Source organism: Crassostrea angulata, chromosome 4, assembly GCF_025612915.1.
Source record: "Crassostrea angulata isolate pt1a10 chromosome 4, ASM2561291v2, whole genome shotgun sequence".
Classification (NCBI taxonomy): domain Eukaryota; kingdom Metazoa; phylum Mollusca; class Bivalvia; order Ostreida; family Ostreidae; genus Magallana; species Magallana angulata.
Genome location: NC_069114.1, coordinates 20599889 through 20744067, shown reverse-complemented (window position 1 = coordinate 20744067; position 144179 = coordinate 20599889). Strand labels below are relative to the sequence as shown.

At 33.5% G+C, this 144179-nt stretch overlaps 7 protein-coding genes and 1 long non-coding RNA gene across 8 annotated transcripts in view; 4 read left to right on the top strand and 4 right to left on the bottom strand.

Moving 5' to 3' along the window:
* Nucleotides 1–454, bottom strand: part of LOC128182150 (uncharacterized) — a 3129-nt gene extending 2675 nt beyond the window's left edge. The window contains exon 1 of the mRNA XM_052850762.1: nucleotides 1–454. This exon is cut by the window's left edge and continues 654 nt beyond it. Within this exon, the coding sequence (XP_052706722.1) occupies nucleotides 1–372 (372 nt within the window). The 5' untranslated portion in view covers nucleotides 373–454.
* A 9712-nt stretch (nucleotides 455–10166) lies between these two features.
* LOC128181926 (uncharacterized) lies at nucleotides 10167–13764 on the bottom strand. Its single transcript, XM_052850506.1, has 2 exons — nucleotides 12625–13764; nucleotides 10167–12540 (listed from the first exon to the last, which is right to left on the bottom strand). Exons 1-2 carry the CDS (start codon nucleotides 13705–13707, stop codon nucleotides 10969–10971), a joined length of 2655 nt encoding a protein of 884 aa, XP_052706466.1. The 5' UTR covers nucleotides 13708–13764; the 3' UTR covers nucleotides 10167–10968.
* Nucleotides 13765–21958: 8194 nt separating this feature from the next.
* On the top strand, nucleotides 21959–25232 carry LOC128181553 (uncharacterized). Its single transcript, XM_052849994.1, has 2 exons — nucleotides 21959–22162; nucleotides 23427–25232. Exons 1-2 carry the CDS (start codon nucleotides 22123–22125, stop codon nucleotides 24779–24781), a joined length of 1395 nt encoding a protein of 464 aa, XP_052705954.1. The 5' UTR covers nucleotides 21959–22122; the 3' UTR covers nucleotides 24782–25232.
* A 1794-nt stretch (nucleotides 25233–27026) lies between these two features.
* On the bottom strand, nucleotides 27027–91184 carry LOC128179854 (integrator complex subunit 4-like). Its single transcript, XM_052847512.1, has 20 exons — nucleotides 91114–91184; nucleotides 90148–90235; nucleotides 89584–89893; nucleotides 61556–61662; nucleotides 57969–58151; nucleotides 47821–47960; nucleotides 46966–47086; nucleotides 46406–46477; nucleotides 45877–46051; nucleotides 45147–45352; nucleotides 36517–36659; nucleotides 35759–35874; nucleotides 35265–35398; nucleotides 34920–35068; nucleotides 34571–34664; nucleotides 29708–29779; nucleotides 29134–29318; nucleotides 28532–28832; nucleotides 28044–28164; nucleotides 27027–27505 (listed from the first exon to the last, which is right to left on the bottom strand). Exons 2-20 carry the CDS (start codon nucleotides 90199–90201, stop codon nucleotides 27387–27389), a joined length of 2802 nt encoding a protein of 933 aa, XP_052703472.1. The 5' UTR covers nucleotides 90202–90235; nucleotides 91114–91184; the 3' UTR covers nucleotides 27027–27386.
* Nucleotides 64719–86498, top strand: LOC128179856 (uncharacterized). The gene is made up of 8 exons (XM_052847514.1): nucleotides 64719–65155; nucleotides 73404–73649; nucleotides 78569–78771; nucleotides 78915–79161; nucleotides 79286–79481; nucleotides 82547–82702; nucleotides 84869–84973; nucleotides 85176–86498. Exons 1-8 carry the CDS (start codon nucleotides 65141–65143, stop codon nucleotides 85496–85498), a joined length of 1491 nt encoding a protein of 496 aa, XP_052703474.1. The 5' UTR covers nucleotides 64719–65140; the 3' UTR covers nucleotides 85499–86498.
* Nucleotides 91185–91435: 251 nt separating the features above from the next.
* LOC128179857 (H/ACA ribonucleoprotein complex subunit 2-like protein) lies at nucleotides 91436–97469 on the top strand. The gene is made up of 4 exons (XM_052847515.1): nucleotides 91436–91649; nucleotides 94395–94467; nucleotides 95117–95222; nucleotides 96894–97469. Exons 1-4 carry the CDS (start codon nucleotides 91484–91486, stop codon nucleotides 97017–97019), a joined length of 471 nt encoding a protein of 156 aa, XP_052703475.1. The 5' UTR covers nucleotides 91436–91483; the 3' UTR covers nucleotides 97020–97469.
* A 228-nt stretch (nucleotides 97470–97697) lies between these two features.
* Nucleotides 97698–103360, bottom strand: LOC128179855 (probable glutamate receptor). Its single transcript, XM_052847513.1, has 9 exons — nucleotides 103199–103360; nucleotides 102926–103090; nucleotides 101547–101708; nucleotides 101351–101454; nucleotides 101147–101237; nucleotides 100567–100882; nucleotides 100072–100292; nucleotides 99694–99959; nucleotides 97698–98244 (listed from the first exon to the last, which is right to left on the bottom strand). The coding sequence occupies exons 2-9, from the start codon at nucleotides 103082–103084 to the stop codon at nucleotides 98004–98006; spliced, it is 1560 nt and encodes a 519-aa protein (XP_052703473.1). The 5' UTR covers nucleotides 103085–103090; nucleotides 103199–103360; the 3' UTR covers nucleotides 97698–98003.
* Nucleotides 103361–123709: 20349 nt separating this feature from the next.
* Nucleotides 123710–144179, top strand: part of LOC128179515 (uncharacterized) — a 21766-nt gene continuing 1296 nt past the window's right edge. The window contains exons 1-2 of the long non-coding RNA XR_008243092.1: nucleotides 123710–123931; nucleotides 124759–125329. This is a non-coding gene — a long non-coding RNA (uncharacterized LOC128179515). The remainder of the gene's footprint in view (nucleotides 123932–124758; nucleotides 125330–144179) is intronic.

Here is a 144179-nt window from a genome sequence, read left to right as displayed (position 1 = left end):
CTGGGCAACGAAGAGATATGAGTCTTCCGATCTAAGATGAAAAGGAGCATTTCCATTGACCTGTGGAGTAATACATTGAAGTTGGACATTACTAAGGTTGTCATTTCTGATGTCTTGAGAAAGGTCGCGGTTTTTGTAGGAGATATATTCAGGACTGGTTTCTCTGTCCTGAGTATACGACCTCCATGGACAGCAATTCTGCTTCCTGTGGCAGTGAGATCCACAGTCACAGTGACCACAACTTAGAAAAGGTAATTGCGAGGTGTAATTTCTTTTGAATCGGTCTCCAAAGCACATGTCTTGACGGGGACAAAGAAGCAAGTGTGCTTTTAGATAAAGCTTTGTGGTGCTGTCCAAAATCCAACCTGTCATGTTGTCGACTAGTGCCTGTTCGTCATGTGTAGGCAAGACATGATAGTCGTAGTATGGATCGTGTAAAAAAGAATAAGACAAGGTCTGCATGGAGGCGAAAACTAGAAGACAGATTCTTTTGTCCTGTTTTAAGGAAATTATGTATATGTAAGTGCTGACAGACGACATAATTAAACAAAATGTTCAAATTATAAAAATACGGTATTTTATATCCATGCAAGAAAAAAGAGCTGCTAGAATCCTTGATCGTTGCAGAGACAGTTTGAATTTTTCAAGCACCATTGGCGAGACAAAATTGGTAAGGGCATTTTGGGTTAAATCACAAAACCCAGTAAATGACAAAATTGAAATGTCTATCGTTTCATACAAGGAGTTACCAAGTTAATGCAACTTTGTAATTATATTTTTTTATAAATAAATATAAGTTAAGACAGAAAAATCCCTTTATTTTGCATTTCAAATTTTGGTATTTTCTTTTCTTTATTTTATAAAGCTCTCCTTCTAAAGGAGATCAATACAGTCTAAAAATGGCCACAACCAGCGAACCCTTTTAAGATTTGAAAATTTTTCCTTTAAATTTAGACAATGTCCTTTTCAAACTTTGGAACTGATGTAACACGAACGTTCACGAGAGTGTACATTTTTCAAGGACACTTAATTTGACCAATGTTCCTAAAAGTCAGGCCATGTAAAGACGAGAAACCCGAAATTAATCAAAGTCTTTTACCCAATGAACAATTTTTGAAAAAGGTGTCAACAAGTTATTTATTAGGTACACCAAATTTCAACATTTTATTTACTTACCATGGTCATCTTTGTCACTCACCAATACATCACCAAAAGAAGGGTTGTTATTACTTCAGCTTTCATTCAAATGGAGTCTGCGAGTGGTTTCTAAAAAAGTTTGGTTAAAAAGCATGCAATAGATGCTTGTCGTTAAATTTCTTTACGATTTTTCAGTTTGCAGAAACGTGAACAGCAGCAACAAACACACTAGAGAAGTGATGTATGTAAATATTAGAAGATACAGTAAAATTGACGCTGTAAATATAACCATATAAAGGGAACGTCGGTCCTGAATATCGGGTTTTCACACTTGTGTTTCACTTTATCATGCAGCTCACAAATTACTGCATCAAATACACTCGTATCAAATGTTGAAGTCAAATATAGTTCATCAAAACTGTGGAGATAAACCATTCTTTATCACGAGAAGTTTGTTTTCAATAGAAGTTGTTTTATTTTACTAAAATACACATTAGTAACTTGTTTGAAATTCATTATTTTTGATCGAAAATAAGGGTTATGAACGGTTAAATTTATTATAAAAATTTCGTTTTTAAAGAAAGAGCTTCAAAACAAATGGTTAATCTCGCCAGTCCACTCGCTGTTATTTACGGAAACTAATACTTATTAAGTTGGCCGATCATTGCACTACATCACAAAACAAATATTACAATATTGGCTCTACTTTATGTGGGCTGAATGGTCAACAAACTAACAATCAGATTTTACCCAGAGCGCACATTATTCTTTACATTCCACAACGTATTCTGTATTGTTTGCTGCAAAAATACATGCATATATTATCAAATTTTAATAAATATCAAATCAAGGACAAATAGCAAGCTCCTAGCCTATAAAATATAACAAACAGAAGGATAAGACCTGATTAAACATATATATTATTTAATTGGAGTTATAACAATTATAATAAACATACTGATAACAACAGCACACAAGTAAAAGAAATTCTTTCAGAAATAAATTTGATACGTGCCCCCTTTTTTTTTATTTTACCCGCATCTGTGACATGAATTAATTTGAATCTAAATTATTTAAATATTAAGAAGATAAGTGGAAACTGAAAACAAGGTGTCTAACCAAGCTCAGAATACATGTCTTCCTCTCAAAGTCGAATCTGGTCGTTATCGAAATAAACCTCTACAGGAACATTGTTGAAAATAAAAAAAAAGTAGAAATCAAAGTGATATCCTTTAGAAGGATTTAAGACCTTTCTACATATACATGTATATGTAACCAAAGATACAATAAAATACAACAAAACAACAACTTTTATTCAAATGACGTATTGTTGGGACACAAGCCGGGTTTGCATCAAATTAAAAAAAAATGAAAATGACATAATTAAATATTTAATCGTACAATTGCTGAAAATTATATAAATAATAGTAATAATGAACCATTCATTCTTTAAATACTATAAGGTGATCATTTCGGTCGATGCGTGGTTAAATCTATCATAAAGTCCTTCGGGACTAGTAAAAGAATGATTAATTATTGTTTAAATAAAGATGGAATTTGCCTGGTTAAAAATTTAGAGTTATTGAACTACAACTAATTTGATACACGTAATTTTACTTTAACTCCTTGGTGTTGTTATTTAAGCTTTTTAATAATACGTAGTTCATTTTAAAATATTTTTGGACATCCATTGAATTTTACTAAACATGATAAGTGTTGTGCAATTTATTTAAAACCTGGAAGTTTTCAAAATTCGTATTTAACTGATCAATCGATAGGTTTTTAGATTTCAATTAGACAGAAATCGTTATGTAACTAAAAATGTTTTCTTTATGGAGGCAGATATATTGATACTGGGCGATTAAAATTTATGTTGAGATCCCTTAACATTGTTATTTTTATAGAGCTTCAATTGTATTGATAGACATCTTAATTAGGTTTTTGTTTACAATTTTTGGTTCATTGAATAAAATTTCGTACTTTTACCATTGTTTAATTTTGTTCTGCTTCGAGAAAAGAAAAGGAGAAAGTACATACATGTATTCAAATATATGCAATTTTTTCCTGGTGAGAGAGAAAGAGAGGGGGAAAGAGAGAGAAAAAAGAGAATGAAACAAAAATCATAAGTGTTGTATCAAGAATATCACAGTAAGAATATCAAACTTGTTGATATCGTTGGTATTCTGAAATAGAGAAAATGTGAAATTATTCACAGTAACGTTGAAAATGTAATGCTGTATGCATAGCAGGAAATTCAACAATCGTGTCGAGGGTTGTTGACTGAACACTAGAAGGTAACTTAAGGAACATCCAGAGTCCCGACGGCTGCAAAGTGCTAGTATCAGTTTTGTGTTTGATACTTAAATAATAATTCATGACTACTAGAATACTGAACCACACTTGAACCTCTCAAGTTGGAATTTTTTGCTTTCAAAATAAATAGTTGACTTGGAAATGATTGCTGAAGGATATTTTTGTTCCTTGATAAGTAAATTTATTATACTTTCAACCAAATTCTGAACATTAGATTTTGGGTAGAATTTAAACATTTTTTTTCATGCAAGAGAATTCATATTCCTGTATATAAAGATGTTTCTTTTTCAAATAAGTTAACGAGGCCAAGTCTAAATCGAGTGCTCATGACTTTATAGCTATCTGTAATGTTGTTCTTTATTTAATCTTATTAACATTAAAATGATTGATATATTAGTAAAACTAAGTGCTTAATATTTCATCAAAATACCCGTACTAAAAAAAAAGCCCATGCAGTATCAGACTCTTTAATCTCTTAAAGAAATACTTTTGATATAAATAGTAAATAATATTCCTATTGTATTTTTTAAAACTCTTATAGTAAAAAAGTAAAATAGCACGTATAAATCATCTTATTTAGTTGTAGCCTTATTAAGGTTTTAAAGGCTTTTAAATACTTTTGATATAAATAGTAAATATTACTCCTATTGGATATTTTGAAACTCTTATAGTAAAAAAGTAAAATAGCAGGTATAAATCACCTTATTTAGCTGTAGTCCTATTAAGGTTTTAAAGGCTTTTATCCCCTTCCCACAGTTAACAAGATAGCTGTGAGCCAATGCTCACTAGTGATACCTCAGCTCCGATGTGAATTTGCAAAATAAGCAAAGTAGTCATTTAATAGTAACTGACATCCGATTGGTACAAAAATATATCCCACAATATGGCATGCCTAAACAAATACTTTGTTAAAATTTCAAGCATCTGTGACAAAAAGTTGAGGAGAAATCTTTGAAGAAAATTTGATTGAAAATTTAAGCAAAAAATTAACAAAGTCGTCATTAAACAGGAAGTTGACGTTCGATTGGAACGAAAGTATATCCCATAATATGGCATGCCTAAACAAATAGTGTGTTAAAACTTCAAGCATCTGCAATGATGCAATGAATAGTTGCTGTAAAAAATGCAACAGAATTTTTTGTTACGGACGGACAGACAGACACACAAGAGTAAAACAGTATACTCCCTTCTCCCTCGGAGCGGGGGTATAAAAATATTCAAGTTTATAATATACAGTGGGTTTGGACACAAGTTGACATTTCTACCAACTTAATAGGTTCTCACTCTTATGATTTGAATCAATTATAAGAATTACAATGATCAGAAAATACGATGCATAAAATAAGAAAGGTAGCGGAAAATATTACCTTGTGTTAATCTGAAGGAATTGCTAAAAATTTATGCACAACAGAGAAAAATCAAAGGTTCATTTTAGAAAATTTTGGTCACAGTTACTCCAAAGTAAAACCTGTATTTCAATAATACCCAATTATGTTTTTTAATTAGTTTTTCATGCATTCCAAAATCTTTTGAAATATGAAAAAAAAAAATAATTATATAGATCTGTATCTTCTTTCTTTTCACAACTACAGATTTGCGAGTCAGTAACATATTCTCTGTGTATATCATAATTCAGTAAACAATTCTATTATAAATTTGGTATAAATTATATTAGTTACTCTTTTGGTGTGAAGAAAATATTTTGAAATATATTTGTAGGACATCGTCTGTTATTTTTTGAAACCTACCGATAAATATTCTCTCTCGGTGTATACAATGTCTCCCTAAAGTTTTCATATAGAGAATTTTACCTAAAAGTATCTTTTCTGAAAATATTAGCAATATCACTCAGATATTGTGGTATAAAATGGTGAACTTTATATTAATTTATTGATGGTTTAGCAATCTGCAGTCTACCGTTCTGCAATTAAAGATTCCCAACCCGTTTCAAAATACAACGATTCCTGAGAGGCAAAAATTGGAATTCCTGTGACCCTTTTTGCTGCATGTAGCTGCACATTATTAAACTTTTCAATTTTTGCCGAAGAACAAACATTACCATCCCTTTTAATAAAAGCATATTCCAAAAATAAAAATAATTCTCAAACTGGTACATCGTGATCCTCATGACAGCTAGATATTATTTTGATCATTTAATTTCTTTCTGCCTAAATTAAATCTACGTTTCTTTAGTAAATCTACTTAATATTTATATACTATGCTTAGTATATCATTTATATGCAAATATCTTTTCAAATCATCAGGAAACGCTAAACCTAAATTTTATGAGAATAAGCAATACAATTGCAATTCTAATTAACTGATACACTGTCGAGTGACCGGGCTAAAAACGGCTTGATATTTGTAAAGTACTGTAAACGTATTTAATTTGGCGTATACGATATTTTGCGGAAAATGGTTTTTGAACAATTTGGCGTGGATTTGAGTTAGCATATTCCTGAATGGGACTATTCTTATACATATATGCATGACATTTAGCAATGTACTTGATTTGGCGGAAGCCACATTCCGCCAAAAACGCTAAATAGAATACACAGCCAAAAGTAATACGTTTACAGTACATGTTGTTTGTTACTATGGGAATAATAATACTGTAAATTCCTAATTAAACGTGAGGAATTAATATCCGCGTAAAATCGCGAGAAGCCCGTCTCGCGAATTTTAAAATCTCGCTTTTAATTTTGTGACACATGTAATAAGTAGATAATTCTCTCCTTTACTTAAACAGCTTAGTGTCTGTAATTTTAATGAATGTGGTCAGACCTCTTTTTAAAGAGAGGTAGTACATGAGCCAATATCCAACAATATGGAAATGGTTTTCTGAAGAAATGTTTTTTTAAACATTTGTGGTCAATGCAACCAGGTCCTTTTTTTGCCTTTTTGATTGGTAAAACAAATTTTATATCAGTTAATTCATATACAGAGGCATTGCAAATACATTCTTCACGCCCGATTTACCTTCAGTATGGTTGTTTTGCATTAATTAATTGTTCTTGTCAAACCAATATAGTCACTTTTATGGTGTATAAAACATTTATATTTTGAACCCTTTTTTATCAAATATGTCTAGCTTAAAGTTTAGCAGTAGTTGTCAAATTTAAGAAGCTGAAGTCAGAACCATGCCTGTTGTACAACTGAACAATAAACTAACATAACTTTCTCTGAATTTCTCTCTGGATCTGTAAATCCCTCTATCCATCTCTCTTCTTGAAAAATCTTTAATTTTAACTTTCTCTCTATTTTTATCTCTTTATTTATCCCTCTATCTATCTCTCTTCTTGGAAATTCTTAAAGCTGCTTGGTCCGATTTTTTTGTTATTATAGTATCAATTTTTTTCTATACAAACCGTTTATCTTAGAAAGTTATGGACTTTCTCCTATTTACACCAGCAGAATCAGTCTCCTTTCAAAGTTAGAAATATTCAAAGTAAATAAAAATAATTTCTTTTTGGGCAAACGAAAAAACAATCCAAAATGCATCACGGGAATGTTTAGAAAAGGTAATCGTTTGGTTTCGTCCCCCGAATAATTGGGATTATTCAACCCGCATGCTATGCATCGATTGTAAAGAAATCAAACTTCAGAACTATTAGCGAACAAAACGTACACATGTTTATTTGTACTTTGTCTGATCATTTCGACCTTTATTTAAAGCGATGTCAAGTTGCAATACAACCATTCCCGTCTCGTCGTCAAGGGTGAACTTACAATGTCTATTATTATACATATACTTAGCATAACCATCGTTTAAAAGCGTGCATAAAATTTGATATAAAATCGGACCAAGCAGCTTTAAATCTTTATGTATGGTTTTCCACCTTCTTCCAAACAAACAAACAGTGAAAACAAGTTAACGGCTGTAAAATTCTTTTTAATGTACAACAGACATTATAAAATTTGACGATGAACAATAGAACAACAATCAACAATCAAATGGGATATGGAACATTTGAAAAATTACACGCATGTAAAGTAATACTGATAACTAAATATCAAATAAGCCTAATGAAACCGATAAACGTTTGAAACAATTAATCTGGGAAAAATGAATTTAATATTTTTCTTTCAATAATGTTGTAAGCATTACAATTCTTAACACAATAACACACTATGAATCTGGTAGAACAACCCATGATAACAAACTGTGAGAACATGTGTGTGCTCGTGCGCATGTGTGCACGCGCATACGTATCGGCTCAAGATAAAATTACAACTACAACATGACTTTAAATACAAACAAACGTTGTTTCTAAGACTTAGTTTAGACACCATTTTCTTTTTTATTCTTTTCTGTTCCTGTGGACGAACGCATTGTGCATTACAACAATATATTTACATTCAGTGTATATTTCCCCTTATGATTGGGCAAATAATGGCTTTATATTGGCGATACACAATGTTTCACACAAATAGACATCAGTATGAAAAAATAAATATAAGCATTGCATGCTTATTTTTGGACATCGTCTGTCCTATGACACACCAAGCAGTGCAGACAAATTATTTAATTTGTCTGCACCGCTAGTTGTGTCATAGGACCAACAGCCTCCAAATATAAGCATTCAATGCTTAAAGATTAAGTAAGTCAGTAATGTGGTAACGAGCTACAGCGTTTAAGGATGTACTTAAACGATAGGAAGTCTACTAAATCCTACTAAGTACTCAAACAAATTTTAAAAAATCTGAATAATACAACATGACAATAACAATATACATCTTAACAATTACAGCTTTAACATTTTGTCAACAAATTGTTATCATTTTCCACACACAGAAGATATGGAACTAATATTATGAGCTGTAAGATAATAGATACAAGTGTCATGACACTCTTTTATTTGTTTTTTTTTCCATCAGATTTTCATTTTTTTTCTTTTTGTGATATAAATGTCACTTATTTCTTGCTTTCTATGCAAAACGAACACCGATAATCTGTCCTCGAATGTGTAACTAACCAACTCATAAACTATCTTCAGATTTATATTCACTGCGAATTTTTTTAGCCAGACCCAAAATAATTTATTAAGACAAACATGAATAAATCCATCGACAAAAAGGTTGAATTAATCCAAGTAAATAATTGTAAAAATACATCAGATGGATCAGGTGCATATATTTTTCTCTACAATAATATTATTCATAATAAATCTTGCTGAATTTAGTCATAGCAAAATTAATAATACTGGTTGTTTCTTGTTTAAAAAAATAATAAACCCGAGGAATTAACATCCGCATGAAATCGCGAGAAACAGTCCTCCCTGGTTTTATAATCTCGCTTTTATTTTTTGAGCTATATAAGGAATAACGAATCATTCTTTGAGTATTATGAGGTGATAATTTTGGTCGGGGCGTTATGATAGATTTGATCACGCCCCGACCGAAATTATCACCTCATAATATTCAAAGAATGATTCCTTATTACTTATATTTATATCATTTTAGGCCATCGTACGATCAAATCTTTAAATATAAATAAGCAAACCCCGCCGGCGCCTCAATTTGGCGTCATTTGTATTATGAGCTATATAGTACAAAATCAATACGTAGTGTTATCACAGACAAAGACACTGGATAATGTAAATATATGAAATTATAGCAAAAAGTTATATTATAAATGAAAGGGGCATGGTCACGATTTTGGTCAAATTTTATTTTTCTGATTTTATTATTTGCAATGCTTTAGGAATGCATTTCTAATGATCAAATGAAATTTGGGTGCCAGTCGTTGAGTTTTAATAAGGAATAAGGAATCATTCTTTGAGTATTATGAGGTGATAATTTTGGTCGGGGCGTGATCAAATCCAATAAAGCCCGAAGAGCTTTATGATAGATTTGATCACGCCCTAACCGAAATCATCGCCTCATAATACTCAAAGAATGATTCCTTATTGCTTATATTTATATAATTTTTAGCCATCGTATGATTAAATATTTAAATATAAATAAGCAAACCTCGCTGGCGCCTCAATTTGGCGTCATTTGTATTATGGGTTATATAGTACAAAATCGATACGTAGTGTTATCACGGGCAAAGACACCGGAAAATGTATATATAGCAAGATACAGGACTGGCAATTCTTCGTCATATTAACAAGGCTCGTGCCCTGTTTTTGTTTACATAGGTTCAATATACCAGTAAAAAATCTTTTTAAAGCTGGTTTGTCTATCTTATTATTCATTTAAAGCATAAATAAACAGTTCCTAACGATTAATACATTTGTTTTAGGTCTAAAACTGGATTTTTCACTTTAACATTCGAAATGTAAATAAACGCTTTGTTTACATTACGAAGAATTGTAAGCTTTGTAACTCGCTTATAACCCATCAAATGACACTCAAATTTAAATTGCCTATTAAAAATGCCTTACTGAAGCATTGTAAACACTAAAATCGAAAAATAATTTTTGACCAAAATCGTGACCATGCCCTTTTAATATATACAGCAGAATCGTGAAATTAAGTAAGAAATTTACATGCAATTCTCCGACGCAACGTAATTTAAGCATATTCTAAATCTGGTCTAATTCAGGGTTACCAAATGGATTATGAATATTGTTCACTCAAGAGAAAACCTAATTTACTGTCATATTGCATTGTCAGGTGAAACCGGGGGGGGGGGGGGGGGGGGGGGGTCGCAGTTTGTCAGTCATTCTTATTCAACTTTGGTTTTTTCCTTATGGTTTGACGAAATGATTTCAGACTTTCTGTGTAGCTTCATAATGATGCTTTTTAGATAAAGTATGAGACTTTTTTAATTATTTACAGGTATTTGCGAAATTAATTCAAAGTTCTATGTACCATTGGGTTAGACTGAGGTTTTAATACTAGTAATGTGAGAAAACCCAACTAAAACCTTACCTCCAATTTTATCTTTTCCAGTTTAAGTTTACTTTTTGCAACCGAAAAACTGCATTCTGTAGAAATATGAAATCTCTTTGACACAATATGGATGTTTTTTTATGGATTCTCAATGAAATGGTGTGTGTGACAGACAGGAAAGATTATTAAACGGTTATATTCTAAGTGTAAATTGAATACTCACTGAATTTGTATCAGTGCCAATGAATAAAAATAACTTGTATGTTTTAATTTTTCTGCCCTCTTTTGTAGGTTTGGTATTTTGAAGGTGGCGATAAACGTAGGAGTAACTTTGGTTAGCCTTATTATATACCGGCTCACCAAATGGATGGCAGGCCGAATAGTAAATGCTTCTGTAATCTTTATTCAATATAGCCATTACAAAATCGGGTTTTTGATCCGCCGATTTCTTTTTTTGATACGTATTTTAAAAAATGCAAAGATCATTGCTTAATGAATGATTTCAGAAGTATGGCAAAGTGAAATATAAGATGACAAACAGACAAGTGACGCTCTGCAATTTAGGTCAGAAAATCACCATCAGAGAGCAAGTGATATGTTTAAACGAGAAATTCGTGAAAAGTATTTGTAGACAGTGTATAGAAGTAAAAAAAAATTGTGAAGATCGATATCTTTTTATCATTTTTTGGTTGTTCTATTTATTCCACTTATGGATTTCAAAAGCAAAGGTAATCCAAAGGAAAAGAAAAGAAACACTCCTTGACAACCAGTGAAAATTATATGAAGGTATGATAGAATCTGCCAGTGGAAAATCTGATTGAGGTAGCCAAGAATCCAAGCCGAGCCAGTAAGAGTCGACAGCTTACAATAAATTTTCAAAGTATGCCTCTCCTTTGTGGTCGAGAAAGAGGTGTTCTTCTTAATTCGAATTTCTTTAGCAATAATGAAGAACATAAAATTATTCAGTGTAATCATGACCGCAATAGGTATTGAAAAGGTGAAAAGATTAAGATTTTGCCGTGCAATAAAGCAGGTCGTTAAAGAGTAGCCAAAGTTGTCGTCTTCGTAGAAATATCTGCTCACGAGAACGTTGACCGCTGTCATGAAGACTGGAACAATGAAACTGTATGCAATGTTTATAAGGAGCTGGACGCATAGAAGCCTGTCCGATTTTTTAATGTTCCAGGATGTAAATGTTCTGAAAATTGAGAAACAAGACATGCACATCAGATTCAACACCCCCAACCAGAGAAACTGTATGCTTCCACCGATCACCAGACAAAGAATAGGGTACGGGCGAGCAAGTCTTGAGACTGAATAAACTATGTTGGCAAGAAGAAGAGCAAGCGACAAAACTATCATATTGTAATTTGGAATGGACGGGGATTGAGGGAAAAATATGTAAACTATCAAATATGCAAGACATCCCATTGACGAGAGGATAGCACACACCAGGGACAAGTATTTCTCCTCAGTGTCTATTTCCGAGACCTTCCGCGACTCATCTCTAGCAGTTTGATACTGATCGAGACATACCTCGACCCTGGTCCTATCGTTTGATTCCCAAAAATATTGTGAATCTACATAAAAATCAAAGTCCACAAAGTAGAGCTTAAAGTCAGATATCACTACGTGAAATTTGCGTTTATCTATCACCAGTCTTTTACAAAATGACGATGCAGCAATCACGGTGGTTGCTGCAACAGATTGTTTGCTATAGCATATTAAAACTTTATCTTTATCTGTCTGTAGGATATCCCAGGAAAATCTACGAATCAGGATATCTTTTGTCATTGGGTTTTGATAACATTGCGAAAGCGAGCCTTTGTCACCGATATAGATGGACATTGATTGTCCTATATGTCGAACAACAAAACCATAAATAATAGAGCCATTGATTTTATCGAGTTCATCGTTTAGATAAAGAACAAGTTCTGTGAAATTGTGCCAGAGATTGACAGAGAGTCTTATAGATGCAGCGAAATAGGAGTTGTCATCCAAGTTTTCTAAACTGGGGGAAAGAACTGCTATAGAGCAGACGTATTTTTCCAGGTTGTGTGTACTGATAAAGTTTTTAAGAAAACGAAATAATCCTTCGAGAAAATCATTTAAAGGTAATCTTTGTGTGGAGGTAGGATAAAACAAAAGAGAAATCTCGTAACTGTTTTGAGAAATGAAAGGATAAATTGGTGAACATTCAGAATTCTTCATCTGCATTCCTTCTGCACAGCCAATGGGGATGCACTCATTCTAATGAGAAAAAAATAGACATTACATTGAATAATTGAACATTGCAAGAGAAAAATATTTAAAAGTTAAGTGTATTTCACTTACAATGCGAGGCTCGTACAGAAAATTTCCTGAACACCCTTTCCCCTCACTTTGGGACTCCATTCTATATTGATCATATTTTTTAATATCGATTAAAGCTGAAAAGGAAACAAGGTTCTGTGAATTTGTCCAGTCGTAAATGCTGTAGGATGATACACACTCAGTCATCAAATGATCTCTCCAGTCGGGCACATTGCACATAGCACAGTATATGTTTTTATACAGAATTCTCCCAAATGCAGCACTACACTCTAGGTACACGTCAACGAAATTTGATTGACATGTGCTAAAAATAGCGTCATCAAAAGTACTCCAATGGCCAGTTTTGTTGCAAGTACTAATGTACCTTTTCTCGTCCACACAAGATTTGGCTGGTGTATTTACTGTTGGAAAGTACACAATGTTGCAAAACGAATTACCTTTAAATACGATGGATTGAAGTTTGGAAAGGGAGTTAGTTTGAAATAGTGACTCCCGCCTAGAACAAACCAACGTTAATGACCAAGGAATGAGTTTGTCGGGAGGCTCACCATTGCAGATAGCGCATTCAAAGTTTCTAAATGTTTCATTGGACTCAGCAGAAAAGTAAGGTTGATAAGAGGAAACATTCTCTTCTTTGAAATACTCTTCACATTTCTGAATTACAGTTGGGTTGTTATAGTTGGAATGACACTTGGTAATCATGTAATAGGACCTAAGTGAGGTTTGTTTGCTTTGGTCATTGACATGTGGCTGGATGCATTGCAAAGAAACAGCTCTATACTTCGAATATGTTTGTTCATTATGATTCATGTATGCAATGTAACTAGGAGTCGTATCCTTACTTTGCTGATAAAATCTCCAGGGACAGCAGCTATTTGTTCTTATGCAGGTGTGATCGCAGTTACAATGTGTACAACTTCTGTACAGTAGTTCAAAGGAATAGTTTCTCTTGAAATGATTGCCAAAGCACATGTCTTGTCCTGGACAAAATAAAAGATGGCTTTGGACATAGAACCTGATGGTTTCGTTTTGGATCCAGTTCGTCATATTTGTTATGAGGACCTTCTCCTCTGTAGTTGGACGCCTGAAAGAACCTCCATTCATCCAAGGATGAAAAGTAAACGAAGAGACAAGTCCGAGGAAACAAAAGATGGTCGAGATACACACGTGAAGAAAACTCTGTAGAGATAGAAAAATAAAAATAATTCTTTTCAAACAATGATTTTCATGTGGATAAAATGATAGTTTTTAAGTTAAAAACTATCATTTTATCTACATGAAAATATCAAAATACGCGGATTTTTGACATGTAAATTATATTAAATAACTGTTACAAATAACCATAAAGCACTATAATAGTATTCTGTTTATGTGATAATCAAAATATAATTAAAGTTAAAAATTGTAAATAATGATAATTATTTAAAAAATATCTTAAACAATGATCACAACCAAACAGTTTCAATGCCCGTGTAACGAAGAATATTGACCCAGGTTGAAAATTGACCCGGGGGTCATTTTTTAACATTGAATATTAACCCAGGGGGTCATTTATCAACGTTAAAAATTGAGAACCAAGTCGTGGTCATTATTCAACAGTATGAGAAAGATTTTGCTTAACTCTGATGACCTCGACACGTTGAAAATTGATCCTGTTGAGAATTAACCCCAACCTCAGAATTTTGATCTGAACTGGAACTTACTCTACACGGTTTAAATGTACAATCTTGCACATATCTGAAAGTTTCAGTTTCAAAATTTTCATACTTTCCGATACATATGCGGACGTGGCTGATTTCTTTTAGGTTGATATGTCAGATTAATCATTTAATTTTGAGACTGAAAATATGATATCCATTTATTTTTTACAATACTCTGTATGTAAATAAAGCTAAGAAGGTGACAGTTTGCTTCGGAATGGAACAGGCGAGTCGGGCTAGAATACTTTTTGATATAGAATTGACTTTCATTCCCTCGTGTGACAGAATTTAAACTTGTCAAAATCTCTGATAAATATATCTAACAAATATATTGCCCGTTATCGTTACTTTTCAGGCAATTCAACAAAGCTATATTCGACAAACACCTGACGTTGTATATTTGTCTAATAATTGAAAATATATAACCTCTATACACTTTTATTGGGTAAAGGGTACATATCTATACTACTATATTAAAATAATAGACTCGAATCTTTAAGCTTTGATACCGATAAATCGGAAGAGTACTGTCTTTTGTTTCATATATTTTAAACATCATTGGTACTTGAAGATTACCAATTTGTTTTTATTTTTTCTCAATCAAGCTTTGTTAATTAATAATCAACGAAAATTCCTCAAAAAATTCTGGAAATCATTTAAATTTTTTGGATTTTACAATCTTGCGCACGCGCATTACATTCACACTAAACCACGGGAGGCTCTTTATTTTATGTTTCCACAATATCACATTTGCATAGGTAAACTTGGAAACGATAAAATGTGTGTTAATTTTCATTGGAAATTTTTCTGTTCATCAAAGAAAATACGGGAGATAACTTTTACACAGTGCATTTATTTAAAAAATCCCGAGAGTTTCGAATGCCAACATGGTGTGTAAAAAACGTTGTTGAAATATGTTAAATTCTGCAATTATAGAATTAAACTTTTTAAAGAAAGGTATTTACAGCTTCAACATGGTTTGTTGTGAACAATTTGACTGTTATTTTCAATGCAACTTTATTGATTTTCTCCAGAGACATAAATAAAATGTTATCTTTGTCTCTGTTTTCTCCAAAATCGTTTTGGAGCGATTCTGCAATTTTCTGCTACATTACGGGAATATTGGAGGCATTTTAACTGTGGTGAAGGCCTTTCCCGAGACACAGTTAGATTATTCCAACTCAGCAGAGTGTAGTGAAAATAATAGCCTAAACATTATTGTAGGCTTCAAGTTTGGTTATGCAAATGTCAATAATATACGGTGTTTCGATGTCTCTATTTTGTAAATGCCAGTTATCATATGCAATGTCAACCCGTGTTTGCACGGGTCAAGGTCTAGTATTCATATAAAGACAAAAAGATATAAAGTCAGGTACCTGTGCTTAATTTGAAGTAGAATATTTCCCTGACAAAATAATAAATTAATAAAATTTCTATCTTTTTTTATAAATATTATACATATATATATACAGCATATACATATTTACACTTGTTTTTATTTTTATTTTTTACAATTTTTCATATACTTGCCAGATTAACTCTGAAACACCATCAAATTTTCTGCATACGCAGAGTCATAGTTTTTTTTAAATGCAATTCATTTCTATTATATTTTGAGTTTTCAATTCTATTATTTATCTGTAAATTAGAAACACAGGCAACTGACGTAATATATTTTCTCAAAATTTAAAACATATACCATCTACAGCAAAAATGTTAACAATTTAAAAAAGTAGGTTTGCATCTAAATATACAGTCGGAGGATGGTTGATCTAATTATATTAATGGTTTATATGAAAAGGCATGCAAAAAGTTGAATATATTAAGATTACACAAGCATGTTATTGATAGATAAACACTTGTTAAAATTCGGCTTTTATCCGATCTAGATTGAAAAATGGTGATGTGTGGAGCAGCTGTATCAAGGAAAACTCTCAGTTCTGACTGTTCAAATAAATAAAATTGTTTCCCATGTTTATAGTTATATTAGAGCTCCCAAGCATTTTTGATTATCTCAAGTTACACTTTTTAAACCTATTTAAGTATTATACATGTATATTTACTTATTATATATTCCCTTTTATTTCCTGTTCTTTTCAAATGGGCTGGATCATGAATATCTCATTCTTATGTTTGTACATTGTATCTCTGCAAGTATAAATGAAGGTGATAGGTTTGTTAATGTAGGTGAGTGAACATGTCTACCAACAATATGTCTTACAATCATATATATATGATAAATGTTTAGATAATTATTTAAATATTGTAGTATTCGTATTGTAATTTTTAAAAATCTTTATATTTGTACACTTCTCCAGCGAATTTAAAAAAAAGAATTTTACTGAATTGTATTTTTTAACGTGTAACCATGCATACAAACACTCTTAAAAAACATATATATATATATATATATATATATATATATATATATATATATATATATATATATATATATATATATATATATGTATATATATATATATATATATATTTAATATAAAGATATCACACAAAACAGCAATTATAAATACGCGAGAAGTTTATTATGGGTAAAATAGTTTTTACATATTTAAAGGGATAATATGTAAATTTAAAAAATAATCATTTTAGTCTCATTTTTACACCCCCCCCCCCCGTTGAAACATGTAAATCTGAAGAATAAAAATGTAAAAACTGATAATTTTTTTTTATTTCTGTGAGCCATATTTTTGTAGGAAAAGAAGTCTTGATTGAAGCAAAATTGAATTATTGTCGTCCTGTACAAAAATTGATCTGCTATATATTCCATAGAAGAGAAATATTTCCTTTATTAAATAAAAATTAATGGATTTTTTTCCAAATCCTAGATATTATAAAAGTTTAAGTTACATGCATGCTTATCATACTGACTGGTTTTTGCAGCAAGATAATATTGTAAAAAATACAGCTCATATTGCTTTTTAAAATATACTCAAGTTATAAATATTGATTCGTTGATTTGTGGTTCTTTGCTGTTGAATTTTGAACCGGTTTCATGATCAAAATTCCACGAAGCGGGTCAATTTTCAACGGATTAGGGTCTTCATTCAACACCTTTGGTCTCAAATATTCAACGTGGAAAAATGGCCCCCGGGTCAATTTTCAACCCGGGTCAAAATTCTTCGTTACAGATTATACATTAAGAAATAACTGTTTTAGTGGAGTTACGGAAATACATGTATATCCAAATTCAATTAGATATATTTACATCTACCGAGTATGATTCCCTCTATATCTTACGGAAACTTATAGTTAAAGTAATTTATAGCTGAATAGAAACAGCCAGACTGAAATCTACACACCACGTTTATCAATTGCTTTGTCGAAACCTACAGCGACTGAAACTGAAATCTACACGCTCCGTTTATCTATGGTCGAAACCTACAGCGACCTAAGAAAAATCACGGACTGCACGAAATAATCATGATGATGTCAGACCCAAATTTCCAAAGGAGACGATTTGGCCGTTTCTTTTATAGCTAACGTACTGATGTACATTAACAGTAATTTAGTTAATTCAACTTACTTTTTACAATCAATTTATTAATTTGTTAAAAGAAAGATGTGAATATAAACACTAAAACATTGCTTACATGTATCACTGTTTGTTAGTATGGACGTAGTTATATAAAGTATCAACTCACAATTTGTTACAGTCAACAATAAAATAATAAAATAACTTACCATTATAGTGAATTGGTTATCTGTATTGATGCCAGCTTGTGCATTCTCCAACGTGCGCGGACAAATACACCCCCAATACCGTCTTTCAATTGGTAATAAATGAAAATCACTCTTAGTGTAGAATTTATTCTGACGTAAATTGTAAACATACACCACTAAATATTAGGAGAAGAACCTTTTCATTCCCCACATAAAAACTAAAACCTGATCTGTAAAGAACTGAGTTCCCGCCGTGTGGATTGATACCCCAACTATTTTTTTTTCTCGCAGCGATGATTTGTAATGACGAGACTGTAATATAGGAAAAGTTCGTACCATTCAACGTTCATGTATATTCATTTCAATTTTAAAATAATTTCAGCTCAGGGGAAACAATTTTATAAAGATTTATTCTTAAAATGCAATTTTATTATCTTAAAAAATGAGAATACCATTTGTATTACATGTATTTCATGCTTAATTTTAGGATACATGTACACATACACGAAGTTATCATTTTAGGAAAATACTGGAAGCCCAGTCACAAGATCTCACTGTGGTTCTCTTGCATAAATACTTAAAAAGGAAAAAAAAAATATACTCATTACATTGCTATCTGATACATTGTACTAAACCATCAACCAAAACTTTCGTAACATTCTATGATTTATAAATTAAACACTTGAACATGTTGAAACATCGGGTATAAAAGTATTGTTTTTAATGCCATGCTTTAGATGAAAAATTGTTTTAAATGTTGGCAAGTGCAACTCTCAAAATGACAACAAACGAGATTATCGCTGGACTAACAGTATGAAGCCTTTAACGATTAATACGATTTTTAAAACTGCAGATGAGCCTTGAATTTCATATTTCGTTGATGTTTCCGACTTGTTTGTTGTTTAAAAGCATGGATATATTGTTCATGAAAGTTGGCGACATTGTTTGGATCGGGGTCGTCTCAGATACCATGCTTGGTGACTGCATGATGTCTCAAAGTAATCACACAATTGAAGAAGATAAATGAATAGACAATATTATTACAAATTATATGCGAAAGTTTTTAGATTTTGTTTGTTCTGATATAATATTGTTTGGTGCAAGGTTCGCGTTATGTTTGACGCCCGCAGATTGACGTGCGTTGATTCCTCGTATTCTCTGGAAAATGAAGTCCTCATGGTCGGGGTCCAACTGTAAATAGTGTATATCTGGCAGTGAAGGTTTGTTATGACAAGATTGTAATACTAACTATATTGCAGAAAAAATACAACACGCGTTATATAGCAGGTTCTGTAAAAAAAAAATTCTGCAATGATCGGTACTCCAGTAACAAATTAATAAATTGATCGTAGGGAGTAAGTAAAAGTGGCTAAATGATTGTTAATATACATCAGTACGTTAGATAAATAAAAAGAGATAAGTCGTCTTATTAGGGATTTGAGTCTGCCATCATGATGATTATTTCTGACAGGAGACGACTTGGCCGTTTCTTTTAGCTAAAATACTGATGTACATTAACAGTAATCCAGTGAATATTACTTACTTTTTAAAATCAATTTATTAATTAGTTAAAAGAAAGGTGTTAATATAAACAATAAAATGATTTATTTGATTATTCATGCGGGTTATGAAGGTAGCGATCATTGCAGAAAAAAATATATATCCGCGTTTTTTTTTTTTTTTGCAATGTCGCCACCTTCATATCCCGCATGAATTTTATTTCCTTCCATTTAATAGATATATATTGGAAATGTTGTAGCATTGCCATTATTAAAACACTCTTTGAAATTGACATTATATCGAATCAATATTAAAATTATTTTTATGTCGGAATTTTTGTGCTTCATGTATTTAGCTACTGATTTGAAAAACCAGAAAGTGACCCGCAATAAAAGCGGCGCTTTTTTTCAAAGACAACGCCCGAGGGAAATATTATTTTTCTGGGGGAATAAATCTTCATATTTCCCGAACGTTCATGCAATAAATTGTTTATCATACCGAACGAGAGGTGTTGATATAGAATGCACCGGGTTTAATCGTTTTTCAATTCGTTAAGCAATTACGTAGTTAATGTTTACCGGTTTCTTTCGTTGACAGTTTTCTAATATATAAAGGATTTAAAACGATATTGTAATTAATTAATTTAATTATTCAATATAATTGTATGTTCATCCTCGGGAATTTTCTTCATCAAAGAATGAAAATTAGAGAGTTTTGGATGAAGTTTCATTGCCCTGGCACGTGATTGTCAAGAACCAATGAGATGCCACGTTATACAGAATAATCATTTTGAGGTATAACAATATTGGTAATTGCATGACATGTTTGGAAAATATGAAGGTTTATTCCCTTAAAAAAATTCCCCAAGAGAAATTATTGTTTTATGCCTTTGGGAAAAATAATTTTTATTGGAGGGATAAATCTTCATATATCCAAAACATAATTCATATTACACATACAATGATATATAAGGAATGAGGAATCATTATTTAAGTATTATGAGGTGATAATTTTGGTCGGGGTGTGATCAAATCCAATAAAGCCCGAAGGGCTTTATGATATATTTGATCACGCCCCGACCGAAATTATCACATCGTAACATTCAAAGAATGATTCCTTATTACTTTTATTTATATAATTTTATGCCATCGTACGATTAAATATTTAAACATAAATAAGCAAACCTGGCGCCTCAATTTGGCGTCATTTGTATTATGGGTTATATAGTACAAAATCGGTACGTAGTGTTATCACAGGCAAGCAAAGACACTGGAAGATGTAAATATATAGAAATGACGTGAATTCCTCGGCGAACCGTACGCGCATTATATTTACGCGCATGTAATAATTCGTTATACTTTCATGTTAAATACTGAAATCTGATTGGTTAAGACGCAGTTCATAATCCGTTCTATTACCCTCAGCGTTAGCAACGCACTTAGCAACGGGTAACATTACAAATTGTTACATGTGCGAAAATTATGCGCGTACGGTTTGCTGTAGAATTCACGTTATGCCTATGTAAAAGCAGTAAAATTTCTTAAAGATTAAGACATTCAGTATAACAAAATAATTAGTGCCTGTTTGGGAGGATAACAGTTGAAATTGACACCCCTCGAAAACCATTGTCAACCTCCGCTTCGCGTCGGTTGACAATGGTTTTCTCGGGGTGTCAATTTCAACTGTTACCCTCCCAAACAGGCACTATTTATATAGTGTTAACCATTGCCAAGTGTGTTGCTAACGCTGATGGTAATAGAACGAATTATCAACTGCGTATAAACCAATCAGATTTCAGTATCTAACATAAAAGTATAATAATGTATAATGTTTGTTTCACACCATTCAATCTTCAAGAGTATCATGCTTCTTGTCTGCATATCTTTTGGTGTTGTTTATGACTGTTAAGTGATCCTGATAAACGTAGAAGGAGGTACAATTCGTTTGCATATTTTGATACCACAATCAGGGCAATTGGTGTTTAATGCAACACCATTTTCGCCGAAAAACGTTACAACAAATTGTTTTGTAACTAATGAAGGTGTTAAGTCCACAGCATGAAATCAACGTTGTTGAAACCGATGAAACGTACATGTATAACATTAACATTACATGCAGTTTATGATACTGACATGAATTAATTTCTCCACGAAAAAGAATTAAATCTATAAAATTTACTATTCATCAGCCATCAATTTTTTCTGGGACTTGGTGTTATAAAAAATAATTAGAAAGCAGTAACTGGCTTTCCCGCTGATTAAATTGCCTAATCTTGTAATAAAACGCAAACGATGAACTCAGAGAGTTAAAGCTTTGCAATGAAAAGTCTTTATTTAATAAGGTGAAGCAATGGTCAGTTCTAAATAATTCAAAGTGAGTATCCATCATAGCTGAGACCTGCAGCCATTTCATGGGCAATAAATACTACGAAATTTATATCATTTCACATTTCAGCGCATCCCAAATCACAGTCTGTATGTTCAGGAACAGTCATTTGCTTGGAAATATGCGGGCATTAAACAAGACAGTGGTTCTGGCATTGCATCAATTATTAACGGGCCGCTATCCTTAAAATAATCCGCCATGGTTAACAGACGATATACCGAAGCACAGAGCCATCGGACACCAATGTAAGGAAATGTCGCCATGCAAACCTGATTCTTCAAAAATCAATATGGGTGAGTTAAAATTATAGCAAATTGTTTTTAATTAAGATACAAGCTAGAAAAAATTATATTTTCGTATTATTCGAAGTAGAACATAAAGATTTTAAAAAATGAATCGAATCAATGTCGCTTTCAAAAGGTCTATTATGCATTGAGACTACAAAATGTCGTCTCTTGATTGTTATAGGGTAAAATAGTTATTCATAATTTGGTCCATTGCTCCCCCCCACTCTTCTTTCAAACTATATTGTGAGGAAAATATTGCTTACAAATGTACCGATATTGATTTTAAAATTGGTACAATATACTGTACAATTTTGGTCAGTTGTAATATACCCACTCCATTTCAGTGAAATATTGAAGACGAACGAAATGACATGAATTTATAAAAATGTTTTAAGTTGTAACTTAAAACAGTTTTATAAATTCGTGTCATTTCGTTCGTCTTCAATATTTGATATAAGTAATATTTATAATATATAAATGATATAAGTAATATTCGATAAAACCTAAATAATGATGAAGCAAAAAGAAAATATACTTACTTTAATTTTATAACCTATATATTAATCATTAATGAGTAAAAAAAATTATTATGAAAATAAATGTAATTCTGAGCAAGTCTAGTCAAACTAGCAGAAAATGCTAACAAAACTCGTTTTATACAATTGTTATAAAAAAAAATCTACAACCAAACACTGCATGATACAAAATATTCTTTTTATTTTTTGCATTTGGTTATCAAATAAACGTTCAATATCGAACGTGAACGCACATCTGAAAGAAGTTTTATAACGGATACAGACTTCTATAATGAGTTCATTAAGGATCCGCTGTTAATTGCCTACCTGATTCTAACAAAGCTTTTAAAACACGCAAAAAACGGATCAAAATGAAAATTACAGTTTGAAGACTAAATGCCTTTCTTACCTGTTTTGCGACATGTCACGCGAACAATAATTGCATGCATCAATATTTAATGAAACCGAGATAGGTGTGTAGGTAAGGAAGGACTGGGTTTTGGGTGCTTACATTCTAAATTACGGGCGCCCGAATATTCTCTAGAGTACAGTTTAATGGTAACATCAAGTGCAACTTATAACCAATCGAGTAGGTTTGATTTGTGGGATTTTTTTTGGGAGTACACGTTATCTTAAAGTGCATACTATAATAGTTATGTAATCACAGATTCAAAGTACATGTACCAGTAATCAGCATTAAAATAAATAATTAAAAATTTGAATTTACGAAGTCAATTGAAAATATTTTGTTTCAGATGATGTAGAAGACAGGCATTCCGCCTTCGTCAACAACTCGAGACATCTTATAGAGTCCACCAAACAGAAGATCCACACCATGCACCAGATGTCCGACGAGCTCCGCACCATGACCAACCAACTGATAGACGAAGAAAGCAATTCTAGCCACGAACCAGAGGAATCTGACAAAGACGAAAAGAAAGAGGAACGACGGCAGGCGAAGCCCAACACTCAGATCAAGGTGGTGGTACCGATGTGTACGGACGTGGCGGATTCACCCCACAAGGCCCATCCCAGGCGGAAACACGTCAAGAAACCGACCTCGCGCGGGAAAAAACACGGAGACGAAAGCTTAGAAGCGCTAACAAAAAAGTATGGCAGCAAGCACAGGCATGGAAAGAAAATGGTCATACTCGATCCAATTAAGTATTTACAGGAGTTGGAGAAAGGAGAGCATAAAACGGAAAGCAATAAGGAGGAAAAGACGCCACCAATCAAGAAGTCGACTCCGCCGCCGGTTCCACCTCGGCAGAATACGGAAAGAGAAAGTGAAAGTAAATGTTACCATGGCCACGAGGTCATGCTCCCAAAGCACAAATCGGCTCAACAAGAATACATGTGTCGCGAGCAGAAGGACTCGACTAGCATGGCTTTACCAAAGATCGGCCATTTTGGTATTACCGACAACGAGACGTGTAGCATGAATCTTCCCGGGCGTAAAATCACGTGCGAGAACTGTAAGGCGAGAGCCATGAACGAACTGGAGTTTACTCTGTCCAAACATCCCGGAGACACTTCTCCAGTGTCCAGAGACCATGTCCATACGTCTAGAACCGTGCACAGGCACTGCTGTGCAAAGTCGTCCAAACCAATTCTGTACTACCATTGCTCAAGTGAAACGTCTGGGAAGTCATTGCCCGCGTACATATCTCAAACCTTACTACACAACCGGCGGATTCTGACATGTAACCCTCGTACTCACATGAAATCAGAACAACACACGTTCGAAAAACCAGTCTCCAACTTGGGATTCCATCCCGAAAGATACACTTGTCCCAAATCGGCCGCGTATTGCTGTATGGACGAATTCAAACGAAAGCAGACGACGGAATGTTTTACCCACAGGGAGATTCTGAGACCGAACAAAGTGACCATCCAGTCCCCTGGGTTACCAACCCTGATCGCCAGCGATTGTTTGCCACTGGAAGAGATATCCATTGGATTCCGTTTTCGAATCGGCAAAAAAGCCATGTATAGGATTCCTTTGGCATTTGAGCCAGAAGAGACTGGAAATTCGAAAGTACATCATTATGAAAGTCCAAAGAGGATAGTTCCAAGAGCCAAGACATTTTACGGTCAATACCGTGCATAAGGAGGCACGGGAAAAATCTATGTGACGTACATTATTTTGCAATCAAATTAAAATCATCCCTAACCTCATTTCTTATAGTGCCACAATTCTTGCTTTAACATCGATTATGGTTTTAAATATTTTAACTTTCAACGAGTACTTGAAATGCATTTTAGTTCTTAATGTCAAATACCGTAAATTTCGCAAGTTTTAGAATGGCGCAAATATGTACATGTACCGTCTAAGAGCGGATCTTGTCCCGCTCTCTCTTTGAAAAGATGGTTAAATGTGGCCAAAATACATTTTTTTCATATATAATTTTTACAAAAAAAGAAATTTCATTTTTTTAACAGTACAAATTTTACTGTTTTAGAGCAAGCACATTATTATAGTTCGTTAGGTATTATAACATCAAGGTGTTGGGAAAAAATTGAATATATTGTTCATTTTATTGTTTATTTTTACATAAAGTGCGTCGCATTGTACCGATGTTTAATACATTATAATTTTAATACTGTATACAAGGAAATGTTCAGCCCCGTTTTATTTTCTCCCTCGTTGTCAGTGGACAAATTCCAATATTATTTCTCTTGGAACGCAACTGTGTCGGAGAAACTGTTTGCAAGTGCAGAGGGCGAACATTACAACTAGGGCGAAAATAACCCCCTTACAGTAGTTGGTATACATACTTAGTCTATATAGGTTATTAATGGACAAGTTACGAGGATGTATATCAAGAACACATGTATACCATATTGTTTTATTTTATTTAGATAGTCAAACTACTATTATAGTTGCAATTAATTACTAAAACTAATGATCCGAAAACATTCTTACGGATCGATGTCAATGGCGTTTCTTACATTTAAATTGTTAAAATTAGCTTGGCCTTTGCTTCATGAAACAAAACATCTGTGAGCCAATGCTCATTAGTGACACCCCCGCTCTGATGTGAATTTGCTAAATAAGCAAAGTCAACATTTAACAAGAAGTTGGCATCCGATTTGTACAAAAATATAAAATATATCCCACGATATGGTTAAACAAATAGTGTGTTAAAATTTCAAGCATCTCCACTTATAGTTGCTGAGAAATTATTGACGAAAATTTGTTAGAAAACTTAGGCTAAAAATAAACGAAGTCGTAATTTAACAGGAAGTTAACGTCCGATTGGTACAAAAATATATCCCACGATATGGCATGCCTAAACAAATAATGTCTTATAATTCCAAGCATCTGAAATAAATAATTGCTGAGAAAAATGCGACAGAAACTTCTGTTACGGACGGACAGACAGACAGACAGACAGACCAGAAACATAAATAACATAGATCGAAACGGATCGAAATCTCGCGGTCCCTGTTGTAAAGTATTCCCAGTTTTTAAATCGGTATATCTTTCTGATCTTAAACCAAAAGTTTATTGTTTTTATGAAAAATGTGCATAGGTTTTAGACATTTTTGAGACAAAAAATTGAAAAATAAGATTAATAGATAGAAAATATATTGGCCAGCTATAAAACATCGGCGAAATCTCGAACGACGGGTAGCCAACTGCCTCCTAAAACTCCTCTTTTAATATTGTTTATATGACAAACTCATGAAAATATAATATTTTGAATGTTTTGGTAATATGTTTTAGCTGTTTATATTTCGACCCTGAATATTCATTATTCTCAATTCACGAAGCGAAACTGTTTAGTTTTTGGAAGTACGGAAACGTTGACATTGTTAAAAAACATGTCGTTCTTTTAAGGGTATGAGTAAGGCTCAGTAAGCATGCGCAGGATTCGTGGGATTTTCATCTCAAAAGAGTAAAGGGGCCGATCGGAATAGAACATAAGAACGAGAAAAATTCAACGAGTTGACGCATGGTCAGTTTCTGTAGTATATGCGAGACTAGCCAGGTATCCGTTGATGGAATTCTGTGTTGGAGAAATGTACGGAGAACTGAATGACTATAAATTAATACTGTAACCAAGGTTACAGTATATCAGAGTCTTATTATTCAAAAATTGTGCTTACTGTCTGAATACCTAAATCAAGGACATATTAAAAGTGAAATACATCAGTTACTTAGACAATTCAACTTGACTCTTGTTGTGAAAATAGTTAAACTGTACATATCATTGTTTTTCCATCCCTCTCTAATCCAACCCACACAATGTCTCTAGCATAAATTTATAAAATTTCAACAATAGTTTTGGCAAAGCTGACAATAATAGAATTTTTATTTCATTTTCAGGCATACCTGGAGCAAATCTAGATCAATATCAAATTGTTTTTATTTTCAAATTCTGTTCATAAGTTTAATTTGACCATCAATGACATTAAAGGGTGACTGTGATAAAGAAAATCATACATCAAAGTCTGCCGAACCCAGTTTGGTTTTCTGCTGCTTAAGCAGCTAACAGTTCCTTTCCTTGTACAATGTAAAAAATCAGTTATATGTTCACAAAACATACAAAGGTAATCCCTCACAGGTTGTCTTTAATACTCGCTCTCAAATTAACACTGCATCGGGATTCTGTTTAGTCTGACAGTGATATTCATGTATGTATATTCTAGTCCACGGCGTCCTCAAGATTCCGAACAACACTCCTTTCCTAGCGGTAGAGTGGCTGCCGTCAGCGTTTTGCCGCCTTGGGAGCGACGGGAACCTTCACGGGTCTACACAGCTCCTGACAGCTGACTGTCTCCCCGTCCCTGGTCTCCATCACTATACTGATTTCTACGTGGGACTGATCTGAAAAAATCAAAATTACGTCAAATTAACTGAGGGATCAATTTATCGGACTTTTCTATAATAAATAAATGAGTACCATTGGAATTAGAATGTACTATAGAAAGAATAACAATTGAAACATGAATTTTTTTTTACATTTGCATCAAAGTAGGTGGGAGTTCACAACAGCACCACCAGGACAAGGAAATACTTACCGGATGAAATACGGATAAATGCAATAAACGTGTACACAATATTAGCTCACAATTTAATCAGAACACTTTACAGCTTGCATAGTTTTACTTGTTCATTCATGGCACCAAATTGTTAAATAGCTTGCAAGTAAGATTTAACTGACTTAAAAACTCCAGATGTGTTTTATTATAAACTTACATGTAAAAATTCAGCTGTACTTGCTCAATAATTCTAGATATCTCAATTTTTCATTAACACCATAAGTATGGAAATGTATACACATACACATAGTTGCACAAGGGGATAAATTCAATAAAGAAAGGATCGACACACGTGCCAAGAGAGATAGCTCTGAAATTCTTACCTGACCACAAAGAATGAGAGATGATGACTTCTGAGATCAACTTGTATTGAAGTGGATTCAGCTTGGTAAAGTGACACTTCTTTGGTGTAATCAGATAACTCTTCTGGTCAGGATAATGCACCTGTAAACACACACACAAAGTATATGGTATTGATTGGCATTTACAACATAATGTACAGTCTAAAATACATGTATTTGCAAAAAGTTGTATTTGTATATCCTATGATGGCTGGTAAACTGCAAATTTCATCTGCATGGACAAATATAGAAAAATACAGCACAATATTAAACTAAACTCTTTCATCAAGGGTTTGTTTTATACACTTTATAATACATTTTTATACTTTGAAAATGGCAGAAGTTTCTCCATGTAAAAACATCCAAGTTTAAAATATTTAAGCAACTCCACTGTTTGATTAAACAATTTTCCCTTCAAAATTTTTCTCCCTCATATTGAGCCATGGAGGTTAACAGCAGAATACATGTACCTTTAATCTTATACAGTCGACGTTCTGAACGTTTTCAAACGTGGCATGGACAGGGACTGTGACTGTTAAGCCCGTTGTGAAGCGGATCGGGTTGTCTGACGACCCAGTGGGCTCATGCATGATGGCCGTTACCCTTCTAATACAGCTGTTCTGAAGAGAGATACCACACGGGGCAATACTTTTCACAGCATGCTGAAGATGCTTCAAAATGTCTGATATTTTGCCATTTTCCAGATCGTTCAGAACAGAGAAGAGGTACACAAAACAAGGATCAGCTGCCAGTTCATTGGTTTCCAAAAATCTGCCAAGAAAAACCAAGCAACCTTGAGATTATTCAAATGATTCATAAAGTATACTCACACCTAAGACAATACATCAGTTCATTATATCAATATAGCTAAACCATGTAGTTGTGTGTACAAATATACAGGAAGCATAACCCCTATATATCTTCCTTATCCAAAAACCTTTAGACTTTGGAGAACTTAAATTTTGACTCTTCATAATTTTGGTTAATTTTTAGGAAATAAAAGAATCAAATCATATCAATTTTCATCTAATATCAGGTATGGCTGTTTTATTGCTGTTGTCGATCTACTGACTTTTTGAGAGCCTGCAACTGTTGTAAGTAGGTTTCCTTGGCCTGACTACAGCGGGTAGGGTCCGACTTCATCTTGGTGAGGATCTGCAGGGTACCTGCCTTTAGCCGCGTCTGCTGAATCAAGGCGTGGTCCACACTGCTCACCCCCAGGTACTGATGTTCCAGCTTCCTGGTCAGGCCCAGAATCTGGAAGATAAAAATCATCAACCTCAATTATAACAATTATTGAAATTTTTTTTAAAGTGACATCACTTCCTGCCAGACCCTGGCTTCCTGTTATTTCCAACTTCATTTACCTATTTCTTATTTCATTTGTTTATTTCTTATTCTTATTTCCTGTATTAGTGACATCACTTCCTGTTATCTCTTTCTATTATTGCCGAGTTCTGTGAGTTCTCTTTAAAATTAAGTTGATAACAGAGATTTCCTTCGTTTAATTCAAAGAGATAACTTCCTGTATTTGCTAATATCACTTGGAAACCAGTGTTTACCTATTGTGGTGAGTTATACATTAATCAATTAACACTATAACATGGCATCAACCACCAGACTAGCTCTGCAGAGAGACACTGTACCTGGTCAATCAGGGACAGGACCTGGTTGTCTGCTATACTACTGCTGCACTGTACACCCTGCTGGTTCATCAACTGAAACACAAGACAGGAACAGGCTCAGACAATGCCACATTTATTTTAATAACAAACTACGAGCAGTTTCATTCTCATTTGTTGTTTACAGTTCTTTATACTTGTATCACTAGTGAATTGACTCCCATTTCATCTTTGATAACCTTTAATTCCCATATATTTTGGTAGCTAGCTAGTCTACATTCTTTCACTTTATAGTGTTCCCATATTTAGCAATTCTTTACAGACATCAATGCATTCCAAATTATTTATTCCTAAAGGTTGTCCAACTGTTGTTTACTTCTTAATCCCCTATGAATATTTAGTGATTTCACAGTAATTATTAATCTTTATTACCTAATCAAAGGGATTTTGTTGTTTTATTACAAATTAAATATTTGCGTCTATTTTGAACTGCCGGTCAATAGACTGCAATCTATTAGACCACCGGTCAATTGACTTCGATCTATTGGACCGCCGGTCAATAGACTGCGATCTATTGGACCGGCAACGTATTTCAGATCGCGGGTACAGTACAGGCAACGCGGATCCCGTATTGGCCCGCGTTACCGTCACGGTATTTTTATCGTTCCCGCGATACACCATCGCGGTTTTTGATCGCGGTATGGATTGCGACCGTGATGACACCGCGACGGTGTGATTTACCGTTATTCCTGCTGCTGCTTGTTGTTGTTACTTTACCTGTACTGTACATTACAGGCAATGCAGGTCGCGTAAATCCACGTCAAATATGCGACTTCAGATTTAAGCATAACAGCTGCATTGTAAATAAATTGTGGTCCATATTATTATAAAATTAATAAATTATATTTATGAAATAGAATTTCATGACATTCGAATTACAACATAAAATGATTATTATGGTGTTTAATTTTGTGATGTGTAAATAAGAACACATATCTTTGTATTTGACGTGCTTATTTCAGTTATTATTTCTATTAGTTGATAATCCTGTTTTTATAACAATCTTAAAATTAAATATTTTCATAAGATGAACTCGTATCAATGCAGAGCAATTTCATCTTCTCATTTTATTAGTTTACACGCATAGCGCCGTAAACTGTCAATACATGACTTGTGTATGTTTTACATGTAAATTGAGAAATGAACAAATTTTGGGAATCAACTAAGAGATCTATTTTTCCATTCAATAATAAAATTATCATTCATATATAAAGTTGGTGCTGCGTTAAAGCACATTGAATCATAACGTGTATCAGTATACGTTTCCTGTGTATACATATAAAGTTTAAGTCACGATCATTTTCTGTGTATACATGTAGTGATTAACAAACTCAGGGTAGAAAACGACATGCCCTTGAGGGTTTTCACACCTATTCACGACAAAAGAAAAAGTCTATATCGCGTACGGCTTCGTCTAATCGCACAACACCTTACAAGATAGAGAGAGAGAGAGAGAGAGAGAGAGAGAGAGAGAGAGAGAGAGAGAGAGAGAGAGATACGTTTAGGCGTAATTTAATGTACACTTATGTGAAATATACTAATATCCAATACTAAATATTCATAAAATTAGTATTCATAAAAGAATATGGTACACTGTGATTGAATCCATCATGCAATTTCAGATTTGAGTCCACGTGCTGCACCTGTCAATCAAATCAACCCGCTAGCTCTACCACGTGTTTCCTCCATGATAAAGTTTCGTTCTATTAGTTTTATTTTTAATAAAGAAAAAAAAAAGAAGTATGTTTAACAGTTAAGTTTTTTTACAATGTTCGTGATGCATGATATACTGTGTTTGGAAAGTTTAATTTGTTGTGTTTTTTCTCTATCTCTCGTTTAATTTATAATGGAGGTTTTTTGCGGGAAGGAACATCTTCAACACGTTTAGCGGTTAAAGAACGCAGTAAAATAAATCAATTAATTGATATAACTATTAGTAAAATTGTTTGATATGCATGTAGAATTCTTCTTGGTCAATCGTTACACTGATTATCTACCTGCCTCATTTCTGTGTATTCTGTGCGTTCAAGCGTAGAGTGATTTCCTGTCAGTGCGACGGTTTCACACCTTTGTGTAGAACAATTGGGACTGAAGTCAAATAATGTTAACTTCGACAGTCTTAAAGCGGTTGGGGGGGGGGGGGGGGGAGGATAAGGTTACGATAACGGGATACGGATTTACATATTTGTAGTAGCTTTATATTCAATAAGATTACATGTACATGCCCACATAAAATGATATCAATACATTTACTGAAATGTTTTTTTATCGGCATGAAATGCAAAACTTTCAAAACATGTTCTTAATTTCTTTGAAATGTGTAAGAACATAAGAACAGTTTAACAACATTTCCTTCTCAAAATTTTTTATCTAGTTATTCTGTTAAGAGAGAGAGAGGGGGGGGGGCTCGGTCGCGAGCGAACGCTAACCTCCGTAACGGCGGGTAGCTGGTACACCATCACGACACCATGACATGGGATACCCACAATATCTTTCGATTACATAATTTTATGCAACTCTGGGTATCTCTAAGGCTCCTTACTCTCTCAGTCAGACTGACTCTATAAGAACACACGGCATCGCACTTAAAGATTGTCGTAGCAAACGTAACGCACTTGAAAGTGGGAATCCTCGCGCAGTGACAAACGACGAGCCATACATGTACCTAAAGTAACGCAACACAAATTCAATAAAACGTGAATTCACAAAAAATGTTCTTTACACGTAAAAGACCTTGTAAGAAATGAACGGAACATGCTAAAAATACCGGGTTGGTAATTTTATAGGAAGCCCTAATTTTTAAACATTTGCTCATCATTAGTTGACACGCATGGACTTCAAAACAAACAATACAAATGTAGGCGGACCAATTAATTGTTAAGAAAAACACAATCACACTGCGTACACATTTATAATTTTATTGGCAATTAAAATCATTTCATGATAATTTTTAATTTAACGACCTTCTTAAAATATGATAATGGATTCGAAAATATTTTATTTGCAATTGCTGCACAAGTATTAAATTAAATACTTTTATAATTTATTTAATAGCTATGAAATAAAAAAAAATAGTAAAAAAGACTCCAAGTATTTCGATTATAATCACTGTCAAAATCGGGTTAAATATCGTCATTAAATATAAAGAAACATTCAATTTATTTGTCATTCGGGGAGATAACTCCCGCTTGTATACGATACTTTTCCATCGATAATTTTACCGTGGCGGGGACAGGTAGATGATGAGTTTACCGTGATGGGAACGCGGTATACCTGTCTCACCTGGCCGATCACCTCGATGTGTTTATACCGTGACGGGGCGCGGGAAACACGGGATCCGCGTTGCCTGTACTGTATGTTAAATGTTACATCCTTTCGATAGTTCTCAGGGAATGTATATTCCTTTACATAGACGATGTTTTTAGTACTTTGTGAAACCAAATTCAATGTTATCAAAATGGAGTATCAAATAATCAACAGTTTTAAAGCCTCATATAAGGTAAAATACTATTTAAAATCTAATAGGTTGAAGACTCCCCCTTCTTTGTATAAACTAATATTAAATTGAGATGTTGTAATGCATGCAACAGGTTTTGTGCATGTAAAAGATGAAAAAAAAAATCTTAGTATATATCATAATGGCACGAAAACCACCTGCAATATACAAATTGTAAACCCCGAAAACTAAAAAAGGAATTAGGTAATAAAACAATTATTTAATGCCATTGGCCTCGGGCAATAGATCATACTGAGCTGTTCGCTGCACCTCGGGAAAAATATTCTGGTCTTTTGACTGCTCAAGCATTAAATAATTGTATACTACTATCTCTAACTAACACTGCTTATGGCACTGGTCATTCAAAGGTGTTAGAATAAACAAAACCCCTTATTATAAGTTAATTATCTACTTAGAAAAGTGACGACCCTACCTTTGGTAATTCAAAAGAAAAGATTAAATCCCGTTCATAAGATTTTAGACAGTTAGTTTATAGAGCTTGAACTGGAAGGAGGTAGAGTGGAGAGTCAGAAACCATGTAGGGTGTTTAGAGACATCTTCCATTTAATTTTTGTTTTGGCCCCTTCCTCCAAATTGAGATAGGAACAGGAATTGGTCGTTTATATTATTTGTGTAACCTGGATTATCTAATATTTGGTGTTGAATTGAACTGTTCTTTAATTAGCCTTTGTGCCTATTTCAATTATTTCCCCAATGAGCGTGTACCATTGCTGAATTACTGTAAACAAGGAATTTTCGCCCCCATTTTTATTGATCCCCTTTTGCCTTCATCAGTCGTGGGCGAATTTAAGACTGGGTGAATTCTAATGTCTCATATTATCTCTCTTTAAATACAACTCTGTCTGAGCCAATTCAAGGTGGGGCTAAACTGTTTGCAAGTGAAGAAGGGCGAAAATTACACGGGGGCGAAAATAATCCTGTACACAGTATGTACAAAACATCAGGGCTCGGTCACACAACAGGTATTATCAAAGTGGATGCTTTGAATTATTGACAGAGGTAATCATTAAGATTGGTCATTACATATACAATCTTTTTATGAGTAATAAAAGTGGTTATTAAAGTTTTAGATGATGCCATTTTAGTATTAATAGAAAGAACTTTCACAGGAACGGAGGTCCAAGAGCACTTTAGAAGCAAAACAGATTTTAACGGTCCTATGCTGTATCTGAAAGAAGGAGTGAGGGTTCTAAAATTTTATTGATATTTCATTGCATCGTTTCAAAAAATCAAACGGATCTAAGCAATGAATGAGGACAGCCATACAGACACACACAAAGTATACCGTTGTCAACATACACAGAGTATACCTTTGTCAACAGGAGCTGAGTCTTCAGATACACACACACAAATTCGGCAGATGGACTACATTTCTGGTTCAGTTCAGTCACTTGTTGTAAATCTCTAATATGGATAAGAAATTAGAAAATCCATTACTGTTACATCCAATGCTGCAAATATCTAATGCTTATGATCTTCAGCAAGAGGTGCTATATGCTACACTATATAGTCTTACCCTTACATACAGTCTTTTAATTTTAATGAATTTCTGTGGTAAAATTGTAACTTTTATACCAGTTGCAACATATAACTTTCTTTTGCTCTCTCTCTCTCTCTCTCTCTCTCTCTCTCTCTCTCTCTCTCTCTCTCATTGTTTACCTGACCATGGTCTCCAGCAGTGGCTGGGCTGTAGACAGCTCCATGTTGGGCAGACTGTCCAGGCCACTGATCAGGTTCCTCAGGAAGGAGCGCACGTCGGAGTGGGCCACTGCCTCTGGCTTGGCTTCCTCCGCCACTCGTATACTCTTCTTTGAAATCAAATGAATAAACATTTTCAAAAAACGGATTTGCTAGTATGCACATTTCCTCATATTTTTGCTTACATTTTTTGAGTTGATTCTATGTAGGTAAATAAGACTTTTATTCAGCAAAAAAAATTTGTAGTTACATTTATTTTATATGTCAAATTAATGAAAAAATAAGGTCGAAGAGTGAGTATCTGACCTCGAGTTTGGGGACAAGGTCGGGCAGACTGTCCTGTAGGTAGTGGTAGTGTCTCCAGGTGTGGTCCTGGAACATGGTCACCACCGTGGGGCACTCCACGGCCGAGTTAAACACCATCATCAGGACACTGATGTCTGGGACAGCAGTTAAAGAGGTTACAATTTAACATACAGTATTACATGTATTTTTCAATTTCAGTTTATTACTCAATGAATGAAGCTGTTCACTTGGTAATTCTTGTTACACCAAAAAAATCAGCTTGTTTGCGTGAATCAATAAAATTAACAAAAAAAAATGAAATAAAAAGCCGTACCATTACACCTTTTACTTTGATTACCGTAATTTTATTTATGAAAATTGACCAAAATATTTATAAACTCCTGTTTTGAATGAAATTATTATATTTAAAAGTTTCCAAGCAATGGGTTGGCTTACATGGAAATATTTAAAGGCCAACCCAAACAATCTTGTTTTTTTTTGAACAAGAAGGATACAAGCAGCATCATCCATATCAGGTTCTGGTGTATCAAAGTAAGGATGAAGGCAGAGGAGTTCCGGGACAAGAGGAAGGGCCAAGTGGGGATGATGACTCCCAAGGTTCTTCATGCACCTGGAAAATAAGCCTCATTGAGAAATGCAAAACCTAGTATCTTTTTTCAAAAAGAAAGAGAGAGGGATAATCAAGATAATGTTTTCAAAGATTTTTAACATTGCAAAGCTAAAATGTAGGAAAATGTCAAACCACTCAGATGACATGGTAAATAAGTAAACTGGCAAAATTTGACAGAGATTTCAGCTATAGGTAAAACTATTTCAGTAAATTTTAATCAAACACAGTTTACAACAGCCATTTGATAACTACCAGTACACAAAATTTTGGATGAAGTGAAAAATGAAAAATGTTACTACAGTCACAGTCTATTATCTCTAACTAGATGGAACTGTTTAAAAACTTCCTTATATTTGAGATATCTAGGGTAAAATACTAAAAAAAATAAGTGGTTGGGACTTAAAAATCACTTTGACATATCCATTGTATTTTAGATATCAGTGTTCGAGATATCAAAGTTCAACTGTATTTCTCAGTAAGATTAGGCAATAACAATATTATGTGTACGAAAGAAGCATGAAAGAGTTAAAAGAGAGGTTAACAAATTGAAAGTTTTTTGCTTCAGCTTAGAAAAAAAATTGTTTATGATAAACTCAAGAGCCAGTTCAAAGGGAGGCCACTCCGAGTTACAATGATACCTACTTCCAGATGGACAGCTTGTCCTGGGGATAGCGTCTCAGATTATCCAGCAGACTATAGATACACTTGCTCAAACACTCACGAGTCGCCAGCTTCATCTCACCGAGCATGTCTCGCAGGCTGTCTCGAGTTTTTGTTGAAAAATCCTGAGAATAATCATAATAAAATTGTCATTCATGATTTTCATTGATCAATGCAAGTTTATTTAAAGGTATACATAGCCAGCTATGATGGAAATTGTAACACAGTAAAAGACAAATGAAGTGTAGCAATACCAAATGAGTAAAGTAATGAATAAAAAATTTAAAAATGTTGATAGGAAAACTACGGTATGTTCAAGGATCATATATCACTAAAATTTTATCCTTTTATTTCATTATTGAATTCTTGTTATAGCAATTTGTTGCTCAGCAGAATTTTGATGAAATATACTGAAAAGAAGAGATTTCATTAAAATTTTCCTCCTTTTTGCAAAGTAAGACATGTTATGAAATTTCCATCATAAAAGTTTGAAGGACCTAATTAAAATGGGGTCCAAAGAAGACTGATAAAACATAGGAAATTTCTGGAGGTTGCATGCCCATAGTTACCGGTATAGTAGAAGAATGCTGGTCTTAATCAGACAATAGTACTTATGATCAGACTGGCAATTTGCTTCTGACAATGACATAAACCATACTTATAGTAATTAAATCATGAGATATAAACACAAAAATCCCTCACTTAGGAGTTACTGAACTTTGCTTAGGATCAGGCTGTCCATGTTTTACTGTTGATTTGATTTTGATCTAAATCTATGACTTTACAATAATCATTCTGTGTCAAAATTGACAATACATTGATTTTTAAATAAAAAAGCTCTACTCCTGGACAGTTTACAAAACTTTGATGACATATTTTGATTCTGATCTTGGCCAATGAGTTTTTTCAGATGACATACTTTAATACACTGAATAATCAAAACATTCATCAAACACAAAAAAATCAAGGCCATTTTCAGGGAATGAAAAAAAAACCAGGTAAATGATTATGTCTTTAAAATTCAGTCTTCTTAAAGAAAAAGTCTCAAACTGCAAGTCATATACAAAAGTGAAGAGCTTGAATATAAATTGAAGCCAAAATGATATAGTAGTCAAACTTCTTTTCTAAGATAATTTATTGTTAGTTCAATATCTGAGCACTGCTGAATCAGTGCAAGCAATGTAAAGTTCACCCAAAGTGAAATATTCCAATAAAAGTTTTGTACCTACTAGTTTTAGTAGCCTTTGTAGCTTTTGTAGCCTTTTCAGTAAATAACAAGTTTTCATACAGAAAAAAATCTAGCAATTTCTGGCTATCAATAGTTAAATGATTCATTGATAAACAAACTCCCTGAATAAAATTGTGTCAACCACACAGAAAAATTGGCATTAGTCAAGTACTGTAAACCAATTTTTATTTGCAGCGACTTTATTTTGTGATTAACTGCCAATAAACTGGTTCGCGACAACTAATGTTCATGACAAAGCCTTATCCAGACCTGCATTGTTATAAAAACTATAAAAAATTGGTTCGCGGTGAGAAATATTCGCGACGACAAGGCTCTCGCTAACCTTGCGAAAATTTCACGCACGCTAATAAAAGTTGGTTTACAGTAAACTATCTTGCCCTACAAGGGAATACACGCATTACTTACATGTACTAACAGACACTACAAGTACATGTACTGTCTTCATATTTTCCAAGGGTTTGTTTAAAAAGTTAGCTTTGCTGAAAAGCTGTTAATATTTCATTTTCATCCATTTAAGGAACACATTTTAGCATTTATTTGGATAACTTTTATGCTTTCAACGGATTTAAATACAGTTGAGCTTCGATATCTCTAACTCTTATATCTCAAATACAATGTGTTGAAGGGATTTGTAAGTCCCAACCACTTTTTAAAAAAAAGTATTTTACCCTTGATATCTCCAATATTCGGATATCTTGAAGTTTTTTTAACAGTCCCATCTAGTTTGAGATAACAAAGTCTGACTCTATACTAATCAACATCATCTTAATTATTTACAATCATTATGTAAATTTGTAAATCTAATAAGTGGATTCTCATTAGCAGTGACTGATTAGCAGTGACTGATTGCAGTGACTGATTGCATTGAGGATAGAGGAGCTGATTTAAAATTAACTTAAAAAAGGGGGGTTTCTTTTTAAACTGAAAAATAATTTGGTCAGCATATTAAGCCATTTAAGGAAACATTCTTTTTTAAGTTTGAAAACTTAAAGGCAATGACACACATATCTGTCATGTTTAAGGATAGCATAGTGTTAATTTTTCTTTAAAACGAGAATTTCAAGTGAAATCAAATATGACAACTTAAAGAAAATACATGTATGTCAAAAATGATACAGAAACATACTGATTATTTGCTTTAGCCATCTGCAAAATTATACTTTAAAAATTTGTTTCACTAATTACAACATATAAAATTTTTGGGGGTGGCTCATTACTTACCGAAGTTACCCATGAAAATTCAATTAAAATGTTTTTCTATGCAGGTATGAAAAAAGTTAGATTTATAGCCTAAGGGAACTCCCCAAGATGTGTAAACAAAACAAAACTAAGCCAAGGTCATTTATCTTTTATTCAAATGAATGAATAGGCCCAAAGACCATTTCACTGGCCTGAACATGATCATACATGTAGCTTTACCTTGAGCTTAGGTAAGTTGCTTCCTCAATTTCTGGTTTGTACAGTTTCATTACAGACAAAGGTTTTTCAACTGGTCAGTTTCACCTCATGTTTGGGTAAAGAGCAAGGCTTGTTAATTGATGCAGGTGTGATGACACAAAGGAACAATTCTCAATTAAATCAGTGTATCCAAGGACATAAAAAATTCAATTTAGGGGGAACCTCCCCCCCTCCCCCCAAAAAATAATGGTGATCACTGAAGTGAAAAAATCAAAGGATGCTTAATTTTGATACCAACTGCAAAGTCAGTATATTGTGTTTTGTCCAAGTTTCCACCAGGATTACCAATCTACCGTGTCAGATCTTCAAACTCATAATCACCCCCGCACATCCATCAAAGACGGATCATAGTTCAAAAGTTTCTTTGAAATTTCTTCCCATCTTTTATATTTTAGGATGTTGCTCAAGGATTCTTCAGCCATCAGCAGAGTTGTCTACACTAATTTCTCTCAGGATATGTAACCTAATATTTTTTATGTCTTTTATTAAAGGCAAGTGAGTATGATCAATAAAAAAAGATACCATGTACTATGGGAATGACAAAATTTCTACTTTATAATTAGGTATGATCAAAATCTGCATGATGTTCAGAGAGGGCATACCTGGTAATACTGTATTTCGCAAATCACACTAGCCATCTTTAGAAGACATTAATTTTAAACATTATTTTCAAACAACTTTTCCCCTATCAATTTTCTTGTGCATAATGCTTGAACAAAGATGAGCTAAAAAGTTCATCTTTATTACAATCCTTGGTGCAAAGCTTGAAATAATCATGACAATGTTGACTCGATATATCCTTTACATAAACAATTTTGAACACGCCAAGTGAAGGATAGGAACCCCAAGAATTGTGTCAGTCTAGACTGGTATATTTTTTAAACATTTTCATTGGCGCAATCATTTTAGTAATTCAAGAAGTGAACAAGATTTGGGTCAAAATACCAAAGATATAAGTTAAAATAGGTCAAACAAATAACTTTGTAGAACAAAATGACGTAAATTCAAATTTGAAATTTAATTTAGTTCTCTGTCTTCTTGGTTATTTATGAATAAATGGTAGATTTTGTTTGTAACAAGCTCAAGTAAAATACACAATAGATTAATATGATACAGTTGATGGAATGGTCATTTTGAAATTTCATGCAGTGCTATCAAAATTTACCCATATGATTCATCATAAACCAGGAATTCAGATAAAATATATTCCCTGTAGCACTGGTCAACCCATTGTTATTTAATAACATGAATATGAAACTTGAAAACAATAGGGCTTTGAAATATCTCAACAGAGCAATTCCAAACAGTTAAGCATGGTGATCATTTCCTTTATATGGCAAAAGATCTATGGGTCTCCATTGCTCACCAGATCAGAAAACCTGCTAAAGCTAATTATATGCATGTCACGTACCAGACACCATGACACTGGGGTAGTTAAAATTTCAAGTTTGGTACAGCCCCATGTCAGTTATTACTATATACCGGTACTCGGATCCTTATATTGATAACAAAGGTGTACATAATGTAATAATAAGAATTTTTAAAGACTGCATTAACTCTATAATCCCCCGCCCAATTAAAGATACTTGGGTTGAAAATCTTTAAGTTCCTCTCTCCTAGCAGGTACAGATTTGCCGAGTGCTTTTTGAAAGAATTCAAAATGTTAGAAAATGAATGACCTACATGTTCTTTCTAGAATGGATGAAGATTGACTGGATTAATGTAACCAGCGTAATAACAAGATTTATCCATTGCTTGTCAACTTATGAATAAATTGCTTATTGACCAACAAAAATCAACATGAGGCTCATGGGCTACATTGCTTACCTGGGTAACAGTTCTAATTGAGTTGTTATTACTGAGTTTTGATTTCTGATTTTTTTCATATAAAAGTCTGAGCCCTATTGGGATGGGAAGGAGCTGGTTGAACACAGTTTGGATAAGTTAAATATACACTACTGTGGAATCATAAAAATTTGTGGGGGCAAATTTTTGTGGTTTGTGGGTTACTTGCTTATTTGTGAGGATGTCATTTCGTTTTTTTTTTTTCAGTTTTTTTGCATTGCTTTTTAGTTTTGGGAAGATAACTCATTCAAAATTTGTTTTTTTGTTGAAGACGTAAATTCGTGGGGGAGGGCTACCCTCAAATACCATGAAAATTAAGCCACCACGAATTCTAATGATTCCACAGTATATATTTATGTCTGAGCACTTGCATGAAGAAAAAAATCACAAAAAGTGGAAATAAACCTGTTTCACAATCATTCCTATGCTTATCAGTAACTGTCTAGGACCACGGTCTGGTAGTTTGTACACTTTATCAAGATTCAAGCATAATAACATCAATAAATTTTAAAACTTAAGCTCTTGAAAAGATCTTCAAAGATTTTTCCCTTAATCATCCTAAGTTGAACTTTGAACCCCACCCCACTTCTCTTGGTCCAATGTATATGGTTGCAGGTCTTCATTTTTACAGAAAAAACATTGTTGTAGATATGGAGTTTCTGATGATGTAGTTTTTGAGGAGATGACTATGATATCAATACTAATTTTACAATTTTTTTCCTAAAAACTATATCACCCTTGAAAAGGATTTGGCCATTTTATTTAACAATATAAATTCCCCTCTAGAAGTCCTTTAGAGTCAAAAATATGTAAGAACAAAATTGACATGGTTCCCACTAAAGGTTTTGTAAACAACATGTGGCCAACTGATGGTTTACTTGAAACATTAATTTCTTCATCTTCTGAAAAGGGCATAAATGAGTAGCAAGGCCAACTTAATAATGGTACGAAGAAATTGATCATAAAAGATTTTTTCACATTTAAATAGCACTGCTATCAAGCTATTTGTTAAAGGTATCCTGTTTGTGAAACCAGCTTTATATTTTTGAGTATCTTCTTTCAAGTAAACACCAGCTAACATTCCATTCAGTTTGTCACCCAAATAAACATCTAAGGTTAATATCAAATATAAATATGCAAGCAGATCAAGTGTTTAGCCAGTCAGTAAAAGTTCTTGCATTTCCTATGCTTGATCAAATTAGATTAAAAAAAAGTTATTCAAAATTAAATTTTTGTTTAAACAAGAGCCACATGGGCCTCATCTGTCACCTGAGTAACTGCAGTGTGGCTTTGGGAATGTATATTTATGTGCATTATAATTACAGGGTTAATGAAATCATTTTTAATATTAATGGATTGTTTAATCCAATAAACTTTCTAAATTAAAAAAAAATTAAATTGGAATAATTCTATAATCATTAGAGCCCCATCCTAGTGCCAGAACCCCTGACCCTGGGGCCATGAATATCACAATTTTGGTAGAGAGCTTAATGCTTATTACAATCATGCCAGCAGTTTGATTGCTTGATGTCCACGAGTAAAGAAGATTTTTTAAAGATTGCATTAATTTTGATGGTTTCAGCCCAACCCCTCAGGCCCCAGGCGGCAGGGGCCATGAATTTCACAATTTTCAGCCATATATGCTACATGTACATGTATATGCCAAATATGGTTAAAATTGGTTTAGTGGCTCCAGAGATACTAAAAATGTTCAAAATTTTAAGACCGCAAAACGTCGATGGACAATAACAGTTAACAATAGGTCACATGAGTGACTTAGGTGACCTAAAGGAGAGAAAGAACATGTAGGTCACCAAATAAATGCCAAAATGTGTGGGTTATTTTTATCTTTTTATCTTTATATATACATTTGATTAAAAACAATTTGTCAGGACTGTGAGCTGATAATAGAAACTCTTTTCTCTGAAAGTTGAAAAAAGAGGCCCATGGGCCACATTGCTTACCTAGACAAGAGTTATTGCATCTCTTTTGAAATTTTTGAATATGAAAATCTTCTAAAATATTGAGAAAAAAACCCTCACAAACACTCTTATATATTCATACATAAAAAGAAATAAAAAGAAGATCATTAAAACCTATCTTGGGACATCATATCTTAAGATCTAGGATGCATCAACTGACCTATCTAATTATCCAATGCCTCAGTGTATCAACCAAGGATAATGGTTTTCACAATTAAGAATCTACACTATCCGAGAATGCTTCCATAGTAATTTTACAAATTGTAGCAATGTAGTTTTCGATACATTTTTCTATATTCTTATATGTTGAAATTTGAACTCCTCTTGGACCCCAAGTATCAATTTGACGGTCTCAGTTTAAACAATTTAGAATTTATACAATCTGAGGATGCTTGAAAAGTAATTTTATTATTATAGAATTGTAGTTCTTAAGAAAATGTTTTAAAAGCATTTAAAAGCATTTTTCTTCATATATTTCTATGTTCAAGTTTGAAACCCTTTTGAGGCCCCAGTTTTGGCCCAAGGATAATAATTTTTACAGTTTAGAATCTACACTATCTGGGAATACTTTATTTCAACAATTTAAAATACCATTTCTATAAGGTTGTTTTGTTCCAAATTTGGTTAAATTTATACAAGTGGTTCTAAAGAAATAAAAAATGTGAAAAGTTGACACACAGACGGATTGTCGAAGAAGGGACAACAAGCAATTGGAAAAAGCTCACTTGAACCTTCAGTTTAAGTTAGCTATAAATTGCATTAGAAGACAAACTGAGAGACCACCAGAAAGAGACTTTGATTTACTGATTTTAATAAATAGAACATTCACCCTGGCATTGCAAGTATATAGAAAAAATGCCACATAGTGATGGATTTTATATGTAAAACAGATACTTTTAGGCTAATGATTGATTCAAAGGAAACTTTTCATAAACTATTAACATGGAAGTTAAAATAGACTTGTTCATGACATTATCTTTCTTGAGACTTTTCGATTTACAACTCTATCTCATTGTTTCACTTGTTCGGTACATGTATTACTTTTGTTATAATGTCCATTACTTGGATGACACATACTGCATGAAAAACACATTGATTGACAATTTAAAAAACACTTATTACTTAACTAGTTTTTCATTTTGTTTTTTTGTTTTTTTTATCTCTTATGGCCTTGGAATATCTTCGGATAATTAATTAGCCAGTGTGAACTGCTTTTGAACTATATATAAATTTGAGTAGGTGTCATTTGTTATAATCATTTCTTCTACGTTGGTTTCAAATATTAAAGTCCAGGTACACAGAAATAACCATAGCCATGCATTTATCATTATTTGATTTATGAAAATGTTTCAGGAATTTATTCATAGTTTTTCATGTGTTTTCATGACTGAGAGATGGACTTATTTTGTGTCTACGCCAATAGCATGCAAGATACAAGTGAATTGTGATAGATGTGTATATATTGGCTCAGTACTGCCATGCTCCTACTAGCACTTAGCTAGAGCGTTAACCCTATAGCAAAGTCAGTGGTGCGTTGGTTTTTAAAACTGAAGTGTCCAGGGTTTGAACCTATTTAATTGTGTTCATTCCTCCTATTTTATTACCAATCAATTCAAGATTTGCCAACAGCTGCTTAATCGCAATGCCTCATTAACTTGCTAATCATATCAAAATATACAAATTTGTGACATTTCATGTCTTTTTGTTTTTTGTTTTTTTTGGTTTCATTTCTTTGAAGTAAGCACAACTAATTGCAGTGAAGAGGACTCTACAAAACACACTAGGAATATTCCGTTTATGCTTAAGTCAAAATATTTTCAGAAAATTTCAATATTAATCAAGATTATTAAATACACAAATACAAATATTTTTTTGTTTTTGATGACTAACCAATAACTAATTTTGTCATATAACCAATTATTATCATTTCTTCAACAAAGTATCTAGTTAACTGATTAGCAGTTACTATATCCCTTACCTATAGAGATGTGTAAATTATTGGTTTTCCTTTTTTTTTAAAAAATTTCCTAAATGTGGATTGAGCAGATAAATTCACATGAGACATGCCCACAAGTTACCTGTAGCACCCCTAGAATGATCTCCAGTTGGTCCTCTCGTAGCGTGATGAATCGGTTGAGTTTTCGTAGACTGTTGATGGCGTTGAGGCGCACGCTCTCAATCTCGTCGTTAAACATGTCTATGATGCTGTCCTGAGAGAGGTTAGCGAAGGAGGCGGACTGACTGGCCAGTTCACACAGCGAGTCCAGAGCAGCGTTTCTCACCTCTGAAATATGGCGGAGAGTTTCAACATGCAAATACAAATACAAACTTTACCAAACCTCTAATTTTGTAATCTGTGGGGAGGGTTATACATGTATATACAGGGGCCTTATCATCTCTTAAAGTCTGTTTAGTATATTCATACTAAATGAGTTTCACTGTATATGTGCAACATCAGTGTTTTGCTTTCATTTGTTACTTTTCCATCTAATTCTTGTCTGATACATGTATTCATATAATATGATTATTTCTATATTAATGTTGATATCATAAGTTGGTTAACATGTGCAAAATGTTCACTTTGAACAGCCTCTCTAAATAAAAAACAAGATTTAGGTTAACCAGTGACACATAATGATTCATGCTCTCAAAAGAAGCAATCACTTCCTCATCAAATTAGCAAAATTATACAGTGAACTAAGTCCTTAGAATTTAGAACTAGAATTAAAATTAGAATCTAAAACTTAGAATGAGTCCATCATATATCTCTGTTATAATTTTAATTGTTGTGAAAAAAAAATTCCGCACCCAGGAATTCATCTTCAGTTCCGTGAACAAATGCCCCGCATGCCCCAATGTTCATCAGATTGACATTGTCTGGGTCCAGCTCTTCTTTCGGGGCATCATCAGCCCACTTCTGACCGGTGGCCCATTCCCCTGAGGCAAAGTGCTCCCGGGCTCTCTCATGGGCACTCTTCTTTCTCTGATTGGGTAAAAGATAAATACTTTAATACAGGACAGTTACTAGTATTTTATCATCATTCAAAAGACTTCACATTTGCAAACAATGCATAATAATATTTGAAATATGTTGTGAATGCTATAATTTTAGACACATGAATATTAGTTTTGTAGGTTTTTTCACCAGTACGCGACTGTATTTTTAATCATTTTTCCAATGTTAGTGTAGCCTCAAATACCGAGCAGCATGAATTCACTGAGCAATAATGCATGTGGCTATATATATATAAATAAAAACATTTATAGAGGCTTTTTCACCAACATACTGATGACATTAAACCACTGTGGCCAATATCAGGGGGATCCATCACCTTACCCTCATATTTGACATCAATTTCTTATCTAGAGTCTGCTCCAAGAATTTGGGGCTAACTTGATGAAGTGATCCCTGAGAAAGATAAAATAACAATGATAACAACTCTGATTAATTTTTATTTTTGTTAAATTCTGGAATGTGATTTAATGGAAATCATAGGAATTCAGTGTATATTATACAGTAATATGACACAGTCTGTAGACACATGTATATTCACTGGCTGGTCTTTGAATGGGAATACATAAGTAGTGATTTTTCATAGCCTTTGTTGTAAAATATGTGAAATTATGAGATTGCTTGCAAAAAAAGCAGCATTTAATAGCGTAAATCAACTTTTAATCATTTGCGAGAAATTTTCACGAGGTTTGCAAGAGCATCAACATCGCAAATATTTTCCCCCCCGAACCAGTTCTCAAATATCTCAGATAATATACATCTTGATTGCGAAAACTAGTTGTGGCTAACCAGTTTATCTTTAGTGAATCGAAAAATAAAGTTGTTGCAAATAAAAGGCGATTAACGTTATTTCAATTTTGCAGCTGATTTGGTGTTTTGTTTACCAGGAGAACGGCTGCTTCCATACGGACTTGGACAGAAATGTCATTGACCATGTTGCAAATCTTTGCGAATCCGTCATCAACCAGTCGCAGTTCATCTTCAGAGTCTGACACTGGCACCAAACTTATTAAATGAAATCCAAGTCAAAATTCAAAATGCATATTTGAAATAAAAACCATTCTGCATAATCATTTATCATAAATTTGTTGGGGCCAGATTTTTGTTATCATTTCTTTCAAAGTTTGTTGGGATTTAATTTTCATAAATTCGTTTGCACTTGTAATGAATGATAAATACTGTACGTGTTTCATAAGATGTTTTTTATGGGAGAGAGGTACCTAAAGAATCTAGGACCAATTAAGTCACTGTGAATTCTATAATGATTGCAAAGTATGTGTCCTTTATCTGAATTAATATTATGCAAATAACTAACATGTGATGAATCTTAAATTTGAACTTTTTAACCTAGACCTTTAAGCCAATTGAAAGAGATCCATATTATATATGTCAAATTCAGTATTTCTGAGAAACATAAAATTATGTACAGGCTATAAAACTTACTGGTAATTACCACACTTAAGATTAAATATCGTGGCTTTTTGAACTCTTGACTTTTATTTTGCAAAATTTAATTCACTCATACATAACGTAAACTCTCCTTAAAAGTCAATGACTCACCATTAACCGATTTGGATAAAAATAACTTTCAAACTTTCAGAACTTAGAAAAATTTAAAATCTGTCCAGAAAGAAGTTCATTTCTTATGAAACTTGAAAAATCTTTGAAATGTTTTAGCGAGTTCGACAGTTGAGACCTTGACCTAAATGAAATCATTCACACAATCTTACTACATGTACCTGTCTGGATAAAGGTGACTCAGAACCCAGATAAGCTTCATGGCGGACAGGCGGACATCCTGGTAGTCGTCCGTGAGTGACTGACAGGCCTGCTGGTAGATGGACAGTCGCAGGGACAGGCCGCGCTGATGAAACTGCAGCTATATAAGACAGAACAATGGTAAAATTAGACATCTTAGCTGATGGAACTGCAGCTATAGAACAGAACATTGCAATATAAGGCATTTCAGCTGATAAAACTGTAGCTATTGAACAGAACAATGGCAACATAAGACATCCTAGCTGATGGAACTGCAGCTATAAGACAGAACAACTCCTAGCCAATGGAACTGCAGCTATAGAACAGAACATTGCAATATAAGGCATTCCAGCTGATAAAACTGTAGCTGTAGAACAGAACAATGGCAATATTTGACATCCTAGCTGATTGAACTGCAGTTATAGAACAGAACAACTCCTAGCCAATGGAACTGCAGCTATAGAACAGAACAATGCATTATAAGGCATTCCAGCTTATAAAACTAGCTGTAGAACAGAACAGTAGCAATGTTAGGCATTTAAGTTTGGTAGCTCTTTATTTTCCAGGACCATAAAATTAAAGGAAAAAAATTTCAAAAATATCTCTGATGGAACCGAAGCCAATTAGCTCTCTTGTTTCAAGAAAAATGACTATCTGAGGACTGAGATAATGATTGAGGTTCAATTATATATACACACACAGAGAAATTCTTCTAGAGGTTAAGATTAATATTTCTCGCATCATCACCCGTGACAGATCGTTTGTCAAGTGTGAGACAGCAGTGTGAGACTTTTCTGTCGCACACTGTGTATTTCTATGCCGCTTTAAAGCGTTAACAGACGATGCAAAATGATGGATTGAGATTATCCTTTGACAAATTAATTTGCTTAATTAATTATAACTTTTCATATTTTTATTGAAGAAAATGTTGTATGCTCTCACTTGGACTTGCACTATTTAAAGCATGTGGAGGGATAAACCAAAAGTAATCTTTTAAATGTCATAAAAAGTTGTCAGCTAGACCTCGTTTTTTAATGCAAAATAACAAGAAAAATAATAATTCATTATATACTCGTGTAGGATAGTGAAATTCCACCTCGGCTGAACCTCGTCCTAGACCACGAATCTTGTCCCCTCAGTGTAATTTCACCATGCCACACTTGCAATAATGAATGATTCTACTAATATTATTGCATGGTTACAGACATCAATGTCTGAGATATCAGAGTTTTAATTCACGGTATATAATAAATGATACAACATTTTATAAACCCTTACCCTTACCAGTAATTTAATTAACCCTTTCCCTCCCAACTCCTTTTTTACCTTTCCAAAACAACCATTATATTGACACTGTTAGTCAGGGTGAACAATTTTTTTTTTTCAGTTTTTTTTTGATCTCAGTAGTCCTTCTTATTAACATTTTTTATCATTATAGATTAAAAAACCTGAACATAACAATCATGCTAAGGCCACTATTTAGTACATGAAAAAATCATAAACAAACTGCTGAGGTTAACGTGAACGGTGTTGTGAGCACGATTTTCATTAACCTTTTTCACTGACCGCAAAACTATCACTGACAGAAGTAGAAAAAAATTTAATATAATGCGAATATAGATTTTCCAAAAATGAGCAAAACAACCCAGAATTCAGACTCATTATAATCTCATTTTTTTCCTTTGGCCTTCACATTCCATCACTATGTAGGTGTTTATTCACAATTGATAGCTGCAAACTAGGACTAAAAGTTATAAAACAAGGTGAAAAAATAGGTACATGAGGCTCATAGGCCACATTGCTCACATTAGCAACATTAAAGCCATTACTGTAAAGTCATGTGTACAACACACACTTTTTTTCAGCCAAAATTAAATCAAAACTAGGGGGTGTGTATTTTATACAAAATTTACTCAATTTTTTTTTTTCAGTGTGTTTCTGGATACCTTGGGAGTATAACTGCCGATATTGCATGTATGAGTGTTGACTTATTTTATTTTTGCCAGAAAACCTTTATATTCTTAATCTAATTTCTGAATCGATGTATTAGAATATTTATCCATCCAGACCACACTTCTTTGCATCAAACAACTTCTCGTCAGTATATTTGGCATTATGTAACCTGCTACCTGTTGACTCTTCGCAAGATCAATGTTTGATTAACAATTTCCGTTGAAGCATGCACCTGTCTCATGTTGGACTTAGCAGATTATTCAAGTGCAGGAATATAAGTAATAATTATGTTTGATTTAACTCACTTATAATACTCCCATTATGCGGTTAAACATTATTGTTTTACATAGACACTGCTTAAAATAGATCAATCATTTGTACAACTTGATAATAACAATATACGACATACAAACGATTCCTCACAATGTTTATTTACCAATTATCCAAGAATTGGACTAATTATCAATAAGGTCATTACAACTGATGTTGATTTGCAGACATAATTCCTATTAGCCAATAGAAAACATTATCAATGCACATGTGGGTGATTTAATAAAAAAATATTCATTCAAAATTTCTTTGTTTAAGGGTGTGCATTATACATTGGAACAGCTGGGTTTTCATTTTACACCCAACTTTGAGTTGCGTATAATACACATGTGTGTGCTATTCATGAAACTTTAGGGTACTAACATATGGTTTTATGGTATCAAATTTTAAATATCTGGAAAATAAATACAGAAGATCTCTAACTTTTTTCTCCACATATTTTTTTGTTCATGAGCCCCTTTTGTTGTGTCATGTTTGAGAAGATTTTGAGGTCTTTTTTATTTAATCCTTTATGCATTAAAAAAATTTATCCCCCCCCCCCCCAATTGTGGCACCACCTTAACCCTGGGGATCATCATTAATCATTCGAAAAAACTTTCATGAATCTACACTACCTGAGGTTGCTTTCACACAAGTTTCAGCTTTTTGGCTAAATGTTTTCCAGAAGATCTTTTGTAAAAATTAAGCCCCAAATTGTGGCCCAATCCTACCTCAATAATCATGATATGAACAATCTGTGTCTACATTTCCTGGGGAGGTCAGACATTCACACAAGTTTTAGCTTTTCTGGCCATTCAGTTTTTAGAAGATTTTTTTTTTTAAAAAAGTTCAACATATCCAAATGTAAAAATTCACCCACACCCCTATTTTTGCCCCATCCCTACCCCGGGATATCATGATTTGAACAAACTTGAGTCTACACTATCTAAGGTAGCTTTCACACAAGTTTTGGCTTTTCTGGCCCAATGGTTTTTTAGAAGAAGAAAATGTCGAACAATTCTTAATGAGGCTCAGTGGTCAACAAATTGACCATCAGATATACATAAAATTTTACGATATGATTTTTTACCTAAAAACTATCACTATAACATACATTTAGACTTTTGAATTTGGGTATTTTCCTACACTTTTATAGAGCTCTTCTTTTACAGGAGATCAATACAGTCTAAAAATAACCATGACCATCAAGCCCTCTTAATAATGGTTAATTATCTCCCCTAAGCGGGCCCTTGTAAGAGAGCATGAACCTTCATATTCAAAAAAATGAATTCCCTTCATCTATGGAAGCTGGTTAAAATTTGTCCAGGTATTCTTGAAAAGAAAAGTTTACAGATAGACACCAGACAAAAGGTGATCAAAAGAGCTCACTAAAGTTTTCAGTTAAGGTGAGCCAAAAAATAAGCTCTACATTTCCTCCCTAAAATCCTCACATTTCTTTGGTACAATGCCAAGTATCAACCAGTGCACCAAATTTTGGACAAGGTGATAATGGGACAGTAGCACTACCTGGTATTTATCTAGTGCTTTCGTTGTCTATGCTCTAACACATCAATGTCAAGATCTGATTTATCAATATACTGTCAAAAAATTCAAGATGGATGGATCAAGGACAAACAAGCATACACCAGTATTAACTCTTTGCTTATAAGCCACTGAAAAGGGAAAAACTTCAGTATGCATTGACTTTCTTTCAGATATATGTCATCAATAAAAAAAAAATCACATTTGTACACGTTATATAAACAAGAGGCCCAGGGGCGACATCGCTCACCTAACAACAATTGCCTTAATTCTGATCAAATTAGCATTACAGTATCAAAATACTTTGACAACTAAGTACAGTAGATCTTGCTAAAAAAAATTGAAAATTCGCCAATTTTTATCCACCTCTTTTTTTTTTTTGGTAAATACCAAGCCCCTTTTGTTGTTGTACCTGTAAGAAGATTTTTCTCTATTCCTATATACCCACCCCCCCCCCATTTCATGGCCCCACTTTTCTCTATGGAATCATGGTTTCATCAAACTTAAATCTGCATAACATGTGCTTTCACATTAAGTACTGAGTTAAGGACCGAAAACTTTCCCAGAATATTTTTGAAAGATTTTCTCTATATATTCCTTTGTAAAAATTCATACCGCCATCACGGCCCCGCCCTACCACTAGGGACTGTTGTTTTGCAAACTTGAATTAACACTACCCAAGGATGCCTCTACACAAATTTAAGCTTTTCTGGCCAAACAGTCTTTAAAAAGAAGATTTTTAAAGATTTTCTCTGTATATTCCTAAGTAAAAATTCATTCCCCATTGTGGCCTCACCCTACCCCGGACTATTATTCAAACAAACTTGAATCTATACGATCTGGGGGTGCTTCCACTCAAATTTGGACTTTCCTGGCCTAATAGTTTTTGAGAAGAAGATTTTGAAATTTTCTCTATATATACCTATGTAAAACATGATCCCCAAATTGTGGTTTCTCCCTACCCCCGGGGACCATGATTTGAACAAACTTGAATCTACACTACCTGAGGATGCTTCCATTTTAATTTGAGCTTTTCTGGCCTACCGGTAATAGTTTTTGAGAAGAAGATTTTTCAAGATTTTCTCTATATATTCCTATGTAAAACTTGATCTTCCAATTGTGGCCCCACCCTACCCCCAGGGACTATGATTTGAACAAAATTAAATCTACACTACCTGAGGATGCTTCCATTTTAATTTGAGTTTTTCTGGCCTGATAGATTTTGAGAAGAAGATTTTTAAAGATTTTCTCTATATATTCCTATGTAAAACTTGATCCCCAAATTTTGGCTTCTCCCTACCCCCGGGGACCATGATTTGAACAAACTTGAATCTACACTACCTGAGGATGCTTCCATTTTAATTTGAGCTTTTCTGGCCTACCGGTAATAGTTTTTGAGAAGAAGATTTTTCAAGATTTTCTCTATATATTCCTATGTAAAACTTGATCTTCCAATTGTGGCCCCACCCTACCCCCAGGGACTATGATTTGAACAAAATTAAATCTACACTACCTGAGGATGCTTCCATTTTAATTTGAGTTTTTCTGGCCTGATAGATTTTGAGAAGAAGATTTTTAAAGATTTTCTCTATATATTCCTATGTAAAACTTGATCCCCAAATTTTGGCTTCTCCCTACCCCCGGGGACCATGATTTGAACAAACTTGAATCTACACTACCTGAGGATGCTTCCATTTTAATTTGAGCTTTTCTGGCCTACCGGTAATAGTTTTTGAGAAGAAGATTTTTCAAGATTTTCTCTATATATTCCTATGTAAAACTTGATCTTCCAATTGTGGCCCCACCCTACCCCCAGGGACTATGATTTGAACAAAATTAAATCTACACTACCTGAGGATGCTTCCATTTTAATTTGAGTTTTTCTGGCCTGATAGATTTTGAGAAGAAGATTTTTAAAGATTTTCTCTATATATTCCTATGTAAAACTTGATCCCCAAATTTTGGCTTCTCCCTACCCCCGGGGACCATGATTTGAACAAACTTGAATCTACACTACCTGAGGATGCTTCCATTTTAATTTGAGCTTTTCTGGCCTACCGGTAATAGTTTTTGAGAAGAAGATATTTCAAGATTTTCTCTATATATTCCTATGTAAAACATGATCCCCCCATTGTGGCCCCACCCTACCCCCGGGGACCATGATTTGAACAAAATTAAATCTACACTACCTGAGGATGCTTCCATTTTAATTTGAGTTTTTCTGGCCTGATAGATTTTGAGAAGAAGATTTTTAAAGATTTTCTCTATATATTCCTATGTAAAACTTGATCCCCAAATTGTGGCTTCTCCCTACCCCCGGGGACCATGATTTGAACAAACTTGAATCTACACTACCTGAGAATGCTTCCATTTTAATTTGAGCTTTTCTTGCCTAAAAGTTTATGAAAAGAAGATTTTTCAAGATTTTCTCTATATATTCCTATGTAAAACTTGATCTTCCAATTCTGGCCCCACCCTACCCCCAGGGACTATGATTTGAACAAACTTGAATCTACACTACCTGAGGATGCTTCCATTTTAATTTTAGCTTTTCTGGCCTGATAGTTTTTGAGAAGAATATTTTGAAAGTATTCCCATGTAAAACTTGATCCCCAAATTGTGGCTTCTCCCTACCCCGTGGACCATGATTTGAGCAAACTTGAATCTACACTACCTGATGATGCCTCCACACAAGTTGAAGATTTCCAGGCCTATTGTTTTTTAGAAGAGGATTTTTGAAAAATACCAACAAATTTTCAATAATTCTCAATTATCTCCCCTTAAGAGAGGGTGTGGCCCTTCATTTGAACAAACTTGAATCCCCTTGACCTAATGGTGCTTTGTGCCAAAGGACTATATATGATATGGGCCTTAAATGGCCCTCTAAAATGAACATCATTTTATTATAATTCTTTGTTTTCTTAGTACAGATATGTATGTGATGTGTTAACATAATATTCATTTTGGTTCAAGTGCCCACAATTTAGAAATATGACATCGTAAAGACAACCTTTTCCCGCCATTTTTGCATTTTTAGCAAAAAACTACTTGTTTTCAAGCAGTTTTTCCTCCGAAAACATTGAGCGCATGCTTGAACAAACAAAATATTTTAATCAGAGATGTATCTAGCCAAGACTAATAAGTGACAAAAAAATTTTCCTTGTTCAAGCATGCGCTCTATATTTCCCATTTGTAAATAGATAAGAAAAATGTCAATTTTTGGATTGAATGACGTCATATACTGCCAGTAAGTGCAAAAAAAATAAAATAAATAGATGAAAAATATATTCAATATCAACTCTTCTAAAAAATAAGGTAACATTTTATTGTACCCGAAAAACTTAAAAAAAAGCGAATTATGGGAACCAAACTCTTATCATATAAAGTTCTTTGGTTGAAATCTGCCCAGTGGTTTTTGAGAAAAGGATGAAAATGTGAAAAGTTTACAACAACGCCGACAAGACAACAACGGCAGACAATGGACAAATTGTGATCAGAAACGCTCACTTTTGGCTCAGGTGAGCTAAAAAAAAATGTGTGTGTGTGTGTGTGTGTGTGTGTGTGGAGGGGGGGGGGACTTCATATTCAGTCTGTTCTAGTTAAGTATTTTTCAGTTGTTAATTAACCACTATCAAAAGGCCCACCTGATCAACAATGTATTACTTTGTACCAAGTTGCTGTAAGCTTTCTAATGACAAATACAGCACCAAACAAACTCTAAACATCAATATCAATTAACACCAAATATATATCTCAAGTTAACTTTTGTGTATGATTTTGCTTATATTGACCAATTACACCAATTAAAATAGCAGACTATATTTACATATTCTTAAAATTAAAATTTTTTTTATTCTAATATAAGAATGATGTCTATTTCTTTCACATTTTGCAGGGAATGTCTAAATCAAGAAGCCCAGGGGCCACAACACTCACCTGAGCAAACAGCTATAATAAATCAAATACAAAAATATCTGTACAGTTTATCTATTTTTTCATTTTTGGAACATTTTTTAAACATTGAATTTTCAATAAAGATTTTGTATGATTTTTCTCTATCTCTATATTCCTATGTAAAACTTGTGGCATTGTGGCCCTATCCTACCCCCAGAAATCATGATTTGAACTAACTTGATACTACAATGTCTGAGAATGCTTCCACATAAGTGTTTGAGATCTTGAGGTGACGAGCTTTTCGTTGCGGGACAGGAAACAGACTACCGGAAACAAATTTTGCAAAAATGAAAAAAAAGAGCCTTGAGATATTTACATTGTCTATCATCCCTGAAAATTTCAAGAAAATCCATCCTGCCATCTCTGAGAAATCTTGCGGACAAAAAAGGGGGAAAAAAATAAGAAGAAAGAAAGAAAGAAAACAACCACTACTGTAAATTCCTAATTAAACAAGAGGAATTAATATCCACGTAAAATCGCGAGAAGCACATAGTGGATTTTAATACCTCCTTTTTATTAATCGGGCAGATGTAAACTATTTAACAATATGCTAAAAAATTTGCTGTTTGTGATTTTTTTATTCCTGTGATTTGATGCAAACCCGGAATTTAGTATTCGCGTAAAATAAGAAAATTACAGTTCGAAACAGAAGACCTTAAAAACATAAAAAATTAAAATTTGACCAAAATTATGACCATGCCCTTTAAGATGGGTGTGACAATGTCACAAATCATTTGAAATAACTTGAATTCACTTGGTCTAGGGATACTTTGCACCAAGTTTAGTTGAAATTGGCCCAGTTGTTCTGGAGAAGGAGATGAAAATGTGAAAAGTTTATCACAACAATGACAACTACAACACCAAGGACAATGAACTGTGGCTCAATGGATAACTGAGTTAACGGACCATGGAGTTACAGTTCCATCCTATTCCATACATCAAACTGTATATTTATTGCACACAAAAAGTTTTGCATGGTTTGTGGACTTAATAATGAATTTCTCAATGTATTCTGTAAATAGTTTCATACCAACAAATTCCTGATAGATTTTACTACTGATTCCTACTTTACTTGCCCGAAACATTTTCCTAAACACTCTAACCAATCATCGGAAATTAAGTAGCGCACATTAAATTCACATCAAAATCAAGTGTCCTCATTTTTACCTGTAAACAAACCACAAGTTTTCTCTTTTTTGGGCTGGTGGGGTGTTAAAAAAAGATATTTAAGGCAAGTAAAGTATTGACATCTAAAGTAAAATGCCTCAGAAATATTTTTTTGTGATAAAATATTTACAGAATATAATCCTATATTAGTTAAGTAAGTCCAAAACTGTGTACAACTTTTTGTGTGCAATAAATATGCAATATTTTGTTCACTAGGTTTTAGTTAGTTTTGAATGGCAATAACAAATATAACCTTTTAATATACTTAACACTTGAGTTCAAAGGTTGAAAATAGAAGCCAAGGACATAGTATTTGCAATAAACTAGTTACTTACTGGTCATTTACCAGATGATATAGTGGGTCATGTAGGGTAATTCAGTGCATTAAGGTCACTCAACATAATTCATGCACCAGTAAGAGAGATTCACAAAGGAAACAATTAATAGCTAATATCAATTACGCACAATCAAAATTATAATGTGAGAAAAACATTAAGATGTTAATAAAGTGTTTAATTAAAAAAAGGAGGGGGGGGGAGATATAACGTATAATATCCTTATTTAAAGTGTTGTGTCTAAGTTAATGTATGCTGTACTTGATAAGAGCATTTGAGTTTAAATATCAGGTAAAATTCCATCAGTGTTGGCATGCTTGAGAAATCCTTTTTTGGGCAAACGAGTGGTCAACAATACTCCTATCTAAAACAAAATGGGGTCACATGTCTTCCTGTTTACATTGCAAAATGTGAATAAACTTAGCTTAACAGCTTTGACAACGTGACACAGCACAAAGAATGTTAAGAATCTAAATGTGAAGGCCTATTCCGCTAAATGTGAAAGCCCAAAGGGCTTTGTTGAACTAGAGTTAGGGAGTGTGTGAAAAAAAATACTTAAATGAAAAAAAATATTAAAGGAAAAAAAATACAGATCTGGCATTGTAAAGAATATTAGCAGAAGTCTATAAGATTATTCAAACAACAGAGTTTTTTTTCTTCAGAAAATAATTTTGTAATACATTTGTACAGCAACATCTTTTGACTTTCGGTAATGCAAAAAACTCAATAAGAAATTTTTTTCTTATTGACTTTAATATTTGACAGCTTTCTCCTCCTCTACATTCCATTCTGCTTCCCATTCATTCATTATCATTGAGTCCCTAGTACTCGATTGAAAGATCCCGCCCTCGAAGTTCTTTGTGACCTACCATCGCATTAAAGGAGCTGGCTCGAACTCGTGAGTCCTGGTCCCCACAGAAACCAGCCAATAGGGACTGGATCGGAATGAAGGGTTCGTGGGAATCGTCCACCACTTCTTGTTCTGGTGATCCAATGGCACCGATCAACTCCAGGCATACACATCGTACTCTGTGGTCCGGGTCCTTCAAATGCTTTAAACAGAAAATAATAGTTGTTGGCAGATTGACGCAGTTATTACTTTTTTTTTCAAGACTGAATGACCTAAATTTTTTAATAATTGGAGAAAACAAAATTTTGTTTAAGGTTGTTCACTACACCATGAAATATTGTTTCAAATCAGCAGAAAATTACTTGATTATGATAGATATCATAATGGATAAGAATCATTTAAGTATGATAGGCAAATAATGTGCAATTTTGGATGAAAAATTACATTTTCAAAAATTTAATTCAGTTAACATGAACAAAAGCTCCAGACGGATTCGAACTCATGATCTGCGGTTCAGAAGCCCAATACTTTAACCACTGAGCTACGGTGATATATAACCAAATCGAAAGATATTAACAGAGTCACAAAACCTTGTGACGTAGTGTCTTAAAAAGTTTAAGTGTAGGTGCAGTGAGGTACCTTAACGAAGATGAAAAAAGAGGAAAAATTTTCATAGGAGATGTTTTTAATCTTTTTGGGTGTGTGATTGGGGGGGGGGGGGGGGGGTGTTGTATTGGTGGTACTACTTATACCGCTCTGACTTTGTGTGAAAATGTCTTCTTTAATTTTTTTTCCATCTACCATCACAAGTTTTTTTAAGGAAAAAGTTTTCAAAAACAAATAATTAATAGAAGAAAAAAATTGCCTTCGGTACATGCATACTAGAAAAGTATACAGTTCAATATTTCTCATATGTTGTATTTACTTTTTATTCGTAAAAAACTAATCTACAACTCTTTTTAAAAATCACTCATGTTTTATGCACTCAAAGAAATGTCATAAATTAAAATGAACCATAATTCAATCACGATACCCATCACTGTTATTCAAAAGAGGGACGGGGTTGTGACTGATATTCTGTCAACAACAAACAAGTATATATATATATAAATGTCAAACATGTGTCTCTCCTTTTCCTTAACTAGAATTTGGACAAAGTTTAAGGTACAAGGGTACGGCTCCAGATTTTAACCACCTAGAAAACAGACATGGTACCTAATCTTGTTGAGATTTAATTTAGAAGTAGATCATTTCGTAATCCATCACCTGCACCATATACCTACAAGCATGTGCCGGTAGCATGGCTGTAAATGAAGTGTACTTTTCAATTCTGGAATCAATGTAAATGTCGATCATTAAAACCTTGATCCGTTGTAATAATATGTCTTATCTATTGCCCCCGATCCTTCAGTTAATAAGTCTGACAATTGCTTTACTCACTAACATCATTCAATCATTCAGAAATATACACTGCACATTTAAAGAACTGCATTGTGGGAACAAAGAATGGGAAATATTTAATCTTAATTAAGAAATCTCTTTCTACAATCCAGTAACCTACCTATTGAACTAACAAGCTGATGAATTTTAAGGACAATATTCAAAAATATTTCCTTCACATATAATTATTATAAATAAGCTTCTGTGTGTAAATTTTTCTATATATAAGAAAAATATGACAATATTAAAAAAATAATAACCTGTTTGATCTTTTTAACAGCCTGTAACTGTAACATACTATTTTTTACAGACTATTTACCAGCAAAATTGTTTTAGTTTATCCAGATAGTGACGTATTAGAATCAAAGTCGCCAGCATGTTTACTAACAACAAACTAACATCGCAGATATATAGAGTGTAGTTAAATATCCTAAAACCCCAATTTACTATTCCAGACAATGGATGCTTTCCATTTAACCGGCATCGCCAGATTTGCCAGTGTTGCCTTCGTCGCCGAATGCTGGAACGCGCATGGCCGGCGAGCAATTGTGGCAACGCATTTTATCATTGCCGATTAGGAAAAAAATATGTCGCCTAGGTTACCATATTTACTAAATTTCTTCTACTACATCGATAAACATGAAAACTGCAAATAGCCAAATTGTCTGGACCAAATTTTGAGATAAGTATCAGTTTTAAGCTGCAATCGTCCTCGTTGGAGCATTGTGACGTTGCCAACCGTTCCATTAACGTCACTGTTTCCTGATAACGTCGCTGGCGAGGCTATGTTAATGGAAAGCGCCCAATAATAACTAGTTTGTTGTCCCCCTTGGCAGCAACTTTTCATTTCCCGCCAATGTTGCACATGGGAGAAACAGATATTATCTCAGGGTACAATAAACTTTCCATTGATCTTATACATGCTTAAGGTAAAAAATAGTTGTATTACAAAATCAGGAATGGCCGGTGTTTCTTTCGGACCTGCAATGCAGCAATATGAGCTGCTAATGACTATGGAATACTTTTTTGTTATAATTGAATAAATGGCAACCGGTAATGACATTCGGATAGTGTAATATTTTAAAATAGAGGATAGCTAATGACTATCAAATACACCATACTTTGTAGCTATGTTTAAGATGACAGGTGAATATAGATTATTTGAGAGTGTTTGATTAGATAATTACTATAAATAGCACTACAAAAATTGGTTTCAACATATATATCTGCAGATGTAGAAAAATAACTAAGTAGACTACTGGTTAGCCGGGCTCTGCTGAAAGCAGAGTCCTGGCTGTTGGCAGGCAAATCGCCAATGTTACTATAAATAGAACAACTTCAAAAGTAAACAAAAAACCAAACAGCGTCAAAGTAAAAGCTTCGGCTATACCAAATAGTTACACAAAGAGCCACGTTTTGTTAAAATTGTTGGCATTTTGTTTCTTTTATTTTAATTTTGAGAGAATTGTCTATCTTTTTTAGTTTTCTTATTAATAACTTGTTTTAAAAACAAGACTATCATTTTGGATACATACAATGCACATGAATTTTCATGAACTACTTTCCGCGGCTGCGCGTTGAAGAAATGGGGATTGAATATATAACGCTTGTTGCAAAATTCAAGGCAGCAACTGTTGAACTTTTTTCTACTAGACAGACATACAGTAAAACACGGTTATAGCGAACATGCTTATAATGAATTGACGCTTACAGCGAAGTGAATTTCATTCCCCAAGACTCTATTTCATGTTGTAAACTTGACAGATATAACGAATTACGCTTATAACGAAGTTAAATTGTCCATCCCTGGGACTTCGTTATAAGCATGTTTTACTGTATTTTTGTTTATAGCTGCTTACAAAATTTGGTCGCTCTCTAACGCTTTGGCGACATTAAAAGCAAGAGAGAGAGAGAGAGAGAGAGAGAGAGAGAGAGAGAGAGAGAGAGAGATTTTTTCAGTCTTTACCACACAATATGCATAAAGACACACCAAAAGAGCCCGGCTTTCAGTACTTCAGTACTTTGATATTGACTATGAAGTTTTTTAAAAATCAAAAAATGACTATATTGACAAAAGAATACTTGCTATGTTGAATTAGTAAGACTGGTGTCTACTGAATACTGACTAAGGTGGGTCAAACTGACTATAATGACTAATATACTTGCTTGTTTAGCTAGGGCTATGATTGAGGACTGCAAGTCAGTCCTCTCCGGAACAGCTTTTCCAAGTACACACAGACTGTGAATCAGTTCGGCTTTAACTTTATGGGACTCTAAAAAAATAAAAAAACCTAAATAGAAAACCTAAATAAAAAACAATTTAAAGAACCATGAAAAGAACTATTTCAAAACAACCCAATTAAGTTCTTAAATGTGACACTGAGTAGTAATGTTATTTCATGGAGTACACTCTTTAAAATAGAAGCCTATTCTTTGCTTTGGTAAGATAATGCTCTACAACTGAAAGCAGAGAAAGTTTTTCTTATCATGGTGATCATTGAATTACAGGTAAAAATATACCTTACGGTCACAAATAATTGAATCGACATTGACTTGAATTTTTCTCTTTTGTCTGAATTAAAATAAAAGTTTTGGAAAGAAAGAAAAAACATTCCAAAAGGAGATAATTTTAGAGCTTATTCTGTATTTAAAGCTCAACCAAGTTTAATACACATGTACTTCAGCTTGTGAGAGGTTCACACCGAGAAATTTTTTGACTTGGTGCCGATTAAACCCTCTACATATTTCCAAACACAACCACGGGCCACTGGTTTTTGAGGCCAAAGTGGGATCATGCGGGCTGCAGTCGGCATTTCATCAGCCGCTGCCAACCTCTTTTCTTCTCGGCTGACCAATTTTGTGGCCTTCAGGCCAAGGTATAATTATTTTTTTCTGTGTCTGTGGCCGATTTCTTCAGTTGAAACAATCATAGTCATTATTACAATGATATATACATTATTCAAAGAACTACCGGTATATATGATATGAGTCAAATTCGGCCCCCATAATTTGAATTTTTTTTAAGTGTTTCAAATACGTTAAATTGTTATGTTTTCTTAAATAAGAATTTATATAAGATATATTTTTCATCTATTTGTTTGATTTATTTGCACTCACTGGCAGTATATTACATCAGAAGTAATGCTATATTTATAATTCTATCAGTCAAAAATTGGGATTTTTCTTATTGTTTTTCGAATGGGAAATATAGAGCGCTGCTTTGAACAAGCAAAATCTTTTTGTCACTTATTAGACTTGAATAGATACATCTCTAATGAAAATATTTTGTTTGTTCAAGGATGCACTCAATACTTTCTGAAAGAGAAACTCACAGCTTAAAAACAAGACGTTTTATGCTAAAACCACGAAAACTACTTTGTACAGATATATATATATATATTGGCCATGCAAAGGTGTATAATGCATGTCAATCATGTTTAAAGATAGCATAATTCCAAGAAAGGTAATTAAATCAGATTTTCCTCTTTTTCAACTACAAAAAATAAAATAGGATCATGAACTCCTTGACGGGTTATGCACATTGTACTCAGGAAAAATACATCTGGTAATAAGTTACCCATGTAAACTGATCGGATGAATTTCTTCAGCTGTTATTCTCATTATAAGCCCCCCCCCCCCCCCCCCCCCCCGAATCATCAAAGAAAGATTATTTTTGTCCTATAAATTTACATCTCTCTCTATTTATGCCTCTGAAACTACGCATTTTAAGTGAAATAAAAATGCAAAAATTATTGCATCTGTCTATGAATAAGTTACTAGAAGGCATGGCAGAGACAATTTTTGAATTTTTTTTTACCTACATGTATCTTTCTGTCTGTCGTCAGTCAGTGCAAACTATTTCTTTAATGTTAATTGTTTACAGTTTTGATGGGAAAAGCTTTGTTGACCTCAAATGTTCATCACTGAACAATCTAAACATATTATATTTCATTATAATAATAGATATTTGAAAATGTTAAGAATTCAATTTAATAATATATTCAATAAGTGCAAGAATTATCATGAATTTTGACTTTGAACTTTGTTTGGTTCAGCAATCCTAAAAAAGTAGATTAATGGTAATAGAAAAAAAAATATGAAATAAAAATTCATATAGTCTTTTCATGAACTTTGTTTGGTTCAGCAATCCTAAAAAAGTAGATTACTGGTAAACGAAAAAAAATTTGAAATAAAAATTCATATAGTCTTCTCATGAGTTAATTTATAACTGTATTCATAAATTTATTCATTGTCACTCTGCTACTAATTAATACTTTTCTTAATGTGATCATTGATTTTTTGATCAACAATAAAAATGGAAAGGAAAATTATGTAAGCTTGATCCATGTAAATGAGTTACAGATTTCTGTGTGCATAACGTATAAATTAAAACATTTAATCTGAATCAGAATTAGGATATAGTTTTAACCATTAATAGAGAAATAATACATGTTGCTGTATTACAGTTATACAAAAACAACATCAAAAGTATTTCTCACCAAAAGCCAAAAAAACTTTTTTAAAGGAAATGTTTAGGATACGTATCTACCAAGGCAATTAAAATACTGGTAATTCGTTAACAATCAATGAGGGGAATTAATATACGTACATCATAAGGCAGGAATTATTCTACATGCAGTTAACAATTACTGTGTATATGTATTGAGTTCAAAGTTTTACACATTATTATCATTATATAATCTGGATTTATATTTCAATGAGTAATATATCTGTTCATTACAAAATACATACATCTTTCTACTTGGTCAGGGCCAAAAACCTTTAAATTCCTTTTTGTTGTGACTAAATATTAAAGGCCTTCAATATTCATATGTTAGCTCATCCACAAAAACAAAGTGAATTAATCAGTCCTGATATATTACTGAGAATTAACATGTTTCTTTTTTAAACAAAAATGTGCAATTACCGGTATATAACATGTAAAGTACATATAAATTTATGTATTCTCTCTCATGCACTGTCGCATATATATTAGCTTGATTGACAGATCACAAAGGCAAAAAGGGAAATACACATCATGCAATTTTGAAAAATTAAATAATAAATTATTTCCCTTTACAAATCTTGCAACAAAAATTAAAAATAATTTAACATCAGCCTGCTGCAATCAAAAAAGACTTACTGATGGAGTCCGAAAATATGAAAATTTTACATTAATAACATAGACAACTTATTGGCCTTCAGCTCTCGGGAGTTAAAATTGAGGAAAAAAAATTCTCTCGCATAAATTTATTATCAAGTTAATATCAACATTGAAAATTTGTAGCACTGTTTTGATAGAGTGGGCGAATCTTCTTAATATATAACCTAGATCAATGAATATCTACCTTTAATCTGTGTTTTACATGATTCGCTTCTAATAGTCAATATTATTAAAAGGCTGCATGCTTTCAGTCAGCTAGTACTTGTAAAGGTGACAGAATTGTGTTAGGATTTTCATGGCTATTGGGGAGTACCTAGAGGGTTTCATAAGACTCTGCTGTCCACAATCTAGGACATATCAGCAAGTTGCCACATGTGCTGGTACATGTTTGTCAGAAAATTAGTTCAAAAGTGCAGAGAGAAATGGTTGGGAAGTTGAGCCCCTTAGCACTAGATTCCGGGACACTGGTTCTCAATTCTGTATCAAAACTGCAGTGAACAACATTGCTTGGCTTATTAAAGATTTGATTTCTTTCCAGTGACAGCATATAACATATAACACGATGTGAAGGATTTTTTTTTTTCAAAATGGTTTTCACTGTGGTAAGATTCTTGAAATCAATTTTAAAACTACTCTTTCTTTATTTCTAACGATCTAAAAAATCAAAAGTCGATAATAAAAAAATTACATTATTATTGATTATAACTTAAGTATCGATAACCAAAAACTCTTCTAAATAAATAGCATCAATGTTTTATAAGCAACTAATGTAAAATAAAATCTACAAGGAAATTAAAGTTTCAAATTAAAAATTTATCCAAAAGATCGCATGAAGAAATGAGAATTTTTTTTAATCAAAATTTTTCAAAAAAAATTACCGTACTCTTAAGTGCACCATCGAAAATTAAATAATCTACGGTATTCTGAGGAAGACATACTCTCTTAATGCGATGAATACATTCTCCTTTAAACTTGACTGCTTCAAACAAATAATAATTTCAAAGAATGATAATTAAAAACAGCATAAACAGATATATTCATGCATATTAAACAATTAATGCCAAGGAAAATCATAATATTAAAAAAACAAAACTTCAATTTAATTTGTATGCAAGTACACATATAAGACACTGCCTGTGACATATCTTCATAAACTCCTCTTTTATCATACATGTATATAGAGAACAAATGAAACTATCCAAGCCAATTTTTAAAACAAATAATGCAACACATCTTTTGCAAAAACAAACTTTATGATGATATATATATATAGTCTGAAATGTTTTTTTTAAACATGATCAAGGCATGATGTTGCTATTATATTGTAGTTCTAAAATTGTTTGAGTAAAAAAAACCTAGAAAAGTGGAAAAAATAATTTTCCTATAAATTCATACATGAATTTACTATACTTACAGGTATTTTATATAAATTTTAATGTAATGTTTGAAAGCAGTAAATTATGCAGTATTCAGTGTGGAAAACAAAAAATAATAATAAAAAAAAAAAATATTTTAATAGTTCTTAAAGGTACAGTACATGTAAAATTATGAAATAAATTTTTTAAATTTTCTTTTTTCTTTTTTGGGTAATTTTTTTTTTCAGTTTTTAATTTTACAATATTGGTAAAAGGAGTAGGTTCACTGAAAATTCATAAAATTTTTAACAATAATTTCCTTTCAGTCAAAGTAAGATATTAGTAACCATATTACTGAAAGTATGCAATTACGGTAGTTTAATAAGGTGGTATGGAACACCTCCATGATTTAACAAACTATTTATGGAAATGAACAATAAAACCATATTTTTCTTAAACCTCCATGGAATTGGTAAATTTTGCTCAGAATAGCATAACCTTTCTAATTCTAAAACAAAATGACTTTTCAGAGAATGTTTAGTGTAAGTTATTGATAAAGATTGCAAGGGAGAGTTTCCGATAAAGTACCCGTCAATATTTTTGTAAAATTGAGAGTTGCTGTACTTGAAAGCTTAATCTTAAAAGTTTGACCTTTCCAAAAAAAATTTAAAATGTTTTTTTGGTGAAATACTGTAAAATTTGAAAGTTATAAATCGGTGAAAGTACTATATCGTAATTATTATGTTAAATACATAATTATACATATATCGACAGATGTCCCATACCACCTTAAGGAATATATAAGTGGAATATAAGTGCTTAATATATATATTTTCTTTCCATCTTCTTGTCCGCAAGTTCCTATACAACAATTTAACACTCAAACACGCCAACACACGCACACAATTAGCAATGCTTTATCCCCTCTGCAACAATCTGCATGAGGGTATAAAAAAGGCAGGTCCAGAAAATTTTTTCTGTGGGGTCTTTGACGGTTATTTGAGTTTGCCAGGAGGGGTCTGAGGCATATTTTGGGTAATTTTATAATATAGTCTAAAAAAATTTGAACTTTGCAAGAGGGGTGTGTGTGTCTGGATTCCCCTGAGCCCCCCTCTAGCTCTGCGCATGATTTTGATAGCACTAGAACTGGTAATTAAAGCAGAATATCATGATATAATTCTGAATTACAGATATGAATGGAAGTACATAAATTAGACAAGCTTAAAACTCACACATATTGCAAGCTTGTAGGTTTTAACCAATTAAACAACTGAACCTTGTATACTAGCTGTGTAAAAAAACATAAATTAATTACAGCTCTATAAGGTTCAAAGTCCTGTATGTTAATATATAATGATAATGAAGGCGTGGGATACTGTGTAGATCCCCATCCCTCCTTAAATAGCTAAACACTTCCCACATATTCATCAAATATGGATTTACAGTAATCGTGACAAAGAGTAAAATTCAGGTCATAATTTTCTTGTTGACATTTATGGTTTCTCTTTGGCAAGTTAAAATATATATATATGTAGAAGGACTCAGTGAAAATCTCATTAATTCAGTTTTAATTATCAAGGAATGTCAAAAACTTGCTAAACAAAAATATAATATTTAATTTATCAAAACTAATTGTTCCACAGATCTACATCCATTGAGTATATATAATTGTTTTAGATCTGCTGAGCAATTGTTGTTCATATTGCTATTAATAACAGAACCAAATCTATAGATCAAACCAGTTCAAAGTGATGTGTTCCATGTATATGTATGTATATATGAATAGAACACTGTCTCCTTTATCATTTAGCACAGGTCAATTTACCAAGAGACATTTACCTTTCAATTGATGAATAATGGATACATTGTATTAAATAGTGTATTATTTTATGCCTTTGATAACGTACCATTTTCATGGAATCATCTATCAAAGAACACAACGCATCAACTGATATGACTGTCAGACTAATTCCAATAGTTGTTATCGATACTTCAATTTAAGTTTACGGTAACTTCTATATTTGGCACTGCCATTAATGTAGAGCTAATTTATCACTCGCCCTAATTTTTTTTGCAGCCAATGCTTAAAAATTTCATATTCAAAGGAAGCATTTTAGTATACCAGAATAACTGCATTAAATTTCTAAAACTCACACATGTCTGCATGGGTACAATTTAGAATATTTCTCCTACAAAGCCAATATTTTTCCCATATATAGCAAAAAAAAATCTGAAAACATACTTCATGATTTGCCAACATTAATAATTTGAAATAAAAAAAAAAAATTTCTAGTACTGTTCAAATTACTAATCACATGTACTAATAACTGCCTTCAACAATCAAACGAAATAATTATGCTCAAAGTAGGCGGACATATGTGAAATTGGTTTACATTGTGTAATGTATAGATGTGAAACTCAAACTAGGGCATGAAGATAAGTTAGTTTTAGATAATGCAGTGTGTGTAAAAAAAAAATCAGCCCAACATGTGAACAGAAGTCACCATTCAAGAATTTAGTAATTTATGTACAAATAAACAAACCAATGGAGATTGTGAGTTAGATCTTGAATATTCACTATTAAAAAATTAATAATTAAATCTTGAATATTAAAATCTTCAATTTTGGAATGCATTTTAAATTCTTTAAATAAATTAAAAAATTTTAATTTTATTATATAAACTTCCCATGTATTGAAAATATTAAAACCTCCAAAAAAGACTTGCGGAATTTCCTTCTTTTATTTTGGAATGCATTTATTTAAACAATAAAATGCTTTCTTTGGTGATTCATGTGGGATGTGAAGGTGGCAACATTTCAGGAAAAAATACATGACCTGCGTTAGTGGGTTAATTATGTAATTTTTTTTTGCAATGATAGCTACTTTCGTAACCCACATTGATCATATTCAAGGAAAGTTTTTTTTTTGTTATATATATTTACATTCTACTGTGTTCTTTTTTTTCCATTATATTTGGTGATTGGCCTTAAAATGTATAACAACCCAATCACTGCATGCATATTAATTTACATGTATACCGGTAATTTACATAAGTAGTTTCCAAACATTGATATCTATGTTAATGGTTTAAAAATATAATTCATACATATATGTTTTACGATTAATCAACAGTGTAGTTGATTCTATTATTTAAAGCAAAATTTCAAAAGTTATTTTTATGAATTCTATTTTCAAGGCTCGATCATCTCAACAGTCTAGACTAAGTAAAAACCAGTGTAAAATTTGGTTTTAGAAACAGCTGTTCTTGCTGTTACTAATTTACTCCCTATGTAATCTGCAATTTATATAAATTTATTTAATAAATCAATACATTTCACCAATAAGGGAACGTAAATATATGCATTAAATGATTTATTTTTGATGTCTTTGTACCAACAACTGCCATCAGTTGAGCAGACAAATCAAAAAACGTTCATAAATTAGCGCATTATGAAAATTTGTACGCACACATCGCTGCAGCTATGAGACTGTATTTTTCAAAAAAATAATGATTCAATGCTTAAATTTACATTTTTTTTTACCTCTTGTCTAGTTTGCAAATATGATTTATACCTTAAAATTCCTATTTTATTCTATGGGCAAGTTCATATTAATGGAAGAGCCACTGTAACAGCTATAAGCGTGCGTGAACTTTGATTTTTGCATGTGACGTTGCAGTTTCACCTGACTTGAGACGGGTGTAAATAAAATGTGGAGTCCCAATGCAATTCTTGTTAACTTTACATGTGCACCTATAGATCTTTGAGCAAAATAATCTAATGTTTAATGAGTAAATCAATAAATTGTTTGTCAAAATCCCTCTTTCTTAATATTCTATTGGTATGAATAAATGGTTTTCAGCTCATTATCAATTAATATTAATTGATTTTCAAGTTGCAAAGCATTGGTAAAACAGTATAATTTTAAAATTTGTTTAACATCGGAAATAAATTTGTTATCCAGGTCCGATCAAGGGAATTCGGGGATTTACCTCTAAATGCAACAACAACAATAACATCAACAATGACAGAAACAATAAATCCCATACACCATCGATTGGACCTGGATAACTAATATTATAGCGTTCAATGTTTGTGACGTCACAATAAAACTTGTCATTTGAGTACCCTGTGTGTGTTACAACTGCCGTAGCTTTCAAAACACTTTACAAGCAAAAAATATGTGGAATATGTAAATATAAACTGTTTAAAACTTAATTAGAAGAAAAACATACTTTCAAAACTTGATTTTATATATTTTAATGATTATGTATATATATGTATCTTTCCTTGCAAGTCAAAATGGTAACTATATAAACAATCTATTTTAAAATTAAATTATTTTGGTTGGTTGAAAAAATCTATTATTTGATTGCCATCCTAAAAAAATGATTGATGAAACTAAATTTCAAATATAAAGACTATGTAAAGAACTATATATGATAAGAATTAAATTTGGCCCCCATAATTCGCCATTTTTTAAGTGTTTCGGGTACAATAAAATGTTAACTAATTTTTTAGAAGAGTTGATATAAAATATATTTTTCATCTTTTTATTTGATTTATTTGCACTCAGTGGTAGTATATGACGTCAGAAATGACGCCATTTCTATAATTCAATCAAAATCAGCCAAAAACTAGTGGGTATTGTTTTTTTTACAAAAAAACACGTCTCCCCTTCTCCCCAAGGATTGTAATATGGGGCAAATTTAACAATTGAAAAAGAATGATGTCAGCTATATGTTACCCAGACCCAGACAAAATTTTATTATCTTTTTCTTAATTTGACCTTGAGTAAAACATAGTCAAGGTTATATATAAATCGATAGTACATCTAAGTGTATTATAATTGCTCTTTGTTTAAAGTTTGAAGTCCTTCTGTCAAAGTTTATTCAGGAGTTGAACAATGAAGTTTTTTCTAATAACACCTTGAAATTCAAGGTCAAAAATTTTGGTAAGATTCAACTAGGTTATATACCATCTATCTATGATACAAGTTAAAAGTTTTTATGTTAAAGGAGTCTTGTGTTATGGTCCGGACAATATTTTTTATGAAAAGCTTGACCTTGAAGTACAAAATAGGTCAATGTCAAAACTTTTGGTGGCATGCACTCCTTCTCAATACCATCTACTTATGTTCCAAGTTTGCAGTCTTAATGTCAAAGGGTATTAAAGTTATGACCCAGACAAAATTTTATTATTTTTTTCTTAATTTGACCTTGAGTAAAACAAGGACAAGGTCAAATATTATTCAATAGTACACTTAAGTGTATTATTATTGTTCTTTGTTTAAAGTTTGAAGTCCTTTTGTCAAAGTTTATTCAGGAGTTGAACAATGAAGTTTTTTCTAATATGACCTTGAAATAAAAATTCTAGGTCAAGGTCAAAAATTTTGGTAAGGTTCAACTAGGTTTTATACCATCTATCCATGATACAAGTTAAAAGTTTGTTTGTTAAAGGAGTCTTGTGTTATGGTCCAGACAATATTTTTTATGAAAAGCTTGACCTTGAAGTACAAAATAGGTCAAGGTCAAAACTTTTGGTGGTGTGCACTCCTTCTCAATACTATTTACCTATGTTCCAAGTTTGAAGTCTTAATGTCAAAGGGTATTAAAGTTATGACCCAGACCAAATTTTATTATTTTTTTCTTAATTTGACCTTGAGTAAAACAAGGTCAAGGTCACATATTATTCAATAGTACACCTAAGTGTAATATTATTGTTCTTTGTTTAAAGTTTGAAGTCCTTCTGTCAAAGTTTATTCAGGAGTTGAACAATGAAGTTTTTTCTAATAACACCTTGAAATAAAAATTCTAGGTCAAGGTCAAAAATTTTGGTAAGGTTCAACTAGGTTATATACCATCTATCCATGATACAATTTAAAAGTTTTTATGTTAAAGGAGTCTTGTGTTATGGTCCAGACAATATTTTTTATGAAAAGCTTGACCTTGAAGTACAAAATAGGTCAAGGTCAAAACTTTTGGTTGCGAGCACTCCTTCTCAATACCATCTACCTATGTTCCAAGTTTGAAGTCTTAATGTCAAAGGGTATTAAAGTTACGGCCTGGACAAATTTGGATGAAGAAGAATAAGAATTCAATAAGAAGAATAAGAAGAAGAAGAACTAGAGCAAAGCTCGTTGCAAAGCAACGAGTGGGTCTTCCGTTAATGTCGAAAGTAAAGCTGGAAGTTCCTGTAAGAAGCAGAGCTCTAAAACCAACAACAAGAGTAATTAAGATAAAAAGATGAAAAAAAATTAAAAGATTATTCCTGGTACGACTTAACAAAATACGAATGATTTTAAGTACGACTTAACAAAAACTTTTCCGATTTCAAGTACGACTTAACCAAAAAAAATCCGAATGTGTTCAAGTACGACTTAACAATAATTTTGGTACGAATTAATTTTACTTTGAACATTATGCTATTTTTTAAACCAAGGACGCGGAATCAAAATTTCTGGAAAAATCAATTTTTAAACCCCGATATCTCTGTAATGCATCGTCCGATTTTCAAACGGATTTCAGATTTGAATTCACCATGGCAAGTTCTATAAGACTGGTGTATTGTCTTATTTTGTTAAAAAAAATGAAAATTTCCAAAAATTGGAACTGCTTCCGGTTTTAAGCAAAATTAATGAACAAAATTTTAAACCCCCCAGTACATTATAGAATTGATACATCTATCATCAGTAAAAATTTCAAAGCGATATCTTTAAAGTTTACGGAGATTTCTTCCGGACAAAATCACTTTTTTTAAATTTAAAAATGGCCGCCAAATTTGAACGGAAGTGACGTAAATGCTGAAACTTTAACATCTTTTAGGCACGGTAACTTTACAAAAGCTCTGAAAATTTCATTGAAATCGGATGAAAACTGTTTGAGATATAAGGCCGAGAAGGAGTCAGAAAAAAAATAAAAAATAAAATAATAATAAAAAGAAACCAAAGAAAAACAAGAGGGTCTTCCGTTGGAAACGGAAGACCCTAATAAGAAGAATAAGAAAGTCGACAAAAACAATATGTCTCCCCTTTGAAAGGGGAGACATAATTGACATTTTTCTTATCTATTTACGAATGGGAAATATAGAGTGCATGCTTGAACAAGGAAAATATTTTTGTCACTTATTAGTCTTGGCTAGATACATCTCTGATTTAAATATTTTATTTGTTCAAGAATGCGCTCAATGTTTTCGGAAGGAAAAACTGCTTGGAAACAAGCTGTTTTACGCTAAAAATGCCAAAATGGCGGGAAAAGGTTGTCTTTACAATGTCATATTTCTAAAGTGTGGGCACTTAAACCAAAATGAATATTATGTAAACACATCACATACATATCTGTACTAAGAAAACAAAGAATGATAGGAAAATGATGATGTTCAGTTTAGGGGGCCATTTTAGGCTCTTATCATATATAGTCCTTTAATTTTAATTAAAAAAAAAAACCTATGACAAAAAAAAACTAATGCTGATTGGATCACTTCATTTTCCCACTAGATATTGGTCATCCTAGTGCTATGCCTCCTGTTTTATGCTGTGTTGGAGGACTTGTACCTCTTCAAGTTCAAAAGACTACCCCCTGGGCCACTCTCCCTGCCTGTCATTGGGGGAGTGCATCTATTGGGGAAGGAACCCTACAAAAATGTCCTCAAAATGAGTGACAAATACGGAGACTTATTTAGCCTGAGACTTGGAATGCGCGAGCGGGTGGTTTATGTGGTAGATCCAGAAATAATGAAGCAGGTATTTTTTTTAGTGTTTTTAACATACCTATATAAATAGATATTTCCAAGTATAAATGGACTGTTTGTTGTAATTAAAATGATATTTTGACTTATCAAAATTTCTTTAGATTCATTAAAAGTATAACTTTTATATAACCAATTTTTAAACTGATCTGTACTTCAATTCTGGTAGTTAATAACCATAACTTGAAAACTGGATTAAAACTGCATGTTTTAATGCAAATTAAAGTAGAAGAAGAACAATAAGGGGATTGATTCTATATTAAACAATTGATTTCTTTTCGTGATTGATCTAATCAAGAAATTCAATACATATTAAGGAATCATTGTGATGGATCCTCATAGGTTTCAGAAGGTGTTATTGATGTGTCTGTTGGTGTGCTATAAAAAGGCAACAGTATAGCTAACACCTTTATTAGTGAGACAAAATCAACACGCAAACACACATACATCAAGTACAACCCTATTTTGCTTAATGTGCCTACAAAATACTTTTTATCGTGTTGCTGAATGGATGGGACCCCTGTCAAAATTATCGCCATATTAAGGAGATATCTCAAAATTTAAAAATTCCAGTTTGACGTTCACATACTTAACCTACATTGAATATGGGGCATGACCAGGACTGAATAAGTGATAAAAGCTAGTTCCCTGTTTTAGGTGGCCCAGAGTACTTTAGGAAGTTATCATTCATGGCAACAATGCAAACATCTTGTCCAGCTTACACCCCTCATATAATGAGAGAGTTTTCTATCCAAAACTAGAACTGTCCTAATGGGACTAATACCACTGCAAGGCTAATTTCGAATGGGACAAATAATTGAATTGAATAATATTAAAGGTTTGGAACACATACAAATAAAAAAAATCTAGAATTGTAAAAAAAAAAAAAATTAGTTAACAAAGAAAAATTAAAATCAAAATTGTCAGAATTTCACTGTAAATACATATGTATCACAGTATTGAGTAATACATTTACAAATTTATGTATCTGATGATATTTTTTTTATTTTATTGTTTAAAAGAATTAAAACCACAAAATGACAAAAACCCCTCCCTTTGCAGTAAATGGAAAAACCAGTAGCCAAGCAATGCTCTTCTGTTGATAAAACTTAATAGATCTTTCTAATAAGAGTCTTAACAGATGCAGTTAGTTGTTTCAAATTTTCCTCACTCTCTCCTATGGTACAATGGAACTCCATATCAGAAAATTGATTCCATAGGACTATGATTTTCTTTGATGAGCTTGTTGAATTTAATAAACTCCCAAAACATTACCATAATTACCATACTATGTAAAAATATGTAAAAAAGAAAATTTAATATTACAAAAAATTTTAAAATTGCAAAAACACTACAATCATATCAGTAGTTTTGAATTTCATTTAAATTAATGCCCTATAGGGTCACTTCATCAATTTACTTGACTAATAAATTTAAACAACTTCTAAAAATAGTTAAATTCTTTATTAAAGCTGACATGAATTCATAAAAGCATTTGGTCGCCATATTAGTTTTGATCGCTCCTCTACTGTCTTTGGGGTATATATACCGGTTGAGAAAGTTACGGTCGGTTGCTTTCCGATCCAGGCATTCACGTTGCACGGACTTCTACATGCATGAACTACACATTGTAGTTAAATGTAGTAATAATTAAGAATAAAGAAAACAACAATCAATGAAATACAAAATATATTTATTCTTTGAAAGGATGTCCAAGGTATCCGTATTGTTTTGCACATACAGTGCTGCCTTACTTCGCATGCACATCGAACACGTGTGTCGTTCATACAGAGTGCATAACGTCTGCACCTTCTTGAAAACCCTGGCAACACTACATCCAACACAGTAGCTAAATGATAGTAAATCCAAGAAAATAACAACGTTTCCATCCGTTCCTACAAAAACGCCCCATTTCTAAAATCCATGCGATAATTGGCATTGCTCGATCTGCCACAGTGTGTGGTTTGTGCATGTGCGATGTTATAACATACACAGGAAAACGGTCTACAATTATCGAGGAATTTTCGAAAGTATCTGCGCCTGGATTTCAGTCGTTTATTAGATATATCTTGCCAGTGAAGTGGTTTGTTCAAAACGCGTTTTTACAAGTCTTTTCGTCCAAGGTAACGCGTGTTCGAGTGTATGAAATTCCTGAATGCGGTGAAGCATGAACAGTGCTCTCGGCCTTATATAGGGGGTGTGTAGCGATGAGCAGAACAATAGAAATCGACAACTAATATGGCGGTAGTCGGAGATAAAAGGGAAATAATGCGTATTTATGAATTCATGTCAGCTTTAAGGTATCCGATCCATATTAGGACCTAATTTTTCCAACCTTGAATATCCGCCATGTATTTAAAACTTTGATATTAATTTAAAGCATTTTAGAGTAGAAAAAGATTTACCGAGAGAGATTTTCAAAAATATAATTAACTAAGCAGTAATTGATTAATGAAGATTGCATTATGGTCTATGGGAACAAGCACATTTTTTAAAATATAAAATGAAATACTTTGAATATCAATAAATGCTTTGGTGGAAAGATGTATTTTATCATTAGAAATACAAAAACTATTGAAAATAAATTTTATATCGTATAGTTTTTTTAGAACTAATTTTTATAGAATAAAAGCAAAGGGGAACAACTCTTCAAGAAAAGGAAAAGGTCATTAATTAAGACACATTCCACTCTTACATATTGATACTTAAATATGAAAAGTAGTTTCAAGTATACTGAGTATTAAGCCAATACATATCTGCTATGCATCCAGATTCATTGAATCTGGGGCTTTTATGGATCGGATACCTTAATAATGATATTATTTATTTCCTTATAATGATAGAAACTTTTGGTTTACATGAAACAGTTTTAAAATAGCCCAAAACCACCGCCCATTTTACAGCTTATCAATTTTTCCTAAACACATGCTCCATCTTAACCATGGCTCAGATGGTGTGTTCCTGTTTTGCACACATTTGATAATTGGTTATAGAACAATAGGTGTGAATTGTGTTGTGATAGCAATTATAGTCTGCTTTCAGTCAAAGATTTTACCTGTTTTATCATTCATTCATCAGCGCAATGAAACAAGAAGAATATAGATATTTTGTTGTGTTTTAGTCTAATAACTAATAACTATAAAAAATAAGGATGAGATGATTTGACTTTTACATTTTTGCCCATTTACTATAAATATATACTCGATGAATTGAGGAAAAATTGATGGTCCCAAGCCAATAGGAAGCTGATTCAGTGGATAATTATATGATAAAGGGGAAAACTACACGGCAGTCATATGGGATACTCAGTGTCTCTTTTTACCATTCACATTGTAGCTGCAAAATATGTAAAACGCATGTTTATAAATTGGTTGTTTGGTATCAACAGAAAGATTATTATGAAACGAAACAGACCTTTATCACAAAATATTTCAATCTTCGAAGTAACAGCCTTGACAGTAGATCTTATGATCGACAATCACTGCTTTAGTATATTGCAGATCACTTTTCTGGTTTTTCAGATCAGTAGCTCAATAAATTCCGACAAAAATAATAATTTAAATATTCATTCGATATACCTCACACTGAAGAAGGTTGAAAATGTATAAATTAGGTCTACATTTAATAGGTTTTGTGAAAAATATCTTCAGTTTTTGAAGCATGTAAAATTGCCTTTTTAATTATCATCATATCATCTAACAGTTTGTCTATTTTCTTCGATTATTCAAGCCACAGCATAAATGAAAAATATTTAGCAGCGTTTTCACTAGACACATTTCCTCCATTTATGTAAGCAAAAGCAATAAATAAATATTAATATATGATATTTTCTCTTCAAACTTGTAGCATGCACATGTACTTCCTAAAGGCGGGGAATTAAACAAAAAGCACTACATACACAACATTTTTGCATTAATCAGTTTTATTTAAAGAAATAAATAAAATTGTTCAGGACCGAATTGATGTTTAAAATTAAATTCAAGAACATGGATGTCAATTATTATGTAAATGTGCTTTTATGCAAGTTATATTGTAACATAAAATAAATGTAAATATCAGTTGCGAGTATATATGTTTTATTCATTTCATTCTCAATTGCCCTTACAGGAACTATGATATAGACTACAGCAATTAAGCAATTATCTCACTTGGTCAAATTCCCAATTTGCACACATTTTTTCGATACAAAATTTTCAAATGTGTGCAAAACGGGAACAAACCGCTCAGATAATGGCCCCCTTGGGACAAATGAATTCAGCCACACTTGTCTTTGATGTTCTTATTAGCTCCTAAGAATTTATCATTAACAAACAAAAATTTTGCATTGTCAGATGATAGAATACTTATAAAAAATAAATTTAGTTAACACATAAAGACAGAAAATCTCCATCTGGATGTATTTATATAAATATATATTTTCGAGTGTTTTAATTAATACTATTAATTAATTCATAAAATCTGTAAGGATTACCTCCCTTACTTTTCAACATCAGTGTACAATATATAGAATAGGGAAAATGAAAACTGTCATAAAATCATTAAATCTTGTCTGATCTTAAAAAAAATAATTGCAGGTGCACATCTTCAGATGGTGATCAACATATGTACAAATTTTCAGACTATTCCATGCAGTAGTAAAAAATTCTATCGGGGGACTAAGTTGCATCTACAGGCAGACGGACAGACAGACAGACGGACAGGGTGAAACCAATATACCCACCTAAACTTTGTTTCCGGGGGTATAAATATACATTGTTCTTCTCTGTGTCTAGTATGTTTGCATTCTTATTCAAGCACAGCAAAAAAGTAAACACCTAGTTCATCTTTGTCCCTCACATTATGAAAGAGAATCCAGTAAACTCATTATTTTAAAATTAATTCTCCGTGTATAATGTGTTTACATTCTTATTCCAGCTTTTCAGCTCCCCATATCTAGCTGATCGACCCGAAATCCCGTTCTTCGACATCATCTCACAAGACGGCCATGGAATTGGATCTCGACCCTACGATTTCATCTGGAAACTGCACACCAGGATTGTTCATTCTAGCATCAGTAAAGTCATTCAGACCCAATTGGATGATATGCTTCACAACTCCTTAGATCACTTGTTTAAAATGTACTAGAAAACTTGAAAAATAATTCTTTAATTGGGTTCAATACCTGTATCAATTTATGTTTGGCTCTTCCATATCCCCTACAGTAATTCAATTAAACCATAAAGAGATTCATTAAAATTTTTTATTTTCTTGTTTCCTATAGACTTGATGACACGTGTGGTAACCCTTATGCACCAGAAGAAGTTATTCCCACCATTATTTTGATGGTCATGGGCAGTTCCATATTTGGACATAAATACAGCTCTGTGCATGACCCGCGGCTGAGGCTTATTATTTGGCTGAATGACCAGACTACCAGCGGTCTTAATCCCTTTAATCCAATTAATATGATACCTGGATTAAAATACATCAGCTTACCTTTTTTCCCAAATTACAGGGACCTAAACCAGGTACATACGTACCAAACTTTTGCACATACTTCATTCGTGACAAATTTCCACCCTGCATTTAAATCATTAAACAGAACCTGATAATATTTCATATGCACATGTAACCTCCTATTTACTATTCAAGGCCAAAGACAAAATGCTTGCGGAGGAATTTGAGCGCCATTGGGCAAATTTTGATGGCAATCTGCGAGACATTATGGATACGGTCATAAAAGAACTGAAAAGTGATGAAAATGGCATGAAGTTAAGACAGGAACAAGGGAAGGACTTCCTACAACCCAAGGGTCTCCTTATGTCTCTGTTTACATTGATAGTTGCAGGTAAAATGAAAAAAAAGTGAGCAAGCTCACATACTCCATGCTCCCCAATTACTGTAAACCAATTTTTATTCGCGGTGACTTTATTTTTGATTTACTGCCAATAAACTGGTTCGCGATGACTAATGTTCGCGACCAAGCCTTATCCAGACCTCTATTGTTATAAAAACTATATAGACAAAGGACTGGTTCGCGGCGAGAAATATTCGCGACGACAAGGCTCTCGCTAACCTCGCGAAAATTTCTCGCACGCGAATAAAAGTTAGTTTACAGTACTTGACAATTAATGCTACATATAATGAATTGCTGGGTATGCATTAAATACACAAAATAATTTGATAAAGAACATAACTTGCAAAAAACTATCAGCTTAAAACCTCCTGCAAATTATTTATGCACATCTATCCATTTGTCTTTAACAACTAAAAAATTTCTAAGTTCTAAAGAGGCAAAATTTCCAGAAAAAGAAAGGAATCAAAATTCCCTAGTAATTTGCGCATCTACACTTTGTGTCCTTTTCTATGCCTACAAGTTTCAGTAAATCCCATGCAGCAGTTAAGAGGTTTTGCGCTTTCAAACTGTTCATTACTATATTCAGCATAGGGCAAAAATTCTAAGCTCAAAAGGGCCAATATTCAAAGAAAAATAATGTAGAAGCAGAAATATTTGTTGAGGATTTAATAAGTTATTTTCGTTGGCAGTATAAGTTAACGAAATTAAATCCGTGACAAATTTTTTACTTAAGTATTATTAAATACAAAGTTGATATGCGATACATTTTAGAGATTTTGATGTGACGAAATTAAAAGCCAATGAAAATTTATTTGGTTAAAAAACAACGAAATTTTAACCCAACGAAAATATGTGCTACTACAGTACCTACAAAGTTTCACGAAATTCTGTGCAGTGGTTTAAGAGCCTAGGAGTTGAGCTTACAAAAAAACAGGACTGACGATGGACTAACTGACTGATCAAAAATATTATACCCCTCACAACTTTTTTGCATGGGGAATAACTTCTGTAACTTCCTATATAAACACAAGGAATTTATATATCGGCATTAAATTGCGAGAAGCACTCATTGTGGATTTTAAAATCTCGCCATTATTTTCTGAGAGTTGGGAACTATAAGAAATGTGGATAAATGTTCTGCGTTCGCAATTTTATATTTTTGCGATTTTATACAAAATGGCTGGATCGTGGAATTAAGTACTCGTGTAATGTAAGGAATTTACAGTACATATTCCCACACATTGTATTCCCACCAGCACTTATTATAACCCAACACAGTTTTACCACCACTTCATCGAACTATAATTAAAGGATACATAATATGAACAAATTCCTACCAACACAGATATATAATTATAACCTAATAAGCTAGCACAAATCAGAACCTTTATCATTTTAAAAACTTTTAAAAATCCACAGATCATACTTAATATTAACCCATTTCGTGGTAATGGTGCCAATCAGCTCAATATGAAAAAAAAAAACCATTCACATAGGCTGTTCAGTTCATGGTCATTTTGTTTCACGTACAGATGAATAAGATCAAATCTTTGTCAAGTGATAATAAAACTAGGCCAGCCTATCCTAAGCATGACGTACTATTTTATCAGAGATTTTCAAAACAAGAAAGTTATGAAAAACATGAGGCTCGTATTGTTTGTCAACTATGAATTTTTTAAAATTTGCATCACGAGAAAATTTGCAATGACTTGCTTCATTGTCTGCAATTACGTCAATTTTCCGTATACTACACAAATTCTCATAAATTGATAATTAGATTCTCTCATGAGTGACATTTGCTTGTTAGTTTGTAATATACTGTGGTTTCATCAATATTCGTTGAACACCAATTTTCGTGGATTTCGTTGTTAAGTTGATCCACGAAATTAAATGTTCATTGAATTTCAATTTCAACTATCATTTTGTATTGATAGGATCATTGGCCACGAAATTACGTATCCTTGAAACTGTGGTTTTCAAAAATTCCACGAAAATTGATACCCATGAAAATTAATGAAACCACAGTATTTCGTGTACAGTGGCATAATATGTAGATCAAATCGTAAGTTTGGAGCATACAATATATATAAAGCCTTTCAGACTATTTTAACAGCTAGGTTTTTCTTTTGCCATCCAAAGATTGAATATTCGTTGGAATTTTTGCATTCCCCCTTATATATATCTAAAATATATGCTTCATCATAATGTGAAATGGTACAACAAATTTGTATTTTCCTTCACAAACAACAGCATGTCAGCATATTTTTATAAAAGATGAATTATTTCTGAGTTTTTAATTCTATGCATTACCTGGAGAAAAAACCTTTTGTTTTCAATCTTGGAATTCACAATATCTTTTAGTCTCCAAAAGATGTAAATTAGAAATATTTAAAAACTCCTATACAAAAAATATATCCAAACAATTCGGTTTCTTGTCATGCACTACTTAATTTGATCCCATACACACAAGCAGAAGCTTTCATTATTTTTTTCATTATATATTCACTTCAAAAAAAATTTTTTTTTTTCAAATATTTCGAATAAATTACTGTAAAATATTTATTGCAAGCCCCAGGTGAAATGTCACAATGAGTCTCAAAAATAAGGTTAAAAGTTATGCAGATTTTACACATTTTTACATATATTGAATGCATGTTTTATCCTTTTCTGCTTGATATAATTTTGTTTTTCAATAAAGTGTCATCCTATTCTAACTTTGGATCATTTTGTTTTTTATAACCTATTGATAGTTAAAAATTTTCATTGATTTGTAAGGATCGATTGGGAAAATTGAAAATACATGTATATAGATTTGTATCAAAATTATTTAGTGTCATTCTGAAACATTCCACAAATACTGGTATTGTTTCATTCAATTGTTCATCTATTTAAAATTGAATATTTTAATCACAAATAAGTACTTGGATGAAAGGTTTTAGAACCCAATTAGGAATTTCTTTAATTTGGATCCATGCAGGCATTAAATTGACTTTGCACTGTGTTCTTCTACCAACTTTTCATTAAGTATAATTATTTTAATTTTGTGTGTGTTTTAGGACAGCAAACTTTGGCTGTTAATCTTCTCTGGATGCTGCTTTACCTGGCTAAGCATCAGGACTGTCAGGAAAAAATCTACAGGGAGCTTAGAAATAACACGGTGGGCCCTGAAGATTTCGTGCACATCGAAAACAAGGACATGTTTCCCTACACAAGTGAGTCCAAATCGCAACTTCTCCCGCCTTTCCGGCAGGCTCCGAAAAACACCACAAATGTAATACATAGGCGTCCATGACAACCCCCCTTTTCATAAAACTTGATATAAATACAACACATTTTACAATCTATCTTGTCAGCAAATACAATCTTCCGTTGACTTATTTTAATGGGATGCGACTCCATTTTGTATAAAACTCTAACATCCGGTAATGTTAGTACATATGTACATTTGAGGTGTTTTTCCGAGCTTGTCGGAAAGGCCCAAAAAGTTGCGATTGAACTGAGTCCTCGCTATCTTAATCCATTTAGTTCAATATTCTTCTATGTCTTTAGTAAGAAAACTTAATTCTAGCATTTGAAGTTGGGAAAAAGATGGACAAAATACAATAACATGAACTCAGTTGAAAAAAAAAATATTATAAGTCTCAAGAATTTTAAAGGGACTTTTACATGATTTAGGATCAAATTTTTTGAAATTTATTTCTTTATTATTTAATATGATTAGAACGGTCAATATGGATGTTTTAAATGCTTTCTTGAAATTGAAATTCAAATATAGAGTTACACAGGTTAGAGTTCTTTGTTTTGTAAACAAAGCTTGAGTTCCGTTGTTGTTTACGCATGTGTATCTAAGGAATAAGACATCATTCTTTGACTATTATGAGGTGATAATTTTGGTCGACGCTTGGTCAAATCGCCTCATTTTATTCAAAGAATGATTCTTTTTTACATGTTTTTATATCTCTCTTAGCAAACTGTTCAATTTTAAATAAGAATATCAGCATATTCATGTGATTTTCATTTCTTTTATACAAACCCTGTTTAACGAAGCCCTAGCTAACTATATGTCATTTGAATTTATCTGGCTGTACATTTCAAAATCGATTTGTATAGTCGTATCACAGACAAAGTGAAAGATGCAATGAGATCCCAAAGGACTCCGAGAGGTCTCCGTGCAAGCGCAGTTGACTTATCACTGCGCCTACACTGCGATTAGCTGTGTTCCTTGAGCGCACGAACGGAGCCTTTCATGGAGCTGTTGGAAACCTTAAGGCGTTGTCACTGCGACTTTACTATGCTTCTATGGCGTGTTTATCAGAACGCCGAGCCACGGCACGTACTTTGTGTATGTTCAAAGTGCGCGCCGTTGCATGGCATTCTAAAATGTTCTAAGCGATCCCAACGCAACGAATGAAGATGCCGTTGCATTGTTACGGTGCTGTAGGAGACTCTACTGCGTTTACATTGGCATTTTACATTATTTAAGGAAGCAGCGGGATCGCTGTGAGGATGCAGCTCTGGTGTGACAGGGGTTTAAAAGGAACAGTATTTTGTGAAAGAAATGGCAATTTATCTTTGTACTTTTCATTATACGTAAACAACTACATGTATAAGCTTTACATGACAACAATTTCTTTCCTCTTTATTTTGCTTGTAACATATGACTACTAACATTCAAATTTTGCTGAATCATTCAAGATGAACAAATAAATCATTTTATACATAGAAATTAAGAAAAAAAATTTCATCCACAATCGTGACTAAGGTATCTTTAAAGCATGAAAAGAGTTTGCTGATGGACAAAGAGTTTCTGAGGATCGTCAAATAAGATAGCATCTGTGCAAGAAAACAGACCATGACAAAGCCATTGATGCTTTGTGAAATAACCTCAGCCAAGAGTCAACGAAATATAGGTTAACACAACATAGCAATTTTACCACCATCCCATTTTAGGGCATGCCACCTAAACGCACTTGTGTTGTAGGCTTTATACTGAAATGTTCATACTAATTTTATTCCATCAATGATGACCCCCCCCCCCCCCCCCCATCTGAATAAGAAAACAGAGCATGACAAAGCCATTGATGCTTTGTGAAATGTAAATAATCTCAGGCAAGAGTCAACAAAAAATAGGTTAACAACATGTAGCAATTTTACCACCACCCCATTCTTAGTGCAAATTATATGCCACCTATATACACTTGTGTTGTAAGTTTTATGCTCAAATGTTCATATTAACTTTACTACACCAATGACGACCCCCTCCCCCTTTTCCCAATGCCATGAAATATTCATGATACAGTATCTTAATTCATGTAATTTAGCAGATAGAATGAGGCATTTATTCAGTACAAGTTGTATTACATATTTATACATTTCAGCTGCTTTTTATATGGAGACATTGAGATTTGTCACTTCAGCACACCTGGGAATCCCTAGAACTGCCTCTGCAGACATACCTATCCGAGGGTACAACATTCCTAAAGGTATACACTCAATCAATTACACCTGCTCTAAATCATTAAATCATAATTGCTTGGTTTGGAAAGGGGGGGGGGGGGGGGGTCACAGTAAAAAGTTACCAAAATAAGGACTGCTACTCTAAGTATATATATTTTAAATATTTCTGTAAATATTTTCTATTAAAGAGTTTTTTTAAAAAAAAGGTTGTTTAATTGTGTCCAACAGGTACAACAGTTTTCCCCAATATTTGGAGTATGAGTCGGAGTGCCAAGTACTGGTCAAATCCCGACGTGTTTCTCCCTGAGAGATTTCTGAACATTAAAAACAAAGACTCCCTCAGCATTCCCGGCTTCTACATTTTTGGGTATGGTCGACGCCCATGTACGGGACATCAGATGGGCAGAACCTGTCTGTTCTCATTTCTTAGCAACATTGTCAACAAATTTCATGTATCACTTCCGGATGGGGAGTACCCAGACATGAAAGGAACTGCAAACCTGCTCATTGAGCCACCAAAGTACAAGCTGTTATTCAAAAAGAGATACTAACTTACTCAATAGCTACGAGGGTTGTTGGAAAAAATTGCTGACAAAGTGATTTACAGAGAAATCACTGTGTACTTTGTAGGATGCCGTATATATTATTTAATTACTGTGTACTTTGTAGGATGGCATATATATTATTTAATGACTGTCAATTGAGAATACCTATGCAAAAAATCGTATGAATTTAATAGTTCATTCAAAATATACAGCCATTTTCACTCTGCATGAATTAGATTTACAGAGCGCCATTTCATATTTCCATGACGTCATGTGACGTCTAACAACTGAAAGGCTTTCCTGTTACTATTTTTCAAAGTAAACACCTTTCATTTCCACAAACTTTTTGTGTCATTTAACCCATCCATAAAATGCAGCTTCATACCATTATTTGTCAAGATTTTGCATAATGTCTTATGTGGCAAATCATAGATCATTTAGGTCAGAAAATCTCTGTCTGCAGTTTTAATAATTAAATCAAATTCCATAAGAGCAGGATCTGGATTGTATTGAGAGGAGGGGAGGGAGGTGGGGGTTCCAGAAAGAGCTCAAAATATCAGTCCTTCCATCTTTAAACATCCGAGTCCATTTGTAAACCATTGTCTTAGACATATGTGGGCCAATCAAGCAGCATCTAAGAACCTTTTGGTCTTATCAGAGATTTCCCCGCCTGCATAAAAAAATGAAGGCCCGGTGCTCCAAGATGTCCATTCACTTTAACGTTTTTGACAAATTTTCATGTGCGGATCATACATATTCGGCAATAAAATGGTCAGAAATTCTTCATTGATTGAAATTTTTTAAAAATGAACTTCATAAGTAGTTTTAATGTCATATGAAATATCGTTAATTTTTATGAGTTAAATGGTTTCTTAATAAAGAAAAAATGCATACAAAATATAAAAAAATCAAAAACTGACATGCTCCATGGATCGTATCTTTATCATAATGATTAAGCTGTATATTTTTTATGGTAAATTTCTTTAAAAAAAACAAATCTTTACATATTTATTAGATATTATGACAATTTTTAATCTAATAGGTTTCATTGGTGTCATGCAAAGTCCGCACACAATCGGACTTGTCTGCAAACTTTTCTAACAATCCGCGTATATACCGGTATTTCCACACACAACCCCAAAAAAGTTTCGTGCTTAATTTTCAGGTTGATACTGAGCACTAACGTATGTGATGAGTCATTAGCTGAATGTAACGTATTGTAACTGTTCAAGCTCTGAACCACAAAATGGTTGAACAAAAAGCATGTCTTACTTGAACTGAACCACAAAAGGTGAACATCAAATAATCTCCACTATCTATATAGATTGTCCTGTTAACGTATGTCACATACATGATTAATGTTTTTCTACAAAGTGTTGTCTTACTTGTATTGTAGTTTTTGAATAGAAACATTTTAACAAGAGCTTGGACTTTGGGTAGTTGTGTCAAACAGCAGTGTGCAGTAGGACTTTGGGTAGTTGTGTCAAACAGCAGTGTGCAGTAGGACTGTCTATTTCATTGCTGAACACTCAGTCATTGTGGCTCTTTGAAATCAACAAGATTTGTCTGGTTTTTGAGCTAAGACTACGCAATCTATGCATATTTCATTCGAAACCAGCATCATTTTTTACCTGTTTTGATGCAAGAAATAGAAAGTAATGTCCTACTGAAAGTCCAAGGCCTTGTTAAAAAAATTCTATTCATACCATATATTAATCAATGCAATTTTACAATACAAATGCATTTTTTTTTATTTTTGCTTTTGAATTTAAGCATTTACTTTGATATAAGGTTGTATTTTCCCCCCTATTAATTAAGTGTCCATGAGTTCAGATAGAAATTGAAGATATATGTTATGAAAAATATATATATATATATGTTGTTTGTGTCTCACTGTTTTCCAATAATACATAAAATCATTACCCCAACAATTGTTTACATAGAAAATATCAAACTGCATTCATGCAAAGAATTTAGAAATATCTGCTAGTTATGTATGTAACATAATTATGTTTTTTTACAATGATATTGTAATTTCGTTATAAATCCATTAACAATTACTGTACTATTAAATACCTCTTTTGCAGAACAAATTCAAGTACATGGTGAAATATTCATGTAACAGCGATTGTCTGATGGACGTCATAAAATTAATTACCAACTAAAACTTCACCAAACTACATCAATTTTCCCTGCAAAAGAGCAGCGTTCCATGTATCGTGCAAATATTTATTTCAATTTCAATGCAACATACTTGTGCAATATGATAATGATTTAATTCAATTAGTTTTTATTTGCATGGTATTTCAACAGGATTAATACAGGATAACCTATTCATTTTCTTTTTTACTTCATTATTACCGGTATTTAAAGCGCCTTAGCCACCCACCCACTCACGTTTTTTGCAAAGTTAGACATAAATAAAATCCTTTTTTTTGTGTGATTGTCAATTAAGATTTTTGATAAGTCTAGCCCCCCCCCCCTTTCAGTTTGCTTTCGACGCCACTGGGAATACACCACACCTAACCAACTAACCAAAGTTTAAGTTTACAGATGGTCTACTGATATATTTAAATACTGATATTGTACTGTTGCCATGCTTTTGTGTGTCCAATTGTATTCATTTTATATTAGTTAGAGAAAGTTACATTGTTTAATCTGCATGAACAATGCATTGTATACAAGCACATTACTGTGCATATTATAATGCCCAGATTTTTGGGTTTTATTTTCTTTATACAGTATTTTTATTTGGAGGTCGGTTTTTTTTAATTTTATTCTTGTTTGATTTTTGTTTTCCCCCTTTAATCAAATGAATTTATGCTTATATTATAATATACACAATTTTTAAAATTGTTACTTGTTAATCAAGATGAGATGTAAAACTTATTAAAACATTCAATGTAAATATTACATACAGGAATCTATTAAATTGTTCTATCTGGCCTTATGAATATGTTTTCATTGTTGACATTACTCACAGGCACTGGAAGTTATTGTAAAGATACTGTATGTGAATGAATTAATATTATACATTCACATACAATATATTTACAATAACTTCTAGTGCCCATTACATTAGTGAAGACAGTATGACAGTTGGGTTAGAGTGTTTGTGATATAAAAAAATCATTCTAACTGACAAGAGGTATGTATGTAAATGTATGATTTTAAATATCATTTACATGCAGTCACACAGTCATGCTAAATGCATAACATTTACAAGACATAGTTTAATAACAAATTTAAATGCTATTATAGGCATGAAAAGGGAAATAACTACCACAGTTTTATGTTGAAGTAAATCAAAAACATTGCAACATTCTCTTGTCAATGTGCATAAAGAATTATGTGTTGATGCAGATTTTATTCTTTCCTTGGAGTCAAGGGGATTCCAAGCCTATCTATATACAATTTTAACTAGCTGATATCACAAAAAATCTTAAATTCATCAATTTCATCTCATCTATGATCTAGATCGACAGAAACATTACTGACCACAAATTTTACATTGCCTTGAGCATGCTCAACATTCCAACTCACATCACAAGTCAATGCCCATGTATATCTCCCATCATGGCCATGATTGAGATAGCAACAACAGCCCTCATATAAGAAATTAGAACATTTTATAACCAGAATAAAATACATTTATCAGACAAAAACATCATCTTAGAACAATTCACACACTGAACACCACAATACCTTAAAATTGCTATCAAATAACATGTATGAAATAACTTAAATCCAGTTATTTTCGTTATGATCTAATATTTCGTTTTTTCCATGATCATTTTAACGGTAATATCCAGAAATACAAAACGCAGAAATTGTATCCATTATTGTTTAATTGTTAAACTTTTTAAATTGCACCAACAAAAATGAAAATAAATATCAATTTACCTGGCACCTTATTGTCATAAATTTTGTGATACAGAAACCAATCAGATATGGTACCAAAAAAATGCCAATTTGTCAAACAAACAATTTTTCTAGACATACTAAGTGATAGACGATATCATGAAGTGTGAGAATCAAAAATATATATAATAAAATTACTTACTTTCAATATATATAATAAAATTACTTACTTTCGCTCTTGAGTAAAATTCTGACATCCTCCACTAGATTTTCTGCACTAAAATGAGGGACCATTCCCAGATTTCCTAGAAGCTGTGCGATTTTCCTCCGGACCAGAGCCTCTTTCTCCTGCTGGAAATGTTCGATGAGTTCCTGTATCACACTCTGGGGAATCTGGTCACCTTCCACCAGGCTCTCCTCAAACTTCAGCAGCTGTTGCAATGCCTGCTGGGAGCTGGACACTCCTAGAAGATTTACCTGAACTTCTTTTGTTGGAGGTTTCTGCACCAGTTTCAGCTTCTTAATCGGCTTTGGCTCCTCCTGAGATGAATTCAGTTATAGGAGTCATGTAAATTTATGCATACAGTTTTATGATTAAAATTTCTCTGTTAAACTATTATTATCTAACTCATTTTAAAAAATATTGGGACTTGAACAATAAATATACATCAATGGTCGAATTACAGGACAATGAGGACATACTACTACATGTAAATAATGAATATTGAATTTTAAATTACCATCACCTGGATAAAAAAACTGGCCTTTCCGAGACTAGAATTTATTTACATTACCTGTACTACTTGGCTAAACTCTGCAACAGCTCTCTTCTTCAGGAGTGCAGCCATGTTGAATGCTCAAATCTTTATATATCTATAATTTCTACAAATAAATCTTGCTAATAAGAAAATATCTCAATTCAATCTATAACTATGAGCATCCATATTAATTTCTAATTGTTAATTTGTTCATCTAAAATGGGTTGAAAAAAAATTATTATTTTAACTCAGGGCTTTTGATAGTCTGTACATGTTACTTCAGGATGGTTGACAATCCAATCCAACCTAAACTGACAATACTTTTCATGCATTATGCATATAAATTTTTTTTGAAATTTGTATCCTAAAAGTTAACAATGCTATGAATGTTGTTACAAATTGCATTTAGAAAAAGTTTTGAAAATGCTAAGCATTAATGTTTGAATGCTACTAGATTTTTACAAATGAGCCACAGGGGCTCGCCACGAAGTTTTTCAACTTTTTATACCTACCACCTCTAAACAATAAAATACACAAGGTGCAAACAATAAAATACACAAGGTGTAAACAATAAAATACACAAGGTGTATTTTATTGTATATTGGTGGTAGATATAAAAGGATGAACAACTTCGTGTTGAGCCCCTGTGTTGTTGTTTTTTAAACTTCCACTCCAAAAAGTCTGTGACTCTAAACATATTTTAAAAAAATATGCAATTCGAACTTATTTAATTAACTAATACACTGACCTAAACCCTAGACAAATACAGTGAATTAAGTCAGCAAATTTGGGTTACGTCAAACTATTTTCAAAACAGTCTCTATACTCATAAATATACTACATGTAGTAAGCTGAAAAAATGTGTACGTTTGTTGGTTTCATTTAAAACTTCATTAGTGTATAATGATAACATTTCCAGGGTATAAAGAAATGTTTCTGAGTTTAAGTTCTCCTAAGCTTTCAACATTTAATCTGAATGAAATAAAAAGAATACAGTTTTACATGTTTTTTTGCAAATCATAATCGTAGTGTCCAAGAAGAAGGTTCTTTGGTCGCCATCTTTGTAAAGACAGTGTGTACTATGAATAATTCGGAATTCCATTTTTGAAACAGTGGATTTTTTATTTAAAAAACCTTTTGTAGTTAAAATATTAAAAAATGTTGAAAGTTTGAAAGTCAAACAATAAAATTACTGACAAATCATAACATTAAATACCCTTGAAACACTTATTTCGTATCTATGTACGAGTTGTTTAAACGCAATTCTTGTCAGAGTATGATAAACGTTTGATTGATAGTGAAAAAGATCTTAAATTTCAAAGCGGTTGAATAGTGTAGATTTATTTTTACATCAACACGTGCATTTAAAAAAATGGGAAAAGAAAAGAAAGAGAAAAGAAAGTCTGAAGGAGGAGAAGAGGTAGAGGAAAAGGATGGGAAAGAGGCATGGGCAGAAAAAACGAAGTATCTTAGTCCTATATCAAAGCCACTTGCCAGTCGGAAGTTAACCAAAAGACTGTACAAAGTTATTAAAAAAGGTGCATGCATGTGAAATGTACACAACATTTGAGATTTATCCAGCAGAGATTATGTTTCTAGATTAATTAAGCGCTAAAAATACGTTGTAAGGTGTGCATGGAATTGAAAACTAATGATACAGTATTTGAATATTTGATAATGTGCCATTGCTTGTGTAAAAAAAAAAATCGTTAAGGATCACAAAAAATGAGATGCCTCTGATCGAAAAGACATATTGTTTTATTTAAAGGATTTTGTTGATGGCAATATGTAACTTATTCCATAGCAGAGTGGATACAATGTCGGGCTTGTGATCCATGCATCCCCGAGTTCCATTCCCACAGGGCTTTTGTCGGTACATTGAATTACCGAAATGACAGTAATTACAGAAATGGTACTTGAAATTACCGAAATGACACTAAAATCTTCAGGAATGACATTTCAAATACATTGAAATGGGGTTATATTATATTATACGTTTATGTCTTTCAGGTAAATGCTTCATAACCAAAAAGAAATAAAAACCTTAAAGAACGATAACTGTTACAACGACAATAATGATTTATTATTTGTATAAAATAAATTATGGAGAAAAATTCAATTTAAATTAATATTTTCTAATTAACAATACATATAACAATTAATGAGGAATTTTAATTGCATGCTTTTAAATATCAGAGGGTCAAATTACATTCATGCTCATATCATAATTGTCTAACTATCCGACCATTTTCCGTCTTGCAATTATACCAATTATTTACAATGATAAAGACATTTATTGATATAATTTAATATATTTGTGGTGAAAAACATTTTTTAAATAAAAATTAGGTGTCATTTCTTTAGATTTAGGTGTCATTCCAGTAATTTCAGGCATCATTTCGGTAAATACTGTCATTTCTGTAATTCGGGTTAGCCGGCTTTTGTTGTTTCTTACTGTATTGAATTTTTTAGATACTCATTTTTTATCCCCAAACTTCAGATTTTTTCATTTATTTGACATGTACGGTTTATTTATCATCATATCTTTCATAATCAAATAATTTACTGTTAATTAATTTAAGTGACTTTTTCCAGGTGTGTTATTTCACCTTAAAAATGGGTGCCTTGGAGAAAACATAATAAGGAAGGACACCCTTTTGGATAACGCCTTACTTTATCAGCTAATTTCTCATTTAACTTGATAAACTTGACATATATGCATTTATTCCATATTCCCTCATTATACGATTCTTCTTTGTTTCCACCTCTGGTTTCAGGGATGGGGTAATAGAAAAAAGTATTTGTAATTGAGTGTAATTAATTACATTTTTCAAAGTAATTGAAAGTAATTGGTAATTGAGTCTGTCTTCAATTACAAGTAATTGAATGTATTTAAATACATTCCAAAAATATTGTGTATTTTCAATTACTTTTCAATACATCTCAATTACTTTTTTCCAAGTTTAAAATATAAAAAAGGTGTCTTATAATGATAAATACATGTAGATTTTATACATGTTTGGCATGGACTTTTGTTTATACAATAATTAAATGTCCCATAATGTTTGTTATGTTTATACAGCATGACACACTGCCCAGAGCAATAGGTAATGATCTAATTTTGTGGAGTTGTGAACTCCTCCAATACCCAAGAACCCCAATTGATTTTAGACTCAAGGGAATAAAAATATCTCATTCTTGTGAATTATAGCAATTATTATTTATATACTGATATGTTGTACTGCTGAAAGTTGTACTTTTTGAATAAACATAGTTTTCATATGTGAATAAAGATTAATTCACTATTGAGAAAATATTATTCAGAACCAAAAATGAACTCAATGGTACTTAATGAATTTAATGTTAAAGAAAATTTTCAAGAAATCTGATCTGAACTGAACTATACAACCTTTAAAAACATAACCGTACATAAAGCCATGTATAATGTCGTTAATATATATGTTCTCAAAATTAAAAAAAATAAAACTAAAGTAATTGAAATGTAATTAATTACATTTATCAAATTAATTGAGAGTAATTAATTACATTTTAAAAAATCAATGTAATTGTAATTGCAAGTAATTGATAAAATTGTCAATGTATTTGAAAGTAATTAATTACTTTTCAAAGTAATTGACCCCAACTCTGTCTGGTTTAATTCTTCTTTTTTAAACCTACATGAACCAACTTGTTGATTTTTTGCATAAACATTCAAAATCAACAACTCCTTGGCTTCTGCAGAAAGCAAAAGAATGGCACATGAGATCTCTGTAATAAGATTGTTTACTGGAAAACCAAAGTTGTTGAATTTTGATGTACCTCGGTACATACGAGAAATAAATAAAGTTTGTTATATATAGATGTAAAAAGAAATTAATTGCAGGTGCCTATCCTGGGCATGTGTATTTCATAAGTTATAAACATTCTTTTATAAAAAAAAAAGTAATGCTACTGTTTAAGTGTTCAGCATTTGAATAAAAGGGTAAAATCAAATGCATCAGAACTGGTTTTGATAAACTTCAACTTGTGAGTCATTGGCCACTGAAAACATTTCTGAAGAATGAATAAGCATCATGAAGCATCATGAAATTCATTGTTTAAGAGAAAAAAATGAAATAAAATTTTTTTTCAAGAAATGCTCAAACATAGCTGTTGATTTGAACTGGGACAAAAAAATGTCAACTGCATGCATGTTAGCACTAATTCTCAGCATAACGAGGATTTCATAAAACCAACTGTAGTGTGATGAACAAAGTCTGAAATATTTAAGTTTTTCATTACAGCACAATCAAAGAAAAACATTGTGTCTGGAATAAAGTTTGTGCAGAAAAGCATCAGGAAAGGGGATCATAGTGGGTGAGTATACTTATAATTTATTTATTTGGACAGAGATTCAAAGAACCTGTTGCATCATTATAAAAAAAATGTAAAACCTCTGGCGTTCATCATGCATACCAATGAAAACACATTGTTGAATAATAAAAAAAAAAAAACGCCACAATTAAACCATTCCATATGGTGGGATTCATTTTTGTTTCAATCAGACAAAAAATTTTCATCAAAGATTTCTCAGCAACTTTTAATCGCAGATGCTTGAAATTTATAAACACTCTTTATTTAGGTATATGTGGTCTTCATTTTTGAACCTATTAGACAATTAACTTCCTAATAAATTATGACTTTATTTTTTTTGCCTAAATTTTTTAACAAATCTTTGTGTAATGGGATTCCATCTAGCGCAATTTTTGTGCGCCGTAAATCACAGTTTTTTACTATGGGAGGCACTGTAGCTCCCAGGTCGTCCATCAGAATTTTTTCAGACCGGGAGCTACAGACCTGCAGCTAGGATTCCATTATGAACAAATTTGACAAAATTTTGTTATTTCACTTCAGAGGGGGGTATCACTAGTGAGTACTTACTCACAGATATGATGTTTTAACTGCATTGTATAAGAACATTATCTTAGTGATTGCACGGTAATTGCACCTTATACATGTATTTCAGAATAATGATACTGGCAGGGGATGTGTCTCCAATAGATGTCATCTCCCACATTCCTATACTCTGTGAAGAAAATCAAATCCCATACTGCTATGTACCCTCCAAAACGGTTAGTATATCTGTACTATAAAAAGGTCAAGGGTGTTAGAAATCTGTTGAAGTTTTGATGAATCCAGGTTAGCCATACATGTCACAGGGAATTAAAAATTAATTGATTTATAAGGCTTTTGAAGCGAGTTGGTAGTTTTTTTTATCTGGGTCAGAGTTCGACCCCTTTCTTTATTTATGGTTACATTGAAATTACCTGTAATGTTAAAACGGGCTTGGCCCTTGTGATACATGTCACAAAGTACTTAATAAACTTATCTATCAAATAAAGAACCATTTTAACAAGACCTTAGACCTTCAATAGGGCATAGATGTTCATTTCTTGTGTCAAAACAAGTTAAAAATGACACGGTTTCAAGCGAAATATGCACCGATTGTGTAGACTTGGCTCAAAAGCCAGACAAATCTTGTTGATTTCAAAGAGCAATGGCTGAGTGGCTAGCAATGAAATCGACAAGCCTACATCACATTGCAGTTTTACACAAAGTCCAAGCTCTTGTTCATCTTCGCTAGCCAAGGGTTTTCGGTCCACTTTGCTCCCCATAAACCCTTGGCGGATTTCATTACGAAAACTCGGTGACGTGGTGGCGCTATCTAGCGAGCAACTTGAGTTGCGCCCCTTGCATTTTTACATTTTAATCGAATTAAACAACAGGTTATATACACACTACGGCATTAATACAACTTGAAAACATGTTGACTACCGAATATCGGAACATAATTAACGATGCTATTAAATACGAATTAAGTTATAACCTAGGGAAAGCACGGAATGTTTTATTCATAGTGTTTTGTAAGGACCTGTACCGGGAGTGAAAAAGTTGCCGATTTATATGAAAGCTTTCATGCCATAAAATCAGGTATCGTTGTCGTGAATATTGCGGACCAAAGAAATTAAATAAAACAGAGCTCACTGAACCTTTAAAAGCAATAACCATAAGCAGGAACGTATATACTAACAGGATAGGCAACTTCTACATTCGCCATGTTTACTTCCCATGCTATCACGCGGGCCTTGACAAGTTTGTAGAAATATGGTCAATCCCAGTAAAATATATAGGTTTTTAAAACGATCTGGTTAGATCATCGTTGGGGAGGCACTGTATTCGAGAACTTGTGTCTCAATTTGTTAAAAGCACCGAATGTTTTACCAAAGATCACACGTGTTTTCTTTTAAAGTTTATATTTACAAGCACTGCAATTGGATCAGCTACTCGCAGCTGCAGCCAATCATAAAACAGATCTTGTCACCGAGTTTTCGTAATGAAATCCGCCAAGGGTTTATGGGGAGCAAAGTGGACCGAAAACCCTTGGCTAGCGAAGATGGCTCTTGTTAAAATGGTTCTAGATGGTCTGAGAGAGCAATATCTAAAATAGTAATGTAGCTCCTCAAAGTGGGGTTTTTGGGGGAAAGGACTATAAAGGATCTCTGTAGTGGTTCCAAAGCAGGAACGATTCAGTCCTTAAATATTAGTTTGTATATCAGTTGTAAAACTAATTTTGCACCATTGTGAATATCCTATGAAATTTTAGCCTTCTCTCAATGTGTAGCCAAAAGGGGAAGGAACTGTTTAATATTTAAATGTAGAATCTTTTGAAATTTGTTATCAATAAATGCTATAATTGTCCTGCTAATAGAGTAACCATTATTCTGATTCTTGCATCATTTCAGGATCTTGGAGGGGCCTGTGGAAACAGACGATCTATGACCATGTTGATTGTGAAGCCAAATGAAGATTATCAAGATTTGTTTGAGGAGTGCAAGACTGAAATTCAAAACCTTCCCATGCCAATCTAGGCAGTGGGTTTTATATATAAAGGGGAGGGGGTGCAGTTCTCACGAAATGCATTATTTGTTTTAGTTTTAGTAGTGTTGATGTATGAAACATAGAGGTATTGATGCAAGATAATGAAAGCATATCCAGTTGTTTTTTTTGTTGATCTCTATGTCAAATTTCACCTTTGAATTTTGAAGCTGTTTGAAATGAAAAGTTGCAATGGTTGCAATTTATCATAATTCTTTGTTTAACTGTAATAGTTTTCGTAAAACAAGTTGTTTCTATAATCATGTTTTTCATCAATTTCAACGCATTTCATCATTTTTATCAAATCATGGAAATGTATAGAACAGAACCTTGTGTGAAAAGAAATATTGTGGAAATGAATTGCTTGTTATGAACATGATAAAGTCTTATTATTTTATATGTATGGTATGTATATGTACAAAAATTAAATGAAAACAACATTATTTTGTTAGCTTTTTTCTTTGTCTGATTATTGATGTTGCCTTGAGTCTTGCTTGAGATATCAAGTGATTGGTGTTTGAGTTTTTAAAGTAGAATGCAACATATAAAAACAAAAAATGTTACATTACTGTTGATTGATGATCACATCATTGTTTGCAATTTTGAACATTAATACACAAAAAACACACACATTTTCATTAAAAACAACTGATTTTTAGTTTATTTGACATTTCAAACCTAGCTTTGAAGTAAGCTCCATCACCAAAATCTTGTTTCATAAAAAAAACAACAACGAAGTATTTCTCGCTATCAACAGAATACTGTATTGAGGGTTATTTTCGTCCCTTCTAAACTTGCAAACAACCTTGCCCCATTTTGAATTCACCCACTTGCAGGTGTGTTAAAATCTAAAAAGATATAATTTGAGACATTGGAATTTGTCGAGTCGCCCGCTGACAGCGAGGGCAAAAGGGGAAGAATTAAAATGGGGCGAATATCTCTGTAAATAGTAAGTGTGCAGCTATCTATCGCATACTCTAATCTATTGAAGAAAATTTAGTCTCCAGAGTCTTTGTACACCAAAACACGACAAATTCACAGCACAACACGCCACTGGCAATGAAAATCCCTGCCAAAAGGATGAAGAAGGCTGTCTGCACATCGTCTGGTTTGATGGTGTGTTGATTCAGCAGCTGGCTGACCTCGCTGCAGTTGTTCTGTAGCTTGTATTTCTGGTGGATGCTCCCCAATATTCCACTGTCTTGTAACTGAGCTAATCTGAATAATAGAAACGATACAGATGGAATCCACCTTAAATTATGTAATAATTGATGTTAACATAGTGTTTTGTGCATGTACATACTTGCAATAAAAACGTTAATATGTTGTATTTTGAATTATGGGTGTATCTTATTACACAAATGAACCTCAATGCCCCAACTGTAGCCCAAAATACCCCAATACTATAGGTACATGTACATACAAATGAATTTTTTGCAACTAAATGTTACCTAAAAAGAAATTTTAAGTATACTATAATGTACTTTAAGAAACTGTAAAACTCAATGATATCCAAGACAAACTCATTGATCCTTTCTCTCACAACTTTTTCTCTCTGCTCACTTGACATCACACAAAACAACAAGTTAGGTTAATGTACACGTTCGATGTGTTTGATATCAGGAAGCCTATCTAAATCACGGATGGTCATGGAGTACACTGGAACATCATTGAACTTTATTGGGCATCATCAAATTCACAGGCAACTTAAAAAAATTGTGGATTTTTTTACAATAAAAAATACTGGCGAAAAATCTGCCGTAAATTGTAACAAAAGAATCGAAGCCAGATTGCCATAAAATTATACACTTAATATAACTAACCCCCCCCCTCTCTCTCTCTCTCTCTCTTAATTATTTTTAATGTCTTGTTATTACACCTATGTACAGTATAACTGAACAGATTCTGATATCAGCTGTCTTCACAAAAATGGGTGTCACCATTGATTGGGGTTCGTTGGAATATCACCTGGATACATCAAAGCTCTTTAGGGTATCAGTTGAGTGTTATTGCCTTCTCTATCCAGAGCTGTCTTTCCCGCTACGCTCACAAGTACAACTCTGTCAAATCCCGATACACAAGATTCTTGTACAAAGTTTGATAAAATGTAAATAATCGATGTAATTTCTTCTTTTAAAATTATGCTTTGTCATTTTTCTAATCCTTTAAATATTCTACACATCAAACATTTTTATTTCAAAGTTCCTGTCAGAACTATTTTGCGGAGGTGAAATGAAAATCTGATCATATGATCTGTAGTTTGACATATTTTTTAACGTTTTGGAAAAGCATTTTCTACACGTTCCCGATTCATCATTGATTTCATACAAATCTTCAGCAATTTCCTCTCCTATGGTCTTAGCAATGACAATTTCTCCGGCGTTGACAGAGGTGTAAGCAAAGTTTGCGTATAGCACGAACTCTGGTGATAAAATGGTATCATTTGTGTTCATTAGGGTTAGAAGATGCTCCAGTTAATTATCATAATGATAGTTATGAATTTAGATTGCAATCAGATAACTTTTCTTAACCCAGAGGTACAGTGTAGTCGCGAAAATCGCGGATATTTCTAATACGCGAATTTTGGTTCGCAGTATACCATTTATTAAACCTAGCTACAAGATGCTTGCATAAATATTTTAACCGTTATGATCCCATTTAGCTTACTTGAGAGAGAATATCTCTTTGAGCGGTGAATCCTCGGGAACGCCAAACGCACTGTTGTCCTCCACGAATCTCTCGGTGGACAGCAGGGAGCGGCAGTCCGAGAAACTGACCGTCTGCAGATGTGGAACAGGGGAGATAAACACGTACTTCTCCGTCATCAATTTCCGGAAGTGAACGTCACCGCTGATGGATAACACCTCTTGATCTTCTGTCGCAAATTGACGCGCACCTTGGTAGATCTTCTGGTAAACTTCAATGTTTGATTTCTGCAGTATTTGAGCAGTAGAAAATCAAAGCCAAGAGAAAGAAAAGGGCAAAAAAGTAAAAATTAATAGAGGGAAGAGTTAGAGACAATCAAGATTAACATGGACGAAATACCTGGAGCACAGAATCCAAGTAGGTCCCCGATACGTAGCCCCACTTGTACTCGGTTTGAGACACCAGATCCTCCAGAGTCTCGAAGTGTATCTTCTCCCTGCGGGCCAGCGCCATGCTGGCGACCAGACTCCCGCAGTACACGGCGGCGAGCGACACGCACGAGATCCAGAAGATGCACGTGAATACCCGGCCACTGGAAGAACTGGGCAGTCGGTGACCAGCTAAAGGAATGTCAAAGGAAGTAACTTATTTTAGATTTGTGGATCCATCGCAAAAAATATTTGAAATCAAATTTCATGAAGTAGATTCGGATCTTTGATGGTTGCAATCTCTGTACACCTGATACGCATTTTATTGCATACATGTACTAGTAAACTAGCAACGGCTAGGTTTTAAAACTGAAAACTATCTATGTAATATTATCATGTTTAATTTAATGTCAGTCAATTCAAAGCAAACCAAAAACAAGTCATGCAATAAACTAGTTGATTTTACCTTGCAGCACTAGTGCACCGTAAATGTACTCCACAATATCGGCGAGCTCTTTTTTCTCGGAAGGATTTCTTCCGTTCCAGATCCAGCTCAGATGTTCCATTGTGTACAGTAGTAAACTGGCCAGCACCAGAACAGTGACTATTGACAGAAGGACGTCGGAGGTAAACATGTCCAGGTAGATCCGCCATTTCACTGTCTTTGGGTCCGGCATGCGCATAATAAACCCGAAGTTGGAGTAAAAGAATGGAATGGTGAAGTCCACCACTTTTTTGCGGTCCTCTTGGACTGTCAGTGGTACCATTGCTATGTCCACTTCCTGGCAAAAAAGTGCTTAAATTGCAATTTACGGCAATATATTTTGTACATACCAGTGTATTAAAACAGCAAATTACTTAAAGATTATGTATATCCAAATTGACATGATGCATGTTGTTTCCATGTACAACGAATGAAGTTCGTTTTTTGACTTGTTGGGGTTGCTAATGTTGGTATTGGTCCACAGAATATGAGCCACAACAATATATTTAATGATTCAACAGTAAAGTTATAAATGGACCTATCCACTCCTCTGATACCGTACCCGTCTATGAAGCATCCCGATCATCCCTGTCCAGTTCCCGTCATCCTTCAATATCCCCCACTGCCCGTCTTCCGGTGGGATGACCCGATAACTGACACCAAAGATAATTATTCATCTACATTTTTATCAATTAATCATAAAAAAAAACCACAAAGTTTTAAATGCTGTGTAGACGACTGAAAGAGGTTTTGGAGACACACTTACGTGAAGTTAAGTTTATTACACAGAATTTTGACAATGTCCCCGCACACGCCTCCTTCTATCACCAGATCTCCATTTTTCTCGCTCAACTCCACATAACCTTTATACTTAAACAGGGATATAAAAAATGGTCTGTGTTACAATAACAACAAATTTTCAGGTACTTTATAATGAATACAGTATTATGAACTCAATTTACTTGGACAGCAGTTGTTAGCAGTTGTCTCCCGTTGAATCCAAAATGTGAGTTTGGAAACAGATCCATCTTGTCGTTCCAGTCGATTTCGACTTTTTCAAATTCTCTAGTGTTGTTTTCTCGCCACATTAAAGTCGACAGATCAGCCTTGTTTGCTGTCGTTTTCTGTAATGATAGACAACTGTGGACTAGTGAACAGGGTTTACTCCGGGTTTTCTAAAAAGTGCAAATTATTTTTAAAGTTTAAGGTGGAATAACACACCTGGAAAAAGTCACTCAAATTAACAGTGAATTTTTTGATTATAAAAGATATAATTATAAGGAAACTGTACATATGTCAATTAAGCAAAACATTTGCAGTTTGGGGGGAAAAAATGATAAAAAATTCAATTCAGCAAGTAACAACAAAAACCCATACGGTATTCGAACTCGTGATGTACGGATCACAAGCTCGACACTTTATCCACTTGGCTATGGAGTAATTTATATGTTTCTGTCGATAAAATCCTTTTAATAAAACAATATGGTGTTTCGATCAGAGGTCAGCCATTTTGTGATGATGTGTTATTCCACCTTAATTAAACATTCCTAAACAGATGCATCAAAACGTGTAAATCACAGACACCTGACCTTAATATATATTTTTCTTATCATAAAACATATATCAGGTTGGGGTTTTATATTTATTATTATGAGAAAAATATATGCTAAAAACGTCAGGTCCCTGTGGTGTTGGCGGCAAATGAAGAAAATTATATATATTTTTTTTATACCTCCATACATTTTGTCTATAACGACAGAAAATATCATTCCTGGACATATATATCTACATATTTAATTTAGAAACGAGATTTAAGTGGACAAAGAGATGTTGCTATAATATGATACTATATATATATTGAGGATTTATGTGTAATGAATAAATCACAGACAAAATAATGAACAGAAGGTCATAAGTTTACTTTAATTAATTAATGCAAATATATCTACTTCACAATATAGCATATTGCCCTTGTAGTTAGGGCTTTCTGTCAGTAAATCAATGGATGTACATGTATGTGTACCTTATGACTGGAATCCATTTCCTTAACTTTTATTTTCGTTTAGTGTATTACATGTATGTCATGAAAGAACTCATTCCAGCTCTGATCATTAATCAAGATTTACTTTCACATCTGTTTAATCGATATCAATTACTCAGTCCCCCTTTTTGTGAGTAAACTTTCTATTATATAGTACGTTATTTTTGCATTATGGCATTAACATGTACTAGTATATAATCCTTCAACTTAAACCTTCATATATTATGCATGTACAGGTAAACATCGGTATCTCGAACTTGAGGGGGGGGGGGGGGACTTGTGTGAGTGTGTTGAATCTACCTGTATGAGTAGCACATTGTCCATGGCTACATCAGACCAGAACTGTACATCATCCCCTGTGTTGTTGTTGGCTTCCTCCCCGCGGTACGTATACACCACCCAATAAGACATGGCGTACAGCGCTGTTCTCCGTATGTTTTCCGGTTGCCTATCAAACATCGTCGCCTGCAAATTCGTCAATGAATGATAAAATAGAAATGTATATATATATGATATGTTTGACGTCAAATTCAAGAATTTTTTAAGAGAGAGAGAGAGAGAGAGGGGGGGGACCTCTTTCAGAACGGATTCGATGAAAGACCAATTTCCAATCACAACCGCATGTACTTCCGGGTCCCTGTGTTGCCATAGAGATTCTATGTACTCCTCATTCAGACATATTGGACGCAGTGAGCTTTGAACATACAGGTTTCCGAGCTGTTCCGCTAGGTTGAAGGCAATGGATGCTACAACGGTTCACAAAAAATGAAGTTTTGTATCCCGCTTACCTGTACCTCTGTTGGACAATTCGGTTTGATATACGGCATGTATACCCGAATTTCCGTTAGATATAATCGTATGTATCTGCTTTTCAAAATGACATGGATGTAAATAGTTCAATGCAATATCAAAGGGGGGGGGATATGTCAAGCTCTTGGATTGCAACAAAATGTTGTAAATGTAAATTGGATTTCTGCAAGTGTAAAACAATCGTTACAAGACCAATATATTCAAAAATGGTCGTGAAAGTAATGACTCGTCAAAAGGACAAATTATCAAGATTTTTTAGAATAATTTTAGTTATAAAGGTAACATAAATATACTAGTATTGTCACACAAACTTTGAAAGATTTTTATGAAATTTAGAACCTCAAACCACAATGTCCCGGGGAGACTGGGAGATGGTACACTATTCCTTTAACTATACCAATAGAGTGTGTAAACTCTGTAATTCAGGTCAAATTGCTGACGAATTTTATTAGATCTATTTTAATTCTTGAATGTAAAGGGTTTTGATGTTTAGACATACATATCTTGAGGATAAATACTGTTCAGCGCTAAATACTATTAATTTCTGCGTGATTATGTCTTGTACTAATGACACAACTCTGAAAAAAAATGTTATTTTATTATCAATGCAAAATATACAGTCTGATATAAATGCATGTCCTTCATTATTATACTTTTTCTATCTTCATTGTATATATAGTATATTTATGCTTATTTACTCTTTATTTACTATCTATCTTTTTATTTATATAAGATGTACCTCTGACTTTTGAACTGTATATAATGATTGAAACTCATGTACCATTTCATGGCTTGAGTGAATTAACTGAATTGAAATATTATTTGTGTTCGAACAACTCTCTCTAGTTCTTTTATGTAGACTCATAATTCGCAGATTTATTTATGACGAATCATACATCTCGTCATGATATATATTATATAATATGTATTTTAAAAATTATGTGTACACGACTATACTAAATTAAATTAAATTTGATGAAAAAAAATTCAGTAAACGACAGTACCATTGGGTAATTAGATCCACCAAAGTTTACAGTATAAGGGTTGTGAATGCATTGAAACGCAATTGGTAGATGGAACGAACGTCCAAATTATGTAAAAAAAAAACCAAAAAACCAGGTCATCCATTTATATCTTCATCTTCTAGATTATGATTCTTTGGTCGCCTTTAGTAATCAAATTACTGAAGTACTAAGTAAACGGAAGTTGATTTTATCGATTATTATTTATCTTAAAATCAACGATATGTTATTTTGCTTGGCAAGTACACTGTCGTGTATCCGCGCCGGTAGTGACATGTTTGGATAACGTGAAAATGGCGTATCCATTGCAAAAACAATGAGTGTTGTGTCTTTTTTCTATCGACAACGGGGTAAATATTAATTAAAATATTGTAATAGTCATTCATATTTTTCTGAAGGTTTTGCAGTTGAAAAGAGTGTGCGTTATTTTCGTTCATCGTTTATAAAAACGACTTATTTGTAGAAAAATCAATCGTTAACGTGTCATTTTAACGCTAAAACCAAGAACTATTTCTAGATTACGTAGATATTATAACACATACTAAAAATCTGAAGCAGCCAAAATTAATTTAAAACATTACATTAACCAAATAAAATCAAACCGATGTCTTTTTAATACATTAATATGTATAAAAATAGCAATAACTTCATGCACCTGCTAAATAAGTAGTACGGTTTGGATAAATAAATTATTCCGGTTTGGATGCTAAAATATAAATTGTGCAAATGGTACGGTTTGAATAATTAAAAGTTATAGGATTTTTGATTTTTTAGACATAAAGAGAGCACTTTGCATTTTATCGGTGTGCAACTGAAGATACATCTTTTTAAAAAAATAGTGGGTCATTCAAATTACACAGCATGCAAAAGATGTATTTTAAGTCAGGTGAAAAGAACTTAATATACAGACGATGAATTTTTCTTTCCTGTCCGACATTTTTATAAACGTTATGAAACCAAAATACTTCCACATGTTCGATTGGAACTAAAACTGGATGCTTAATTTTATTTCTTTAGACAAGCACGTTTTTTTCTCTGATAAAATGGTATATTTAGTGTATAATTGATCAGAAATTGATTATTTAACGAATAAGGAATCATTCTTTGATCGAATATCATGAGTTGATTATTTTGGTCGGGGCGTGGTCAAACCCAATAAAGCTCGAAATTACACTTCACAATAACGAAAGAATGATTCCTTATTACTTATATTAATTTAATTCACAGCAATTGTACTTTTAAATATTTTAATAAGCAAACGTCATTTGAATTTATTGGACTGAATATGAACAAATGGATACTTAGTGTTATCAAATGAAAAAAACATTGAAAAATGTAAATATAGTTATATCAAATCTTTTATTTTACTATGATTTCAAAAGAATACTTTCTTTAATTTTAAATTATAAAGAAAATATGAGTTGAAACATGGGGAACACAATAAAATGAAAAAAAAAAAAAAAAAAAAAAAAGTTTTTCACCTTTAACGTTAACCTGAAAAGCAATATATCATATAAACACCTTAACAGACAACTATCTTCTACTTTTAAGGCAAGCGACTATATGATGTGTTTTTTAGTTATTCTGAAATGATATTTATAATCGTGAAGTAAGTTGAACGGAGAACGTGCTTAGTAATAATATTATGAAAGTGAGCCTCGTTTACATTCAATACCAAGCTGTACATCGCTAGACAAAGAAAGTTCTACAATTATTTCACTCCCAGTGATTATACTGAAATAATACAAAGTACCATAGATGTCTGCCAAGTCATATATTTACTCTGTTGTTAGAAATAGTTGGTCCAAAAAATTCAAGTGATGAAGAGACCTAGGTAAACATCGCCATTTTATATGTACATTAAATTTTATTCAATCATAATTCTTACCAGAAAATCAAAACAATGAATATGTATCTATGTATATCAAGAGGTTTTGGTGACTCATGCGGGAAATGAAGGTGGCGTTACAGCAGAAAAAGTACAAAACCCGCGTTAGTATTTAACATGAAAGTATAATGATTAAAATTTCATTGTTAAAAATTTGCCAAAGCGCAGTTGTTAGGCTGTTGCAAAACTAAAAAGTTGTTTGGGAACGTTTCAATTTTTAATTTAAAAAAATAGACAAGTATGATGTTTGATAAGTTACTGTATAAAAGAGAATATTTTTTTTCATTTTCATGAAACCCATATCAGGATACCAATAATTAAAAATATCCACGTTATCACGGTTTGTTCTGTGCAGTGTATCGATATATTATATCGTTTCAATTTTAGAAAGAAAAAATATATTTGAATCATTAGATGATTTTACAGACTTTAAGCTTTTTAAAGTTGGTATAATTCTGTATTTGACTGATCTCTTTTGATTTTTTGACGTTTTCACGTTTAAAGCCGATAACGATATAGAAGCATAACAATTGAAACTGTCGTAAACACATGTTTTTGTGTCGGTAAAGATTTTGGTAAGGCTAAATCTTTCGAAATTAATATCGATGGAATGATTATACAATATACTTAACATATCTGTAAAGCAATCTGTATGCAATTTTTACAAGCCAATTGCAAGTCATTTGGAGCGTGTGTAAAATTGAAATTCAAATTACGGTATATTAAGTTTTGTTGGCTTAAATGCACAAGTCTTTAACGTGTATGTTTATTTTTTTAAACAATGTGACTTCTTATGTCTATCACATGACGATATCCATTATATTGACAGCATGCTTTTCAGTGAGGACATGTATATCGCATAGTAGCGATGCTATATCCCCTTCGCGAGGGGATAATTAAAGGAGCTGTTTACACTCACAAATTAATTACATCCAAACCGTATCAGATGCGTATCCAAACCGTTCCTATTTTGAAAAACAAGGTCATCCAAACCTGTTCCGTTGTTCACAATTAATCGACATGAACTGCTTATTTACATAATTTTAACATAAACTTCGTAGAACTTTAAAGATTTTATGCACTTTTAAATAGATCTGACGATCTTTTTCATGTAAAAGTAGACAATGTAAGCCTTAAATGACACGAAAACTTATCAAGAAGCAAACGGAACCACCATTTTCACTTTATCCAAACACGTCACTACCGGCGCGGATACACGACAGTGACTCTATTTGAATTACGCACATTTTTATAATAGGATTCTCGGACTTTTCCGACAAGAATTTCGAGAAAACCTCTTATGAATCATGTTGTGTTATATTAAAAAATAGAATTGATTTCACCAAACTACGATCGGTATTCGAAATATTTAAAAAAGGGTATGGATCCAACCAATAATGAACTCTAGTCTCGATCAACCAGATGCTCGGCTGTCTCCGTTAATCTCCGACAAGTAAGAGATACCAGGTCACGTGATAGCTTGATGATGCGACCACTAAATATAGACTGACTCTCTGCTTGTCGGAGATGTACGGAGACAGACGATGGTTGAACGATACTATATTGAACTCTGGCGTAGGAATACATTCGACTGGAAAAAAAAACTTCTAAATTGTTCATACTATTTAAAATCTGACAATTTCTTAACTATTTATATTAAATATGTTTCCTTTAAAAAAATGCTTCAGCGTACATTACATCGAATCTATCGATTATTTTCAAGAACTAACTCTTGTCAGCGGTGATGATTTCTGCAAAGGTCCAAACACTGTTTCAGTTTCGGTTTGCCAGAGTAACTGCATAGGAGACTTGATTAAAATCAACTCCCAAAAATTGCTATGTCGTACTTACTGCAAAAAAACAAAACAAAAAAAACCCACATACACAAATATATTTTGTGAACTTATGTCGTCTTTAAAAAAAATCCCGCAAAACTTCGAAAAACTCATTTTTAGGTAAACTTGATAGGGCTCTCAAACGCAAGTAACATTAAATAGATTTTTCGAGAAATAAATGAACTTTGAAAATATGTAAATTATGAAACAAATACAATACCAATAGTCTTATACTGTATTGCTTTTAAAAAAAAATCTTAATGCCCTATTTTTTTTATTAATTAAAAAAAAAACAAAATAAATAAAGTATTCATTTATTAAACTAATTCACATATCCGTTTTTGGTGATTCGTCATTATAAATCATTTAAAGGTTTAAAGGAAGACAGAAAGAAAGAAAACATGTCCTCATTTTCGATTAAAAATTGATGCAAAAATTTTGAAAAAAAAAAACAAGACGTAAATATCTTGACCGGCAACTGGTCCGAAAGCAGCATAGAAATACATGTACGAGAACGGAAACTGTGCAACATTCACAGGTGCGATAATAGGAATATCTTGCATGATGCGATCCGATGGCAGAGATTGCAATGCCACAAATCTCTTTTTAGGAACTTTTGACAGTAAATTTACAGGTATCAGGTGCTATACCAGCCTCCTGCTATTCTACTACTTGAAAATCCTGCAGTCTGACACATGGTTACTGCTCTGTCTTTGATGTAACGTGTGACCGTGTAAGTGAGGACTTTTAAAAAAAAACAGAACAAAAATTCGAGAAAATGAAAGATTAGAAATGTCATTCCGACCTGCGTCCTCGGAAAACAGAATGGTGGCATGAGTCCAGCCCACGGCATGAACAGCCCTCCCTAGTACCTCCAGATCATCCAATGGCGGACTCTCCTCACGCCCTTGGTCATCCTTCAGCCTACCCCCACATTCAGGTTCCGTCCCATTCCTAACACACCGGTTTATCGAGTTTGTCGGACAGTAAGTACTAGTATCTATAATGGCAGACGTACAACGCGGCCATGTTAATCTGTAGACACCATTAAAATATAAGTTTTATGATACAAAAATCAGTATCGGTAAAATCTAGCTTTCTTTGGAAGTTACATCGAGATATATCTCATATTCTAACTAGGGCTGTCACGGGTACCCGAAATAACCGAGAACCGCGGAACAATTTGTTCGGTTCGGTTTCAGTTCTGTTTTTTCGGATTTCGGTTCGGTTCCGATTTGTGTAATAGAATTCATATTCTATGAAAAATGGCGTCGAAATTGAAAGGCTCAGTAGTGTGGACTTGTTGTTTTTAATAAACATTGACATGTATACAACTGGCCATGTATACCGAATGGCGATGATTATTCACTCATCCTAAATAAAAGTATCACGCGATTTACCTGTGTTTAAAGGAGAAATACTAGTTCAATGAACAAAGATGGCGGCCTACGATTCGGACATCGAACATGTTGTCAATATTTGTTAATAGAAATGTTTTGGGTAAGAATTTTCTGCATTAAATAATTGAGAGATTGAATTTTGAAAGTCAGATGTCAAATCCATGCAAAATAGTGTTTGGGAAATCTGCGTGGTTACAGAAAACAGGACACACAGAGTGCATTACATACAACTCGAAAATACACGAACATATCATTAGTCTTTATTCGTTTAAAATCATAAATAATATATACTTTGTAAAAGCTGCTTGGTCCGATTTTTTCGTTATTACAGTATCAATTTTTTTCTAAACAAATCATTTATCTTAAAAAGTTATGGACTTTCTCCTATTTACACCAGCATAATCAGTCTCCTTTCAAAGTAGAAATATTCAAAGTAAATAAAATTATTTCTTTTTGGGCAAACGAAAAAACAAACCAAAATGCATCACGTGAATGTTTAGAAAAGGAAACCGTTTGGTTTCGTCCCCCAAACAATTGGGGTTATTCAACCAGCATGCTATGCATCGATTGTTCAGAAATATTAGCGAACAAAACGTACACATGTTTATTTGTAATTTGCCTGATCATTTCGACCTTTATTTAAAACGATGTCAAAGTCGTAATACAACAATACTCGTCTCGTTTGTCAGGGGTGAATTTTAACAGGAGGCAAATTAAGGCGGTACCCTTTTATGTCGTTTGTTTTGTTAGCAAATTGTGTACGTATTTTTCTTCATTGAAATTTGGCTTAATTGACTGGGAAAACTATTGCAATGTCTATTATTATACATATACTTAGAATAACCATCGTTTAAAAGCGTGCATAAAATTTGATAAAAAAATCGGACCAAGCAGCTTTAACATATTTGATTTATCAAATTTACTGTAACCATTTATTGAAATAAGCATCAAGATATCTCTTCAAACGAAAGACATGTATTGAAAAATCGGCCACAGGTAAACTTATTTTTTATACATGTAACTACCAAGAAAGGAACTTCATAATGAAAACATAAAGAAAAAATAAACTTTTGAAGTTACAAAAAATGAACTTAATTTGAAAGTTGACCCGAATCGAAAAACCTGAAACCGAACCAAAAATTTTATGACCTGACCCGACCGGAATTTTTGTTTTGAACCGTGACAGCCCTAATTCTAACCCATTAAAAAAGAATCTTTCTTATCTATATATGTAAATCAAGATGTACATGTATATCATATGTAATGATGCCATTTTCGTATAATGCATGTCCAGCCAGGTATTGGTATACTGTACATATAGAATGGTACTAACAGAGTTGTTTTGCTTTTTTTTTCTTACATGAAAACCTCGATATTCAATTTCTGATATATAAAAAAAAAACAATGCGGCATTTGTTAGGCAACTTTGATTGTGGTTTCTGATAAAATACAACAAATAGAAAATACGCTATGTAGAAATTGGGAAACAATTTATATCATATAAAAATAAACTTACCAAAATATTGGTCCCCAGAAGACAGTACAAAAGACGTTGTAATAGAAAACATGAAAAGCATAATCCCACGCCCCTTGTGTAGCAACATTCTACATGAATAAATTATTTGTATTCCCGTGTCGTTTGAATTTTTTTTCCATTTTATTACAACTTATTGAAGATGTTCTTGAAATTTTTGATGTCGTCTGATCTTTACGCCATGTTTATCCATATCACGCAATCGACGAAGAATCCCCGCCAGATATCTTTGGTAATTAACAGGAAGTAACGTATGAACAAAAACATGCAATGATTCATTTATAAAGTACATGCAGTTTGATTAATAGGGAAAACAAAATGAAAATATCTTTTATTTTCCCCCTTAAAATTTATTTCTTTGTACCGGAGTTTTCAGCAACATCTCGGCTTTTTACAAAGCACATTTTCCTTTCAGAAAATAATAGATTAAAGAGCAAAACCTGTATATCTAGGGCTTCTATAAAGTTTAATTAACATTATTTGAATATATATTCATGTACAATCAAGTTCTTTCTTTTCCTTTTATATGGGTTTGAAACAACTTTTCTGATTTGGCGGGGTTTGTGACTGTACATTTAGAGGTATCAGGTGCTACATGTATAACACCCACCTCCTGCCACTCTGCGACAGGAAATTCTGCAGAATAACATATGGTTATAGTCGAATCGGAGCGATGTGAGTGAGTACTTTTTTCAAAAACTGACGCTATCAATTTTTGAATAAGGAAATTTGGCTATTAATTCAATGATGTAACAGCGGTTGTTATTTTCAAAATAGAAAAGAAGGGTTTTTTTTGCTAATTATTTAACAGTTTTGATGCCGTTTTCCATCAATAAAATCCAGAAATTCTGTTCTTTCAACATATTTCAATTTTTGCAATCTATAAATAGCGATTACTACAAATAAAGCTAAAGGTCAACTAAAGTTCGTCAGGTCTTAGATATATACGTATTCGTTCGTACTGTTGATTATGATTATGATCCTATCGATTTGTTCTTATTGTTAAGTTATAACTTCGTGCCATTTTGTTCATTCAGTTTTGTTTATAACTTTTATATGCATGATTCGGGAAATTGTGGTTCTATGCAGAGCTAGACGCCACGGAATAAAGAAGTATACATACTTTACGTCTTTTCATATTTTAGGTTACACATACTTTACGTCTTTTCATATTTTGGGTTACACATACTTTACGTCTTTTCATATTTTAGGTTACACATACTTTACGTCTTTTCATATTTTGGGTTACACATACTTTACGTTTTTCATGTTTTGGGTTACACATACTTTACGTCTTTTCGTATTTTGGGTTACACATACTTTACATGTTTTCATGTTTTGGGTTACACTTACCTTACGTCTTTTTATATTTTGGGTTACACATACTTAACGTTTTTCATATTTTGGGTTACACATACTTTACGTGTTTTCATGTTTTGGGTTACACATACTTTACGTGTTTTCATATTTTGGGTTACACATACTTTACGTGTTTTCATATTTTGGGTTACATACTTTACGTCTTTTCATATTTTGGATTACACATTCTTTACGTCTTTTCATATTTTGGGTTGTAGACAGCTAGACTTTAAAGTGATCCAGCTTCACCCCAAAGGACCTGTCTTTTATATCGCTAGACGCAAACGTCAATTATGATTCTTAGGCAGTTAAGGCTAATTAAAACAGGAAATTTTGCTGTGCATATTTTCAATTGTGATCTGGGTAATGTAAAATGTGATAACGGTAATTATATCCAAAATGATAGAAACAGATTTGCCTTTTTGTTTGGAATTTAAATAATTTGAAATTTCTTCATTGAGATCGAGAGATCCGTTAGAGCCGATATTGTACATTACGGTCCCCCAGATGGCTATGTCTCAATCTCAACTAATTGTCAATATGAACAAAATACTCGAGTTCACAATTAATACATACTAATATATAAGATATGCCTTCAGTGCTACGTGCCTAATGTCAGGTGCTTTGCGTTTCTTGTAATAATCCTCATCATAAGCATCCAAAAGGCGTAAAAAGTAAAGAAAGAAGGTATTTGGTATTTTTAACCATAATTTTGACACGACGAACCTAAGATCGCGATTATTTGTTTCTGCTATTACATTCTCTGTTCTATCAACCCACAGTGTGTTAATTGGTAGTATCATCTTTGATGAGAGGGATGCACTTCACAATAGTACTACTTGACCAGCAACTTTTCATGCCGTGCAAATACTTAACCTCATAAGTTTAAACGGGGTATTGATACATTTACTGCGCAAATTTATACTTAACTATTCAAAGTATAACTAGGGTACAGATACCGCGGGTTATGTATTTTTTCTGCAATGTCGCTACCTTCATATCCCGAATGAATCACCAAAGAAAACATTTTATTGTTTAAATATACAGTTTAACTGGGGTAATGATACTAAATGTATACATGTATACAGTTTATAACTGGGGTACTGATATCGCACGAATATTTTACTACATAGTACGTGAAGTTTAATTTGGGGTACTGTAGTATTAATTAAATTAGCTCGTTGGAAAAAACATATAAGGTTTCCTTGTGCTTTTTATGGGTAAACCAGTATGCAGGGACTAGATCACTTAACGTAAAAAAATCTTACTCTTTCAGAAAATTAATAGATTTTATCAGATAATTTCGGGATAATATTCCGACATCAGAGGTGTATGCTTATTCACTTTTTTGTGCTAGACAAAGTGATATGGGTCGTAAAAAACATTCTTGTCAAATTACTTAATGTGGCTAACAAGGGATGAACAAAGGAAGTCAATAGGAGGGATCTAAAATCCGTTACGTGATTGGAAAGATTAATCCCGGGTTAAATAGGGAAGTGACAGGGCCACGCCGCTTATCTTGTTTATGATTCATATAAATACAATACCATTATGATAATAACAACCACGCAATCTTTAAAGCAGAAAATTAATCCCCCATTTCGAATGCCTACTTGTTTCTTTCTTTTTAGGCCATCATAACCAACAATTATTAGGTATCTTATTTAGGGCAATTTAGCCAAATGGTAGCTAAATATTCTGATGTTTAGGAAGTGAGAATTCTTGTCTAAATTCAAAGACCACGCTAGAATTGTTCTTTGAAATGTTTTATTATACACAAAAATATCTAGATGCGCAGTCCATGATCATTTACATGTATTTGTACACTCCATTAAAATACATTTGGTTCCAAAACTTGAAGGGAACAAGTAATTTTATTAAATCATTTTTTTTCGATATCATTGTAAAAGAGTTGAAAAAAAAATCGAATAATAAAATCAATATTTTTCTGTTATAGGAAGGTTTTGTTAAGGAAAAATAATCGCTTAGCTTATATTACGTAATCCATACTTCCAAAGACCCGTGCAATAACATTAAATTATAAAAAAAAAAAATCAAAAGAGTTTTAATTCAAATAGTTCCCATGGAAACAGTTCATGGTTCTTGAAAGAAAACAATGAAAGAATGGCGATTGTTGGACAAAAACAGTGTATTGGAATGGTGGACTGTAAATTACTCATAGTATTTGTGTAACAATGTACAAGTCTGAATAGAAAGAACTTTCAGCATTGTATCTCTTTTCTATACATGCAGAAAGGAAACTGAAAGGGTGTTTTATGGAAAACCTCCAGAGTTTAACATCAATTCATCAGCCCATTCAGCTTGCCTAGGCCAGAATTAAAGCATATTGTGATTGTGTAGCGTTATTTCATTATAATGTTAATTTGGCTAACAAAGACTTCTTGTGGTGTGTTTCACAATTTCAGTTGCTGCTTTTTTTTCTCTCTCTCTCTCACACACAAAACTTGATGGAATTCCAAATGCTGTAATATTGCTAATTGCAACGAGTCTCTGCAGTGCTGGATTGTCCCGATAAACCTCTGTAGAGTAATTGAAATACGCGCTATTCTTTACTCATTGAGTCGAGAAACGGTGCTACAGTTCCAATATTGGAATACATTATGGGGCTTTAAGATCCTTAGGCTCCACAGATGGAACAAATGCACCAGTGCTCTCCTTGCTTGCAGCTTCTTTGGCAGTTTCATTCTACCTCTTGTATTCGCCTTCTTATCTGCATCAATTATTGATTCAGTTTGTTATGCCTGATTTCGACTGCTGAAGAACTTTAACGGTAAGTTTTCAGATAAAATAAGACAGTCACATAGTAAGTTGTTTAATGTTTAGTTAGTTACTTGGTGAATTTTTTGTCCATTAATTATTGTAAACTAGTACATTGTTTTTAAACTAGTCATAGATATTGTTAACAATTGCTGTTTTTATTTCAAGTTTTAGTTCGTTGTTCCCTGCAATCAAATGCTTTAACCACGATTGTAATGAGGAAAGAGTGTAGGAAATACACTGGTGCTTCTGTAACATTGCATTTAATTTCTTAATAAAAAGAAATTTTGTTGAACTTCCACAAACATTTTATAAACACTATTTCGTTTTGATCTTTGACTGAATGTTTGAAAATGATAAAGAAGCTTAACTGTACAGAATTTACCTATAATACCTAACTTTAAATTTTAAAATGTGATTTTGTTACTGGCCATATACATCTAATTCTCTTTACATATATATTTAAACAAATCTCTTTTATATCCAGGAGGTTAAAATAGTCTTAAAATGGCCGCGGCCATCCTATCCTTGTACATACATGTATAGTATTCTCTAATCTGTGCGCATGCTCTCTCTACAAAAAACTCAAAAAACAAATAGGAATCATGTTTTTATTAAAAAAGTTACGATAGAAAAATGGTCTTGATAACACATCTAAAATAAAGTAATTATTGAGAAGTCAAAAGCTTTTGAAACTGTGCCCGATGTGACCGAGTTTACTCCATTGATGATGACGCGATGACTCGCTACATGGTTGATGATGGCGGGCCCTTAATACGAGATTAAGCCACTATAGAAGCTGCCTCTCCCCATCGTCAAGTAATTCGAATCTGACTGCTATAATATCGCTTTTCTAACAGCTGAGCGCAGCATCTCTTTTTACAATTTTTAACAATGTGCTTTCATTCCCGATTCTGTATAGTTCATTTCTCCATTTTTGGTGTCAAAACTTCATTTCCGTACAAGACCCGACCCTTTTGAGACGTGAACAATGATGTATTCTGCAGCGGCTGTGAGTTTTATCTTCAGTGTTTTGTTGAAAGGATAAGACGGCTAAATGAAACATAATTCGAGAGGTTTTGTCTGTCCTGGCCATGTTTAATGTGCACAGATTTCTCTATTCATTGAAACATCCCAAAGCATTCTGAACCGGCTTCATTTTAAAGGAGATCTTAGGTTTAACAAATAATTTCATATACTCTCTTTTTTTACGCTTGAACAAGCAATAATGACTTCATATGCAGTCGATATGCAGGTATCTAATTCAAAACGTTTCCACAAGTTTACATATGCACGCTCACACATGGACACAATGGGCACGTAAAATATTCAATTATGTAATCCATACATGAACAAAAAACTCATCCTCAACATCACAAAAACACTCACACGAATTTAAAAGCGTTTTTGTATCTGTATTGATACTAAAAAGGTGGACATAGTCCTAGAGTGCAAACATTAAAAGACACGTTACACAATATCGTATAAATAATAGCTTTGTTTAAACTTTTATTTAGTCTTTGTTTTGGAATCCATACTTGTAATGCATGTAAGGATATAAACACATTGCCATGGTATTGTATCCAATCAAATACCCCGTCATTACGGTACAATGGGTCCTTTTCTGGCTAATGCAAACGTTCTATAAATATCTTATTTATTTTTTTACCCCTTATTTATCAGTTTCAATAGACTTAGCCAGTTGCTTTTCATTGGAGCGAAATGCTACGTGCGGACTTACGACATTCTTTCAGAACAATGAATAGAGTTAAAAGAAAATTAACAGAGAATTAGAGGCGACGATACAATGAAATCTTTATGTATACATGTTAAAGTCTCGAACAGATCAACCTGCAGAAAACATTGGCAAAGGCCGCCCTCAGGGAAAAAAACCTTGGATCTACCTTGCCTTTTCTACAACATTTAATATCAAGTTCTTCGAAAGGTAAAATCTAAAACGTGATTATTGAAAAAATCATATCTTCATGTTTTCATTTCTGACGTTGCTCTTTGGCATGCAGCTTTTGTTTTTTTGGTTTTTTTTAGAAGGATGAAAAGTAATTTTAGTATAACCAATTTAAATGCATGTAAAAATAGTAATTGACTTGACAGGTTTGGCACTTTTTTGTGAATAATGCTTTTGAAGACCGAATTATCATTGAAAGGATGCTAGACAAGTACAAGTTCATTAATATCTTAAAAGTTAAATTGTCACAATAGCAAGGTGACATACCGTGTGGAAGCGCCATCAAATATTAAACCCCGAGTAACAAAACATCAACAGCCTCCCTATTCACTAAAAAGGTAATGGCCGATAGACGGAGCATCGTAAACTCAGGCGCTTGTCACGCCCGGGATGCGAAAACACAAAACCGTATTGTTTTAAACGCTTGCAAGACCCTTAAGGTGCATCATGGTACCATCTCCTGGGAAATTTGAATATTTTGTTCTTTTGTTGAATAAATTCCATTTTATGTTTGCTGACTCTGTATACATATGTATATATCCTTGTGTGTGTGGGTTGTTAGATATATACGCGGATGTCTAGATCTGAATGAACAGTAAAACAAACTGAAGATGATTCTGGTTTCACACATCTTCAGGTAAGAAATCTTTATACAAGTATTATATGATGCATTGCATGATGTTTAGCTGAGTACTAGTATGTATTGTAAGGTTTCGTGGTGTATGCGAAATATGTCAAAACTGTGGCATTACAGGGAATGAAAATGAACAACAAACGAGCTAGCAAAGGTCCATGTACATGTTATTTTTTGCATTAAACATGTAGATATTTTGGGTTTTGTAAGTCAAAAATTAACTCGGATAGTAAATTTGGCTCATTACAGGCACGTAGCATCAGGGGGGGGGGGGGGGGGGGGAGGAGGGCCTGGCCCCCCCACTTTTTCTTGCAGCAACAATTTTTTTTAAAATTTACATATAAAAAAATGAATTATAATGAGTTGGCCCCCCCACTTTTTTGGAAGTAAGTAAAAAATTGATACGAAAATAAGGAAATGAGGAGTCAAATTGAAGTTACCTCTACCCCCCCCCCCCCCCACGGGATTAGGAATGTCAAGATTTGGAGGGGAAAAAATTTTGGTAGGGAAGAATTTTTATTTTTTGGAAGTATAGTTTAGTCTAAACCCCCCCCCCCCCCCCCCCCCCCCCCCCCCCCCCCCCCCCACGGATTAGGATTTTGAAGATTTTTGGAAACTTTAAATTTCCTTTTTTTTTTTTGTTTTTTTTTTTGTTTTTTTTTTTTGCTTGTCAAGATTTTTTGGATGGGTCTGGCCCCCCCACTTTCAAAAACGATGCTACGTGCCTGCATTATACTTTTGAATGGTTTTTCCAATCAGTAGAAAACGACTTGAATATACTAATTAGTTATGAAAAATATATGTAGCTTAATGCATAAGTAGTATATCAGCCAATATAGGCGAAACATAAACAAGTTTAAGGGAAAAATGATTTGGATTTTTCGATTTGAAAAAGGCATTGAGCGAATTTGAACCCGGGATCTGCGGTTCACAATCCCGACACTTTAACCACTGAGCTATATTGATATTCTATCAAATCGATCGATGTAAAGAATTTAACAAAGGATGTAAATCGCCATCGTTTGACGTGTGTCATTAAAAGTACATGTATGATCCCTGATGTGGTGAGCTACCTTAAGTTGTCACACCAATTAAAAGTACATGTATGATCCTTGATGTGGTGAGATGCCTTAAGTTGTCACATCAATTAAAAGTACATGTATGATCCATGATGTGGTGAACTACCTTAAGTTGTCACATCAATTAAAAGTACATGTATGATCCCTGATGTGGTGAGCTACCTTAAGTTGTCACACCAATTAAAGGTACATGTATGCTCCATGATGTGGTGAGCTACCTTAAGTTGTCACATTAATTAAAAGTACACGTATGATCCTTGATATGGTGAGCTACCTTAAGTTGTCACATCAATTAAAAGAACATGTATGATCCTTGATGTGGTGAGCTACCTTAAGTTGTCACATCAATTAAAAGTACATGTATGATCCTTGATGTGGTGAAGTACCTTAAGTTGTCACCATCAACCACAATGCAACCAAGCTCGTATTTTTATTGCAAGAAGGAATATCATATGATCACAACAGCTGCTCAGGCCTCATACAAGTCTTACAGAAATTCAACAAACTGGAAAGTCCAATGTTTCAGGGTAAAAACAACAACACGGTGGTGGATGCTGTTCTCACGAAGACTTTAACATAGACAATAACCAACAGAAAATGATTTCGACAATGAAGAAACTTCAATCTTTAGAACAGAAAATAATTTTGACAATTGAGAAACTACAGTGTATTAGGAAGAGATATAAACGAGCTTATAAATGAAATCATTCAGCGGACCTCGAACACTAAAAATCTCTTTTTTCAATTAAGCAGTTCCTTTCTTGAGAATTTCGCCACTGCGAGAATATTGTAATCAAAATATTGTTTTGGCGTATAATAAAGCGCGGCCCTGCAGGATGGAGTTATTGTTCTTGTCATCAAAAGCTCATTTCAGCCGTATTGATCTTTGTATTGTCATATACCAAGTTTCAAAATGCACATGAAAGAGAGACTCTGGTAATCGAACGCAGCCCAAACTTTGAAGTTTACTATAGACAACGAAATAATCAGAAAATCCATGAAGCCTCCATAAGTTTACAAGGGAAAATTCAATAGTTTCGTTTGTTTCGATTCAATTTCTCATAACCAGTCCCTAACTACCAAAGAAGGGGTTTCTGTATGTAGATTTATTTTACAGTGAATGTGTGATAATTCTACTATTCTAAATTGTAAAGCATAGCATTGTTTGCGCATGCGTGATTGATTCCTTTTCTTTGGGTTAAGAATAGAGATTTGAATGGACATCTTTTGTGCAACTGAACATAACGGGCCCAAATAGGGTTAAATTAAGGCGAAAAGAAAGGGTATTATTTTTTTCTTTCACTCATTTGATTTACAGTCGGGCAGCAACTGAACATGAAAAACGACAGTGGGGAATAAAATGGGCGATTCTCGTGTGTTTGTTCCAGGGTAAAGTGGGCTCAATTTGGCGAAACCTTTTCTTGTTCTTTGGCAGATTTTATGTCGCTGAATTCAATAGCACGCATTTGCGATATTGTAACATTAAATACACACGTTTGTTTGAATTTCTAAAGCTCTCATACAGATCGAATAGGGGTATTCTTTTCATTAATATCAATTCAAATCCTTGGTCGATTTTTACAACATAATATATGAATATTCGCACTCGCATCAGGCGAAGTGTGCGTTCAGTTTTTCTACTGAAATGTGAAACTGTTTCTTTTTTCTTTTTTTTTTTGGATGTTCAATATCTGAACACGAAGGGCGACCCAAAGCGGCGTTTGTGTCAATAATCGGAGATGATTACTTACAATATGGAATCCAACGATTCAAGATAAGTAAGAATTTTTGTCAGAACCATTGAATCGCTTCAAATTTAATTGGGTGGGTGCCTTACTACAAGAATAATGGGAAGACTTATTTGTCGACAACTTGCCGTCGTTTAAAGGTTTTTTTTTAAACCCCTCACAATTCATTGGTCCCCGGAGTAAATAAAGCGAACTGACGACGATAGATAAGTTTGTTGCATATGACGACCCATCGTTCAGGAAAAGGGAGAGAGTTATTACAAATTTTGTATGAAAAGCCTTTTATCAAGGAACTTCTATTTAGAAGCGCTACACAGCGCCTGGGTTTATTGTAACTATTTTATCCAAGTGCTGAAAGCTTTTGAAAACATGTGAACAATTTGAAACTATAGATGACAGTGGATGAAAGGGGGACATATTCAAAAGGACAAATGAACGGCTCCCCGACCTTAAAAGCAGGTATTCAGAAGCGATGAAATTAGGAGACATCTGGTAGCTCTAGACAATATACCGCTCTTCAGTCATCAAAATACACCAACTCGGAGCAACAACGACCCTCAATACCTATACATTTTGACTATTGTGAAACGAACCAATGAAAGGACCTGGCAATTGAAAGCTTTTGGATATCTTTAGGATAGATGGTTACCAAGAATCCAGGGCGCAGGCAAATGGGGCTTCCTCTCGTCTCGCTTGTTCTATCGGTGTGGGGATTTTTTTAAATTTTTTAATCTGTTTTTTTTTTTTAACTTGATGTCTATGTGAAATGTGGATATAATTCTACTAACACTTTCGGCATTCTGCATCCAATGACAAGAAGGATTTGGACGAACTCTTGATTTAAATAAGTGATGGGAAGTGATTGTCACATCTACGCTGTATAGGTATGTTCTTTCAGTAAGAAGTTCGTTTAAATAAAAATATAATTCTTGATACTTGAAACAAAACGGCGCTACATGTAGGTTCTCCCCCACCACTGCCCCCACCCAAGCATGCCCCCCCCCCCGGTTTCTCTATTGGCGTCACAAACATTTATGGTTAAAATTATGCAAAACAAATGTAGATCTTTGTTATTTATTTCTAAACATGTCATTCTGCCTAAACTAAGTTGACATGATCTGGAGGGCTGGAAATGTTTTTCTCATGATTTAAATTCCGCCGGTATTGTGTGCTTGACGGTATCAGCTTTTCTGAATTCAATTCTTCTGATATTGAGGGCTGATATTGACACAATTTATCTCAGAAGCGAAAGCTTTAAATTAATAATTGACAGCAAACAACTCGCTGATGCTTTTTTTTACATCCGGAAATTGCATACAAACTGAGAAGATTTTAATCGAATGCACGATGTTAAAAAAGGATGAAAGGTTCTTAGAAGCAATGTTTGTTAGGTCGTGTGATCAAATTATCGATAAGGTCATGTGAAAGAGCTCTCTACTTATTACGAAATTTCTGGAGCTTTTTTAAAATAGAATTGATGATGCAGATAGACAAATATCTCTGAAAAGGATTTCACCAAAGCTTTTCCTTTCTTCTATAGGTGACATAGATAGTCGATTATTTTCTCATTCACGTGTCGCTTGATTAACGTTGATCTCAGCGTAACTTTGCCAGTCTTTTCTTCATTCTGGTAACTGAAACCGGACTGCTCCTTTTTGCGACAACCAAAATCTGAATACAATGTATCAAGGGTTTTATTATTTATAATCAAGCAATACCTGTATAGTGAGTTAACACAGCGATCGTAATTCAATGGTAAATGCATTTTGTACCATAAAAACAGCTGCCTCTGTGCCTTTTTTGTATTAGCGAACAATGGGGGATTGGATTTTGGATTTTTCAGGTAAAAAGTAGAAAAGATTGGGGGTTGTCAAGCGTTGTCGTCATATATAAAAGGGTTTTGTATTTGAAATTGCACTCGTTTTTCCCCCGTGCCAAGCACAGGTTTTCTGTCATGTACATAAATGGAGAGGGAGGGAGATCGAAGCTCGATTGAATGAAGAAAGATTTAGATAAATAATTTTCAATCAAGATTAAACTGCATCACACCCACTCGTCCACCTGCACATGAGCACGTCATACCCGGTGAATTGGACCAGGATGGGTCTAAAGGTGTTTCATTTTATAGGACATTTACTTTCGGTAGACTTTTTCAGGTAACATTTTTTGTACTTTAGTGTAACGTAAGAGGGTGAAGATTGTTAGAATATTGCCTATACTGGTGGTAACGTAGGCATGCTTGAGAGAGAGAGAGAGAGAGAGAGAGAGAGAGAGAGAGAGAGAGAGAGAGAGAGAGAGAGAGAGAGATGTTCTCAATCTATCAAGTTTTTATGCAACGAACTTGCATATAATAGATCTATAGATCGGGCACGTCGGTGAAAGCGCCTAAGAAGAGAGAGAAAGACACTTTATAATTGAAAAGGTTCATCAACAATGACCCGACATCAGCTTGTTTAGAGAATAACTTCCATCAATACTCGTCTTTATCTCTTTGGTTCCTGTTTCTTTAACATTACGTTTCACAGGCGATGGCTTCAAATAAACGCAATTTCACCATACGAGTATCCAAGCCTTTTTTCATGCAAAGGGCCCGTAGAGATAAATAAAAGTTTTTTAAAAAACACATGATCACCCAAAGCCGGCATGGGGGAATAAATGAATAAAATATTTAGGCCTATTGTTGTTATTTTAATGTATTTTTCAATAGAAAAAAAATACCCATTCTGTGAAGGCCTTTTGATATGGACATAGATATGTAAAACGTATTTAGAAACATTGTTAAAATTGAATAAGAGTTCTTTGAGGAAACTATTCGTGTAGGGGAGCTTCTTTTCAATGCCGGGATAATACCCAAGTATATCAACCTTTACAAGGCTAGCCATATGCGAATATGTTCCATACAAATGCTCTGGGCCTGCGGATCTATTCTACCCCGGTCCTTTATAAGCCCGACAATAAACCCCCTCGTGGCTCTATTTGCCTTATTGTTAACAGTTTCAAAAGCATTCTCTCCGTCAACATATAAGGGGACACCACTCATTCATCAGCTTATCAAAACACTCCATTGGACTGTATTGTGCATATAATTCGAAATTTCCAGCTAAAGAGAGTATCGGTTTGGAGTCCTTGGTGAATTTATTCGGAGCTACATGAAAAGTTGATACATTTTTCAGTGAGATTTTTTTTGGAAATACTAGAGAGCGATAACCCAGCCCGTTTATTTAATTGCTGAGTGAATTAAAATCTAGCTATGGTAAGTGTAGTATATTTTGGTTTCATCGTGTTTCCCGGTATCTGAGTTTTCTATTAGGCCTATGATGTTGTTCATGCATTTAAACTGTCTTTTGAGTAAGATGTCAGTTATCTCTGTAACTGATGCACTATCTATGTAGAATCTGACGACTTTATTTCAGTGTGTAAACGGAAGTCGTTACACATGTCACAAGGTCATCACAGATGCGCGATACTGCAACTTGCATCAGCTCGACAATCTAGATAACATTGAGATTTAAGAGCTTGGGTTTTTTTGTGTGATTGTGTAACCTGAACAATACACCTTGATTATACGAACATGCCGCCGGAGAGAACCTCACGCAGTGAGACTGAGACTGATACAGACGGTGCCATGTTTACCGATATTTCAAGTTCACAAAAGATGTACAGACGACATATAGCCGTTGGTATCAACAGCATGTAATTTAACAGATAACTGGGGAAAAAAGCTGCTCTAATCGATTATTTCAATTGTCTAATCGTGATTTTGTTTGCAAACTAGCGATATAAAATATGAACGTCTGTTTTCTATGAATGCACACGCCTGAAAGAAGCTTTACCACAGAACTTATCAAAGAGAATGAAGTTTATGTTCAATTTTTTTTATTCGACGATGACAGTTATCATTTATAGAGTAAGACAAATGGTTCCACCTTAAAACAATTGAAAAACAACAAGGATGTCAATCAAGAAGCAACCCCCCCCTCTCTCTCTCTCTCTCTGAAAGACACAACCTTGTCGACATTTTCTTCAACAGCTCGTGTGCCTTGGTCGTCCAGAATGTAACGTCTTTTCTCTGTTTTTCAGATTAATCAGCAGATAATATTCATCACAAGTAATAAAACGATTGCGGAATGAAAAGGATGACTGTACCTTACGAAGCTACCGGAAAATTCGCCCCATTGTTCAGGACAGAGGAGCTGCTATTTTATCCCCAAGTGAATATTTTCACCAGAAGAAAGCCCCAAGACAGATTCGGTAACAATAAGGCAAAGTTTCTATAGGGGCATTGAAAACTTGGGCCACAATACAGCATGTTTTATTCCTTTCCCCATTGAAAACGATGGAAAAGTGATACCTACTTTCCTAACAAAAACATTATGTGACTGGGGCGCGTTTTGTCCGCAATAAATTAAAGGTGTATCGAATGTTAAAATTATTGTGGTGAAAAAAAAATGTAATAATCTTAATTATTCGCAACTTCTCGTGCATGGCGTTAAGGTGTGTGTATTCTTTTTCCTTTCGCCCAGAGTTGAGTTTTATTGTGGATTATTTTATGAGTGAATGTGTTGTGAATAACGAAGAAAATTTGTGGATTATTAAAATTCTCGACAGTTTGCTGATGGTTCCCGAAGAAATCCTACGGAAGAGGAAACAGGTGAGAATTCTTTTGTACTTCAGAGAATACTCATAGAATTATCTTACTAAAGGGCGTAAAGATGCAAGATTGCGACAAATCAATACCTTTAGAATTCAAAGACACCTTCATCGTGTGCTTTTAAATGAAAGAAAAATGCCATCATTAACGAATTTAAAGATATGTAAGGGTCATACGCACTGGAAATGGGGGGGGGGGTGTAGTTGAGAGGGGAGGGGTGAGTGTATGGTTTAATCTCTGATAAAAGAAGATAATCAAACGGTTGGAAATTTACACGAGAAGCGTGCCCACATTATTTCTGTAAGAGACCGCAAATCAGGGACCACCTGCCACTCAGATGTCAACAAAACAGTCCTTTCACAAAAAAATGGAGGTCGGCACGATTCTAAAGATGACTGTTTTCATAAGGAGGCCATCAGTAGCCATGTCAAATTAAAAAAAAAAACTATAGTAGTGTCAAGTTTTGGATTGACTGGATCGATGGAGAGTATTTTCCAGGAAAATTTAAATCAATGACTGTACTAGTAACCAATGATCTAGGTTTCTGGTTTTTGCAGAGTTCTTAAACATCTATAGGTCATTTGAAAGTTCGGACGGTTCTTGTTATTCACTTCTGATAATAGATAATGAAGAAAAAACGAATCTCCTCATATCTTTAAAAATGCTCATCTTAGGTGTCCCTTTTGTTTAGCCTACTGATGTTGTCCTAAGGTATGATTGTTCATTATGTTGCATGCATGTACATTGTAAATTGTAAATGACATTGTAAATTGTAAATGACATTGTAAATTGTAAATGACATTGTAAATTGTAAATGACATTGTAAAAGTTTGGGGGATACACACCTACCGAGTATTTAGTTCACCTCAAAAAGTGTTCATTTCATTTCAAACAAAAATAAAGCCTGAAATGTCAAAATGTATGGCCTTATAGTTTAACACATACATAAAAAAATTAAAATATCACCAAATGGTAAATATTAAGCCAAATAATGACAAAGAATTTGTGATTTTAAAAAGCTTAACGTGGCATGTGGAAGAAAGAGACATAAGGATATGCATAAAAGGAAATCTTCTCATTGTAGCCATTTACATTGATTTCGTTTCTTATTGTACTCGTATGCATTCATCAATTCACCCAATTCAAATAAGCGTTTATCGTGTATAGTTATCTTGCTATATCATAAAAAGGACATTGCTATACCACCATCATTTGTAAAATACAGTAGTGACCTAATATTCCGAATCTGTTTAAGGATGTTGATGCTCATATTTAAAAATAAGAAATCTTGATCTTGGAGCTGGTTTGGAATAAATTGCATTGAGGGAGGGTTTTTTTTTTTTATGGGAGATGTAATTGTTTTACGGTTACAGCAGGATGATTTTGTTATCAATAACTTGTTTCAAGCGAAGACATACATGTACACAAAATTCCTGCTTCTTCTTTTCTTTTTATTTAAAGTTAAAAAACGAAATAATTTAGACTTGTTTCCGATTGCCTTAAAAGTTTCTGTAAACGTATCTTGTCAAGTAATATCGTAATGTCACCTTAACTGTTCTATCGAAACCGAGGGGGATAAAAGCTGAATGAAGAGGAAAATATTTTATATGCCTTAATAAACTGTTTAATGCCGCATGTCAATATTTAAACAAGACTACACCTGTCGTCTGGCCGGCGATTTCCTAAATCCAAACATTTTTGTGTGTATTGTAGCTTGTTCCTTAATACCCACCCTCCTCTTTTGAAGGCGCACAATACGTTTTAAAATGATACAAAAGCGCGGAGATTGCTTTGGCAATAAACCCTACCTTTTAAATCACACTCTTTTCAGTATTTAATATCAGATCCACCACTGTATCGTGCGCTCTCTGAGGAATAAAAGGCACTGACTTCTTATAAGAGGTCTATTATAAGCCCCTTGTTTTCGCTTTGAATGCATTTCTTGATTTACATATCGCGTTTCAAAAGGCGATAGAGTAACCTTTTTGAATTAATACATTTTAATACAAACTTTAAAGCTGGGGCTATGTATTAATAGGAGAAAAGGGTATTTATCAAGTATACAAAGAAAATAAAGACATTATGAATAGTCCATTTAAAGCGGCTATTATTTTATTTGTTATTTTGTATCTTTTGATGGCTATGCGAATTGACACCCTAATAAAGAAAGAATTGTGCAGTTATTAATACCTTGCTTGAAGAATCTGTTGAGATTTTTCAAATCTCGAATAGTCCAAGGTTTAATGCCAGTCGATTAGAAGGTAGAAAATTGTCGAAATACCTTTGTTAGTCTTGAATGAAAGCAATGGAGTTCAGTTTCTGTTAAGACTTGGGTCGAGAAAAGCTCGAAGTGATACGGGCGGAACAAAACTGCTTTTGTGTGATTCTTTTGGATATATTGTGTCGTGTTGGCAGCCTTTAGTACATGAAAGGATGGCCGAACATGTCTGACGAAGTTTATCTAAATCGCTGATAATAACTTTTATGTTGCATTAGAAACTGTAATAATGGTGTTTTATGACTGCGAGAAAGAAGTTATTGGTAAGCGCAGATATGATTCTAATAGGGAAAAGACCCCGTATTCATGGATTTGTCCCCCCATTGAACGGATTTGAATGAAATCTGGCATATCAGTGATTCAACAGAGGAAAACCCGATCTGATTTATATTTCAAAACAAGCGAAAGTGCACCCAATGTGCGTTTGGTGGTAGAGTATTTTGGGTCTTGTTCGTGAAGTGAATTTTGCGGCTGTTTTTCGTTATTACGAAACCTCTCTTGTTTGGATTAAGTTGTGATTATTTTTCCTGATTGTGAATTAATCGTTTTGTATGTGATGCAGCTGTTGATATTATATGGATCATTCAGTTTCACAGGTAAGCGACAAAGAGAGATAACTGTAGTGTCATATCTGGGCTATTGGTAGAAAGAGCGACAACTCTAAAATACTTCGGGAAATTCCTTATTGAATACCGGTATATTTTCTTAAATGACAAGTTTAACGGAGGAGATTAGATTTAATCGAATTTTCTCTTTACTAAGTAAGTTATTACAAAAAAAATAAATTATAGTTTAAAAAAAAAAAAAAAAATAACAGAGTTAGCCTAGCACCATACCCAAGAACCTTTTTTAAAGCGAAGTAAGTTCGAATGTTCAAATTTCTATGTTTCGTTCAAATATATGTACAGCTGGGTTTGGGATTTATTTTATAAAATCCGTTGAGTTATTTGATGCTGATTATAACGATGATTAAAAAAAATATTTGTTTTGACCAGCAATCAAAATAAAAAAAAAAATTAAAATGGTCAGCTTTGGGCAAAGGGAGGTAATTCTTATTAAAATACAGATCGAAATTTATATACGATAAGAAAGAGTTATCTCTCTTACCATATAAAAATTAATGGATTTTTTTAACGCATTGGAACAGTTATAACATAAGCAAGTCCTTGATTCGATTGAAAATTGGACAAGACTCACTAGTTCTTCATGTGTTGGAGAAGAAAAACCTTTAAGAGCAAATTCCTCTCCTGAAAAGCATTTAGGATATTATTTGTGTTGAATTGTATATATTTTTTTAAACAAATATTCTTGCAATCAATCAATTCAATAGGTAACATGCTGTCATTAGCATTATTTTTACCTTTTCTTTATTCTGGGTGGTAATTCTTCTCAATGTGGCAATCTTGTTTGGCAACTCAATTAATTAAATTGCATGCATTTGCCAATTTCCGTTACACTAAATTGATTTTATTTCTCATTCTTTCTCGCATTCCATATAGCATATTAACCGATGCAATAATATTTTAACCTGGACCGCTAAATTTTATCCCCAATTATGTCTATTCATGCTGCAGGTGAAAATCAATGGTTGGTTCTCTAATGAAGACCAACAAAATCTAACCGGTGTCTGTTTGAAGAACAGACTTACGTCATTTTCGGTCAGAATGTGTTGATTTCGGCACTTCTAGCGGTCAGAATTGGGACATTGATGACGACTCGATAATGAAATCAACAGTTTTTGACGATAATTGGTCTGTAATACTTTGTATATAGATCTCTGGTATCTACAGGTGTCTCATTTATTTATTAATTGCGATATATATAAAAAGCTAACGTCGAAATTTCCTTTAACATTTATTCTTAGGTGCGAAAACACCTTTCAAACACAAATAATTATAATGATTATTGTATTACATGGTAAATGATAGGTACATTGGTACATACAGACATGACATACAGAGAGAGAGAGAGAGAGAGAGAGAGAGAGAGAGAGAGAGAGAGAGAGAGAGAGAATTTCTATTTGTCTCAAATCAAAGAATAAGCTTCCATTGTTGACTCGATTCTCAATCAGCCAAGACGAAAACTCAATTTCAGTAGAGGGACAATAGGAATACCAATGTTGAGATTTCAAGGAGACTAGGAGACGGAATGACAAAGGTGGATTTTCCTTGACGTCCCAGCCAAGTGTAATTACTTCACAAATTAAAAATGGAAAATCAAACACTCGCTTCTATCTACTAAACACAGTCGAAATTGTCTTGTGAAAATGCTATGTCCAAAAAAAAAGTAAAAAAAAATACTTCATATTATTCATTTATTGAAACTGGGCGTTTATGTGTGTTGTTCGGTCGTTCCGCTTCAACACGCGATAAGAAATAGTTCTTTGTCGGGGGGATTTAATTTACAGTGTCCCGGCGAGGGGGCCCAACCCGCGCATAGCGCTTCATTCAGTTCCACCGCTAGAGTTTTGTTCTTGTTCCATTGTTCGAATCGGGTAACTTTTATTCCAATACGTAGATTTAGGTCGAAACAACTCGGGGAGTAATATGAAGAACTTTGGTGCCCCCCCCCCCCCCTCTTACGCAAATGAAGAAAAAAAAACCAACACAGTTTTGGAGTCTGTAATTTGGAGCATAGACGGTTTTCTTATTTGCTGTAAATATTTCCCCCTAGTGTTCAATTGCATTGTTTGTGTTCCTCTGCATATGTCAATAAGAGAACTTTTCTCACGCCACAGACAGACCATTTTCATCAGTCGTTCGTTCCTCCAACCGACACGTAATTGACAAAAATATCATAATCACAAAGGCTTCTTACGAAAGAATTTTTTTTATCAATAATATTTTAATAGTAGTTCTATAGAAATGGGCTCTGACAGGTATTGTTCAGCGGTCAGGGCTACTTATTAAATCAATAGAAATATATAATTTTCAAATCTCGCACCCCAGTCGGTTTGTCATTCTTACATATTTCCTTAGACTTGAAATTTGAATTTTTCATGAAATGCAAACACTCCAATTTATTGTTTGTATTATGGAACTATTACTGGGTCACAGTAATGATCTTGATACATGTTCATAGGAGGGTGGCAAAAAAAAAGAAGTCTCTTACCAAAAAATGTGATTTTTTTTCTCATATTTAAAAAAAAATAATTTTGCATTTCAAATGACATACAAATTTTTGGTCTTAAAGATTAATGTACGAAGGTAGCTTGAAAATTCTTATCAAAGCTAGCAGAAATTATAAACTTGCCGAAATATAACATAATTTTAAGTGTACGCCATCTCTCTCTCTCTCTCTCTCTCTCTCTCTCTCTCTCTCTCTCTCTCTCTCTCTCTCTCTCTCTCTGTGAACTATAGAATTCTAATACTTCGTCATATGCCGAAGGAAATAAGAAAAATAAATTAATCAGCCTAAAATTATTTTTTAAAAATTGAAATAAAATATTCAATTGATTAAAAAGAAAATGTGACGTCTCCTTTTGGTCAAGCAAGCCAACTGTTGCCGCTCATCCGATCTGGAGCGTCTACTGGCTCCCCCAAGTGTCTGTAACAAATCTACAAACTCACAATAGTCCATTGTCAACTTTATCAACTCGTATCAGGAAATCTGAGACGACCCAACTCTGTACAAATTAATCAATCTAATATGACCCATCGAATCAATTCAATATTTAGCTGCATTTTCGTGCATATTTTATGTTTTTTTCCTGAAAGGTACAATCTCTTGAGAGTCAAGAACAAAATTTGTTGAATAAAATTAAAATTTTTGTTATTGTAATTGAAAAAAAAAACATGAGACTTTGCTTTTATAATGATTGTAATTCTGGAATTTGGTCTAAAATATTAATATTAAATAGAATTGAATTGCATATATTTAAATAATGGTTGCATTCAAAATTTTAATCATTTTCAATTTGCATTCAAAAAACTCATTTGATGAAGATTTACGGATTATTTTATTTTAATTAATATTTTTTATCTCTATCTTTGTAAAAAGGATTAAATATAAAATTTCTAGAATTTCTCTGAATAAAAAAAATCATTGCATTTTTCTTCTAATATTTCACCGAACATTCGGCATGCTCTCTTGTATTTTTTCTTCTTTCTATAGATGTATTCTATGACGTATCTTGTTTAGAACGCACCCCAAGTAATCATCTACAAAACCATATACATGTCAGACGTCTGAAAAGACTCTCTTCTTAATTCATCAAAACAAAACTAGTCTGATTGAAATGAAAAAAAGGGGTTCGCAAATTTGCTTTGGTTTCCGATGAGCTCAGCAATGGGAAGAGAGATGGTCTTTGGGAGCTCTGTCGGACGAAAAGATGCGCGGGGGCTTTTGACGGGTAAATTGTTTGGAATACAAAGGGCTTCTGACCAGACCACGATGGGGCTATCTCGGATGTCAATTGCATGCAGTGATGCTCTGGGCATCGTGTTCATGTTGACTTCTGGAGACAATGCCTGTCTGCAGGGGCGCAGTGTGAAACAAGTCCCCGAGGTCTGGAGCCGTGGCGCGGGTCTGCATTCTTGCACAGGAACATATCAGTGGTCCGACCTGTTACTCGCATCCCCAATTATCCAACGCTTAAAAATTGTATTACACGAAATGGCTTCCTATATAAAAAAAAATGCAAAATAGTGCATGTTCCTTCAAATTAACTTCTATTCTTCTAAGACTGTTATGCCTGTCCTAAGGATATTTGTCGGTCAAGACGTTTTAAAAATACAATATTTTATGTAGACTTTTTAAATGCATGGACTATGAGTCAGTTTTATAAAAATATGAACCTAAACGCTTAATGCTGGAGTGACAATCTGATATATTCATCAATAAAAACCCCGTGGTCAGACTAATCACCGGTGCAGCCCTCGCACTCAAAGATACGGGTCAAATATCGCGCTCCCATCTCAAGAGTGTGGGAATTTCAATATATTTATTTGTAACAGTTTGAAGTTAATATTGATCCGGATGCTGGCTACTCATTGTCACTATAGTTACAAGTTATTTACATTTCTTAATCTTTAAAATAATATTCTGTAATGTAGCGGCGTACTTAGCCTTTGAAGAGCGTGCGGTGATTTTTTTGATTTCCAATAAGGTCTCCCAACTTGACAGCAGACTGTTTTCGCCTATTTGTTTTGGATGAAGTAATGCTATCATTATTTGCATTCATTACGCTATTTACCATAAGTACAGTTGGGGGGCTTATTTTCCTCCGATTGAACATACCGTGCGGTGTACCTTAAACATGCTAACAAACAAAACGATTGATTACACCCGAGAACCAGTCTACTGAATCCTGGCCTTTTTCTGGCTACCATTTTCTCATTAAAAATTACAACTTGGGGTGGTCAGTATTTCTTATTTAATTTCATTTTTCATTTCTCATTTATTTTCTCTGGAGAGGTGAATCTGCGCACTAATTTATTTCCACTTCATACGGAACCACCACGTCCGGGAACTGGAAACAAACCGTTAAACATTTTTATTTTAATCATATTTGGAATTGGGTTTAAGTGTAAATCCTCTTCGAGTGGGGACTGGGAAAGGGTCACCACAGTTCAGCGAGCCTCAATGAAATTTGATAAATGAAGCCCCGGGCTATGCCGCTTCATCGGGTACCCACCTGCACGCAATATTCTGAAGGGCTCAAATTACCTGAGTGTCGGATTTGCCAAGGGTATCCAGACTATTTTCATAACAGTAATTGTATTTTCAAATGAAATATTTTTCTTTCCCTATCGAATAATTGTTTACCCGTGTCAACATTCATAAACGACAAAATAGGTCTACCCTTTTCATCGTCCAGTCAAAATAAATACTTTTTTTTATTTGGATTGAATAGCATTTGCGGCATTAGTACAATATATAAAGCTCAATAGTACAGTCAATCGTATTTATTTTACCATGTTACAGAAGAAAAACACATGGAATTCAACAGATTGGATTCTGTTTTTAAATCGATCTTGCAAGAGGGCTTTTTGCGGTCATGTGACTTTTGGCACCCTGCAATGCCGATAGTAAGCTGTTTTTTCTCTGCGTCTAGTTTTCTGCCCCTGTCTAATGTCATCCTTTACAAAAGAATTCCCAAATACTTCTCTGTTTAAATCTGCGTTTTATAGATAGTTGTTTAATAAACCTTGATGTCATTAACATTTTAACGATATTTTAAGCAAAGGAATTTACATTTTAATTCAATCAGTCTTTTCTATCTGGCCTCAGAGTATTCATGTTCCGTCCCGATACCCACTTGTACTCTAGGAAGGAATCCATCAATTCTCCGATGTCATGCAATTTGGGCAGGGAGCGCAATAAAACACCCTGACGGATTCAGTGGTCATACAGCCGTGTTAAATCTCGGACATCTATCAAACGGACCGACGTTTGATTATGGCCAAAGGGTGTTGGGACACCTTCGAAACGACCTATGATGGAATCTTAATTCAATTTTCGGTCTTTGCCAATTACGGCCATGATCAGAGTTACCACGGTACCTGGGTCTTTGGGTTACGCAATTCACAATGGGCATCCTGGGTGGATTTGCTGCATGAACTTTCCCTGACTGTTCAAATGTCCATCATTCCTTGTAAGACTTTTCAAAGGGGCTTGGATAATCGTCATCTTTCCAGCAGAGCTGGAGATGAAGTAGAATTGATCATGCAGAGAAAGAAACTGTTAGAATACCCGAATTTTTTTTTTTAGCGGTACACGGGTACTGTTTCGACCGGAAGTAATCTGACTATAATGAGATGACCGTACCGAGGGGAAAAAATAAAACCGGAGATGGATGAGAGAAAAACATTTGGGCATTGATTTATATGGCCAGTCGATCACAATAAAAGACGTATTGGCCGGCCAGGGCTAATCTCCAAGAAGCAATTCAGATGATAATTATTTGAAGACCAGTCATAGTTTAGATGGCCTTCCTCTCTGCACCTGCGCAAATTAATGTATTTTACGTACATTTTTCCCTGGTCAGTTTTAATCAATGGTAATTACCCAGGTCAAAACCGGAATAGCGGAAATGTCATCTTGATTGTCAACACGCCCATTTAAAAAAAGTGGAAGGGGGGGGGGATTAGTAGAAAAGAAGTATTTGTAGAAATGAGTGTGCATGATCGGTATGGCAAAGATTGTTCAGTGTTTTCTCAATTGAAAGTCCATACGCAACATGCATTTTTATGAGGAGAAATCATGTATTAGTTCACTTATATGAAGGGCTACTAACACCTCAGCGAACTTACGAACCTCTGAAAAAAATTCCGATTGTGTGTCGGGCCGAAAGGCAAAATAGAACTACCCTTGAATTTGTCACGCCAAGGCGTAGCTTAAGGAGAAATAAACACACGCAAAGCATACAAAATTACACTCATTAGAAGGAGATGGCTATTCTTACAAAATCGGCAATGACATGTCTCTAACTTAGATGCCCCGATAAGACCAGAGAGATCGTTAAAGCTAATTATATGTACACCACATATTTAGGCCAAGATGGATGAAGGGAACTGTCCCAAGTGTTTGGGTAGCCCCCTTAAGTCCTTCATTTTGTTGTTTAAATCTAAAGTTATCTTTATAAGCAAACTATATACATATAGTAGTTTGTTTTCATATTAAATTTGTTTTCGTATTAAATCAAGTTAATTCAACATATTGTGGATGCGTATTCTTGATCGAAAATTCAGAAATGTGTAAAAGTTGCAGCAATATCTATGGGTGGCCTTATCCCTTGGGACACCGTGACAACGCATCGAATTATTCAACATACATGCATTTAAAGATGCTTGTGACAAAAAACGGGTAACCTCTTTTTTTTTTTTTAAATCTAGAATATCTGGAGAGGTTTATAGCTATTTAGATACCAATCGCGATAACATTTGACAGATACTTGAAGCAAACTCATCAACGTGACGTATCAAGTTTCATATTCATATCAGTCGATTTTTCGTGGCTGTCGATCCCGATCCTATATAACCCACGACAACCCTATCTTATTTTTTACTGATCTTATCTGGACATCAGCTCTTGGTCTGACGTATAATGGTAATGCTGTATGAGAGAAATTACATAAAAGTACACGACTCGCACCCGGGGATCAGGTTTCATAATTTCTACGGTTGCTTAAATTCAGAAGTGTATTGTAATTGATTATGGCGAGAGTGTGCAGAAAATTATCCAGCACAAACAAAGGGAGACTGGGTTTATGACGAGTGTCAAGTTTACTGATCCAACAGCAGATGTCTAGCTAAAAACTTGTTGATTATTTGAGAGTAGTATCCTCTACTTATAGACACGAGACGATTTATTATTTTTTTTTTTAGCGAAACGAAACTATCAAATTCTGAAAGAAAAAAAAATCACAAAACGAGCGATGGCCATCAATCAAAGCGTTACCTAATCCGGGATTTTTCAGATTGTCTTGATAACGATATTAGATGTCATTTCATATTGAGTCCGAATTTATGTTAAAAAAATTCATAGCATGTAAGTGAAAAGAAGCTTTTTTTTTAAATTTTGCTCATTCCAATGACAGAGGTACTTTTAGAAATTAATTAGCCCAAGAATTTTATATAATCACGGGGGCTTAAAAATTCATTTGGTAATAGTGCAGAAAAAATATTTTAAACAAAACCCGGGGTATCGTTGAATTCTCCAGTCTCATTAGAAATATCAATTAAATTTGACAGTTTGTCATAGAAACACGATACAGGGAGTTTGGCCACCCAGGCCGTACCCCTGTACAACTTTATTAGTAAGGGGGGGAAACAGTTCTTAATGAAAATATGACAAAATTTGGCATGCCTCAATTTAGGCCCTCAATCCTAATATATTTGGGAATGGATGTTTAATGGCTCGGAAAACAAGTTTTTTCACATCTTGAATACTGAACAAAAACAGAGGGAGGAGAAATTTGACAGGCATTTAACACGACCATATATAATTATTATGATTCCACAATTATTTTTCTCTCTGGGACACTATATTTCTTTCTTTACTGCCTTCCAATGCTTCTATTGTGCGGCTTTGTAATGCCCATGAAATGCTTGATTTTCTATATATCTTTAAGTGTTAAAAGAGATTGAGATAATTGCATAGTGAGTTGAAGGTATTGAGCGGAGTTTTATATACTCCACAACGGTGTAATTTCAGATTCCATGATGTCAAGCCATTCTCAATGACGTACTTTAATTTAGAGTAATATGCAGTGGTATATAATTTAAAAATTAAAAAATATATACATCTTACATAATTTTTTCGTCTCTGATTGCGTTCCCTTTGAAATGTTCAATGATTTTCTCTGTTAATATTGCCCCTTCAAGGGGACGTTCCAAAAACGTTTTAATTCCATTTACGGTTATTTTATTACATAACAAACATGTGTAAAGATGTTGAGATATCGGCCCATCTTTGTCGGAAAAATAAATAAACACGAGTCAAAATGGATTTACCGTGTGACAAGATTGTGATAATTATCTAACGGCATTGTCTCTCACGCGAGTGGAAAGATAAAATGTAGAATCCAAAACGATAAAAACGAAAGAATTCCGATTTAGTCGGTTCTAAGAACATAGATAGGAATCGCTTGACAGTTACATTTTGACAGACTAGTGGCACTTTTTGTTCGACATCTACCGTAGATACAGGCATATTTACATGTATTAAATATAGCAAATACGCACTTACAAATTTTAAGGAATTTAGATGTTTTATATAGAAGTATAATTCGGTAGAATTCATTAACTTTATTTCATTTCATTTAGACCTTTTAAAAGCTCTTATATTTTATGTATGGAAAATTGTTATCAAAGCAATAAAACTACAGGACGCATTTGTATTTAATTTACAAAACTTTATTTAAATTTTAAATGTCATAAATGAAAGGGCTGTTAAAATTTGATATGCAAATTTTATGTCTCTTCACCGCATTTTAATTTCTTAATTACCCGTAAAAACACCTCTTGAAACAAAAAATCGATCGTGACTTTTGAGGGAGTTTTATGTAATTCCTAGCCATAACAGCAGAACATTTATGAGAGGGGAGGAAAAAAAATATTAAACGGTGTTTGAAAAAATGTTGATCAATTTTGCCTTATCGGACACCAAAATATTACCGATCATTAGAAGCCGTTCTCCTTAGCTTCTGGATGAGCAAACGACATCGGGAATCATAATAAATATTTGAACCACGTCTCAGAGGACCTGGATTCGCTATTACAGAGCACAAAAGACTAAGTGGAGCATTGTGTCGCGAGCACCGAACGTCGATGGTTTAACTTTAAACTTTACCTTTTATCGCCATTGCTTTGGGTTGATGATAACAATACACCTGTACCATAAACTCGTATCAGGGGAGAGAACAAATTACGAACAACTGCATTTGTTAATTTTTTATTCATGCGATGTATTCCTAGTGGATCTTCGCTTCAGTCGCATCATTGGCAACAATTAAAAAAAGAATCCCGGCCTGTCAATGGCGGCATTGTCCCCGCCATTATCGCACGACAATAGGATTACGAATTCGCTGAGTGATAACTACATTGAGTCTTTCATTTAAAGTTTCAATTCTGGTTTTTTTTCTTTAAACGTTAATAAGGTACATATCCTCTTTTATTATTATTTATCAGACATCATTGCAGTCGTACGAAACTAACGAGCCAGCTAAGCGTTAACGGCCGTTTTCTGTTCAAACTTTTTGGGGATGAAAATGAAATCTGGATTTCTTCGCAGCTACTTTTCAAGTGCACAGAAGTAGAATTTGGAATATTTCATAAGTATTAAAAAAGTATCAAAGCAGCAAATTTTCAGGTGCACAGAAGAAATTGAGATACATTGTTTTAAAAAATATTTTTAAAAAAGTATAAAGTTTTATAAGTAAGAAACGTTAAGGTAAAATTTTTGCCCTTTCTTTTCTGCCGTTGTCTTGATAGGTCTCTTATAGAACAGATTATTTCTGATGGTAAAACCTTTATTAAAAGATTATGCGTATGTTTCAAATAATATGATCATATGATATAGTGAAAATGGAATAAAAACCTTTTCACTAGTTTTGGTGTAGCTAAAGTAAGAACAAAACGACTATTTATGATAGTTAATTTGATTTACCAAAGTAAGAACTCTGTGTACACACAGTGTTACTCTTCAAGTCTTTATTTACAAAAAGACATTATCATTGCTGGAATTTTTTATTTTTTTTTATCATTTATCGTCATATTCTTACATTAACTGTAACATCAACCATTTTGTTTTATGGTAGGTTTGTATATATCTGTCAGGTTCTGTTTTCCTCACGTTTGCCGCTATCATAAAAATATCATATTTCAATTTGACAAATGCAGAAGAATATATCAATATAATCGCGACATTCTCCATGTTTTATGACTGGAAACCGTATTCTTTACCCCACTTCCGCCCTGAAAACTCAATAGATATCTGGTGAAGCCTAAAATTTTTAATTTGCTATTGTCCAAATCTTCAATTCCCGTCTGATGCAAAAAATCAAATCATGTCACAATCTTGTGTCTTGTTTAAATCATGTGTGAAAGATTCAAATTATGCGAAACCATAAATAATAATTTCGATTGGGTTCGGGGATTGGATAATTGCGTCCACACAACAAAAGTAATTGTTCTGCTTGTACAGATTTCTGCGATATCAGGATGAAATGCAGGGCTACATTTGCGATGTTCAACCAATGATATCAGTTTTATGGTTAAAAATTAAGCGAAAAGAAAAAAAGGAAAAAGAAATGCAAGTGATCTTTTGGATGGAAGGAAATATGAAAATAAGACATAAATATTTCTGGTTTTAACCTTCGCAAAATCGGCGTGTATTACACGGAAATATTTCTCCTTACTTAAAGTTTGCAAATTGTCGATATCCGATACGACATCCAAGCCAGTTGTCACGCGATACAACGCAGCAAAAGCACTTTCAAACTTATTTGTTTCTGGGGGTTTTTTTTAAAGCGATATCCGTTGATAAGACCTTTCGTAATACTTTCAAAACAATCTCGATGTCTTTAATTGAAGCCGAATAAGTGCTCCACGCATGCTCCATGCACCATGATAGTCATCAACTAATGAGAGAAAAATTCGTCAGATCTCTTCGCAGGTTTTAAAAAAAAAGGAATGCAGAAATTTTGCATATCATTGTCAATACAGTGCAGCTCTGTGTCGCATCGCTGAATTCCGAGGAATAATAAATATTTACAACCTTTTTTAAAGATCTAAAATATGTTCTTTCTAGTTTTTGAACCTTGCAAAAAAAAGTCTACTTTTCATATCCATGGCTGTGGAACGTCACCTTAAAATGTCTGTTGATAAGAGGAAAAAAGGTATTTTGATTCATTTAGCTTAACTGCTCGATAAACGCCCGACAAATCCCCTCTGAAAGCCCGCTATATAATTTACTGAGGAAAGTACACTGTGTGGGTAAAGGATACATAGGAAGCTTTTGTATGTCGTTACAATACCATTGTACGGGATTTGATTATAATGATCTAATCGGGCTCGTTATACACATTAAAATGAAGAGATGACTTTTAAACATTACTGACCCGGTGCCTTTGCTTTGCATTGAATACCCTATTCAAAATCTCTTCAATGTATCTTTTGTATACAAATCCATGAATGAAATATTTTCACTGAAAAGAAATAAACAACATACTATAGTAGGTTGGTTTTACACATTTCCTTACGAGCTTTTAATTTACATGTACTTTACCTGGTTCTGGAAAGGGATAAATATGGTTACCTGGAGATTAGGGAAAACCTTTATTTTACATGGAAATTATTGTAACAGTGATTTAAAATAGGAAGAAAAAGAACATATAGATAATCAGAGCCATTGAAAATTTTTTTTTTGTCAACGCAAAACGTAAACTTAATTCTTATCTCCATTTTCTATATTTATCATTGTACTTTTTTGTAATATCTACAGTCTACAATTTTCAACCTGTATAGTCAATGTTGTGAGTTTTTTGCCCATCAAGGAGACTTTACACCCAAAATGAGCTGTGTTCGGTTCTTTTTTGCTACCGACATACATGTACAATGACGTCTGTCTTTGACCCGCGCCGACGAAGGGGCACAAATGTAACATAAGATGTTTTATAAAAGACTTAACATGCTATTAAATTTAATTCGTTGTTACATAACAATCCTTTCTCAAGGTCTCTCTCTCTCTCTCTCTCTCTCTCTCATCTTAATTTTTTTTTAAATTAAAAAAAAAAACCAACGACATAGACATTGGTTCCATGTGACTGCAGTGCAGTTTCCGGGACTGAAACTTTAGATATGCATTACTTATGACTTGGCTGAAAACGTGATGAGGAAAAAATTAATGATTGGAACACCTTGTCGAGATAGGATCGCGCGCTCCAATATCAACCAACGGTTCCCGTTCAGTGCTCGTTGTTTCAGTCAGATTCTCACGGTCCTACGTACACCGGGGTACCTGATTATCTGGTATGCCATTTTTAACCAACTTAGAAACCCCTTCATCCATCATCTCTGCATCTCATGAATATAAATTACTTTCTGGAGAGAGAAAAAATCATCTAGCGCGGATAATTGTTTATTCGGGTATGTATCGTCCCATGATCAAGGGAAGAATATATACCCTTGCGTCTGTAACAATAAATTAATACCAGATGAACAACTTTGACATTCATCATCGCTTCCACGTCTGTAGAAGTTTTGACGTCTTCTGGGACGTCTAAGAAAGCTTTGTTTAATTGATGCTGATTGCTAAGTTCGCGACCAAAAACTATAATTGTGATACTTGGTCTGTAAGCTGTAATACGATGGTTAAAAATATTGAATTTGAAATGGAAAATCCTGTTACTTGATTAGAGAGAAAGAAGAAATTCAAATTATTATATATTTATGAACATGACTTTTGGATTACTCTCTCTCTCTCTCTCTCTCTCTCTCTCTCTCTGTGGGCACAAGAATCCTCCTGGACAGTACATTGGTTCCACAGGTGACCGCCTTTAGCTTGGGATGGTAGTCACATTGGGATTAGGTATCCAATCATCACAGCGGGATGGGTGTTAAATTGTCCCCAATTTTTTCTCTGTAATCCGAACGCACCGTGTGTAAGAAGGTCCGTTATCATTTGATCGGCTTTGTCGTCCATCTCTAGCTGGAAGTATAATATAATCCGTTGTGTTTTTTTTTATTCTTCAGTCTTTTAAATGAATTTGCCCAAAAGGAGTGGGTTATATTTAAGACCTGTGGGTTCGTTGATGTCCTAAGCTGTCTCCACCGATGCCCAGAAGACTCATTTAAAATAAGAAAAGCTAGGAATAAATTGAGTATTATCCAAATATTTTGTAGAAAAACATCCGAATTGACAAATCCTGGTTCGACTACCTTCAAAATGACCAGATTTCATTAAAAAGAGCCTTGGGCTGATACAATGTTTGTACTCTTATATGAGATTTTCAATGTTGGAAAAAAAAACCCCAATTGCACGCAAAAGTTGTTTTGGTTAAATCCTTGTTTAAAGAAGCAAAAAATGAATTTAACAACGTAGGTTTTCGGTACAGAGACTTGTCTATTTATGTAATATACAAATCCTGCTTTCCAGTTTCCCTTGTTTTTAGAAATTAACAAGTTATCCCTCAAACCCCTGCTGAAACAAGACAGGGTATGTAATAAACATTCATTTGCGGTCTGAAAGGGGGTAGTTTTCATGTCAATGTAAAATTCCTAATGTAATTGCTTGACTGAACAAAGACATTTTAAATTATCTTTATTGCTTTGTTTTTGCAGAGGTACGCAATTTTCTTACCCATTAAACATTCCTTTTACGGTCGAGAGATTTAAAATTACATATGTAATTCTGTAATTCTGCGATACTAGATGGTATAATCATCCCCATCAAAAAAATTTAGACAAGATTTGTGACTCACAAAATCTTGAAAAATTAAGCTTTCAGTCTTGCTTTCTACCTATAAAAATAAAAAAAAGTCAGTAATGTATCTTCTAATAAATAGCTTAAGATGTTACCAGTTTCCAAACTCTTTGAAGTGATTTTTTTCTAATGTATCGCACATTTGTTGACAAACATTTTTTTTTGCAGTTCCGATCTTGCAGATACTTTTTCGGGTTTTTTGTATTTGTTGAGGTTGGTACTGATTAGTCAAACAGTGGTCATCTCGACGCCTGCAGATCTCTGGGGTAGATTTCATTCCCCTGGCGCCCGAGTTCCTGTTGTCTTTCCCTGTACCTGCAGTAGTTGGTCCATTTTCTACCCGGGTATATCGCGTTTGGCATTCATTCAAGGTCCCCTCTCCTCCGATTGTCATCTTGGAAGGATTACTTTACTGGTAAAGATTCCAGAGCGATACCACAGTGTCAGAAAAACTCGATTGCCTACGATTTAATAGCGATTTTATCGCCAATGCCAGTCAAGTCATGTATCTCAAGAAAATCAAAGTCACAGAGGGTCACCCCTCAGAAACAATTATACCCCGATCTCAAACAAAGATTAGCCGCTCTTATGAGAAAGAATTTGTTCCTAATTAAGTCACACTTCAAAAATGAAGAAATCTATGTGCTGTGCAGTAATTTGGAAATGTTCTGTTGATTTTTTTCTTAAAATTCTCCAAAGTTCTGGACAGCTTTAAATGTCCACAGTATTATTATGCCGGTTTTGCTCTCTTTCTACCAAATTTAGACTTGAATTATTTTCAAATGAGATTGCAAATTCATTACATGTATATGAAAGGTCAGAATATTTAGCAGGGACTATTACTGTGCATTTCTCTCATGTCAAGCTGTTGGTTAATTTCAATACATTCGATTGGATTTTGTCAAGCAAACTGATTGCTTTTTTTTATACTGTAATAATAAAAAAGGGATTTACAAAAAATTGTCATGTCAATATTAAACCATGCATAGACCTTGTGTTTTTGTGACCTTAAAGTTTTTTGTCAGAAACTCATGCAAAAATTATGCAATGCGTGCAGTTAAGTGATGTCAAACTATGAAAATCTAGCTTGTTATCCATCTATACCTTTGTCTCACTCCCATTATGGTGATTGTGGACCAAATTTACGGCTTAGAACCACCATTGAGTGAGTTTAATCGTATATGATCTTCTTCATTCAATTTTTGACAAATATTTTGTGCTATTTGGCATTTTAATGAAAGCAGGGCGACATTTATTGGGTGTCTGGCCGTATGGGTGTTAATGATGCACGTACCCGTGCATAATGCATGCTAATCTTTTTCATAATTGTGCTAATGCTTATGTGTTTGAGGGATTAAACACGCCATTGAAATGTCCCGGATAATTTCGCCTCGATCCCAGCAGCATGGTAGCCTCAATGACATAACTTAATCCAAGATAACAATCTCCGGTAATTTACAGACTCAAAGCACTGTCTCCATACCGTGACTGAACCCAATTTCTTGTTCTCTTTTTATGTCTAAAGTTCAAATGTCTTATTCCCCGAAAAAAAAATTAAAAATGAATACCGCACTAATAGCATTAGTAATATTTCTGAGTCTCGATTTCACGACCTTCGTAGTTTTTTTTCTTAAATATATGAAAATC

Coding starts and splice junctions, on each gene's coding strand:
- LOC128181926 (XM_052850506.1), bottom strand. CDS start 13,707: ATGAATGGAGGTTCTTTCAGGCGTCCAACTACAGAGGAGAAGGTCCTC. Junction 12,541..12,624: donor TTCTGTACGAGCCTCGCATT/GTAAGTGAAATA, acceptor TTTTCTCATTAG/AATGAGTGCATCCCCATTGG.
- LOC128181553 (XM_052849994.1), top strand. CDS start 22,123: ATGTCGCCATGCAAACCTGATTCTTCAAAAATCAATATGG. Junction 22,163..23,426: donor TTCTTCAAAAATCAATATGG/GTGAGTTAAAAT, acceptor ATTTTGTTTCAG/ATGATGTAGAAGACAGGCAT.
- LOC128179856 (XM_052847514.1), top strand. Junction 78,772..78,914: donor TTAGATCACTTGTTTAAAAT/GTACTAGAAAAC, acceptor TGTTTCCTATAG/ACTTGATGACACGTGTGGTA. Junction 79,482..82,546: donor GTTTACATTGATAGTTGCAG/GTAAAATGAAAA, acceptor TGTGTGTTTTAG/GACAGCAAACTTTGGCTGTT.
- LOC128179854 (XM_052847512.1), bottom strand. CDS start 90,201: ATGGCTGCACTCCTGAAGAAGAGAGCTGTTGCAGAGTTTAGCCAAGTA. Junction 89,894..90,147: donor AGTTTAGCCAAGTAGTACAG/GTAATGTAAATA, acceptor AATTCATCTCAG/GAGGAGCCAAAGCCGATTAA. Junction 27,506..28,043: donor CTCTCATTCTTTGTGGTCAG/GTAAGAATTTCA, acceptor TGATTTTTTCAG/ATCAGTCCCACGTAGAAATC.
- LOC128179857 (XM_052847515.1), top strand. CDS start 91,484: ATGGGAAAAGAAAAGAAAGAGAAAAGAAAGTCTGAAGGAGGAGAAGAG. Junction 91,650..94,394: donor GTACAAAGTTATTAAAAAAG/GTGCATGCATGT, acceptor TTTTCATTACAG/CACAATCAAAGAAAAACATT. Junction 94,468..95,116: donor AGGAAAGGGGATCATAGTGG/GTGAGTATACTT, acceptor CATGTATTTCAG/AATAATGATACTGGCAGGGG.
- LOC128179855 (XM_052847513.1), bottom strand. CDS start 103,084: ATGTTTGATAGGCAACCGGAAAACATACGGAGAACAGCGCTGTACGCC. Junction 101,709..102,925: donor ACAATGTGCTACTCATACAG/GTAGATTCAACA, acceptor CTATCATTACAG/AAAACGACAGCAAACAAGGC. Junction 101,455..101,546: donor TGCTAACAACTGCTGTCCAA/GTAAATTGAGTT, acceptor TCCCTGTTTAAG/TATAAAGGTTATGTGGAGTT.